At 44.7% G+C, this 143,354-nt stretch overlaps 3 protein-coding genes and 1 long non-coding RNA gene across 12 annotated transcripts in view; 2 read left to right on the forward strand and 2 right to left on the reverse strand.

Moving 5' to 3' along the window:
- The first annotated feature begins 12,455 nt into the window (after positions 1-12,455).
- On the forward strand, positions 12,456-74,296 carry TMTC4 (transmembrane O-mannosyltransferase targeting cadherins 4). Of its 6 annotated transcripts, XM_027115887.1 has the most exons (19): positions 12,523-12,586; positions 13,483-13,811; positions 17,950-18,165; positions 21,989-22,104; positions 23,244-23,460; positions 28,140-28,227; positions 46,082-46,179; positions 49,262-49,354; positions 49,584-49,748; positions 50,656-50,858; positions 52,330-52,501; positions 52,590-52,721; positions 59,416-59,495; positions 59,671-59,778; positions 59,870-60,011; positions 65,106-65,220; positions 66,248-66,360; positions 71,437-71,506; positions 73,061-74,296. In XM_027115887.1, exons 2-19 carry the CDS (start codon positions 13,746-13,748, stop codon positions 73,207-73,209), a joined length of 2,343 nt encoding a protein of 780 aa, XP_026971688.1. In that variant the 5' UTR covers positions 12,523-12,586; positions 13,483-13,745; the 3' UTR covers positions 73,210-74,296. The 6 variants fall into 6 exon arrangements, with proteins under 6 accessions (XP_026971692.1, XP_026971688.1, XP_026971691.1 ...); XM_027115891.1 differs by lacking the exon at positions 13,483-13,811 and having other exon boundaries at positions 12,456-12,586; XM_027115886.1 differs by lacking the exons at positions 12,523-12,586; positions 13,483-13,811; positions 17,950-18,165 and adding an exon at positions 18,280-18,756.
- Positions 74,297-86,221: 11,925 nt separating this feature from the next.
- Positions 86,222-129,589, forward strand: GGACT (gamma-glutamylamine cyclotransferase). 2 transcript variants are annotated; one of them, XM_027115892.1, is made up of 4 exons: positions 86,222-86,353; positions 90,814-90,978; positions 118,965-119,019; positions 128,318-129,589. In XM_027115892.1, exons 3-4 carry the CDS (start codon positions 118,967-118,969, stop codon positions 128,916-128,918), a joined length of 654 nt encoding a protein of 217 aa, XP_026971693.1. In that variant the 5' UTR covers positions 86,222-86,353; positions 90,814-90,978; positions 118,965-118,966; the 3' UTR covers positions 128,919-129,589. The 2 variants fall into 2 exon arrangements, with proteins under 2 accessions (XP_026971693.1, XP_026971694.1); XM_027115893.1 differs by lacking the exons at positions 86,222-86,353; positions 118,965-119,019 and having other exon boundaries at positions 90,867-90,978.
- On the reverse strand, positions 127,036-130,759 carry LOC113625390 (uncharacterized). Of its 2 annotated transcripts, XR_003434653.1 has the most exons (4): positions 130,314-130,759; positions 129,963-130,100; positions 127,975-128,044; positions 127,036-127,563 (listed from the first exon to the last, which is right to left on the reverse strand). It is a non-coding gene; the product is annotated as an uncharacterized LOC113625390 (long non-coding RNA). The 2 variants fall into 2 exon arrangements; XR_003434652.1 differs by having other exon boundaries at positions 127,036-128,044.
- Positions 130,760-130,851: 92 nt separating this feature from the next.
- Positions 130,852-143,354, reverse strand: part of PCCA (propionyl-CoA carboxylase subunit alpha) — a 357,444-nt gene continuing 344,941 nt past the window's right edge. The window contains exons 21-22 of one of the 2 annotated variants that reach the window (XM_027115894.1): positions 134,262-134,339; positions 130,852-131,169 (exon numbers count right to left, since the gene is read on the reverse strand). In XM_027115894.1, coding sequence (XP_026971695.1) covers positions 131,101-131,169; positions 134,262-134,339 — 147 coding nt within the window. In that variant the 3' untranslated portion in view covers positions 130,852-131,100. The remainder of the gene's footprint in view (positions 131,170-134,261; positions 134,340-143,354) is intronic. The other variant, XM_027115896.1, reaches the window with a different exon arrangement.

Below are 143,354 nucleotides of genomic sequence, written 5' to 3' on the forward strand. Positions count from 1 at the left end.
TGCCAGTTTGCCTCTTGAAAGGAAGTGAAGTGATGGTGGTGGTGGAGAGGAGGAAAGAGATGGGAGAGGATGGGTGAGGGCCATGAGAGATGAGGGATAAACTCAGGGATTGGACGGCTGCTTCCAGTATGTACTGCTCTGTAACAATCCCCCCAGGTCTGGACTCACCTGGGTGTTTCTTTTGCCCCACATGATGTGATCTGGGTCTGAAGGCATCTAGGAGTTCAACTGACGTCTTAGCCAAATTCATAAGTTCATTAGATACTGTTTTCCATTTTCACATCATCACAGGCAGCTGGGGCTGCAAACATGTGGGTCCTCAACTAGACTGGAATGTCCAAGATGGCGCACTCACATGGCTGGCAGTGGATGCTGGCCGTCTGACTGGGGGTTCAAATGGGCACATGTTGTCTGGAGCTTCTCACATCATGGTGGCTGGGTTTCAAGAGGGGACATCCCAAGGACAAGCTTTCTAAGAGAGAGGAAGCAGAAGCTGCCAGTACTCAGAGAAACCGACACTGCTTAATTTCTACTGCATTCTCTTGGTTAAACCATCACCAGGCCAGCCCAGATTCAAGGGGAGGAGAAATAAACCCCATCTTCTAACAGGATGGGAAATGACAAAGAATTTGTTGCCCCCTTTAATTTTAACTGCAGGCAGCTGATGAGGCTTTTAAAAACAGGAACGTATTCTATGCCCATTAAACTTGTTTGCTTTGCTTCAATATGAATTTATCTCCAGTCTTCTTCAGGAATGTACATTGTTTATAAAAAACTGTGTGAGTGGATTTTTTAAAAATCTAAACATATATTGACTTCTACCTCTATATTAATGTGGGATAAAATAGATACAGCCAGAGTTAATGCAGAAAAACAGAGGCAGAAAGGACCATAAGAACATATGTCCCTGATAATTCAATGGAAGTTAATATGTTCTCTACCACTTAATAAATAAATATAGATATAACAGTATTATCTTAAGTCACAGAAATAGTCATTATGAATAATAAAAATAGAAATACTTGAAATAAGGGATCTTAGGGAGTAGAACTGGATCTCAAGATGAGACCGAAGACATATGAATTCAAAACTCTTAAATATTTAATTTGTAATATTTTTGAAACAAAATTAAACTTTTCCTGCCTATCAAACTAGCAAAGATTAAATATATTGACAAAACCAGTTTGGGCAAGAGTTGGAGAAATAGACTTTTAAGGACTATTGCAGGAAACAAATGGATATAACTTTTCTAGAAATGTTTTTGCAAAATGTTTACATATTTTTACTAGCAATCCCACTTCAAGGAATTTACCTTAATATAATAATTTCAAAAATGTGGAAAATGTAGGCACAAAGATATTTAGCATTGTTTATACGGATGAAAATCGGAATAGGGAACTAATTAAGTAAATTATGGTACAGATAACCTGATAATCTCCAACCGCCGTAAGTGATTTCTAGATCTAGATCTACAGAAATGCAAAGATGTCTACGACAAATTATTGAGCAATGACGTCAGTTGCAGAATATGTATAGTATACATTTATGTAAAACTGTCTACATATACTTGCAAGGGTCTATATGCACCAATGTGGTCACCATTGTGAGGTAGAATTTCTAGTGTTTTCTCTCTTTATTTTTCTGCTTTATATTAAATATTGTAAATATAAAGTAGCATTTTTAAACATAAAGCTAATTTTGAAAAGAGCTAACAAAACAGCAACAATAACAGCATTTACAACAACTCAGATTGTACCTAAACCTTTTGTATATCAGCTACGCAGGAAAGATGACAGCATCTCTGCCTTTTATAAAACAAATGCCATAAAGAAAAACACAAAGTGCACTTTGGCAAATGACAAAAGAAAACTAACAGCATGTGTGCCATCGTTCGTTCTGAATGAGACCATTCTACCCAGTTCTCTTGAATGTTTTTCCACAAATAAGAGTAACACAATTGTGGGTGGAAAGCCAGAGTTTTCATAACAAGAAGGGAAAAAAGAAAGATTCACTTACCTAGGGGTGACTTGTAGCAAGATGAAAATTAGGCAAGTCACTGAATGCCTTGTAACTGGTTGAGCTATTTTATCAACCTGGAGAAAACCAAGGTCATTATCCCTTTTATTCTTCTAATTTCTTGCTTGTGCCATTACCTGCCCTATTTCTCAGAAATGTCATTATCTCCTTCTGGAAAGGTTCTGCATACCTGCCATGGCAGTGCAAAGAATTCAAAGTTGAATTGCTCAGCCCCCAAGGACCAGGCAGAGGAAAACCTGAGTTTCGCAGGTTAAGCCCAGCACCATCTCTCTGGGGCCACCATGCCTGATAGATGCCCAGTTGGCAGTTATGGCTTCTTGGTCTTGGACACAGTTGTACCCCGCACCCACACCTGGACCTTAGGTGATACCACATTTAATTCAACCACATGCTCAGCCATTTCTCTGGCATGACTCTTGGCTGGAACAGTTAGATTTGAGAAGCCTGCAAATATTTAAGTCTGTGGTGAGCCTAGTTTACCAGCCCAGATACCGTCCCTCCCCAGTAGATCAATATAGATAGATAGATAGATAGATAGATAGATAGATAGAATGATGAATGGATAAATAAATGAGTTCCCATCTGAGTCCTAGGTGGCCTTTCCCATCAACTGACTTCAGCTGGGTTGGGGCCATTTTGATTCATCAGAAAAAGCCTCAAGAACATGGAATCTCAATAGTGAAAGTATAGGAAATGAGTCTCAATCCCTTTCCACTCAAATCTACCCACCTTGTAATTCAGTAACCATCTCTGCCAACCAGAGATGTTGTTTGTTTTTGGAACGAAGTTTAAAGAAGCTCCTGTTAAATTATGCCGGAATCTTCCCCCAGGATAAATGATCCCTATTCATCTAACATTTGTATCACTAAGAGGGGACTTTGAAGTGACTCCCTTCCCCACCCACCAAAAAAAATCTGCTCTAAAGAGACTTGCTACATAGGCTAACCTAGATGAATGCTAGTAAGTCCTCTGCTATAAAATCCTTAATTCTGCCTAACTGGACATCCTATTTAAGCTTTCATTTAAACAAAAAAAGGAGGGCAGGGAAGCTGCGTGTATAATGTAAAATCCCCTCCTCTGTTTTTAATGTGTGCCAAGACTGACTCTCTTGAATCTGACTAAATAATTCCAGGGACATGTTACACACCAAAACAGCTCATGAAAATGATTTCTCCCCAGATAGTAAGGTCACTGAGTGACCTGAGACCTGCACTGGACATGAAGCCTTTGCATCATTACATTCAAGTATTCTTATTTTATCTCTACCTTATTCCTCTGTTAGACACATACTTAGTATCTTTCCTTTGTATTTTATCAATAAATATAGAGATAGTTGCAGGTGGTGACTAACATTGAAACACACAAGACATCAGTGGAGAGACTAGGAAAGTAAGGGACTGCCACAGTTGAGAAGTCTTTAAAACTTGGAAATAAGGTTCAAAAGTAGGTGGCATGTCCTTTTACTGTCCTTATGGGTGTAGTAGGTTGAATAGTGTCCCCTCTATCCCTCCCAAAGTCATGCACTTTCCAGAACCTCAGAATGACCTTGTTTGGAAATAGGGTCTTTGCAGATGGAATTAGTTAAGATGAGGTCATGCTGGAGTAGGGTGGGCCCTAAATCCAATATGACTGGAGTCCTAATAAGAGAGGACACCAGGGAAGACACACAGGGAAGAACACCGCATTATGACAGAGGCAGAGAGGTGATGTGCCTACAAGCCAAGCAACACCAAGGATTGCCAGCCATCATCAGCAGCTAGAGGAGAAGTGTGGATTCTCCCTCACAGCCCCCAGAAAGAACCAATGCTGGTGACACTTTGATTTCAGACTTCTATTCTCTTGAACTGTGAGAGAATAAATTTTATGTGGTTTTAAGCCATCCAGTTTATGGTAATTTGTTACAGCAGCTCTAAGAAGCTAATACACTGGGGCATTGTTTAACAGGCTTGTCCACATATTAACTTTTTTAGAGGACTGTCACTATATTTGCTTCTTCTACTTACTATTAGGTAAGGGCTCTCATCTCTGTGAAGTTACATGTTAACCTGTAGACCTTGTCCAGTGGAGATGCAAATCATTTCTGTCTGGTAAAAACGATAACCCTAAAGGTTACAATTTTATTGCCTTGAAGGACATTAACTAGTTTTGTCTCAAACTCAGCAAAGTTATATCAGAATGTTTTATATATATATGTGTTATATCTGGTGGAGATCATTCCTATTCCTCTAATTCTTATTGAACTGGTTTTACCATGCCTCTAGTTGCCTCATCAAAGGGTTGAATAAACTCTTTAACACTTCTTCATTCTTTACATGTATGGGAGTCATGTTATCAACTTTTGGGAAATTATTCTTTAACAGCACCAGAACTGTTAAGATCAAAACACCCTTCTGAGGTCATCTGATTCAATATCCTTCTGAATTCAGGAAAGAATTCCTTCCTCAGTACATTTGTCACAGACTTGTTCAGCCTATGCTTGAAGACTCTACTTGATGAGGAACTCGTGATTGTTTTTAAGGTAACCTGTTCTATTATTAGATATTCACTATTAGAAAGTTAATTCTTAAACTGAGACAAAATGTCCTTCCAACTTTTACCCACTGGTTTACATTGTGCTTAACTGAGCACAGAATCTGACAGGCCTTGGGATATTTAAGCTCCTACCCTCCTTTGTATTTTCTTCCCCAGGCTAAACATACTTAGATCCCTATGTGCACTAGAGTATTCCTCACAGGTAATTCTACTGAATTTGGAAGTTAAGTTCAACAAACATTTCTGAGTTTCTACTGTGTTAGGCCCTGAGAACATAGAAAGGGAATCAGATACCATCCAACTCATAGAGAAAACACTACATTTATGAAGAACAAATAAAGAATTTGTAAGAACAATTAATAGGTTGGAAAGATTCTCACAACTTTGTGGAGGACCCAAAGGAGGACATGATTCATTCTTCCTGGGGGTTTGAGAAAGGCAGTCTTCACAAAGAAAGTACTGCTTGAACTAGGTCCTGAAGGTTACATGGGTAGTCTCCAGGAGGTCAAGATATGATGGACATCCCAGACGAAGGTAGAAAGTAGTATGAACAGAAAAGCCAGGAGAAAATCTTCAAATAATCACAAGGTATTAGAGTGCCCTCCAAATTCCATGAGAGCTACAAAAATATAAATGTAATTCATAAAAAATAAACAATAATCACAGAAATGTAGCCCATTACTAAAAATGTAGGCAGGAGGGTGGTGGTCTGCACAAGGACCATAAAACTTGAGCTAAAGAGCAAGAATTTGACAACCCAAAGAAAGGGGAGCAGATTGGGAAGATTCTAGTATTTTGGAGGGGAAAAGCAAAATATGAAGAAACAGTAATCAAATGGAAGGCCGTCGTGTGTAATGATTCAAAACACAGGATCTGCTGTCCAGTGCAAATCCCAGCTCTGCTCCTTAATTTCCACGTGACTTTGAGCAAACTACTTAACATCTCTAAGATTCAACTTCCCCATCCAGAAAATCGGTAATAATAGAACACTCCAAGGGGATATTAGGTTCATATAAAAGAATGCATGAAAGTATGTATCATGGTCCTGACACATACTACGCTGTCAGTGAGGATTAACTGTTATTATTATTATTACTTTATCATAATATTTATTTTAAATAGAGATTTAAGGTGAGACAGCTGAGATTAAGAGAAGAGAATAAGATGCTGGAAGAGGGCAAAGAAGAAAAGGCTGAGGAGATAAAGATGCAGGTTTTGAGGAGTTTTTATAATTCTTGGTTGATCTACACCCCAGGCCGTGTAGGGGCAAGAGAGTGAGCTGATAAATCTTGACCTGTTCCTGGCCAGGCTGCCTGACCTCAAATCCCAGCTCTGCCACATCCAGCTGTTACTTACACTCTCTGTGCCTCAATGCCCACATCTATATAAAGGGGGTAGTAATAGTAGGTCTACCTTATAAAGTGTTGTATGGGCCAAATGAATTAATATATACAACATGCTTAGGACAGTACTAGCACAGAGCAAGCTGGATGTGTTACTGTTTATTTCCTCTTCTGATATCACATGGCTTTCTCCAATTATTTCAAGACAAAGTTTAGATTCAAATATAACCACATAGGCTACACAAGCTCAGTTGCTTAACTTTTGATTACACACCTAGTGTTGAAAACGTACATTAAAAATGAAAATTTATGGAAATACCATGTGAAATATGAAGCTTTTAAAAAAATATGATGCTTTAAGATCAAGCAGATGAAACCATTTGTCATTCCTCCCAAAGCATTTTTATAAATATAAAAATACCAAAAAATATCTGCACTAGGCAAATATTGATTGACCTACAAAAGTTCTCACCACCTCTTACAAAAATCAGGGAATTCTAAAAATAGAAATGATCATGGGTCTCTTGAAAAGAGGAACACTAAGGAGAAGTAAAGAAAGGTGGCAGTTAATTTAAGGAGAGCGCAGATAGATAGCTAACTTGTTAACTTGGGAGAACAGGTCAAAATATAAGATGTTTCCAAAAAGTCAGACAATACACGAATGGGAAGTTTATGTTATTTAGCAACATTAAATATTTTTTAGCTCAAGGGGAAAAAAGTATCTATTCCAACCTGTCTCTGGATTAAATTTTTTCTTAGCTTTCCAGAGACCATGATCTATATCATATATTATTTATTTTTTCTCCTTTAACTTCAGACTTTCCCTCTCTTCTGGTTCTTACTTCTCAGCATACAAGCAAATTAAAATCTTTTACATGTTAAAAATAAAATTCTCGGGACCTCCCTGGCGGTCCAGTGGTTAACACTCTGTGCTTCCACTGCAGGGGGCACGGGTTTCATCCCTGGCTGGGGAACTAAGGTCCCACATGCCCTGCCGCATGGCCAAAAACAAATCTCCCTTGATACTCTATGCCCTTCCAAGGGCCATCTGGTAAAACACACTGATGGTATCCAACCAACATCTATTCCCTCCAATAGAGCCCCTAAATTGCCAGCCATCCACCTTCCCCCATCCCCCATTGTTTAGAGACAGAAGACTGCATTTCAGCTAAGCCCTGGTTGGTCCACATTGGTCCTCTTCCTTTTACCAGTGAATGGCTTAGGCGTGGGTATGTGGCCAGGATCTCTGCTAGGCAGTTTCTAGAAAACATTTCCTCCCTCCTAAAAATGAGTCATCCTAGGAGAAGGTTCCTTCCTGCTTCCAGATGTAGTCACTCCAAATAAGATGCCAGCACTGAGAGAGACATTTAATACCATGAAGGGAACTAGACAGTCATCACAACAGGATGCAGAGCAATGACATGGAAAGAAACCGGGTCCCTGATGAATGAGCCAGCCTGGAACAAACCACCTCTGTTCTTCTTGTTAGGAACACAGTAAATTCCTTTATTGTTATGCCAATTTAGTTGAGATTTTCAGTTGTTTGTTCATGAAGATATCTTATTTGATACACACCTTTCCTTCCCCTTTTAGGTAAACTTCTCAGAAGTAGTAATGTATACTCACTATCTCCATTTCCTCTAGAGTCCTGTATTCTTCACTCCATGCAATCTGCTTGTTTCCTGATCCTAGAGGGCCTGTTGCACAGTCTGCAATGTCCTCTTGGCCAAATGTGAAGGACAGTTCTTAGCTCCCACCTCACTGACCAATTTGGCACTATTATTACCCTCCTTCTTGAAGTTCTCTGCTCTTGGATTCCATGGCCAGACTTGTTCATAGTTTAGGCCCAGTATTCAGTCAATGAATCCTATTCTCTATTGTGGAGTCTTTCCTCATCTGACCCTCAAATGCTGGCCTCCTGGGCAGTAAAGGATTAACCTTGTACATGGGAAGCAAGGTTTGGCCCTTACCCTGTTCCTGGGAGGTAACCTCTAAGACTTTGGAATATCCTGTCTGATAAGAATGTCTTTGTTTACCAAGGACATTGGCATGCCATGTAGTCTATGCTAACAATATGATTTGGGACCACGTAGAATCCGCTTGATGTCTGGAGAGACTGGAAATTCACATCAGCCATGCAGGTGGACAGCCATGTCTACTGACAAACCTCCAATAAAAACTTTGAACACCAAGGCTTGAGTGAGCTTCTCTGGTTGACAGTTCTTCAGGTGTGTTGTCACACATCGTTGCTGGGAGAACTAAGTGTCATCCACATGACTCTGCAGGGAGAGGACAACTGGGAGTGTGTGCCTGTGTCTCCTGGACCCTGTCACAGGCACCTAGTTCCGTTGCTGGCTTCCATCTGTAACCTTTGCCATGATAAACTGTAACTGTGACAATAACAGTTTGCTTACTTCTGTGAGTCTATCTACTGATTCACTGAAGCTGAGGGTGTTCTTGGAGGCCCCCAACCACACCTCCCATGGGCCTGTGCTTAGTTCCTTCTACTGTTCATGCCCTCTCTGGGTAAGTGCATACATGCGGGCAGCTTCAAATGCTCTTAAATCTACAGTGGTGGCCCAGACTCCTCCCCTGAGTTGCCAGCCACCTCCTATACATCTCCCTGATGGCTCACAGGACTCTCAAATTCGGCTTATGCCAACCAGCCACTTGCCCACATCCCCAAACTGCCTCCGTCTGTATTGGCTTGATGAACAGCCCCACCGTCTACCCAACTGTCAGTTAAAAATCTACGTGGAGGGCTTCCCTGGTGGTGCAGTGGATACGAATCTGCCTGCCAATACAGGGACACGGGTTCAATCCCTAGTCCAGGAAGATCCCACATGCCGTGGAGCAACTAAGCCCATGCGCCACAACTACTGAGCCTGCGCTCTAGAGCCCACGAGCCACAATTACTGAAGCCCACACGCAACAACTACTGAAGCCCGTGCACCTAGGGCCCGTGCTCTGCAACAAGAGAAGCCACCGCAATGAGAAGCCTGCGCACCGCATCGAAGAGTAGCCCCTGCTTGCCGCAACTAGAGAAAGCCTGCGTGCAGCAATGAAGACCCAACACAGCCAAACTATAAGTAAATAAAATAAAATAAATTTTTTAATTAAAAAGAAATCTACGTGGCAATCATCCTAGACTTCCCTTTCTACTTTGCTTCCTATACCGAATCAATCACTAAGTGCTGTTGGTTGTAATTACTAAATATTTCCCAATCTCCTTCTCTTTATCTCCAAAAATTTATTTTCTTAAGTATCACTTTTCCCATGGACTATCACAATTAACTGCTTAGATCTCTTCCTGCCTCTAGTTTTACTCCATTATAATCCATTTTTTTAACACTGCTGTCACAGTGGTCTTTCTAAAAACATAAATGTCATGTCATTTCCTGTTTATTAACCTTTCCATTGTGTTTCACTACCTTTAGGGTGAAATACAAACTCCTTACAAGGCACTCAAGGCTCTTCTTATTTGGCTTCCCCCTACTTATATTCGTCAGAATAAACAAGGTTATGCTGCAGGAACAAACAATCCCAAAATCTCAGTGGCTCAACAGATGACAGTGTGTGCATCTCTCCATGCTACAAGTCCATCACAGGTTGAAAGAGAACCTTGCATGTTTTATTTCTCAGGGACCCAGACTAATGGAGACTTTACGTTGACATATGTTTCTGCGATCACCTCAACAGTAAGAATGACTTGTGGCAAACTCACATTGATCTTACATCCTCCACGCAGAAGCAACACATGTCTCCTCTGTGTAACACATATTTCTTCTGCCTACATTTCATTGGCCAAAACAAGTCACATGGGCTATAACTACCTGCAAAGAGGACAGAGACAAGCAATCCTACTAAGTGTCTGGGAAGCAGAGAGCTGAAGCTATTTGGCAATTTGTATTGATCGCTACTACATTACCTGTTCATACTCACTTATTACCAATTCCTCAGGTAAGCCCTGTACACCAGGGCAAACAGACACTTATAGTTCTACACATGTATCACACATTTTCATAGCTCTGTAATTTTTTTTAGTCTAAACATTTGTTTAGGATGCCCTTGGAATTTATCTGACTCATTGATAACTATTAATCTTTCAAGAACCAACATAGGTATCAGCTCCTTTGAGAAATATCCCTTAACTTAGAGTTTCTCAAAGTATCTGTGGTGGAGACTTAGGTTTTTATTTCCAGTCCATCATGAACCAATACTTTTTAAAAATACAGTAAAAATAAATTACAAGAAAATAAAAGTTAAGCAAAGACACAGAAAATACAAGCCCAAATTTGTTATTAATAAATTCTGCAGGCATTATCAAATTATTACAAAGTTTCTGATGACTCACGATGTCTATGCTTATCTCACAACTGACTGCTGACCAGTGACAAACAGTTCATGGATCGTGATGGGCCCCGGAACTGTGTTTCTGAGTGACACTGCTCTAACACATGGCCTGTTTTCTTCCTTTCTCCAACCCTACCCACGGGGCCTCACAACTCCTTAAGCATACTTCTGTCAGACCCTCATTAAACTTGATTACAAATTAAACCCATTAAACTAAAATCTTAAACCCATTAAACTAAAATCTTTTCATGTCAGCGCTAAGCGCAGTAGTGTGTTAGTAAATTAAGTTTAAATTTAATCTGCATTATTATTTCCTCCATCACTTTCTTTAGTCTAGCAAAAAAGACAGTCAGCAAAACACCAAATCAAGCTCCGATTTGCATTGCCAATTTCCACGGTGTAAATACTCCCACAGTGGCCAACTGCAATCTACCAATGTGACATCACTGAATGTGGGTTACGAAGACACACACAGTAGCACAGCACTGAATGTAGCACTGGAAATGGAAAGAAGTGTTCATGTTTGACAGACATGTAGCAAGTAGAATCTTGGTGACTTGTTAACATGCCAACGGTGAATGCAGAATTGGGGAACTACTGGACCCATCACTATGACAGGGAGACCTGAAGAGGAGCAAGCAGTGAGAGCACACGTCCCATTTTGCATGTGCTCCATGCAAGATTCTTGTGACAACCAAGCAGAGAAGCTGAATAGGAAGCTAGATACTTGGGTTGGGTTTGGAGCTCAGAGAAGTCAGGATCCGAATTGCAAATTTGGAAGATATTCATTGAAATATCGGCGGTGTGTTAAATCATGCAGGGAAAAGCTGTGGCTTGTGAGGAAAGGGCCAAGACCTTTAAAATATGTCATTTGGAGGTTATCAAGAAGCAGATAAGCAAGCCAAGGAGACTGGGGAAAAACAGGATGCAGAGTACCGCTGTCACCAAAAGTGTTCTAAGGAGGAAGAATGAACTTTGCTAAGAGATCAGGTAAAATGAAGTAGGAGAGTGTCCTTTGTATTTAGTGATTGGGGGTGTTATTGGAGACTATAGCCAAGGCAGTTTCAGTGGAATGTGGAAAGCAAGTGAATGAGAGTTGGGAAGCTAGAAAAGTGTGGGCAACCTTTCAACAACTTCAGCTATGGAGAATAGAAGCAAGGCAGGGGGGCAGCTGGAAGGGTACGTGGAGGAGAGAGGAAGGCTTGGGGCTGATAAATGCTGATGATACAGATCTAAGTCGAAAGGGAGATACTGAGCTTAGATCGGATTCTGTGATACTGGGGGAAAAGGCGGGATGGGGGGAGGGTTCAGAATCCGTGATTTTAGGAGTAGCTTTGCAGGTTTGGCGGTGGAAAGTGGGGGAAGTTTCTCTTTTTCTTAAAGCAGGAGACAGTAATATACTAAGAATGGGGGTTATGAAATGCGCAGAGTGGCATTGCAGTTGCGAGTGGAAGTTTAGGTCACAATGACTTGATGAATGGTCGATGGATGGATGGCGGATCTGGCCAGGTGAAGGGCCAGAGCAGGGTTTGTGGGTCAGCAGGAGAATAAAGGCCAGGGCCGTGGAACAGGATCTGCTAAAAACAAAAGCCCGGGCAGCAGGACCTTGCATGGAAAAACGCAGTTTCAGTTCTTTCCTGAGGCAGAAAGTGGAGACACACACTTGAAACAACCCCTCCCAGACAGGAAGAAGTCTAGAGTTCTGGTCGCTCCGACCCAGCTCCTTTTCCTGCAGGGACCCTCCAGTACCTCCGCCGAGCGCCACCAACAGCGCGAGAACCGCGAGACAGGTCAGGAATAGGTTCCTGCGCAGCGGACAGCAGGAGGGAGAGAGATATGCCCGCGGCGTCCAGCTCATGCCAGCTCCCGCAGCCCGCCTCCCGGGGCCAGGCTGGGGCCGCCCCTTCCCGCCCCGACCCCGCCCAGGTTCCGCGCCCAGAACTCCGCTTCCTCCTCGGCCACCGAGTCAGTCTATCCCTGCGACTCCTCCGCCGCGACTAGGGCCCTCTGGCATGACGTCACAGGCGCGCCCACCAATGAGCTGAAGAGGGACCGGCGGCAGCGTGAAAGTGACGGCAGAATCAGTCAATGGCCGCGAGGAGGGGGAGGGCCGAGGCGGGAGTGTGAGAGTGATCGCCAGTACGCGTGGGGAGTTGAGGACTGTGCGGGAGGCGCGGGGCGCCGGGGGAGGGGCGGGGGGCGGAGAGCGGGGGAGCGGCGCGGAAGGCCCCTCCCCCTGCCCGGCTCCGGGCTGGTACCGAGAGCCGCCGGACTTTCAGCGCCCAGGAGGGATATGTGGCCGCCTCTCGGGCTCCTTGCAGGTAACGGGCGGGGCGGCCCCTGCAGGGCCGAGCGCTGCCGAGCGCCGCGGGGCGAGCGGAGTTGGGTGCGGAGCGGACGCGGGGTCCTTCCTCACTGCCGCCGCGCCCCAAGCCCCGCGGTCCGGCCCGGGCCGGGCGGCGGCGCTGCTGGAGGAGTTGGCTCCGGGACCCGGGCTGTGGCTGGGGCCGGGGTCACCGGGGTTGCGGGCCCCGTCGCCATGCGCCCGGGTGTAAGCAGCACGCGGGACAAAGGGCGCGGCGTGGAGGGTGCATGCTCCGCCTGCCCGCGCCCCTGCGCTCTCACCTCCGCCCCTGTTCGCTCCAGCAGCGTGGCGCTCCGTCGACCCCGGGTGCACGGGCGCCTTTGGCGTGTCCCCGGAGCGGCCACCGGGCCGCGGGGCCCCGCGCCACCCCGCGCCTGGCCGCCAGCTGGCCGCAGTGCGGGCGGTGGCTGGGCGCAGGCGGGCCGCTCGGCCTCCTGCTCTGGGTTAAAGGCGGCTCCCCTGCAGCGCCGCGAGTGCCAGCCACTCGGCGCTGGCTGCCGGGCAGAGCGGCGTGCTCTGGGTCGGGGCGCCCGGGACCACCGAGCTGCCACTTCTCTGCCCGGGCTTGGAGTTTGGGGAAGCAGAGCAGGTGGCGCAACCGCCGTCTCACCTCCAGCGAGCTCCGCGGGGCTTCTGGTCTTGTTGATGTTGTGACTGTAGGCTGTGTGTGTGTTTTCTTCTTTTTTTAACCACACACAAAAGAAAGGAGGAGTTAGAGGAAAGATCTAGCCAGAGCACTGTGAATCGTTCCACACTGCTTTCTCTCAGAGAGAGATGGATGGGGAGAATTTCTTGAGAAACAATTAACAGTGAGGACTGACTGGATCCCCTCCCTGTCCCCTCTTCCCGCAGTCCCGACCATGCCTGGCGCGCCCCAGATGGAGGTGGGGTAAAGTGACACCGGCCGACTTAGATGGGAAAATGGCTACAAGCTAGCAAGCTGGAAACTTTGTGGGACAGTGGAACTGTGAATGTCGAACCTCCGCAGTCATTCTTGGCTATTGGCAGGCATGGCCCTCATGTGTTACTGAATTAAGAAACTGGGAAGGCAAGCACAAGAGGAAGATACCTCGAGTAGCATTGTGTTCAGCGCTGCGTGGTGGAGAGCGGTAGAGATGATTGTCTCCCGTGCCTTGGGGGCCCCAAGAAAGGAGCAGTCAACTCAGGTCTCCACATTCTGGGTCAGAAACGACTGTGTTCTTTATTCTGATTTCCAGAGGCACTGTCTCATCTCAGCCTGGCAGAGGGCAGCTGGTGTGTGGATGGATTGTTACTGATGAGGTAGAAAGGCTAGCCTGATGCGAGAAGGCCCTTCCGTGTAGGGGGAAGAATATTCTTTAGTAGGTGGTTGCTGCTGAGTTTTCCGTGGATCACTTAGGTGTGATCTGCCAGTCCAGGCTGCTGTGTCAGCTGTCACCAGGTCCCCAGGGTTCGCAGCTCAGTGACTGATGTTTGCTTTTGAGGGGTGGCGTGGGATCCCTGTTCGAGGTCTTTTTGACCTTTTCATTGATGATCGGTTAATTTGTTTTAACCCCCTGAAAATAGAGGCTTGATATAAGGAGTTTGAGAAATTGAGAATAAAGAGACTTCTGCTTCGTTCCAAATCCAACTACTCATAGGCGCCAGTCAATTCTCAACACAGTGGGAGTTCGGCACAGGAGTCAGATAGCAATCGGAACACTAGCATTGTCACTGGTAAAACTGGCTGGAGCTCTGCTTGGGCTGAGCCTGAGGCCACTGTGTTGCTCCATTATTCTCAGTCCGTAAGGCAAACTTACTATGCAGCCATGGCCCAGGAGCCCGGGCTCCCAGGCAGGACATCCCCTGGAGAAGAGGAATGGGGCCATGCCTCCTAGGGCCCATCAAGAGAGAAACAGAACTGTGTGCCTTCCTGGTTCATGGCCTGGATACAAAAAAGGTGGAGGGGACCCGTCTCCCTCCATGTACCACCTCATGCCGGCAGGGCTTCTTTTACCTGAGCACCAAGCCTGGCTGGGAACATTGCAGGAAAAAGGCCATCTACTGTTGGAGGAAGAGGATCAGGGTGTACAGCCGTGCACTTTATGCAGGACATATAGATGCCTGGCCAGAGAAGCAGTGCACCGGGTCTGCCCAAAAGAAGGGTGCCCTTTTCTCAATTGCATCAGGTCACTTGATGGGCTACTGCTGGCCTTGGTTGGTTAGCGCATCTTCAGGAATGGCAACACTGGTGATCCCAAGACAGGAGGTCAGGGGCTGGTCACTTGGTACTAATCTCTCCAAAATGATTACAGTCATGGGAGCTAATTGTTTCCATATATGGTCTTATTTAATCCTTAGCACAACCTGCTGGAGTCAGTAGTGATACCCTATTGTGCTGTTGAGGAATGGATCCTCAGAAGGACTAGGTAGCTCAGGGTCATGCCGGTAGCCAGTCCAAATCTGTGTGCCTCCAGAGCCTGTGCTCTTAACCACTGGGCTGGACCGAGGTTCCTAACACACTGTACCTGTATCGCATTTGCTAATACACAGTATTTTCGGAACTATCCTCTGATACCCATTAACAATCACGCCTGAAGTGGAAAGGGCATTTGTGAGTGTTCTCTGGGGCAGCAGAGATGTGAGAATCTTGGCGACCATGGGAGGGACTCAGCAATGAGGAGGGAAGAGCCAGCCGGGACAGGGACGGGACCGATGCTAGGCTTCCCGATGTCCCTGCCAGAGAAGAGGGGGAGCTCATTCTGAGATTGCCTCACCCATCCTGTTGACTCCCCCAGGAGTCCAGGCCTGGCCCCCTGGGCACCCCAGATGTTCGGGTCTGTAGTCTGCCTTCCGTCCGAGTACCAAAGCGATTGGTATGTGTTACGAACAATCTGAGATGAAAAGGGAAGCTCAGCAACTAATTTAGGAGCACAGATTATTTCCTGACCCAGTATTCTTCCTGGAGGGCCATTTGAACCTCACAGAACCGCTTGTGAAACACTTCAAATATTTGGGCCTGAAGCAGATAACATCAAGACCAATTATGGGACCGCTTGTCAGCTCACAGCTCTATTTTGCGTTTAAAATTGATAAAGAGTATTTGCTTTCCTTCACATTCACTTTGTAAATCAAAGAACCCTTTTATTCCCTCCATGTTAAGTCAGGGTAACTTCCTAGCTATTCAGTCCTTTACACTTATTTATTTCATTTTTAGTAGCAGGGGTAATTTCTTTAGCTGAAATGTACACACAGTGGTTGGGGCCTGCATGGTGACCTCTGTGGTGTTTGCAACTGTGATTTGGATTTGACCAGTGGTTTATCCTTTCAATGAAAAAGAAAAAGAAAAAGAAAAGCAGCAGATAGTGGCTGGAATATTCCCTCCCCCACCCCCTGCACTTGCTGAGAGCATGAGTTACATCAGGTGGAGAAGCTCTAGGGCCCAGTGCTGAGAGAGTTGCAGAGCCTTTCATTTCCAGATTGTAAACTTGAACCGCTTTCCAGAACCTGTGACCTTGGATGGCCTCTTGGGCTGACTTCTTATTGATTCCATAATCTGGGGTATTTCCTTGGAGACCTGGAAACAAATACAGTTGACCCTTGAACCACACGGTGTTGAACTGCGTAGGTGCACTTATATGCAGATTATTTTCCGTAGCAAAGACTACAGTACTAAAACAAAACAGAACTGCAGGAGGCATGGGTTCGATCCCTGGTCTGGGAACTATGATCCTGCATGCCCCATTTTTTAGCGAGGCTAAAAAATAAAAAAAGACTACATTACTACAAGATCTGTGGTTAATTGAGTCCCCGGATGGGGAGGCACCAGAGATATGAACTTATAATAAGTTATACATAGATTTTCAACTGTGAGGAGGGTCAGTGCCCCTAACGCCTGAGTTGTTCAAGGGTCCGCTGTACATCTAAACTGCCTCTCCAATCAAGGGGCCTGGGGTTTTCTTCCAACTCAGCATGAAGGAGTGGGGCCCTGCTCCCTTACTGGGGAAGACGAGAGCCTCAGTACTAGTACACCAAATCCTCCAGGGGATTCTCAAAAGAGAATAATTCTGTGCCTGTGTTTTCTCCCTCTTTGAAGAAAGTACTAGTAATAACAGGTAACCTTCCCTCGGCGTTCATTAAACCCAGGCCGTGTTTCTAAGCACTTTAGGTGGGTGTGTTGCTTAACCTTCATGACGACCATGTAAGGTGGGCCCAGTTATCATCCCCATTTTAGAGGTGAGGAAACTGAGGCCCAGAGAGGTGAAGTAACTTGGCCAAAGTTACACAGGATTGGAACCTCTAAGCAGTTTGACCCAGACGTGATCCTGGTAGAACCAAAGGAAGTGCCTATTGAGGGTGTGGGGAATGGGGACAGATGCAGTGTGATTGGAGAGGAGGGGGAGTTTGATATTTGTTTGGGCAAATTCCAAGTCAGGAAGCTCTGAGGCAACTCTCACTGCTGGAAAGTTCTTTTGGTTTGCAAAGTACACAAGAAGTGGACTCCTAAGGATAGGTGGCACACACAGGGCCACAGAACTAAGAAATGGCAAGACTGAGAAATGAAATGTCTGGCTTTAACGTTTGCCCCTTTGAAAGAAAAGTTAAAAGACGTGTCTGTTTTTAACTTGACTCCTTCACCAATATTGGAGGTCGTGTCCTCACCTGGAATAGCTCCCAGTGTTCTACTTTAGGGTACAGTTCCTCCTTCTGGAATGATGCTGTCCCCAGCCTGTCAGTCTGCAGTGTGCCCTCCTTCCTCTGTCTGTCCCCTGTGTGGGAACCACGGTCATGTGCCCTGCGACCTCACCTCTATTAAACTCTTTCCCAGATTTTCATTTAACTGGCAGGAGTGTCTGTGTTCTGCAGATAGACTGTAAGCTCTTTCAGAATCAGGACCATGCTTCACGCACACACATGAACACACACAATCTGCTAAGACCCAACAATGAATATTTATTGATTTTTCTTGGTTGGAAGAAGCAAGATGGTAACTGGTTTTTTTTTCAACTTTGTAAACTGGTTCAAGGACTATAAAAATGATTTGCCTTATGGGGCTGATAAACATAGGATTCCCTTAAATCAATGTTTCTCAAGGATAATCCAGCATCAGAAGCCCAAGGACTTCTGACTTGGTAGGTTGTACTTGGGCCCAGGAGAACCTACATGTGTCCCACGTGATTTTTCTGTCCACTCGAGTTTTGAAACCACGATATAAAGCTGTTAGTGATCACATCCTATAAACTCACAGCATAAATGAATAAGAGTGTCTAGCTCTTTTTCACTTGAGGTAAACATGTCTACTGTATAAACATTCCTAACAAGGCAATGATCAATATTTATGTCGTGTCGCTTTTCTTGCAGGTTTCTAGCCAGCATAATGCTGGAGCAAGAGGCCGGCGGCCCGCAGTTTTCAGGATGGCCGAGTGGGATGCCGATTTGGATCACATCATTCCGTCTTCCATTCTTCCTCCTCTCTGGGCTAAGTTACTTGTGGGATTTGTTTCCCTCGTGTGTTTCGCACGTAGCTACGATGGAGACTTTGTCTTTGACGACTCTGAAGCAATTGTTAACAATAAGGTCCGTATCTTACTGTCTCTTCGGTAAACTGACATTAACCACTTGCCTACGTCCCAGTGATGCTCTGCGTCGGTGTTGAATTAGTCTCTACTGAACTTCGGCTGAGCCTTTGCCTGGGCCCCCATCGTGCTCTGGATTTCCCATCTCTTTTAGAGAGCATCTCCTTGATTTAGGGCCCCTTTTATCACTGGCAGCAGGGTCTCCAAGCCCTGCCTAACCTCAAGCTTTACCCTGGCTGTGTGCCCTACATGAGGCCCCAGTCCACGCACGTATCAGAGAGACCATTACTCTAAGATGACAAGGCCAGGGTTTTGCGGGGCATTGCAGACTATTTCAGGTTTTGTGACAGATTTCCAGAACTCTAGGCCAGAACAGTTTCCCCTCACACACACACACACACACACACACACACACACAAATCATGCGTTTTTCCCCTGCCGAACGAAGGTGCATCCTCAGCAGCAGGCAGGGAGCTGGCTTCTTTGTCCTTCGCCGAGAGCATCAGGACAGCCTGCTGACAGCTGCCGAGGACCAGGATTTTGCTGCCCGCAGAAGCTGCAGTTCCTGCTCATTTCATGTTCGGAGACCCAGGTTTGCTGAGTTTGCAAAATCCCAGCCAGTTTTGCTCACCAGTAGGCACGGGGAAAATGATATTCTCCTTCACTCGCTGACTAGAGGTAGGGAAGAAGAAATAGGTTTGTGGGCAGGGAAGAAAAAAGGTTTCAGCAAGCTAAAAGAAAATCAGAGCAAGAAACTTGGAGGCAGGGAGAGCCCAGAGGAGAAAGTACGTGGAAACAGCACAGGTTAGAGCCTCTGTGACAGTCTCACCGCTCAGCACATACTCTGTGTGCGCCTTAATGGGAGAAGAGAACTTGAAGGAGTTTACTAATCTCTTTCTCTAGTAGGTGAAATTGTAGCATCTCTTTGTAACACTGCCCTTAAAGGCTCCTAAAAGTTTGAAGTCGTGGATTTCCCGAATTCGGAAAGAGTCGTTTTCACATTGAAAGTATTGAGAAAAATTCTCTATGTAACAAACAGGTATTCTGTGGGCCGGAGAAGAGAGGGTGAGGGGTAAGGAGATGACTGTTTTGCAGATATTTTATTTGTAACGTACTCTAAATGATTTTCTGATTTTCTGGATTTTGACAGCAGACTCCAGCCTTGTTGATGTTTATTTTGAATCCAAGTTCTTCACTTGTAATTTCCCTCAGTTTACTGTAATTTCCCTCAGTTTACCTCAGTTTACTCAGTTTACTAAACCCAGCAGTTTACTGCAGATGTTTCTGTTTCAGTTTTTTTTGAAACAGTGCTTAAAACAAAAAGAAATGTGTAGCTCTAAGCAACTATGTCACATGGGTGGCTTAATAGCTATTAGAATTGCTTTTCTAACAGGCATATGAGGCTATGCCTTTATTTTTAAAATTCCATTTGTTGAGAGTTTCTTGACTCTTCCACTCTAATAAAGTAGAGGATATATTAAAGTGTTAACTCAGGACCCATGTCGAAGAACTTTGGTGAGCGAGGCAGGGGAGACAGGAGCTATGTCGTACATCAGATGCCCAGGTATGAGGTTGTAATTCTCTTTCCTTCCTGTGAGGAAAGGCAGATGAAGCCATTTTGTGGCCCTACCGCACATTGTCTTGGCAGTGTTTTCTAGAGCATCACACTGTGCCCCTTTGTTAACTTGCTAGCCCCCTTTTTTGCCTTTCCTGTTTAATGAAAGGCCCTCCTCTGTTCATTGGCACCATGCCTACAGTAATGTGAAACAGGCTGTTACTGGATTTTATTGGTGTTGAAGACTGTTTTCCAGATGCTTCCTTGTAGTGTTGAGTTGCCTTTTTTCATTGAGATGATGATTTTCTTTGAGACCGTGGAGTTAGCAAGAATTTCAGACATGACACATCTTTTCCATAAATCATTAGGAGGAAAAATTAACCTTTCTTCCTGTGGCGCGCCCTGCTGTGTGTAGGCTACACCTAATCAAATATTTAGAGCTTTGCTGGTGTTCATTTTCTGCTCAAATGGAGGGAAAGATCTTCTGCTCAATTCCTTCACAACTGAGCAGGTACTTCTGGGACAATGCAAAGGTACATGGACTTCCAGCATGGTAATGGAGTAACCTAAGTTAGTGGGTGGATCCCACGACCTTCATGAAATATCAAATCAACTCTTAGAGGGAGGTCCAGACACTCAAGGCCTCTGAAGCTGATACCCAATGGAAGTGAAATTCACCCTCAAAGTGGGTGTCAGGTGACCAGCTCACCTCTGCTGCCTGTCCCCAAGCTTTTCCCTTTGAGTCATTAAGCTCCTAAGTAACAAATACTCACTGAATGCCAGTGTGTGTTGGACACTGGTTGCTCTCTTGGGCTGCCCATGATGTGACACACTTCTTCCATTTGGGGCCTTCTCCATCTTCAAATACTTGTGAGCTGCAAAGACTGTCCAGTTTGGATGCAGACCCAGGCAAAGGCGCTCCTATCAGATACACCCACCTGTTGGAGCCAGGGGCTAGTCACACAGAGAAGAGGGGTCTGCGAGCAGCCAGGCAGCCTCAGCAAGATGTGCGGCGGTCTCATTTGTTGGTGCCCTTCGGGCTGCACAGCCCCAAACTAGGTTTTCCAGCCCACCTGGGAGTCATTGGGCCTTGTGATCTTTTTTAAGGCGTTCCTTTTTTCACTTAAGTTAATCAGAGTTGTTTTGGTTACTGCAGTGAAGAATCTTGACTGCTACACCATGCAGTGCTTATTACATCATAATTTCTAGATCCTAAAACGTTCCTGTTTAATTGTGCTGTGAAGAAAAAATTAACAGTCAGTTTTGATACCTACTGCAAGTGCCTTTCTTCTTGTTAAACACAGTTTAAGTAATCTAGTTTCATATTTAAATGTAAAAAGAACAAAAGATTCATTTTAAAGTATCTGTAGTTCAGTACCAAGTTAAACTACCCTATACGGTAGGTATCATTTTAACATATTTAGTAATTTTTATCCTTAAAAATTAGATGGAAATTGTTTTTTCTGTAATTTTACTATCTGCTTAGCTCATGATCAAAAATGGGGAACTTTAAAATCTATATGCTTACTCTTATGTTTGAACTGGGATATTTTTGGTAAATTACCTTATGTATTGGATATGAGAGAGAGTAATAGTGATCTCACTTAGCTATATGGTCCATTCATGCATTCCGCATAGATTGAGCACCTTCTGTATACTCCCACCAAACGCAGGGAAGCCCAGGCCTCGAGGAGCCCTAGTCCAGTGGGGCAGACAGATAGGGGTCACATGATTATAAACTGCCCTGCAGCAGGTGCTGTGAGGACAGGCGCGAGATGCCCCAAAGGGACGGGAATCGCATCACCTCAAGAAGGTCGCAGCCCAGTGGCCGAGATACGAAGAGCAGAAGCAGCTGAGCTGTGGGGAGCTGAGGGGTGGCGGTCTGGGCAGAGACCTGTGTGCGCACAGCCTTGAGGTGGGTGGCAGCAGGAGTCGTGTGGGGACCAGACGAAGGCCAGGAGCAGAGCACAGAGTCTGCGAGATGAGCCTGCAGAATTCAGCAGGAGCCAGGGCACTGCACACTGGTGTCCGTGTCAGGAAGTCGGCTTTGTCCTGGAAGGGGAGGGTGGGTGGGGTGACACGATTTGCATCTTGGAGGGATTACTGGAGAACAGGCAGAGGGCGCAGCGCACCCACGAGGAGGCCCATCTGGGTCCTGGGTGAGGATGATGGTGGCTTGACCCAGGACTGGTGGGAGAGATGGAGAAGAGAGGACTTCCGCCCAGGGTGAGGGAGGAGCCCTGATCCCTCTTCTGGTGTGTTCCCGCAGGACCTCCGAGCAGAAACGCCCCTCGGGGACCTGTGGCATCATGACTTCTGGGGCAATCAGCTGAGCAGCAACACAAGTCACAAGTCCTACCGACCCCTCACGGTGCTGGTTTTCAGGTGAGATGCGACAGGACGGCTGTATGGGAGGGGCACCCAAGGCTTGTGCCTGACGTTGTACCAGGTGGTATGTGACAAGGTTCCTGGGTCAGTGGTCCGGAGGGACGTATAAGCCACTCACTATGTGGGTCTCCAAGAAATACATGCTAATTCCAGCCATTAGGAGTTAGGTTGGAAGCATCGCTTTAGAGTGATGCTGCTTTGGCGATGCAGACACTGACAGTGGAACCACACTGAGAAGATTAGCCTGGGTCTGGGCAAGGATAACTTGGTGAAGTGGTCCGTGTTTTTGCACAGTTCTTGGAGGTGGGACCCTTTGTGAGTTAATACTGAGGAAACAATATGTCAAGGCAACATGTAGCATCTAATGAAATTGTGATTTTTTTTTCATTATAAAAAGCTAAGGTATAAATCCTCCTCCTGTGACCACATCAATATGCAAAACCAAAATGAAGCTTAAGACAGTCTCCCCACCCCCCATTAATCAGGGAGCTATTTGCATTAAACAGATTTGTTCGTCTCACAAAAGTTCCCATGTGTAGCTGTTTCTTGGATGCGTTAGATACCTGTGTGTAGATCTCTCAAAGAAGCATGGAAATGATGAATTGGAACCCCTGGTGATTGAAAAGCAACAGAAATAAGAATCCCTGACTATAAGGAAGTAGGTCCATTGTCTGGAAGGCTAGTGGACAAACTGTCAAGGAGTATTTGCGGGGGGTGGGGACTGGGTGGGGTGGGGGAATCAGCAAGTCACACGACTGTCTTAAATCCAGGTCCCTATGGGGTAGCCTGAGTAATGTGTGGTCTGTTGTATCTTCCTGGGAGACAGTCTTGCCTTTATCACGTCTAAAAAACTGTCTAGCTTTCCTTTCGCGTTTCCTCTCCAAGTATTTTCTGTCCCACTCCTCTAAGATGCCCTTATCTTACATTTTCCGCGCTGCAGTTAATTATGTTCTTCCCTCTTCTTCAGCCTTCTTAGCTTGACAGGCATTACTTACCTTGACGCTACTTTTATCAAACTTGCACACTTTCTCTTCTCCCTTTGGTATTTTCATGCACCAGGGTTTTCCTCCAGCTGGTTCTCATTTTGTTTCGCGTGCTTCTGGACCTCTGGTGTGAACACCCTTCTTTCACTGCAGGATGAACTGCTATTTGTCGGGAGGCTTCCACCCCTTGAGTTTCCACGTGGTCAACATCCTCCTGCACAGTGGCATCTCCATCCTCTTGGTGGACGTCTTCTCCGTGCTGTTTGGGGGCCTGCAGTACACGAGTAAGGGCCGGAGGCTAAACCTGGCGCCCAGGTCGTCCCTGCTGGCTGCCCTGCTGTTTGCTGTGCACCCGGTGCACACCGAGTGTGTAAGTATCGTCCGCCTACCGCCTCTGCACTGGTGTAAGGAGGACAGGCAGTCCGTGTATCGGCTCATTCCCTAAAACAGGCTTCCCTCGGATACTCGTATGGCTGTAGAAAGCCCAAGCTTTCAGACATTTGCAACGATGATTTGTAGGGCTAACAGGTCCCTCTTAGGGCAAACACAGGGTCCCCTATGGGCGAAGACTGTATAATGACCGTGTGGTATGATCTCTGGTGATACTTTCTGTTTCCTTTTATGACCACATTGTGAAGGTATGAATGTTGAGTCTTGCCCAGCTTTGGGGTCTAAAAACCAGAGTCTGAGATTACTTTTCTTCCAGGTTGGGTCTGATGCAATTTTCCAATGTTAGCTGAGAGCTTTATAACTTCCTAAATACTTTCTTATACTTAATCTGATTGTCACCAAAACTCCGCGGGATCAGCTGGGGCGGCATACCAATTTCCACTTTACAGAAGAGGAGGCAGCCTGGGAGGACAAATTAAGGACTTACCCAGGTCAGTCACGTAGCTGGTGGATGCAGGGATAGAACTTAAGATCTGGTCATCCGAGCCCGAGCCCAGGAGAGGCCAGCGTGCTTTGAGTTGACCTGGAAGGTGGGTCCCCACATCCTGCTGGAACTTGCTCCTGAATTCTCCCCACCTGGCTTCTCAGCCCATGTAGTCAGGCAGCTCCTGCTTTTAATCCGTTGAGCCGCTGCTGAATGTGTTCAGTGCAAACTCTGCTGGGATTTAACCAAACACTTGTGAGGTTTTCAGGAACCACCCTACCCCACTGCCGTGGAACCCTTTGAAAATGTAAGTCAGCATGTTTGATTTTAGTTATTCGTTCTGTAAGTGTGAAGTACCTAGTATAAAATACCACATGGACCTTCTTGCTTCTCCACAATAGATTTCTGCATCCGGTATGTATTTAAATACCTGCGTTTTGACCAGTTGCATTGAGCATCTTGAAGTCAGTTTCAAAATACTGGGAGGAATTACTGCCTTTAGCATCTGATTTTGTTAATATTATTAAACTATCTGTTCTTTGGTATTAAAAGGATTGCAGGATTGTTCTCACAACCTCCTTCTAATATCTTACTACTTGAAAGCTTTTTTAAAAGTCTCATAATTTTTTTACTTCGGCAAATTCAGAGGACTTAAGGGATTGGGAACTATGGTATGATAAATACCAATAGATAGATAGATAGATAGATAGATAGATAGATAGATTTGTGATCAAATTAGAATTTGTTTCCATGCAAGTTCTCTTTATGGTCTAAATAATAGTGTTGTGCACATTTATCAGAAATAAGGGAATTTCTGGCAAAAATACTGATTTACTGTTTTGGTCCTTGTCTAATTTTGTGTAATCTTAAAAAGCAAAATGAAATACTTGAATTGTTAACCAAAGAAATGTTTCTAAAATTCTGCTTTTAAATATGAGAAGTTAGTTTATAGAAAAATTTGAAATGCCAGCAAGTATAACTGGATGTGTAAAAACACACACACACACACACACACACCCCCCACACACACACACACACCAGCTAAATGCAGTGTGGGAACATGTTAACCCAAGGGAGGTCCAGCTATAGGAGAGAAGAGAATATTTGAAAAATGTCTTCATCTCTCCTCTCCCTCCTTTCCATGAAAGCCATTCAAACTCAAATTGTAAGAAAAAGTTATGGGTCATGGAAAAATAGCATTTCTAAAACAGATCATTTGTATGTTCACCTTTCCTTGTTTTGGCAAATAGTCGGTATTCTGTTTTCATCCTCTCTATACCCCGCTGTTATTTCCCACTCTGCATTTAACCTACTTTAACAGTGAGCAAAAACCAGGCCCACCCAAGGAAACCCTGGAAGGAGAGTTCCTCAGAGCTTTCTGGACCAGTACTGAGGAAGCACCCTGTGCTCTGGGCTGTGGGTTGGATCACCAAGGGACGGAGAAGAGCTAAGAGAGGGGGTTTCCTTGCCTCTTGTCTTTAGAGACCAGGATGGAGGCCCCAGGGAGTTCCCTGAGGACACCAGTGTTATTGTAGGTTTTCCTTTTCCACCAAGCATTGGTGAAAATTTCAAATTGCTTGAATTCGGGTATCAAAGAGGGAAGCTTGGGTCTTCTTAATAACCCTGCCCATCCAATAAACCCAGAGTTTAACACTGAAGGAATTGGATGGTGAAACATTCCCCCTTTCCCCTTCCCCTCATTCCTTCCATGGCCCCAGTGCAAATTGTTCCCCGTGGGGAAACTTCACCACCTCCTGCTGTATGGATTGGGGGAGTTGCAGTGACTTCTCTAGAAAACTCTGATATGAGTGCTTCAGGTTATTTGTAAGAAAAAAAAATAGCCTTTGTAAATAACTTTGCCTGAAAAGACATACGCAAATATCCGAAAAGAAAAATAAAATCTCTCCGTACCCATGCCCATTCCCCAAACAGTTAAACTCAGTGCCTCCTTGGGTAGCCTTTAAAATTTTTTTTCTATGAAATCTCTCTTTAATTACTATGCCAAAAATTCACTGAAGGACTAAATACTCTTTACTCTGAAACACTTGCCATACTTTTTAAAACTTGTTTTTCTTCATGTCAGACGATGTGACGTACATCGCTTAAGACTTGGGAGTATCTTCAGTGAACCAAAGGCAGACTGTTTGCTTTAAAATGAGTTTATGATGTTCAAAGTTCATTTTAGTGGGAGTCTTTTTTTTTTTTTTTGAGGTTTAGTTGATTTACAATGTTATATAAGTTAGTGAGAATCTTTAATATACCTCAGCCACTCAGATAACAAGTGGTTTAGGCTGGCCTTTTGGGCCCCTATTCCTGGTGTTTATCCAAACCACTTCCCTCCCCCTCACTCAGTTCAAGAAACCTTGTTCCCTGACCCTCCATATCCCCCAGCCCCTGCTTCCTCAACCCCCTTGCTCTAAGGACCTTTTTGGATACACTTCTCTGCGTTGGCTTTGCTCACTTTATCCTCTGAAAGGCTTTGGGATTCCCCGCCATCCTCAGGCCCTGTAGAGAGCCACAGCTCCCACCCATCTCTGGTCCTGATGGGAGGCCCAGAGCACCAGGCGCCCCCTCCATCACTCACCCCGGAGCTGCAGAGCGCGTACCTGCTTCACCCTGAGCTGCTGTGTCCTCTGTCTGCTGCTTTCTGCCCCCCCTCCGCCCCCCACCCCCGCACCTCCCAGTGTTTACAGAAGCATCTTTGGGATTCACACAGCAACGGACAGTGACCCAGCACCCACTGTGTGCCCGGCTCTGTGTTGGGTCTCGCTGCATCCCCGATTTCACTGTGTCTCTGAGTGAGTGAGTTATAGGCCAGAGGATTCCAGAAGTCTTATTACATATTCACTGCCTTCATGAAGTAATTGTACCATTTAACCCTCTGGCATGTTGGCATACTTGGCCCAGATCTGTTGAACCTTTGTTTGTCCTTAGCTTCCTTCCCAGGAGGTTGTTTCATGTGCGTGGCATTCACAGGTTGAACTCAGCTGTCAATCTTCTTAGTGATTGTGTGACACCCTGGGCTGCCACGTGCCCCTCCGTCAGCAGTTCACCATCGGAATGGATGATTGCCTCAGACCGTCATATCTAACCAGCGTAGCAGGAAACTGCTCCTAAAAGGCATTCCTTTTAGCTATTGCTTGTAGACGCACCTGGGAATCATATGTAAATATAGTAATTTTCATATTCATTGTATACTCTCCCATCTCCATTTGTAGGATAGTCTTTACTCTGTGTCTGGCTTATCATATATCTCACTTTAAGAAAAGATGAACTTCCCAGCCATTAAAGCGATACCTAGAGAATCACAGTGAAAGGTTTGACGTATGTCCCATCCAGGTGCTAGTTAGTCAAGAATGCCATGTAAACTAGACCAATACTCATGAGTGGAATTCTGGGTCTTTCGTTGCCATGAAAATCTGGAAAGCAATTATTGGAATAATCAGCTTCAAAGAAATGAAGCACAGATTTTATATTGCTTCCTTGTCACTAAGGTGGAGAAGGGAAGGGCAGTCGTCAGATGTAGAAAATGGGGGGTGGGAAAGAAATGGTAGAAATTGCATTCCTTTTTTCATCTTACTCATCAACCACTTTTGAAGCGTTCTGCTTTCCAGGTTAACCCACTTCATTGGTTTTGGTCTGAAGGGAGGAAAAGATGGCAGAGGCAGCTTTGAACGTTATCCCTGTGTCTTACTCTCTTTGCCTGATGACTTGTAATATGGACTTCCCACCTTTCCTTCATGTTTCCAATCAAGGTTTCTTTTTTAAATATCATGCCCTTTGAGCTGATACCATTTTCCCGTTGAAAATTCGCCGTGGGGACCTGATTAGAGCAGAGGCCTCTGGAGCTGTGGGCGCAGCGTGCTGAGTGACGGGCTTTCACTGCCTGTGGGCATCGCTGGCTGCGTGTGGCCCACAAAAGAACCCTCCCTGGGTTCGAGCCAACCCAGCCTTCCTGTGGAAGCGGCTGACCCAAGTCCTAGACCAAAAAATGAAAAGAAAATCAGTTGTCAGATCAGACCACAGGGAAGCGTCACAGTTGCAGGGATTGTTTTAATAGATGGCCAAGTCTGATAAGGTTTTCGTTTTCTATTTCTAAGGAATTGTTTTTGTATTTCCAAAGTTTTGTTGAAATGTTTTTTACATACATCTTTTCTTCTGCCCCTTCTTTTAAGGTTGCTGCTGTTGTCGGCTGTGCAGACCTCCTGGCTGCCCTGTTTTTTCTGTTATCTTTCCTTGGCTACTGTAAAGCACTTAGAGAAAGTAAGCATGACATTTTGCCTTCTTAATTTTGCATCTTCTTCGTGTTTCTGTCCTGCTGAGCAGTGTTCTAACAGACGGGAAAATGTCGGTTTATATAAGTTTATCGCTTTGAAGGAATGTGGGTCAAAGATGTCAGCTCTTTTTAGTGATGTCTGTAACTCCATTGCTTTTTTAATAATACAAAGGCTTGTGCTTCGATATTCACAGTATTCAGGGAGCACCTTGTTGGGTACTGTAACCCAGAGCTTCTGCTCTTGGTGCTGAAGCGGTTGTGATTGATTTTTGTGGGTTTTATTTCCAGCAAAATTGAAGGGGGAGGGGAAAAAACTTATGGTTTTTTTTTTAAACCTGTTGGCGAAAAACCTTGAAAACTGGTAAAATGTGTAGCCATGAATATGCACCTGGATTGTGAGGTTCTTATTTTATCATTGTTGCGTCATTGATACTTACAGAGAAAGTTGTTGTTGGAAACAACAGAGTTGAAATGACCAGTTGTGTGTGTGTGGAGGGGAGAGGGGGAATTGCCTGGTTATTAGTAGCAGTGCAGCCGTGCACTGATAGAGTTCTAGGAGAATCCCTGTATAGCTCTACTCATCTGGGTTCTGATTCCCTCCAAGTCAGATCATACCTTCCAGATTGCTTTGTAATGGAAATTGGATACAGTACATTCAGCTTACATAGCATTTATACATGCTGGCCCCAGCAACGGTGTTATGCATTCAACTTCTGTTATAAAGTCAGTTCCTGACTGTAGAACTCTCTTTATATATCACAGTCAATTTATATTTGGGGGGAAGAGGGGAAGAAAAGGGAAAGTGAGAGGGGTGATCCCTATGGAATGCTCAAGCAGGGCCGTTTCAGCTGACACTGATGTACCTGGGTTTCCTTGAGTCTCTTCCACAGTATTTCTCAAAGCTTAGGTTCAGTCCCCTGCCAGGCCTTAATGTTATTGTTCATGTACTAATGCTTATACTTGGATTCCTCCGGTAAATTGATGTCTTATTCATAAGGAAGGGCAGACCACTACTTCAGGATTTTGTGTCTGCTGGGGCTGGTGAAGTGGGGTCACTCAGGGTTGGTAAACAGGGGCCCATGAGCCAAATCCAGCCCCCAAGCTGACAATGACTTTTTCCGGTTTTAAATGATTGGGGGTAAAAATCCCACAAGAATAGTGTTTGGTGACATATTAAAAGGTACATGAAATTCACATTTCAGTGTCTATATATGAAGTTTTATTGGAACATAGGCACATCCACTTGTTTTTGCAGAGTTAGGAGTTTCAGCAGAGGCCTCCTGGCCTGTAGAGCCTAAAGTACTTACTGCCCTGTGCTTTGCAGAGTTTGCCAACCCCTGGGACATGACAGACAGGTAACTGTCACCATCCTAGTGGTTCCAAAAGGTTTTTTAGTAAAGAGTAATAGGGAGTTCCCAGCAGGAAGTATTTTTACTTAGGAAGGCAGATGTTTGCTGTTAATATAATAGTTGCCATTTATTGACTATCTACTGGCACATGTGTGCGTGTGTGTGTGTATTTTTCTCATTTAATTATGTTACAGTCTTTAAGATAGGTTGACTTACTTTCCCTGTTTTTCAGATGTAAGACTCAGAGTTTATGTAACTTACCCAGTATCACACAGCTATTTATGGCAGAACTGGGTTCACCTTTGAGTCTTAACTCACTTCAAAGCCAGCGTCAACTACATTGTGTTCTTCTGCTTCCCTGTACTCAAGGGACCAGCGAGGCAAGCCTGTCAAAACAATCATTAAAAATAAACAGGAGGTCCATTCAATTCTGTTAACGAATTGTTAAAATGTTAGGTGTAATAGTGCCTGGAACGTATGTGTTAAAAACAATCCCTTTCTTGTAGAGACACATGCTGAAATATTTATGGATGAAATGGTATATAAAGTCTGGGATTTGTCTCAAAATAATCTGAGAGGAAGCAGGAAGCATGTTGGCATTTAGTTGAAGCCAGACTGCTCAGGAGTCAATGTTGAAGCCGAGTGATGGAGACATGAGTTCCTATATCAGCATCTCTACTTATATATGTTTTTTGTTCTTTACAAAAGGTGTTTTTTAAAAAGAGCAGTAGATAACTTTTAACCCTTTATGTTTTTTCTACAAAAAGACTTAGGCAGGACTGCAAACTCTTCTAGGACAGGCTATAGTATACTGTTTTGATGTTCTAGGTATTCATAGTTATATACCTAGAACATCTGTATGAAACTATCCATAGTGTCCAAGGGTAGATTGGGAAGGGCCCCTCCTCCATCCTGTCCTGGACAGCTGAACACAGGGCTCAGGTTGTATATCTCAAAGTACCCGTTCCCTCAAACCTGCGACTCTACTAAGACACAGTGCCAGGGTGACTCCAATGGGCCCACACCTCCATGCTCACTCAGGACTGGGTCATACCCACCCACTCCCCATCCTCTCTTATTATTATTATTTGATCATACCACCACTTTTTCCTGTGACTCATCATTTTTCTGATATGGCAGAGTTTGGGGACAGCTAAATAGAACAGCTTCAAGAACAGAAAACAGTGGGGGTAACTTTCCTTCCCAAGACTGAAAGTTAACTTAGCAATAAGGCATGTCCAGCTCTTCTGGGCTTGGGATCTCCCCACCTGTGATGATTGTAAAACTCCCAAGAGCCACACAGCCCCCAGGGATCTGGGGGTGGGAGATGGGGAATGACACCAGCCCCAGCCGTTTCCATAGGTAACGGGAGAGGGGGCAGCTTCATTTACTTCTCACCATCGTATTCATTACAAACAGTGGTATTGTTTGCATTGTTATGGGGTGTTTTTTGCATTTTATGTATTTGTATTGTTATATTGTGTTCTTAAGATGGCAGTTAAATCTGAATTTGCAGTTAGGTAGGATAACAACTTACCAGTAGTATTTTTCTTGAAGAAAATTAAAAATTAAGTCTGTTGGCTTTTCTCCTAGACATCTCAAAAGTTTGGTGCAGTATCATTTTATTTATTTATTTATTTTTATTTTATTTTTTTTTTGCGGTATGCGGGCCTCTCACTGTTGTGGCCTCTCCCGTTGCGGAGCACAGGCTCCGGACGCGCAGACTCAGCGGCCATGGTTCACGGGCCCAGCCGCTCCGCGGCATGTGGGATCTTCCCGGACCAGGGCACGAACCCGTGTCCCCTGCATCGGCAGGCGGACTCTCAACCACTGCGCCACCAGGGAAGCCCTCATTTTATTAATTTTAACATATCTTCCCTTAAAGTAACTACTCCCTTATTCTGAATGGATTTCAAAGAAATCAAAAGAGCTTTTTGAAGAACGTACTAAATGTTGATAGATTCAACGTTCAAACACACATCATTTAGGAGATGTAATAAAATTTCTCACTACTTCTAAAGGTTGCTCTTATTGAAATTATGGGAAAATTATCAGAAGACTAAAAATTCTTCTAGCAAGTGAACTGATGCATTTATTAGCCTCCTTTAATGGAGTGTCCTCACAGGATGGCGAAAAACTACAGACATGTTATATTCTTTCCCTGGATCCTTTTGCTAACCTTTTCTGTGTTCCAATACACAAATGTACATATTCTGAACTATGTGCCTCTTTTTCATTCGTTTGTAAATTATAAAATTATTTCCAAGAGCCATCCACACAAAAGATAGATTTTTAAAATAAGGCCTTTGGAAACTGATACCAAAGGAAAAAGTGCTTAATATATGATGTTTTTTCAGTTAATACTGTGATTCATGAGAAATTGGTGAAGTATATTTTAGTACTAATGGAACTCTAGTATATTACCTCTTAGTAGTGATATAACCTTTCTTTCTTGGTCTGGTAGCATTCTTTTAACATTTAGAGCATGCTTACTTTTAAATTGGAAAGAGATTTTGTAAAGAGATTGTTATAGGCCTTTAATGTTAAGTACGTAAATGTTTTCGAGAAAGCTCACCTGGAAATACTTAATGTTTGCACACCTGTGGCCATGGTAGGCATGGCTTCTGTGGAAAGCCTTTAAGAATATGAACAGATTTTCACTTGGTTGAGTTACTTGGAACAGTAAGAAGATGAATAGATCGATTAGGAAGGCTTTGAAGAAGCCTCTCCGTTGACCTCTTGTTTACAGGCTGTCCCATCTTCCCATGCACTTGAACCCCCTTTAGGAAAAGGAAAGAGTCAATTAAAGTGGGACCAAGGGACCCACCTCCAGACTGGTACCGCCCTTTGCTGTCACCCGCAGCTTGTTTAGTCTTTGGAAAATGCAAAGCTACAGGAGGTTACCTGTCTGCACACAGCCAGACCTCAGTGTCTTGCCCCAGAAAGTTATTATTGGCGGTGGAATTTTGTGTCTTCTCTGTCCTCTGACTGTGTCCACCTGCCCACGCAGGCTTTGAGTTGCAGATCATAATCGTTCTTTCTTGGGAGTTTAAAGTTGATGGAGGAGAACAGCCATCCCTCAACTGCACTCTCTAGCGTTTGAGTTGGTTTTCACTGTTATTTCCAGTGCCCACTCAGTTTCCACATCACAGACTATCAAGGGAACGGTTGATTTCTATCTCCCAAGTTTGTTGCTGGTCTTGAGGCACAGAGTGACCTGATTCTTTTTTTTTTTTTTTTTTTTTAATTAGGGTATAGTCGATTTACAGTGTTGTATTAGTTTCAGGCATACAGCAAAGTGAATCAGTTATGCATATACATCTATCCACTCTTCTTTTGATTCTTTTCCCACATAGGCCATTACAGAGTACTGAGTAGAGTTTCCTGTGCTACACAGTAGGTCCTTATTAGTTATCTATTTTATATATAGTAGTGTTTATATGTTGATCCCAGTTTTTCCAATTTATCCCTCCCCCCTTACCCCCTGGTAATCATAAGTTTATTTTCTACATCCGTAACTTTATTTCTGTTGTGTAGATAAGTTCATCTGCACCCTTTTTTTAGACTCCACATATAAGTGATATCATATGGTATTTGTCTTTCTCTGTCTGACTTACTTCACTCAGTATGACAATCTCCAGGTCTATCCATGTTGCTGCAAATGGCATTAGTTCCTTCTTTTTCATGGCTGAGTAATATTCCATTGCATATATGTACCACATCTTCTTTATCCATTCCTCTATTAATGGACATTTAAGTTGCTTCCATGTCCTGCCTATTGTAAATAGTGCTGCAGTGAACATTGGGGTGCATGTATCTTTTCGAATTATGGTTTTCTCTGGATATATGCCCAGGAGTGGGATTGCTGGGTCATATGCCTGATTCTTGAGAGAGAGAGACTTACATTCAGTTACTAGCCAGTTTTGGGGAAACCCTGTGTCCCACACCTCAAGCACTTCTCTGACCCCTCCCGACAAGGTCCTGTGCCCTGAGCCCCACCTGCTGTAACCTCAGGACAGCAGAGCAGGGCAGGACACTGGGACCTGATGCCCAGCCCTGTCCGCCTTGTTCCGCTCAGCTGGGCAGCACCGAACAGCCCCTCCACTCTGCCAGCCTCCTCCCTCTGCTCCCTAACTCCGAAATCCCCCTTTGTCTCAATACCCTGGAACCACTGCTAAAGTCCGGTAGCACCTTTCCTGGTCTCTGTGGATAGTCACTGTGTTTTCAGCAACTCTTCTGTGTTTGGGATTTTCCGTCCTCTTTCAACAGGCTTAGAACAGAGACTACTTGTTTTGTAGAGAACAACTCTCTGGAATAATTCTTAAACATCATGTTAATGTTCAACTTTATAAATATGGGGGCTGAGAGTCCTTTTTTAAGCTGAGCAAGGGCTTCAAAACTAATAATACCTTTACAGAGAAGAAGCAGTAATATCCCTACCCATTCATGATAAGACACTGTTTCTGATTCTGTTCTAGAATCACATAGAGGCTTATCAGTTTGGGTCATTCATTCGTTTACCAATGATTAATCAAACTTCAAGGGCATCCTGTACCAGGCCGTGTGTCAGAGACATAGTTTTTGCCCTAGAAGGACTTAGAGCTCAGTGTATTTTGATTGAAAGGAAGTGTCCGTTATTCAGAGTGCTAAAGGAGAAGAGTGCGCTGGTTCTCCTTTCTTCCCTGTTCTCTTTTCCTCCCTGTGACCACCTCAGAGCAAGCACTCAATAAGTATCCCCTTCCTTTCTTAGTGCATTTATGCAGAATTGATGACTGTAACCTTGGGACTGCCGATTTCTTTTTTTGTTTGTTTGCCATGGAATGTACATTTTATTATTTTTTCTTTTTTATGAAGATATAATTGACATATAATATTGTATTAGTTTTAGGTGTAAAACATAATGATTTGATATATGTACATATTGTGAAATGATCACAGTAAGTCTAGCTAACATCCATCACCACCCATAGTTACAGAATTTTTTGTCTTCTGATGAGAACTTTTAAGATCTACCCTCTTAGCATCTTTCATATGCACAATACAGTGTTATTAACTATATAGTCACCATGCTGTACATTACATCCCCAGGACTCATTATTTATCGTGTTACTGGAAGTTTGTACCTTTTGACCGTTTTCACCCATTTCACACTGCTCCCCCATCTGTTCTCTGTATCTATGAGTTCAGTTTTGTGGGTTTTTTTTTTTTTTCCGGTACGCGGGCCTCTCACTGCTGTGGCCTCTCCCGTTGCGGAGCACAGGCTCCAGATGTGCAGGCTCAGCGGCCATGGCCCCCGCTCTGCGGCATGTGGGATCTTCCCGGACCGGGGCACGAACCCACGTCCCCTGCATCGGCAGGTGGACTCTCAACCACTGCACCACCAGGGAAGCCCTTTTTTTTTTTTTTAAGATTCCACATATATGTTAGATCATACAGTATTTGTCTTTCTCTGTTTAACTTATCTCATTTAGCATAATGCCCTCAAGGTCTACCCATGTTGTCGCAAATGGCAAGGTTTCCTTCTTTTTATGGCTGAGTACTATTCCATTGTGTGTGTGTGTGTGTGTGTGTGTACATATTTTCTTTATTCATCTGTCTATAGATACATTGTTTTTGTGTCTTGCCTGTTGTAAATAATGCTGCAACGAACATGGGGGTCCAGATATCTTTTTTTTTTAATTTATTTAATTTATTTGTTTTTGGCTATGTTGGGTCTTTGTTGCTGCTCGCGGGCTTTCTCTAGTTGTGGCGAGCGGGGGCTACTCTTCATTGCGGTGCACGGGCTTCTCATTGCGGTGGCTTCTCTTGTTGTGGAGCACGGGCTCTAGGTGCATGGGCTTCAGTAGTTGTGGCATGTAAGGTCAGTAGTTGGGGCTCGTGGGCTCTAGAGCACAGGCTCAGTAGTTGTGGCGCACGGGCTTAGTTGCTCTGCGGCATGTGGCATCTTCCCAGACCAGGGCTCAAACCCGTGTCCCCTGCATTGGCAGGCAGATTCTTAACCACTGCTCCACCAGGGAAGCCCCAGATATCTTTTCGAAGTAGTGATTTCATTTCCTTAGGGTAAATACCCAGAAGTGGAATTGCTGGATCATATGGTAGTTCCGTATTAAAATGCTAATTTATCTTATCTACTCTCTATTAAATTTCCTTCAGTGCAGTAAAGCAGGACCCTTGATACTAATGAACATTCAGGTGTATATATTTTCATTTGGACTTTGAGATACCCTAAGAAATAGTCGCACATCTTTATTTTCTGCTGTCTCGTCAGTGTGGATTGTACAAAAAGCCAAGGGCAAACACGTGTCATGGTAGCAGTGAGTCCTCGCCCCAGCTACTAGGGTCACCTACATGTTTGTAAGTGTGCAGCTGAGAATCAAAACTTTTTTGTGGTAGAAGTTCAGTCCGGTACTTATTGGATACAAATAATAATAAACACTGTTTATTGTTTAAACTTATGTTTAAAGTGACCTGGTCTTTGTTCTTTTTGGATCTGAACATAAATTCAAAGAAAGGTCTAGCATTCATTGCTCATAAAATTGAAGTTTAAGAAAAGGGTTTTTACAGAAGAACAGATTTAATATGTTTTATAAGGGAACAAAAAATTGAGTGCTCTGAAATTAATGATTTAACTAGTTAGAAAACTCTTTCAGAGGATACATTTCTTTTTGATAACCTCATTAGCTTTCTTTATAGATGCAGTGTCTTTATTATAAAGCTCTGGACAATTTTTAACTGCCTGAGTTTATTAACAAGCAATTCTGTACTAACCTCTGGAATCCTAGCATTTTTAGAGAGTGGGAAAAAAAATCTCATGTAACATTTCTGTCGGCCTCTTTTTATTTTTTCTTTTTTTTGGTGCTTACATAGAATATCTCCAAGCAAGACCTTTTAGAACAGAATCTTTTTTTAAATAAGAAAATATCCTTATAAAGAAAGGATAATTATTCTTTAAAAAAATAAAGAAAGAAAAACACTAAGTCAGATGAAGTTGATGGTGCACTGGTTATTTTTTCTGAATGCCCGAAACAAAAAGTATTATTCTAATGATAAGACATCCTATCAACATTTCTCTCTCTGTTAAAGCCTAGTACGTATTTTGGATTGGAAACAGGTAATCTCTTTGCACGATAAACTTGATAGAATAGCCAGAAACAATTTCTTTTATAAACTAATACCTTAAAATATTGTTTCATGGGAGTTCGGACGCAGAAGAGAAGTTTCATTAGTCTCATTTATAGTGGGAAGGAGAGAATCTTTTCAAGAGGGGAAGGAATTTGCTACAAACCTAGAATAACCATTTTAAATTCTAAACTATTATGAAACACAAGGTCTCAAATCTCTGTTCTAAGTTCTTAAACTTTGTTGTGTTGCTCTCCTTACCATAGTTCAGGCAGCTAAAACAGGATAACTCTTGATTCTTGGGGTCTCATTTCCTCCTGTTTTCCACTGTGATTCAAGACATGTTTTTCTTTGACTTAGAATTACACAGCTTAAAAGAAATTTGGGCAATCGTGTAACTCACATAGTCTAGGACACTTGTTTTTAGATTTGGGGTCGTTGCCATCTGAATTGTGACATCAGTATTCATGTGTGTTCTCTTTTCTCTCTTTCTGTTTCGTGGTTCGTACATTGCTCGATTCTCCCCAAACGGTCTTGTATTTTAGGACTGCAGTGTCTGACTTCTCTCATTCTGCGGGTGGAAGCACTGCTTGGTTGGCTCCCACTTTTGGAACGAGAATCTGATGCTCATTGTGTCGCTCTGGCAGAGGGAGTTGGGGCCACCTGTCAGGGTGGAGTGATTCCCACACACACACACCACGCCGTGCCAGTTTTAAGGCAGCAGAGATGCCAGGCATCGAGTGGTGAAGAGGGTAGCTCCTACAATGTGATGCTTTTTTCTGAAAGAAGAGCCTCCCACTTGAAAGCAGAGCCAAATCCGAGGCGCAGTGCTTCATTAAATTGATCACATCTGTTGGCACTTGTGGGTGTTGGCACTGACGAGTGTCTTTCTGTTAGTACATGTGGGTGTTTTATTCCCGCCCCCCCCCCTTGCTCCTTCCCCCACCCCCATCCCCACTGCCTATTAGCCTTTGCCTCCCTTTACCTAAGTGATTGGATTATCTCAGGTAACAGAGACATATACTGAAACAAAGAAAACACTTTCTAAACCAGTCTTCATTAAGTTCTGGATTATAAAGTGTTGATGTTTGTGAATGCTGCACAATTATCCTAGTTGTGTTCTTAAGTGATGAGAGATGTTGCATGGTGTAAGAATAGCTTTTTAGGGTTTTTAAAAAAATTTCCTCTCCTGGGTCATTGGTGCTTAAAATTTAGCAGACTGGATGGAGATGAGATGGAGAACTCTGTCAGAACCTGAGATGCTTACACAGAGCTATGCACCAGTTAGAATTCCCTGTTTGGGAAAGACTTTTTTGAATAAAAATAATTCATAAATGCAACTGCACTGGAGGCGATATCTGCCTCAGGATATTTATTTTTCCTGTTTTTAACAGTTAATTCTAAATTTAAAACTAAAATAATCAGTTTCTCTTATGCATTTTTAATATTACTTATGTAATTTTTAAAAAATAATTTATTTTAGGGAATGCCCTGGCGGTCCAGTGGTTAGGACTCCACACACTCACTGCCGAGGGCCCGGGTTCAATCCCTGGTCAGGGAACTAAGTTCCCACAAGCTGCACGGTGCGGCCAAAAAAATTAAAGTAAAATAAATAAATTTTAAAAATAATAATTTATTTTGAAAAAGAGTCTCTTACATGATGGAGATTCTTCCCTTGTGAGGGGGTTCAAAGACTAAATTAAAAGTGAAAAGACTTGACTTCTGGCTGTATTTGTTCACATTAACAAATTAATAACTTTTTGGTATTAAATACCATCTCATAATTGCCTTCAAAATATAGTAAGGCTTCTAATAGACATGGAAATAAATGAAACCATTGACTCAACAAATATTTACTGAGTGCCAACTGTATGCAAGGTAGCCTCCTGTTATCTGTTTCAGTTGCCTTATTAAAATGCTCAAAGTTGGAAATAAAAGAGTAGCTTGCATTAGTTATTAAGTAAAAACATACAAAAACACAAGTCCAAATTTATCTAGATTAGCTGTATATATTGGCAATTATTAGCGTTAGTCACCTTGACAAATTAACACTCAAAGAAAATCTTAAATTGGGGAATTACATGGGTAAAACTGTGCTAGAGGAGGTTTTATTACCAGAAGGCCACTAGGCTGGGCTGTCCCCAAACTCAGGACCACTTTCCCAGTTGATTAATTTTTATGAGGCCTTTCTTGATTGCCCCCAGTACTAGAAACACTTTATCAATGCTGTGTAGGTTGGCGTTGGTTTATCATGCACCTATATACAACACATTTGTAAAGAGGACCCCTTTGATTTATATGAAATAGTTCAAAACTACAGTTACCTCTTGAACAACATGGGTGTGAACTGCACGGGTGCACTTGTAGGCGGATTTTTTTCAATGCGCACTTCAGTACTACAGGACTGGAAGTTGGTTGAATCCGCGGATGTGGAACCTCGGATACCGAGGAATGTGGGGCGCTGACTGTGAAGTTATACCGAGGTGTCAGGCCCTGAATCTCCAGTTCGAGTCAACTGTATTAGTTTTACCCAGCTTTCTAGTTTGGATGGTGGGAAAACTGAAGTGTGTATGCATGCTTAGTCTTATGACTCCTGATAACATATCAACTGCTAGTCTGGTAGGGATTGGGGGAGAAATAATTGGATTTAAATAGGCAACGAATTTCGTATTTTCCGAGTTTTTCAAAGGCAGACTTGGAACACAAACACAGCTGTGCAGATCATTTCTTATATGAGCTGGGTCTCAGCACATGGTGTAAATAGTGCTGTGCAATAGGAAATACAGTGTGAGCCATTCAGGTCATAACAAAATTTCTACTGGCCACATTATAAAAAGAAACAGGTTAGATGAATTTTAACTATACATTTTTAGCCTGATATATCAAAAATATTATAATTTCAGCATGTAATCAGTGTACAAATGATGAAATGTTTAACATTCTTTTTTTCATACGGAGTCTTCAAAATCAGGTGTGTGTTTGACCCTTCCAACACATCTCAATAGGTAAGAGGTACATTTCAGGTGCTCAGTAACTGCCATGCCTCCTCTTGGACAGTGGTGGTCTAGAATTTGGTTTTCTGAATGTGAAGCCATCACTGGGTTTACAACTGGTCCCTGAAATTGCCACTGTTGAGAAGTGACACTCATATTTAATAAACACTGAAACTGAAGAAACTTCTTCAGCAAAGACTCATCTTCATCTTTCGCACGTTTCCACGCTGGACATGTTTGAACAAAATCAGAAGTATAAGAGAAAAGTAAAGATTAGGGCTGTCCCAGAAGAGCTGTGATAAAGATTTGAGAGTTGGAGGGAGTCTGAGTCCCTTACAGAAATTTGGGATTTGAGAAGTGTGGTGAAATTATGGGGTGAGATTAGGGAGAAGGCTATCAATGAACCTGAAGCTTGTGGGTTTTTTTATGTTATTTTTCTGTATTCCATGAAATCTCTGATTTAGCCAACTGAGGAAAAATCCATTTTAAATTCCAGACAAGTGGAACGTGAGCCCATCACTTCCACAGCCCTGTAGTAATTTAACTTTGCATTAATGCAGTGCTTTCAAGAGCGGTCCTTTGGGTGTTTTAATGGAGGAACTGGGAATTCTTTTCCTATCCAAAACCACTGGTCCAGGGGGGGAAATTAATCCCTGTTACAGTCAAGTAAAACACAAGCTAATTCAGTTTTTCTAGGAGGAAATAGAAAATAATCAAGGGCCTTGCTTTTAATGTTAAGAACAGGGAACATTACATTGGGAAATCATATTTTGTTTCCTTAAGAGGTATAAACACAGATTGTGGGAGTAGAAGCTTAAAAAATCAAATCCAGGTAAAGGGGCAAGGAAGGGAGAAGTCCATTTGGCTTTTTTTTTTTTGGCCATACTGCGCAGCTTGCAGGATCTTAGTTCCCCGACCAGGGATCGAACCCATACCCCCTGCAGTGGAAGCGCAGAGTCCCAACCACTGGACCACCAGGGAAGTCCCTCCATTTGGTTTCTAGTGAACTGCTGAACCTAATGCTTGGTGGGCATGAAAACAAATGGCTGAGGTCAGCCTACAACACCATCTCCCATGCAGGGTGGTGTGGAGCCGGTAGGGGCATAGGAGCTAGGGTTGGGGTGTCTTTTACCCTGTAGAGGAGACTCCGTGGTAATTAATGGGTTCGTTTAAGGGTTCTATTTGCATATAAACTGCTGATAACGAGAAAATCCTGGAAGTGGTTAGACGCAGACTCAGGATGACGTGTTACCAGAGGAGGGGCTAAGTGAACACACGTATGCCAGGATGGAGAGGACAAGCCTTACGCTGTCACCCTTCGTCCATCACTGTCGTATGTCAGAAGGCATGGGCGTACCCGTGCGCTGGTGTGGTGTATCGTGAGTGTCATCACCTTTGCTTTGCCAGCTGGACCCTTGTGCTCACCTGCTAAAACATGTGAGGCCTTTCTTTAAATCATATCCTAAAAGGAATTAACTAATAGCTTTAGGGTTATTTTGGCCTTTTTTGTTTGTTTTTAAAGCCTTGGTGTCTGTGAGCACTTGTCTGCTAATGATTGCTACAAATGCCCAAAGAAAATAATAAATTCCTGGGACTTCCCTGGCAGTCCAGGGGTTAAAACTCCACGCTTCCAATGCAGGGAGTGCGGGTTCGATCCCTGGTCGGGGAGCTAAGATCCCACATGCCAAGCGGCAGGGCCAAAAATAATAATAAATTCCAATAAATATGTAAACACCCCAGCGCAGTCATGTCTAATGTAACAAGGCTCTGTTGTTGTGGCTCGTAACTGTGATCTCTTGGTATTACATATAAAACGTAATTAATTTCTACAAGTGAAATTATCCATAGTTTGCTTGATGGAACTAAATATTCCGATATACAGTGGTTTGCGATAAAGAGAACTTGGCTCCCAGGCACTGTGCCACCTGGGCTATTGGAGAGGCACTGCTCTAGGGCAGCAGGAGGTGGGGGGAGGCTGGCGTGGGCTCGCTCTAAGAAAGCGTGTTACACGACCCAACGTTAAAACCGAAATGGGCTGTCATGGAAACTGTCATGGAAAGTGACACCCATCACTGATGTTCCTGAAGTCAAGGCCCCGTGGCCCCCGGCTGGAAACGTCTCGGAAGGGATTCCGGCCTTCCCGTCACTGCAAGGGAGATGATAGGCACAACCTCCCAGAGCGCTCCAGCTGTTCCTACACTGTGGTTCTGTGATTCGTCAGTTCCTTGCCCCTTCCGGTAGATAATCAGGTGCTGCGGATTCTGGAGCTTGGAGGAGTTGCTCCAAAGAGCCAGGCCTGGTGCCCGGGATGCACCGGTGAGCAAGCTTCCCATCTAGGGTGAAGCTTCTTGACCTTTAGCATCAGAATCACCTGGGGGGCTGGTTCAAAGGCTCACAGCTGGGCTCCACCCTGGAGTTTCTGAGTCCGAGGTTCTGGGTGGGGCCTGAGAGTCTGCCTTTCTTACAGGATCTCAGGGTAGGTCCATGGACCACACGCTGTGAGTGGCACAGGTTTAGTGCAATGGTCTCAACTGGGCGTGATCCCCTCCCACCCCCAGGACATCGGGCAAAGTCTGACATGTTTGCTCGTCACCACTGAGGGCTGGAAGTGCTACTGGCATCTCATGGGTAGAAACAAGGGAGGCTCTAAACGTCCTACGATGCAGAGAATTGGCCCACCCAAATGTCAGCAGTGCCAAGGGTGAGAAGCCCCATCTGGGGAAAATACAGAAAAATCAAGCATTTGCAATAAAGTGTGAGAAGAATGTAGGGATTGATTGTGCTGAGGGCAGTTTAGGTGCTATGCTGGGCCTAACTTAATCTAGGGGGTCAGTTAGGGGCACCGGCGTGTGTGAGACAGACCCTGCTCTTGGGCAGTCAGGCGTGCCCACAGTAGGACCACGTGCTGTTGTTCTAACTGTGAATAAAGCCCAGTGAATTGGGAAGGGAGGCTGCCCAAGAGAGTGGGAGTGGGTCGCACAGCCTAAGTGACCTTTGGCAGCTGAATAAGATGGCAGGATTCTGCCGGGAACGTTCTAGCCTAAGAGAGTGGAATGTGCAAAGCCCAGTGAGCAGGTTGACCCGTGTGCCTGGAATACAGACCGAGGGAACCCGGAGAGAGGCTGTGTCGCCCAGCAGCAAGGCCTTAAATGCCATTCTCAGCACTGGGACCCCTTTATCACGTCAGCGGCAGGAAGGATTGGAAAGGCTTACAGCAAGAGTGTTCGTTGTGTTTTATGGGACAGTGGATTCCAAATCAGTGAGGCTTTCTTGTTTGTTGATCATTTGGCCTGGTGAAAAGCCTTCTGGTGCCTCAACTATACAGCCAAATAAGACTTTTCTGTATTCTATTAGTTCTGCCTGTTTGTACATTAAATTTGGAAATTTGACATACGGAGGGTCCCAAGAAAAGCTGAAAGGGTTAGAAAATGTTGGCCTTTGTGTCCTTTTGCTAGACTTCCGAATCTCTCCAGCCATCATAGCCTGTTTGTGACTAGGACACTTTCCCCGCCAGCCTACTGGGCCCTTAGCAGCAGGGGGTTCAGTCCTGTTCACAGTTTGTTGAGAGTCCAGGGGGCTCGGCTGGTTGCAGACCCTCGATATGTTGAGAGGAGTCTCCACCCACACGTAGAAAGTTCAAGGCTAGCAGCACTTCCCAACCCAGACCCCACAGCTGTTTCAGGACAGGGAGCCCAGGACTTTCATCCTGGGGTTTTGCTGATGATTCTTACATATTCACTTCACTCAGGATCTGCATCACACACACACACCCCTTAATTGTTGGTTTCTTGCTCAAGCAGTTTAATGAGAACCAAGGTGCATCTTTTCACTGAATAATAAGCTTGGCACATTTTGGTGACAAGGTGACAGATCAGCCACCCCCTTGCATCAAAGCCCCATTGAAAGACCTTCTCCCTCAAACCTGGGGTGATTTTGCTGATTAATGTGCAACAAACACTGAATGCTTTCTGGGGTCCTGGCACTATACCAAGTGATTTTTTTTAATGTGTAGTTTTTAGTATGGTTTTTAGTACATGCACATAGTTAAGAAAATTTAGACAGTATGAAACATTACCCGGTGAAAGTAAGACTTCCTCCCTCTCCTACCTGAATTTTTCTTCTTAAAACTGTTCAGAAACTACCGTAGTTAGTTTCACCTGTGTTCTCCAGAGATATGTTTTGCATTTACAAGCATAGTTATGTAACTTTTAACACAAGTGGCCAGGTACTTCTATATTTTTTTTCTCTCTCAAGTAGGGGATACATAGGTAATGTTGCCCCCATTTTATTGATGAAGTCACTGAGATGGTTAGTAAAAGTAACTCGCTCAAGGCTACTTGGTAAACGGCAGAGCTGGAATTTAGACCAGGAGTTACGGTTTTAAGCAGAGGTGACCCAAGATTGATGGGCACCTCCTCCAAGCAGGTTCACTTTGCCCTACCTCAAACTTAGGTGTGTTTTAAATTTTTATTTTTTAAATTAATTTTTTAAATTGAAGTATAGTTGATTTACAATGTTGTGTTGATTTCTGCTGTACAGCAAAGTGATTCAGTTATACATATATGTACATTCTTTTTTTAATATTTTCCATTATGGTTTATCACAGGACATTGAATATAGTTCCCTGTGCTATAGAGTAGGACCTTGTTGTTTATCCATCCTATATATAAAAGCTTACATCTGCTCACCCCAGCCTCCCCCTCCATCCCTCCCCCAACCTCCTCTCCCTTGGCAACCACCAGTCTGTTCTCTATGTCCATGATTCTGTTTCTGTTTCATAGATAGGTTCATTTGTGTCATATTTTAAATTCCATATATAGGTGATAACATATGGTGTTTGTCTTTCTTTTTTTGTAAATTTATTTATTTCTGGCTACGTTGGGTCTTCGTTGCTGCACGCGGGCTTTTCTCTAGTTGCGGCGAGTGGGGGCTACTCTTCATTGCGGTGTTCGAGCTTCTCACTGCGGCAGCTTCTCTTGTTGTGGAGCACGGGCTCTAGGCACGTGGGCTTCAGTAGTTGTGGCACGTGGGCTCAGTAGTTGTGGCTCAGGGCTCTAGAGCACAGGCTCAGGAGTTGTGGCGCACGGGCTTAGTTGCGCCACGGCATGTGGGATCTTCCCAGACCAAGGCTCGAACATGTGTCCCCTGCATTGGCAGGCAGATTCTTAACCACTGCGCCACCAGGGAAGTCCCATGTCTTTCTCTTTCTGACTTACTTCACTTAGTATGATAATCTCTAGGTCCATCCATGTTGCTGCAAATGGCATTATTTCCTTCTTTTTTATGGCTGAGTAATATTGTGTATATTACTCAATATACTGTATATATTGTGTATACACATTGTGTATATATACCACATCTACTTTATCCATTCATCTGTCAGTGGACATTTAGCTTGTTTCCATGTCTTGGCTGTTGTGAATAGTGCTGCTGTGAACATAGGGGTGCTAAACTTAGGTCTTTTTTAAATGTTTGTTCACCATCTACCTCAATGAGGAGGTGAGGGTGTCACAGAGGAACAGAGAGGAGCATCACATGTGCCCTTTCTTCTCCTCCTGAGCAGTTCAGCTCTGGCCCCCAACTTGCATCCACCAGCCACCCGCCAGTGGATAGCAGACCCACCCTCCTCAGAAGGCCATTTAGGGACCATCAGTTATGACTGGAGCTCAGCCCCACCCAAGCTGCTTACTACAGCGGTCACATTTCTGGTGATGCTTTGACTTCCTGTTGTTGCTTGAGTGTCCATGCATGTGGCCTCACTGGTCCTGCATCCTGCATCCTACAGAGCTATTCCACGATGGTAGCAGAGCAGACGTTCCTAAGCCACCAGGTGTTTAGAGAGCCCAGATTCCACCCGGAAGGGGTAGCCGCTCTCAGAGCAGTGCTGGACTCCAACCCTGGGAGTTGTCGAGATTCTTAGAGCAGATTGGGGATTCCCGTCGCCCCCTGTTGTAACAGCAGCAGTGACTGCTGGGTCCTGTGCAACCAGATGCAGTGCATACACCCCCAGTGAGAGTTCTTGGCACGCCCTCTCAGAATGGCCTGTTAGGTGACTGGCCAGGTAGGAAGAAGGAACTTGCCCCCTGGGGACTCTGCCTTGAGATGTCTTTGTGGCCAGGGCTGCATTACAGTGCCTCCCAAAGGCTCTGGGCACCTGCTGGGGTCCCCTTGAGAAGGAGATGTGTGTGCCATGTAGAGGGTGCTGTCTAACCAGAAGTGTGGGTCTAACACACTCACCCACAGAGAAATGCTGTCCGAAGACCAAACTGTTTTTAAATTGTGGCTATTGAAGGTGCATGCTTAGAATTTTAGTTCCAGGTGTTAACAAGACTGAGCTATATCGCATGACTTCTGTATTTGTCATTTCTCCTGATTGGCAGCTAACAAGGAGGGGACGCAGTCCATGTTCTGGGTGTTGCTAAGTATCCTTCTGGGAGCAGTGGCCATGCTGTGCAAAGAGCAAGGGATCACTGTGCTGGTAAGACCCGAGGTACCATCGGGGCCTGTCTCCCTACACCCCCTTTCCCTCCCGTAAGGACATTTTGGGCTGCCCTGCCCCAGTGACCTCCTTTACTGCACCCCGTTACCGGCCTTCAGTCCTACACCGTTCTGGACCAATTAATTACCTGTGCTGTCATGCCCCTGGCGGTTTGCGTGGGAATTGACTGTCTCAGTTGCCTCTCATCAGAACTGGTGGACACAGAGTGGGGACAGTTCCTGAAGACTAGTGATTAGCCCTCTTGGAGAGGTCCTAGGGAAAAGAGAAACAAGACTGCTGTGGCTTTTCTGGGGTGCTCTCATGTCGGCAGTCCTAAATACAGCAGTGTTCTAAATACAGCAGTGTTCTGACCCCACCTCTGCTCCAAACGTGCATTGATGTGCGTTACGTTATACCCAGCTTCACCGGAAACATCAGAGAGGAGAGGAGAGGGCTCTGAAGAGTCCAGGCATGCACCTCCTATGTCCGATCTAAGTTGAAGCCCCAAAAAGAGAGAGGCATTGAAAGGCACTCTCCTTTTTCTCCATTCTAGCCAGTTTTCCCACCTTACATTATTACAGGGAAGCTGAGACATTAGGGATGTGCGCGGACGTAGAGAAATGGAAAACAGAGATGGGGGTGTGTGTGGCTCGTATCGGAAGCTGTGGGAAAGAAAGAGCGGTCTGAGCTCTTTGGGGTTTGACACCAGCCGAGGCTGGTTTTATTGGGCTTGGTCTGTAGGATTAAGGTTAGCCAGCTAGGAAATGGCATAGAATTACTGTGCAAAGATACTTGAACTTCATGAGTTATTTTTTAAAAGTTTGCTCTAAACCAGTGTTTCTCAACCTTGGCAGCACTGGTATTTGGGGATGAATCACTCTTTCTTTGGGGTGTGTCCCGTGTATCATAGGATATGTTCCTGGTCTCTACCCACTAGATGCCAGAAGGACACCCACCCTCAGTTGTGACAACCTAAAATGTCTCCAGACATTGCCAGACACCCCCTGGCAGGGGGGGGGAGGACAAAATCAACCTGCGAGAAACACCGCTGTAAACCCATGCTTGTCTCAAAGTGTGGGTTTTGAGGACCAGTAGCGTCTGGGAGGGTGTTAGAAACTTATGATCTCAGACCCCACCCCAGGCCTGCTGAGTCAGAATCTCCCCTTAACAAGGCTCCCAGGGCTTCCCTGATGGCACGGTGGTTGAGAGTCCGCCTGCCAGTGCAGGAGACACGGGTTCGTGCCCCGGTCAGGGAAGATCCCACATGCCGCGGAGCGGCTGGACCCGTGAGCCATGGCCGCTGGGCCTGCGCGTCCGGAGCCTGTGCTCCGCAACGGGAGAGACCACAGCAGTGAGAGGCCCGCGTACCGCAAAAAAAAAAAAACAAGGCCCCCAGGTGACTCCTACGTCCATCAGTGTTTGAGAAGCACTACAAAATTAGGTTGAATTTACATGAATAAAGATACGGTGAAATTGAGCAGGTTTCAAAAAAATCTGACTAGAATGTGGACACTTCAGTGATGAATTTCCACGGGAAGGAGGAGGGAGTGCCAAACTCGTGTTCGGCTCAGTCCTCGTGACGACATGACCCCGTCATCCCTGGGTGACTGTCCTATAGCTCCCAGGCAGGAAAACAAATGGTATAAGAAGACAGCACAGCTCAACAGGGAGCTTCTGCCTTCTAGAAAATGGTTCAGACCCAGGCAGAAATGGCCCTCTGTGACCCACTAAAATCATTCATCTAATGGGTGCATAAAATCAGGATTCTGTGAAGTGATTAACCCAGCACTGGCCTGTGTATTGGATAATTAATGGCTCCCAGCATTTATGGGAGGGGGTTAAGTAGGGAAGCCACCCTTGCTCTGAAAACCACAAATTACCACTGGCTTCTGATGATTTAGGATCTTCTTTGCCACGAAGCCCCATACTAAAAAGAGCCCCGTCATTGAGGGGCAGCTTGAACCGTCTACGCAGTGTCTGTTCTGACCACTTTACCTGCTTCCGGCAGGGAGTTCGGCCACATGACGTTGCTTGCAGTGGCCCCATTTGTAGGAAGTCCACTGCAGGGTAGAGAGTAGAGTCCAAGGCCAGATGAGCCTTCAGCCTGTGACCGTAGGTGTCATAGCTTCAAGAGCAGCCATCACCTGCTAGAAAGGAGCTATCGTGATGCTACTGGAAGCTGTTAGCAGCAATGGAGCTGCAGTATCACACTCCCAAGGGCCAGTGGCTCCACGTAATTGGAGTTATTTGTCATCCCCCTAAAAGTTGTGGGCAGCGGTGGCTGTCCTCCACACAGGCGGGTCAGGCTGGCCGAGGCTCTGCCGTCTTCAGGGTGTGGTCTCCAGTGTCACTCTGAATAGCTCCATCATCTCTGCCACAGCTGGACAGGAAACCGAGGGGGGCGGGGCACCCCAGCCTATGTCCAAACCTCCAAGATGGCACGTTATCACTTCTGCCCACATCCCATAGGCTGGAACTCAGTCACGTGACCATGCTTTCCTGCAGGGCTGGCTGTGTGCCCGGCAGGAAGGGAGATCTAGCGGACAGCCAGGAGTGTGAACCTGAGAGGTCTCCGGAGCCCCACCGGAGACTCTACGTTCTGCTCCCTCTCTTCCGTGGCATTTGCCCAAATCAGGCAGCACCTGGGGTTCCTGAAGTGTAATTACTTACTTGGCTGGATTTTCAAGGTTGATGACTGCCTTTATCTTCTTAGGTGTGACCACTGCACAGGTGCTGGCTCTTACAACTAAGGGACTTGAATAGTAAAGAAAAAAATGGAAGCGGGGGGCCTCTGCAGAGCTTCTCCTGGGAACCCCAAAGGTCTAGCTCTCCTGCATCTTATAGTACTCTTATATGCAGACTAACAGGGATTTACTAGATAATAAATTTGATATAATACATGAGCTCATTTCATAGGAACAGTAAGATTTTTCGGTTTTGTTTTTAGAGCTAAAGAGGTCATCTGTGATGATCTAATCCAGGACATTTCTTGTCTAGATTCAGCAATAAAATTGTGACGGATAATTGTTATCTAATCAGAGTTAGGCTGCCCCATCGCTGATTCCTTGCTTTGCTCTCTTAGGGTCTGAATGCCGTCTTTGACATCTTGGTGATAGGCAAATTAAATGTTCTGGAACTGGTCCGGAAGGTACTACATAAGGACCGATCATTAGAGGTGAGTATCTGCTTTTGTCTCCAGCCCAGATGCGGAAAATGTCAAGTACCAGCGGATTTAAAATGCCATTTTCAAAGTATTTCTTGCAACTTTGAATTCTAAAATAGCCAGCCCTTTAAAGCATGGTGTCAGTGCGGTTCAGCCAGAACTGCTGCACCTTTGTACCTGGCATGGCCACACTTTTATCTGAAAATTCTGAGACGTCAGGGGCCTTGCGGTGTCCTTTCAGAACACTGGCGTGCTCAGGACTGAGGGCCTCCTCTTCAGAATGAGTCTCCTGGCCTTGGGGGGAACAGGGGTGCTCTACGTGCGCTGGAAGATCATGGGCACCGGCCCTCCGGCCTTCACCGAAGTCGACAACCCTGCCTCCTTCGCCAGTAGCATGCTGGTCAGGGTGAGTCCTGAGTCTGCCCTCCGATGGGTCCTCTTCTTTGCCCACCAGATTCCCAGCTCTCCCCTCCCTCCCTCCCCTGCACCCACAGAAGCTCCCATAAGCAGAACACTTCCACGTGTGTTTCCTCTCACCAAGGCTGTTCTAGGATGAAACCAGGTTTTTATTAGGGCATTGAGAAGGTATAAACCCTTTGTATTTCCTTTCTAAACAAAATTAAAGAGGAGTGGTTTAGAAAATGTCAGGTTTCTTGCCAGCCTCCTTAAATTGTCCCCTAACCCCATCACTTTGGTTATAAAGGAAACTGACATGGCGGGGTTAAGATAAAATATAACCAGATTGGCAGTATCTTTTTTTTTTGGCCACACCTCACAGCATGTGGGATCTTAGTTCCTGGACCAGGGATCAAACCCGTGCCCCCTGCAATGGAAGCATGTAGTCCTGACCACCCCTTGTGGTCTCTTTAAAAGTCTATGGTGTCCAGACTTTCTTGTAAAGGTTTGCTTTTTCTGAAGGCAAGGGTATCTTAGCTGTGCCTTCAGAGACAGAAATCAAGGACCGTAGGACCCTATACTTAGGTTGTCCGGCACATGGGTGACCCCTGGGCCTCAGATTTCCTGGGTCACAGACTTTGGGCATCAGTGAGTAATCAGGACATAGTGTCACCAGAAATATAACAAATGTATAACAGAGTCTGGTGGCTTTGCTGTATTTTTATCTATTAAAAATCTCAATGCATTTAGTAAACTGCAAACTATAGCCCGTGCCCAAGTAGAACGTGGCAACATCTTATTTTATACAACTGCTCTCCTTGAGCAGAAACATATGGATGCCTCCAAAGTGAAGCTAGGATATATATTTTTTCCAAGTTCAGTATCAAATAAATGTTTGTTTTTCTTTTGACTGACAGGCCATAAACTATAATTACTACTATTCCTTGAATGCCTGGTTGCTGCTGTGCCCCTGGTGGCTGTGTTTTGATTGGTCAATGGGCTGCATCCCCCTCATTAAGTCAGTCGGGGACTGGAGGGTAATTGCTCTAGCAGCACTCTGGTTCTGCCTAATTGGCCTGATATGCCAAGCCCTGTGCTCTGAAGACAGCCACAAGAGACGGTAAGAGGCCAAGCTGAATTTTAACTTCTACACGGGGTGGAGTCAGAGCATTTTGCTAAATCCAGCACTGATCATTTTAACGATTTTGTGGAAGTAATATCTAAGGACCTTTATTTCAAATACATGTTTATGGCCAGGATGAGTTCTATCCATTTGGAATCCATGGCTGGCTTCAACTAGTGGGGAGTGAACTTGGAGGGGGGGAGTTGCAGATGACTGCTTTATCTGTCCCTCCCTCTTTCCCCGTGAAGCAGCATTTTGAGATCCTTTTCGCTGTAGGTGGTAAAGAGTAATTTATGGTCAGAACTGAGAGTGTAATTGATGTGTGTTGTGCCCATTATTTCACAATTCTGCTTCAGAAAACCTTAGTGGATGCTACAGTGATTCCTTCTCTTGTTATTTGGTACAAAATAAATTGCCACCCCAAAGAGCCTGTTCTTTCTCACACCTCAGAAAAGGGAAAAAAAGGTTATTGAGAAAATAATTGGGGGAAAAACAAATGTGTTTTATGAGAAAGAAAACTATTTAAGAAGATTTCCTTTAAGCATAAGTGTTGATGGAATTAGATTAGTAATTTCTCAAAATAAATTCAGTTTTAAGTTTACCCGTGGCTTAAATTGGTACGTAATTCTAAAGGGCGACAAGCCATAGTCCCAATCCACTATACACGTGCAATAGGATTTTTCTAGTACTACAGGCACAGGGTCTGGGAAGGAGCCACCGCATTTGACCTGGCTTCTTTTTTTTGTTTGTTTTTTAATTTTACTGAAGTATAGTTGAGTTACAATGTTATGTTAATTTCTGCTGTACAGCAAAGTGATTCAGTTATACATCTATATTCTTTGCCATTATGATTTATCACAGGATATGGAATATCGTTCCCTGTGCTGTACAGTAGGACCTTGTTGTTTGACCTTGCTTCTAAATTCATTCTCTTACATCTGTGGGAGATTGGGAATGATTGCCTACTTCCAGAAGTGTTCCACTGCTCTTGGCTTTCTTTTTACTTGACTGAAATTGATGCCATAGTGCCCGAAAATGATATTAGTTTATTTCAGATTTCATGAAGTTTAAACCAGTTAAGTAGCATTACTTCTGTTAAGTTTGGCAGGGATGGGGGACTAAATTGGTCTAATTGGGACCAATATCCATTGAGCTATTCAGCGCCTACACAGTTTAAGGTATAGTCAGGGGCAGGTGCATTCATAGGCCTCGCAAAGTAATCATTCTAACTTTATTCATGTGAATTTTGTGACATGTAAGTTTTATCCTTATGCTTGACGCTAAGTGCCTTAGTAAGATTTTTATATCTTATCCTAATGCTGCCTGGTTAGACCCTCTCTACTGATGCCATTTCTCAGTTGCTGGCATGAAAAAAAAAGGGGGGCGGGCCTTTATCGTGAATTTAATGTTAAGGAGGACATGGTTCTGGAACAGTCTAAAAGTAACCATTTTAATTCTCATCTTCCAGGATCCTCACGCTGGGCCTGGGACTTCTCATCATTCCATTTCTTCCCGCGAGTAACCTGTTCTTCCGAGTGGGCTTCGTGGTGGCAGAGAGGGTCCTGTACCTCCCCAGCGCTGGGTACTGCATGCTGCTGACTTTCGGATTTGGAGTTCTCAGTAAACATACTAAGAAAAAGGTATTGGCCCAGAGCGGTGGTGCCGTTCCTGACCAAGACGACGGGTGGATTTTACTAATGACATTTCCCATGTCCCTCTCTTCTTAAGAAACTGATTGCTGCTTTCGTCCTGGGAATTTTATTCATAAACACGCTGAGATGCGTGATTCGCAGCGGCGAGTGGCGGAACGAGGAACAGCTTTTCAGAAGCGCCCTGTCTGTGTGTCCTCTCAACGCCAAGGTATGTTGGCTGCCATGTTTTAAGTTTGACAGCTGAGTAAGGAGAATGTTTACCTTCACATGGAATCCGGCATATGACCTTGATCATATACTTGGGGTTTTTCTTTTTTTTTTCTTTTAAATGATTTTGACAAAATTTATTAAAATGGCACTTAGCCAAAATAATACAAAAGAAATTATTAAAACCAGACAATGTCAGTGAAACAGCAGATTACCTAAACAAGTTTTTACTCATCTTCCAGTTGGTCCAAATCATGGATTAAAGTGGTGGCAGGGAAGGTAACTCCACATATCTAGTCTGGGGTCTGGGGAGGCCCACAGTCGAACCATGTAGAGCACACTTTTCAAAACACGTGCTCCGGCCTCCTGAAATCTGTAACTGGAAGGTGATAATACCTGTGAGTGGACAGCAGTTCAGTTCAGGAAGTTTAAAGGACCCTGTGGGGTGTTCAGCAGCACACAGTTCTATCAAACCTGTGGCTTCTCTACTTGGGATTCTTTTTGCCAGATTAGGTAAAAATAAATGTACAGACTTTAAAATTGGCAGTGTTTTTGTTGACACAGTCTGGTACGAGTATGTTTCACTTGTATCCTTGATGAATTTCTTCACTTACCCAGCTGTGCCTCTTTGGGCAAAGGGGCGGGGGTATTGGTAGGGGAGGGACACGGGACAACAGTGCCTATCTCCTGGGTTTGTTGTGAGGCTTTAATGAAATGTGGCCTCTGAAGTGCCCTGACATGGTACTTAGAACATAGTGGGTGATCCAGAAATGTTTGCTTTCATAGGCTCCTTTTAGTTTTGGTTGTCCCATTAAATGAAAAGAAGGGAATGATACTTGCTCAAAATGGGAGGCCAAGGGCTTCCCTGGTGGCGCAGTGGTTGGGAGTCCGCCTGCCGATGCAGGGGACACGGATTCGTGCCCTGGTCCGGGAGGATCCCACGTGCCGCGGAGCGGCTGGGCCCGTGAGCCATGGCCGCTGAGCCTGCGCGTCTGGAGCCTGTGCTCCGCAACGGGAGAGGCCACAACAGTGAGAGGCCCACGTACCGCAAAAAAAAAAAAAAAAAAAAAAAGGGAGGCCAAGGAGTTAGGTTAGAAGAATTCTCTGTTAGTATAGATCATTATTATTATTAAATAACGGTCCCGTTCTCCTTTGGTGTCATCAGAGTTGGAGCTTCCTAGGATGCTTAATTGTGATGGGGGAGTGGGGGGAGGATAAAAACTCCATGGAGCTCTGTCTCATTTCCACATTCTATATTTAAGAGAAAACGGTGATTTCAGGCAAAATTATATGAAGAATTCTAATGAATAGTTGATGTCTTATTGTGACCGTGGAGTGAGGGATACTATAAAAGGTGCTGACTCCTTGTTTGTCTTTTCCTTGGATTAAAAAAAACCTTGTTTGTGTTTTATAGTTAGAGGCTGAGATAAGAGTGAATTATTTCAAGCTTTTATTGTTAATTTGATTTGCTGACCTAGCCATTTATTTTATGCTATTAAAAATAAATTGCCTGTGATTTAATTTCATAATGTTAATAGATTTGCTTTATTTTTACTTTTCTGTTTGAATGGCAGTAATTACCCCTTCTATTTATATAGTTCTTCTGCAGAAGGAACTCAGATTTCTTTGTAGAGGCTCTATCATTAATCTCCATTATTCTCCCTCGAAGGTTGTCAGAGAGGTTATTTTCTTTAATTTTCCAAATGAAAGAAACTGAGGCATGGAAAGATGGAGCTGACTTTATCTAAGTTAGTAACTTAGGTGGTAGATAGAGGCCTGGTATAGTGCTGTGCCCAGGTTACCCTAGTAAATGAGGGAGTATGGGACATATGTGATGTTTGAGCCTATACGTCTGCCTTATGATTTCATATGTTACAGGCTAGAAAACACAGGGGGTGTGCAGATGGTCATGCACATAATCATATGTCTGTGTGTGTGGTTTTCTCTTTTAAATTTACGACATACATACAAGACCTCATCTTCAGAATGGACCCAGTAGTGATAAGCCTTTCCAAGAACATTTTTCAGTGATGCCATTCAGTATGAGCAAGATAGGTTTCTTTTTTTTTCTTTTTACTTCCCACTATAAACTGAAGTATAATAAAGTTCTCTTTACTTCCCTTTTTGGGAGTGGGGGAGCTAGGTTGATTTCAGGGAAGAGATCTCATTTAGAAAGACACTGGTTTCATTCAACTCTATTGCAGGAGATACATTTTTCTGCACTCATTTCCACCTTACATTCACTGACTATTAAGTAAGCAATTGGCACCTGGCTGTCAATTAGGCCCAGATTTACAAATGAGACTCAGTGCTGTGCCTGGTCTGCATTTGAATTACCCACAGTCCCTTGCATATGGTAGGAACTCGGTATTAGTGACTGAATTGAGACAATAGAAATTAAATTCCTACTATGGATGAGACACCAAGTATCTGATTGTATTTGCAGCCATTCTTAGTTTTCAAGGCTTGAAAGTGTGTGACACTTTGTGTCAAACCTGGGATACAATTCTAAATTCTTTTAACAACGAAAGGGATCATATACCACGATGAGGTATTTCCTTAAGGATGAGCCAGGATGGGTTATAGGATTTTTATGTGTTTAAAACATTTTTAAGTTTAACATGAAGTTTTAACAGGAAATTTGAAAGAAACTGGTTTTAGCATTGCTGTTGAATGTACCTCCTTCCCTATGGATGCTTTCACCTCGTTTGCATTTACATATCCTTGGGTTGCAACGGTGGGTTTTCTCTGTGGCTTCTGTGCTGGTTCGTTGCCTCAGCGTATGAATCACAAAGGCAGGAGGGAAAGTTCAAGGATAAATAGGCTTTTTCAATCCTTTACATTTCCGGGGGAACAAAAATCACTCATTCTTTAAACTCTAGTTCAGGTAAACTGTTTCGTAGAGGTTTGCTTTGGTTTTTCACAATGGGTTATCTAGGCAGCTGTTTTCTATTCAAATACTTCCCTCCATGTCACGCATAGGATAAGGCTGGCCTGTTTACCAGTCTTAATTATGGACAGCTTGTCTTCTAGGGGGCTGTCCAGTTTTTAACTAGTTCCATTGAATTCACTGCAGTCTGATTTTGCAAAGCAACCCTCCGCCCTCCCCTGATCTCCTGGTCCGTGGCATCGGGTCTAACAGAACAGCGGCTCTACTGCAGAGGGCAGTTCAGCTCTTTGTCTGAGCTTTTTATTGAGAAAACAGAATTTTCCCGTAACAAAGGAAAGCAGCAGGAGCTCAGGGGCGGAAGAGGCAGGAGCTGTGTTGAAGTCTGCATAGAAGCTGTGTTTGTATTCTGGGGACTGCAGGCACATACATCCTCACTCACAGGTTGGAGTCTCCAGATTCGGTCCCTTTGTGTGTGGGGCGTGAGGGAGTGGGTAAACACTTCCAGACTGGGGCTGGGGGAGGCACAAAATCAATCCACTTCGAGCCCACTTTTCAAAACCCACCATCAAGCCATAGCATTAACTAGTCTCCTGCAAGCTATAACATAAAGATGGTAACACCTACAGATGGACAATAATTTGGTTTAGGAAGTTTAAATTATACGGGGTGTGCTGCGCAATATTATACATTTCTGTCACCTGTGATTTCCCCGTTTGTGATTCCTTTTGTCCGATGAGGTAAAAATAGATGTATAGAGTTTAAAATTGGCAGTTAAAAAACAAATCTCGGGCTTCCCTGGTGGCGCAGTGGATAAGAATCCGCCTGCCAATGCAGGGGACACGGGTTTGAGCCCTGGTCTGGGAAGATCCCACATGCCGCGGAGCAGCTAAGCCCGTGTGCCACAACTCCTGAGCCTGCGCTCTAGAGCCTGCGAGCCACAACTACTGAGCCTGCGCTCTAGAGCCTGTGAGCCACAACTGCTGAACCCACGTGCCACAACTACTGAAGCCGGTGCATCTAGAGCCCGTGCTCTGCAATAAGAGAAGCCACCTCACTGCAACGAAGAGTAGCCCCTGCTCACTGCAACTAGAGAAAGCCCGGGTGCAGCAACAAGGACCCAACACAGCCAAAAATAAATAAATAAACTTATTAAAAAAAAAAAAATCTCTGTTATGTATGTGCTTAAAGAATGTCACAGTGCTCTATACCCTTCCAGAAATATCAGTATTTTTGAAGACGTGCTATCACTGTAGGTTAAGATTGATAAGGCAGGATGTGATTATTCTTTTAAAAGGGGTTTTGAATGTTCAGATATAACGCTACTTGATTGTGCTCAAACCATTACTGTAATTCACCATGTATCAGTCTGCTAGGGCTGCCATAAGAAAATACAATGGACTGGGCGGCTTAAACAACAGAATTTTATTTTCTCCCAGTTCTGGAGGCCGGAAGTCCAGGATCAGGGCATCAGAAGAGCTGGTTTCTCCTGAGGCCTCTCTCCTTGGCTTGCAGATGGCCACCTTCTTACTGTGTCCTCACACGGCCTTTCATCTGTGTGCAGGCATCTCTGGTGTTCTCTGTGTGTCCAAATTTCCTTCTCTTATAAGGCCATCAGTCAGATTGGATTAAGGCCCCGAAGAGCCTCATTTCAACTTAATGACCTCTTTAAAGACCCCCATCTTTCAATACAGTCACATTCTGGGGTGCTGGGGTCTAGGACTTCAACATATGAATTTTGGGGTCACAGTGCGGCCCTTAACACCCAAAAGTAACATTATTTTACCTTAAAAAATAATACATGGGGTAAATGAGTGGGTCTAGAAATTGTCTTGAGCAGCCCGGCCCCATTTTCACCCAGCACCGTAATAAATGGGTGTGATAAATGGGTGTGATATAGTGAGAAGAAACACAGGCTTTGGAGCCTGGGTTCAAATCTAGTACCACAACCTAGGGCAAGACACTTAATGGTGCCAAAGCAGTCCCTCCGTACGTGCCAGCCACTGCTGTTAGTTATTATTAGTCACGCTGCACACACCCAGTTGAATGACTTTTCTGTAGCATCATCTCCTCTGAGATTGCTGTTGGCCTTTACGTTGTAAGCCTCCAAGAGGAGCATTTGATGATCAGTAAATACTTCTGGTAATAGTCCTCATGGGTCCATTTAGTTCTGCTGCCCTGGGCTCTTTGCTTCTTCAGTGTTCCTCAGGTGCCCCCACTTCTTCACCACCACCCAGCTCCGTCCGCCATCCTCGTTCTTGGGGCTGCAGCTACAGGCTCTCCCTGGACCCCCAGCATTGGCTTTCTCCTGACTCACGTGAGTTTCCCAGTGTGACTTACTTTACATAAACCTAAATCTGATTCTGACCCTCTGCCACCCTCCTGCCCCTGGTTTTTGTTATGGGTTGAATTGCCCCCCCGCCCAAGATGTGTTCAAATCCTAAGCCCTGTTTATTTAGGAAGGGGGGTCCTTGCAGATGTCATTCAGATGTAAGTTAAGATGAGGTTATACTGGAATAGGGTGGACCCTTAATCCACTATGACTGGTGTCCTTATAAGAGAGAGCAGAGACATGGACACATGGCGGGGAGAGGGCCACGTGAAGACAGAGGCAGAGATTCGAGCGCTCCAGCCACAGAGCAAGGTACACCAGGGCTGGCCGGCCACGGTCGGAAGATGAGAGAAGCGTGGACGTTTTCCTCAGAGCCTCCAGTGGGAACCAGCCTTGCTGCTGCTAATTTTGGCCTCCAGAACTCCGGCGGAATACATTTCTGTTGTCTCTAAGCCCCCAGCTTGTGGTCCTTTGTTACCGCAGCCCTAGGAAACTCAGGCACTTAACAGACCCCGCACTGGCCTCCCACTTCGCTTGGGGCAAAGACTAAACGGTACCCAACGCCTCTCGGGGTTCCCTGTGTAGCCTGGTCACCCCTGCTGTCTGCACTCAGCGACGCCAGGCTGCCTGTAGCTGCTCAGCCAAATGTACCAGGCTTCCTCTAGGCCAGGGACCCTGCCCCTTGCTGCTCCACCTGGGACACTTGCTCCACTGCAGCCCCTTTACCGGATGACCCCCGTTCAGGTCTCTGCTGGAAGGCCCTTTATAGGACAGCCTTCCTGACACTCAACCAGGTGCCGTCCTCAGACTCACCTTCCTCCAGAGCCCTGGCCCCTTCGAGTGACACATTTACTAATGAGGGCATTTGACTCCCATCCAGGGCTCAGGAGGCAGGGGTCTGAATGGTTTGCCCACCATTGTATCTGTAGCTGCTGACATGGTGCCTGGGGTGCACTCATTACCTAAAGGAATAAGGGAGGGAGGATTTGATTAGTGTAAAGTGGAATGCTAGTATTGCTACAGAAGAAAGGTGTCATACAAGAAAGTGCTGTATTTGTTTAAAGTACAGAATCGTCACTGTTTCCTCACATGCATGTGTGGTTGGACTTTGCAGCTCAGCCCTAGTGGGTGCAGGTGTGTGAGAAGGAGGGGGCGTCAGGGTTTCACAGTAAAACCAGCCCAGCTTCTTAACTTCCCAGTTTTCTCTGTTGAGTTCTTTAGCCAATATTCCGCTGTCACACTTTAGTGTTACCATCTGCTTGTCACCTCCCTTTCCTCGAATCTTTTCTTACAGGGCAGGGCACTAAAGCACCAGCAAGCTCGGCCCAGCCTCTGTAGGGGTTTAGCTGAAGTTCTGGTAGGGGCTTGTTTTTTAATACCATTATCTTTTGCTTTCGTTTAGAAGGTATGGTAGGCATCCCAGCTCTGAACAAAGAAGTCTGGCAGCTGATGGCCAATTTTTCTCTGTCTTTTCAGGTTCACTACAATGTGGGCAAAAACCTGGCTGATAAAGGCAATCAGACAGCTGCCATTAGATATTACCGGGAAGCTGTGAGGTACTGCAAGCATCCTGTCTCACAGAAGAAATGCTGTCTTTACAGTACACGTGTCTTATTTTAACTTTCTAGCGTTAAAAACCTGTCCCCACGAGGACCCCAACTTTAAGATAAATTTGCCAATTCCTGAGAGTTTAGTGAAGACTACAGGCTCGGTTTCTCTCTCCACTTCCAGATTAAATCCGAAGTACGTTCATGCCATGAATAATCTGGGAAATATCTTAAAAGAAAGGAATGAGCTCCAGGAAGCAGAGGAGCTGCTGTCTTTGGCTGTACAGATACAGTAAGCGTTGTTTTATAATCATGCTCACGGCATGGAAATGCGCTCCAGCGTTCTGGGAGCTAGGCCTTTCTTTTCCTTGTTTATCTTCCAGGCCAGACTTCGCTGCCGCGTGGATGAATTTAGGCATCGTGCAAAACAGCCTGAAACGGTTCCAGGCGGCCGAGCAAAGTTACCGGACGGCGATCAAGCACAGGAGGAAATACCCAGATTGTTACTACAACCTCGGGCGTTTGGTAAGCACATGGTGCCCTGTGGCTGCGGCAGAAAAGCTTGGTTTTGTTTCCTTCTTTATAATAAAGTGAGAAGAGCGACACCCATTCTAACCCTCTACATCTTATGACGCTCTTTCACATACTTTTATCTCAGTTGAAGGTAGCTATTTGATTTCCTCACATGTAGTTTTTTTTTAGCTCTAATTAGAGAGCAAGCCAACTTGAGTTAGCCAAGTTTAAGAGATCATAAAGGCAACAGGTTAAACTAAGGAATAAATTACAATTTTTAAAAGTCCCTTTGTGCCCTGTTAAACAGTATTCCAAGGGGTTACTTCCTGATAAACATTGGTCTCTCTGTTTTTAAAACACCAATTGAATAAAAACTGAAATTTAAAAAAAGCAAACCCATAATGTGACTTCTGAGTTTTCCTCTTCTGCTGCCTCAAGGGACTGTTCCTGCATTTTTACAGGTAACTATCCCCCCATAAAAGAAAGCTCAGGAGCCCACAAAAGGGCTTTGAGATTATTCAATGGAAATAGAACATAATGTGTTCTGTAGAGACTTGCTCTTTTTGGTTACTAACAGGATATTTATAAAGCTGTTATTGCTCTTGACTTTTGTTTTTAAATATAGTTTCTTTCTTCAAATAAATAATACAGCAGTAGCTCATACAGTAAGTTCAATAATCTTAAAATCTGAAAGCGTGGGGCTTCCCTAGTGTCACAGTGGTTAAGAATCCGCCTGCCAGTGCAGGGGACACGGGTTCGAGCCCTGGTCCGGGAAGATCCAACATGCTGCAAAGCAGCTAAGCCCGTGCGCCACAACTGCTGAGCCCACGTGCCACAACTACTGAAGCCTGTGCACCTAGAGCCCATGCTCCGCAACAAGAGAAACCACCGCAGTGAGAAGCCCGTGCACCGCAATGAAGAGCAGCCCCACTCGCCTCAACTAGAGAAAGCCCATGGGCAGCAACAGAGACCCAATGCAGCCAAAAATAAAATTAATTAATTAATTAAAAAAAAATCTGAAAGCATATATTGCTAATGATAGTGAAATAGATTTTGTCATCATTTCTGAAAGGCCTCCATGAGGACGCACAGCTTAATTATTAAAACTCTTGCTTTCCTTAATAAAGAAAATAAGCGCACACCCACAAAATGGTAGTTCTGTGAGGTGATGGAGGTGATAACGAGAAAAACAGAGTTTATTACCGTGTGCAGTGGGCAGACAAGTGGGGTAACTCAAAGGGATGGTTAGAACTTGGGCTTATGTAGCATCTTAGCAGAGAACTATACATTTGTGGAGAAATAACAAGACAAAGAAAGAGGTTTCAGGCTTCCAAGCTGACGAACTGTGGGAAGGTAAATATATGGGGAAACCTCACATATATAATGAAGTGAGGTGTGTTTGTGTAGGTTCGTCTTCTCCATAGCCATAAAACTTCCCCAGGAGGGGAGGCCCTCCTCCTTTCTCAGAAGTTCCTGCTTTTAGTCAGATCAGGGAAGCTCCAGGAAAGCTGCTTTCTGCATCTGTTGACTCTCAAATGCCTTCAGTGCAATAATCTTTATGCCAAAATGGTATATTTGGGGTGGCATTTTCGGGTCCTCTATCTTGTTTTCTTGGAGTAGGGGAGAGACAGTAAAACTCCACTGTAATAATACCAGTAGAGACCAGAAAATCCAGTCACACACAGAGCAGGGTGGGTCCTTGCAAAGTTAATGAAGTGAGAATGGGATCTGGGAACAAATTGGGTAATATCCAAATACTTGCATCGGTGGTTATTGCAGGGATTACTGTTTCTATTTACTGTGTCTACGCTAGGACTTGCGTGACATATTATACTTGAGATCCACACGAAATCTTCTTTCATTCTTTTTTCTTTTTCGTTTTTGGAGGCAGCTCTTTTTTCAGGGTATTGTTTGTGAAGTGAGTGTACCTGCCTGGAGCCCTCAGTTATACTTTAAAGCTCTAATACTTAGCGGTCTTCTTCCTTCCCCCAGTAGCTGCCTGTCACTGCGATTCCTTGGGGTTTGGAAAATTGAGAATTAATGCTAAATGAGCCAAGTTACGTCCAGAGAAAGGAAGATAGAATGCAAAATAGAAGATTTTAACACACATGAGCTCCAGGCCCTGGAACTCATCCCCACTCTCACTTAGAAGATCATCTGTAGTACTGACTATATTGAGACCTTGTACTGTTCTCTGTGTACTGTTTACTAATTATGCTACCGTGAAGTAATCTTTCTGTGTTCCCTCCTGCCAACTGTTCTTGGTTATTTAAAGATTTTGCTCTCCTTTGTTGTTTAATTATCCAGCTTTTGCCTGCTTGACAGCTTAAAAGCATTAAGAGCTTAATCTTTAACAGCTCAACCAGTATATTTTTATATCGGCAAATAATAGGAACTTAATAACTGAAGAGTTTCCTTTTTGAAAAAACCTTCCTTAGTCACTCTTCAGTAGTGGGAGACAGAAATGTGTTTTGATTTCTGGATACAGGCAAGAAGGGACTATAATGAACTTCTCTTGTGCCGTAGGAAATTGGGAAGAGCTGGATTATTTGGGACACATTACTAACATTAGAAAATTACGGTAATAGTGACTGGAGACAGTTCATTTTGCAAGGACTAATTGCATCAGGCAGGATCCATTCAGGAAAACCAAAACCATGCTAAGTATTTTTTTTTAAATAATCTCTCTCTTTTAAAAAAAATATTTATTTCTTTATTTATTTTGGTTGCACTGGGTCTTGGTTGTGGCATGCAGGATCTTTAGTTGCGGCATGCAGACTCTTAGTTGCAGCATGCATGCATGCGGGATCTAGTTCCCCAACCAGTGATCGAACCCCAGCCCCCTGAATTGGGAGCACAGGGTCTTACCCACTGGACCACCAGGGAAGTCCCCATGCTAAGTATTTTAAATAGAGAAGATTCAATACAAGGAATGGGTTAGACAGTTGTTGGAAGAACACACATGGAAAGGTGACATTAACTCAGAGAGTAAAAGGAAACCCTGTAGGGTTAGGGGAACACATGGAATGAAGTGATGCCACCAGAATTTAAGAGCTCATAGAAGGCACCACGTCTCAGGAGCTACCATCACCTGAAGGCTGAGATTGTGACAGAAGGACCAAAGTCCAGCCCAGGGACTGTGGAGGGAGGGGACATGGCCACTGTAGAGACACTGCCAAGGACAGGGAAGGAGAGAGCGAGAATGGGGGGAAAGTGCTACTCTGTCTTCCAACTATCTGATCATCACCTGTGACTTCTGTTGGCAGAGAGACTTGACCGGGGGCCAAGTAGCAAAGCACCATGGGAAATGTAGTTTGCAGAGCATAGAAGGTTGAGCATAGGACTAATAGGTAAATAACATGCTTATTACCCGTCCACTTTCAGAATGGGTAGTTCTTTCTAAATCACCATTTTTCTCTGTTTCCCTTAAAGTGCTTGTTCACTTTGTATAGATGGTATAAAAGGTAAAGTTCAAGGCAGAATAGGAGTGTTACCTGGTTCAGGCTGGGGTGGTTCTTCAATAAATAGTAATGAAAAATAATAATAAATAATAAAATATGTAAAGAATGTTTTTGTTGTGTAAACGAAGTTATGTTGGTTTTCCTGGGTGCCTTTGAAAGCATGTCACCACAGATCGTCTCCACGTGACTCAATTGCCTGTCACTTGCTGGAGAGAACTGGCTGAGAAATCAATGGAACATCAAGTATAAAGAGAATTAAATGTTGGTATAATTGGGCATCCTAAATTATTTTAAGTCTTTAAACTTTACACGTTTCCTCATTTAAGGGCTAAAGTATTATAACTGGAGTCTCTGAGTCTCTTGGGAAATTCCGACATCTTTAGCAAATGGATATTCACAAATGTTTCTGTAATTCCTTAAACCTTTTTCTTGCGTACTGTGCCACCTGTTTGCTGTGTGTGGGGTCATGGGGCAAGTCACAATGTTTCTGTTGTCTAATGAAAAGACAGACTTGACAGTAAATAAGGAAATAGCCTTAAACTCTGATAAATTGTAATCTTGTGTACTTTTTTGCAGAGTTAAGGGAACCGTGTTCATTCAGATGAGATGTGCATTTGAACAGAGTTAAAGAGGGCAAGAGGGTCACCTGTTAAACAATCCATCACTTCTACCTCTGCGTGCTTTTATTAACTATGCAGATTGACAGCCAGCCATTTCATATTCTGTTGTCAATGTTAACATTCCCTCTCAAAAGAAAGCAACAGATCATTCTCTCCTTCCTGAAGGAGGCAAACAGGCTCCAAACTGGCAAAGACGTTTACATTTACTGCTTAAGACTTTTCCAACCAGTTCATAAAGTATGTCTGATGTACTCACAGTTTTATAGGAAGCTTAGATGTAGGCAGGAAGACCATTCTTCACAAGGTGAATTTGGCACATAGAGCTTTTAATCATATTAAATATTTTGTTGACCATTTTAAATAATACCTTATCAAACATAGACTATGTGAAGTCTTTCTGGAAAAATACTAAGGATTAGGTTTTTTCCTTAACCTCTCTGAAGTAGTCTGAAACATGCTTTGACACCTGGAATCACTAAATTATGGGTTGTAGTTAAAAGGTTGTAGGCTTGGGCTCCCCTGGTGGCACAGTGGTTGAGAGTCCGCCTGCCGATGCAGGGGACACGGGTTCGTGTCCCTGTCCGGGAAGATCCCACATGCCGCAGAGCGGCTGGGTCTGTGAACCATGGCCGCTGAGCCTGCGCGTCCGGAGCCTGTGCTCCGCGTAGGGAGAGGCCACAACAGTGTGAGGCCCGCGTACCGAAAAAAAAAAAAAAAAGGTTGTAGGCTCAGGAGCTAGACCACCTGGTCTCAGTCCCTGCTCTCCCATTTCTAGATATGGCACTGTGGGCACATTACTTCCTTTCTCTGTGCCTCAGTTATTTACTTCATCTATAAAACGGGGATAGTTCTCTCCTTCACTGAGATTGTTTGGAGGCTAAATGAGTTAATATGAAAAATTACAAGCTCGATAAATACAAGTTTGGTTCGGTTTGGTTTCGGGTTTGGTATGGTTATATCTTGTAGAAAGAAAGCACAAAAAAGAACTGGAATATTGATTGGGGGTGTCCCTGCTTTCTGTTCAGTATGCAGATCTAAATCGTCACGTTGATGCGCTGAACGCGTGGAGGAATGCTACCGTGCTGAAGCCAGAGCACAGCCTGGCCTGGAACAACATGATCATCCTCCTTGATAACACAGGTGTGGAGAAGCGATTCAGTCAGTCCATAGTATAGTGCCGTTGGATAATTAGGAAACAGATGCTTGTGCTTTTTTTTTCTCCCCTAGTGTGTGTTAGAGTTTTGTTTGTTTTTAATTAATATGGGGTTCAATATTTTACATGACAAATATGTGTGTACTTCTAGAATATGGAGTTTCCTTTGACATATTGCAATATGAATGTTTGGGAAGGTGACACTCGCTTAGAGTTGGTGTTGAGTCATAGGGGCAGGTGTGCACTAACATCTCATTTCTCCTGAAGCCTGTCATCTGGCAATGGCCATCATCTAGGATGCTGGAGGTACCTGGAGCAGGTACCATCCATTTCTGGGCTTATGAAATGGATGGTGCTAGGTCCATGCTCTAAAGTTCATGGATGGTACTCAAAGGAGGTGCTCTCAAACCTACACTCAGAGATTCTTATTTTCAATATAATGGTAATAAATTTGGTGACCTGGTTTCTTAGCCCATGCGAGACTCAATCAATTAGAAGTTTCTCTGTTCCCCTGCTTTTAAAAATCCAGCCATCCCATAGGAAATGATAGTTTTCATTTGGCAGAATTTAAAGCTAGTAAGCCATCTACTCAGTGTGGAGGGAGATACACATCTTGTTCCTAATGAAAGTGTAGCATGTGAGCTTCAATACTATAAACATTCAGTTATTAAACTGTGGCTGTGATATTCTTATTCTGCAGACTTGTCTTCTCCGATTTGGGTATAACTGGTATCTGGGGGAAATTGAAATTAGATTTTACATGCTTTGGCAGAATTTAATCAAAAGCTGTTGGTATGTCAGAATTGTGCTGGACTGCAGTGGCTTTGCAACTGATAGGTCGTGTGTGTGTGTTGTGTATGTGTGTGTGTATTACATGTTCTACATTGATCTTCTTAAGTAGTTTATTCATAATCATTGTACATAATGCACATAAGCCCTGTTAATTAGAGAGAGAGACTAAAATACTAGTACAACGCGAACATGTTTTTTAAGTTTTCCATTGTTCATTCACAGGTAATTTAGCCCAAGCCGAAGCTGTTGGAAGAGAGGCACTGGAATTAATACCTAATGACCACTCTCTGATGTTCTCCTTGGCAAACGTGCTGGGAAAGTCCCAGAAATACAAGGTGTGTGAACTGCAGGCCGTGATTTCTTGCAGTGAATGCCAGCATCTGACAGGAACCATCGATGTAACGTCTGCCCAGTTAAATTCAGAATTCGGCCCAACTGGTGGTAGCTGCGTACCAGTGTGGCTCAGTCAGTTTGCTTTGAGAAGCTGCGCAAAAGGTGAATTTGTGGACTCAGGCTCCACATGCTTTCTGGTCAGAATTCACCAGCATTGCTCAAACGTGGGAGGGGAGGAGAAGCCAAAAAAATCCTAGCAGATGCCCCAGCTCCTGGCATGGAGCTATGATTCTGTCCCTGGTGCTGGGGCTCGTCCTCTTCTGCACAAAAAGAGTACCAGCCCGTGGAGAATATAGGATGGGTTCTCACTGCTTCCAGGTTTTTCCTCACCTACAGGAAGTTACAGGTCATCTGCAAAGCCCTAGAAGTTTCTGACCAACGAAAACCACAAGATATTGCATCAGGCCTGTAACTAACTGGGGTCCCAGGGTGGGCCAGGAGTAGACCTTGAATCAGAAGGCACGTAACTCCCTGGATATTGAAGGGGACTCTGTTCCTAATAGCACTGATCTCAGATTTTAGTTTTGTGTATCAGAACCACCGAGGGAGCCCGTGAGAATACAGATGCCCGTATTTCTCCCCATGGCTCCATTGGGTAAGGTCAGGGAGTATGCATTCTAACCAGCATCCCGGCTTCCTAGCACAGACGTTACAGAAAACACACTTTTAGAAGCTGTGTCTTCGTCCTTTCATGAGAGAAATATTTCCTTTTTGAATCAGCGGCCATATCTGATTTTGATCACACTTGGCCTAATAGTAGTGATTAATTCATACTTCTCCTGTTCGGCTCATTAGATATCATTATCGGTATAATTTTCTGTAACAATACAGTAGTAAGATGTCTCATGCATTTCTATCCTTTTTGAATTGAATAATCAGGGAGTTTAATAGCATCAGAATACATTTTTGAATGTCTAGATTTTGCCCCCAGATAACCTTTTGAGGGGTTTCGTTTTATTTTTTACAGACCTACTTGTGTAGAGGAGAGGGAGGTGAGGTGTGTGGGTTCCTTTCTAATGACTTTCCAGCCATCTGTCAGCCTGGGACGGGGTGGGAGTGTCCAGTGACCATCTCTGAGATGCAGCTTATGTGATCATGTGCTGATTTTTCTATCATCCCACAGCTTATAAACTGGAATTCCTAGTAAGGTGACAGGACCTGGGGTTGATTTGGGTTCCAGTTCACAGTGGTGTTTTGTATGTTTTTTTTTTCCAGATAAAGTAGAAAATACTCCATAAAGCAGAATGGAGAAATGGGTTTCCTGTTTCTCTACACATTTTGCATCCTAACTGTCTAGGCCAGGGTGCTGAGCCTAAGATAGGAAAACAGAGGATGAAATCTGAAATAAGGAACTGAACTTTGGGCACTGGGTGGGGACGCTTGGACGAAGAGGTGACGTGGTGGTGACTTGCAGGGGTGGGGCAAGCAGACCTTGCAGCTGGGCCACCGTCCCCATCAGGACAGGTGTCTGTGGTTTGTGCACCTCCCTTTCCACCTAGGCATTTGCTGTTGTAGATGATCACTAACTCCTGGTCAATGTCCTTAGTGAGCCTGGAGGCTCGTTGAGGCCGGAGTCTTAAGTCCCCTTTTCGTGTCTCCATTGCCGCTCCACCCCTCCCCAGCCACTGGGCATTTTGTAAGTGCCCAGTGGACCACTGTGAAATGATGGAACACATCCCACGTTCGGTTCTGAAACGTTCAGGCTTCCGGAATCTATTTTGAGACTTCGATGTGAGCATTCTCATTACATCCAGGTGATAATGGGGCACCTTTTTAATCCGAGCAGCCCTTTTACCCAAGAGCCATCACTTAACCACTCCTCAGTTTATTCTTCTGTAAAATGGAGATGGTGCTAAGAAAGAAATGCACAAGAAGGTAATTTATAACTATGAAACATTGTATACATGTATACGTACACGGCAGTAATTTTAGTCTAGTGATTATTGAATGAAACTCGAAGGATCATGAAAATCCATTAGCATTTATGTTGCCTATTGCCGTTTAATTTCCAAAAGTGATGTTTTTCAGTGGTGAACGTCGCCTCTCGTGCTGATTCTCTCTCTGCATCACCTGTTCCACGGGCCCTGTAGTTAAAGAGCAGATTACGTCTAGAGAGCAGTTTCCCCAACTCCAGACATTTATGTCATACCCTTATGAATTTTTTTTTTGGCCACATCTAGATACTACTTATTATTCACTTGATATATTTCTTTAAATAGATTTTAAACACAAATGGTAATTAAAGTGGAAACATGCTATCTTTACTAGAAATATAAGGTAAATGAAAATAGAATAATTTTACTAAATCTCAGGTAGGTACTACTACTGGCTCAGGCTCTGAGCCTGAGGGTGAACCCTCAGTTAGCCTCAAAGGGAGATTGGAAGGTATTGGGGGGTGACCCCAAACCACCACCAAACGGAGACTTTGTCTCAACTGAACTGGAAGAAAGGAAGGTGAATTGAAGAGGGAGCTATTCTTGCTATGTGACTGGCAGTTTCAACTTCACGTTGGACCACCCACATTCCCTTCCCAGCCAGAGTGTTCTGCAGGGTGTTCCTTGTGAAAGCCTGTTTGGGAGAATAGACGCGGGTTTAAGGATGCTGCTGAGATGATGCTGCAACCCTGGCGGCCGGCGTGGCTGAAATGACCTCCGACTGCCCAGTCCTTGCCGCCTAGACAGAAGGACCCTCACTTGCTCCTTTGCAAGGCCTTACTCTGTCCCTGGTGTTACCCTAAACCTTGGTCATACACATTTTGTCTAACACACTTTAGAAAGTAATATGTTATTTTACCTGTCTGTTGAGGAAAAACAATCCCTGATTTTAAACATGAGTTTATTTATTTGTTCCTTGGCATAAGTCAGCTCATTACTTGGGTCTTGAAGCATCCTTGAACCTCCACAGAAGATCAGTTTATGAATAGTTCATCGCTTCCCAGAATAGGGCCATTAAAAAGCCTGATTTAATAGATGAGCATTTCATGGGCGTTGAATACCTGCGGGCATTTGTGTTCTAACGAGGCCTCCAGTCCCAATGTTACCCAAAATGGAGCATGTCTAACCCACACTCACAGTGCCCCACAAACCCACTCTTCCTCTTGATGCCCCTTCTTTTTTCAATGTGCCATTGTTTTTCTGTCTTCCAGGCTTGGAAACTTTTTTTTTTTTGGCCACGCTTTGAGGCATATGGGATCTTAGTTCCCCGATCAGGGATCGAACCCGTGCCTCCAGCATTGGAAGCACGGAGTCTTAACCACTGGACCGCCAGGGAAGTCCCCAGGCTTGGAAACTTTGAGTCCTTTTTTTCTTCCCCTATTACCTCCCTGATCCTCATACCCACTCCTTCCCACCAGCCTTGCCTTGCCAAGACCTACAGCCCCTAGACAGGCTGTAAGCCCTCACCCCTGCGCCATTGCCCACTCTCCTAAACCCCACTACATCCTCCAAACCTGACTCTGACTGCACATCGTCCTGAACGATGTCCGCACTTGTGGGCGCTTGAGAAATGAGTTAAATGAATCAAAAAATGAATCTAGCATCCCCGAGAGAACTCCTAACTTGCCTTTTATCTCTACATCTGTTGTCTCCAGATAACACTGCTTCCTTTGCATGTGGAGGAGCATTTTAAAGTAGGTTGAGGTTCCCCAGCCTTTCCATTTCTTATACTTGAGGTTTTAAATGGAAACATTTGAAAATCATCAGAAAGAGCACAGCTACAGATCTGCACAATCCATTTGATTTTTCGTTTGTTTGCATTGTTTTCATTTTTGTTTCCAGCACACCTAACACAGCAGGAAAACTTAGACTTCCTTGAAGGAGTTTTCTCTCCCGCAACTCGGAATGTAGACCCTGACTTTGAGCCGAGTTCTGAGAGTGACGTTTGCTGACATCCTGCGTGTAATCCTGACATCTTCATTCATTCCCTCACAGACCACATTTCTAAAATACAGATTTTTCTCTGCCAGCTCTGTCTAAAAGGTGGTGTCAGAGATGTTTGCCCAGCCAGCACAAGGCAAAGGAAACTGGTCTCCCTGCACTTTATAAAACATGTGATCCTGGATATGGGAGGCCCCCTGGGAGAAGCTCATGTAGGTCACAGATAGAAGGTAAAAACCTGTCCCCAAACCCCCAGCCTTGGTTGTTGAAGCTGAGCCTGTGACCCTGATTAAAGCATGAGTGGCCCTTTAGGGACACGAATGTAGATGGTGTGATAGTCACCCCCGGCAGCTGTCGCTGAGAGCAATGAGGCATCTTTATTTTTCAACATTATGGTAAAAAGGGGCCATGCAGTCGGCCATGGTCCCACGATGAGCAGGCGAGAAAACACTTGGCCGTGTTTCTCTGGCTGGGTTGGAAGTGAATACTGTATGGGGGAAATGCAAGTCTCTCTGAGAATCGGTTCCGCACTTCAGGGGCATTTGGTCACACTCGCGTACAGTCCTGCAGTTGCTGAGGTGACAGGCGGCTGTTTCTCCCTCATTCTCTCTGCTCATTTCCTCCAGCTGAATGGGCTGCTTCTGGGTCGTTGAGGGGGTGTGCGTTCTTAGGGGAGGTTAAACAGACTCCACCTCCTACCTTGAGAATCTTAGAAATGAGCTCATCGATGCTGACCAGAAATGACATTTGTGTGGGTGTCCTCAGCAGCCCGGCACTTTCCTGATTGACCTTTGCTCATCCTGCCCTGGACCCTGAACTGAGCTACTTGCTTAAAGTTGCAGAATTCCCACCACTTCAGGGAGGCAGGTGGCAGAGTCATTAACATATTCATCCTCTCTGCGGCCACCATCCCCTGACTACTGCCCTGTCACCTTTGCCCAGTCACACACTGCCCCAATGGATCACCCTTCCGAGCCTCTTCTCAACAGGGTGTGGCCCTGCTGGGCTCCCAGATGTTTCCAGAAGAAGGATTTGGTGGAGCAAAACAAGCACGTTCAAAGTTTGAAACCCATAGGCGATAAAACTGCATAAAACTTTTGCATCGTGTGGAGTACCTTATTTTTTATGTATTTCGTTTTTTAGGAATCTGAAGCTTTATTCCTCAAAGCAATTAAAGCTCATCCAAATACTGCAAGTTACCATGGCAATTTGGGTAAGGAGATTTTTCAATTTGAATCATATCGAAATTCTGTGTAATTTTAATGAAACAGGTGCATTTCTGTAAAATCACTGTGGGGAGAGTTGTTATTCAAATCTAACCTGTATTGGCCTTTATAATCTGGTTCTAAAATATGGCATTTTAAGGAAATTATCACATTAATAAGGTAGCTAAGTAACAGTCATATTTACAAATCTTAATTGCATGATCAGAACAACTCCTAAAATCCCCCACTAGTTAATCGCCTTCTGATGTTAAAACTCAGATTTTCTTTCTTTGAGTGAAGAGCCCTAGATAGTTCAACTGAGAAGTACTTTGGAAGTTTGCAGTCTGACATGTGTCCTTTTGCTTCTTCTGTAGTGGACCTTCCTTATCTAGCCTGGTCTTCCCTGCGTTCTTCTGTTCTGTGTCTTGGCTAAGAATGCGTTCACAATGACTTATTCCCTAGAATTCCTTTCTTTCATTTTTGCATCTCAATAATTTAGATTTTTAGAACATAGCATGTTGATGTTTGGAAGGCTCAGTCACGTGAGTATTTTTTCACCAGATCTCTTCACTATAGACTCTGTAGCTTCCCCTTGGAAAAGTGATGAAGCATCAGTGGTTGCTGTACTGCCCACATAGAAAGATAGTTTTACTTAGAGAATCATTGTAATAGTCAGAGGCTTACCATTCTAATGAGTAGATTTCTTGGGACTTCCCATGTGGTCCAGTGGTAAAGAATCTGCCTTACAATGCAGGGGACTCTGGTTCGATCCCTGGTCAGGGAACTAGGATCCCACATGCCGCGGGGCAACTAGGCCTGCCCCCCACAACTACCGAGCTCGCGTGCCTCAACTAGAGCCCACGCGCTCTGGAACCCGTGCGCCACAACTACAAAGCCCACGCGTCCTGGAGCCTGCACGCCACAACTAGAGAAGAGAGAACCCGCACGCCACAACTAGAGAGAAGCCCACACACCGCAACGAAAGATCCCACATGCCTCAACGAAGATCCCGCGTGCCGCAACTAAGACCCGACGCAGCCAAAAAAAAAAAAAAAAAAGTAGATTTCTTTAACTATCATTTTATGGTCAGATCTTGATGTTAGAGCCCTGAATTCCAGCTGGCAACAAACAAGCTATTATTTTGCCAAAAGGTATAGGAGACTCTTCGTTAAAGTAAATGGCTGGTCTTCTACATGGTCAGAGCGCTAAGCAGTGCTGGAGCCCAGCCCTGTGCAGCCTGGCTTTCGGGAAATTTCCTGGCAGCATCAAGAAACTTAGTGTACTCTTCCTTTTGCTTCTTTATGTAACAATGTTGCTGTAGGGAGATGGATCACGCCTAATGATATGAAGAACCCTGGGAGTAACTGGGGGTGGTTAAACAGACATTCACCAGGGAGTGTGATTACGATAAATAAAGTTGGCAGTACAAACAATATTGTTTTAAACAATGATTTTTGAACACTGCTTGCAGAGGTTCTGTAATATTTCTTTGTACAAGTGGTTGGGAATACCACAAGTTATTCAGAAGCATTTCCAATGAAATTGATCTCTTGCTATTTCAGCTGTGCTTTATCATCGTTGGGGACATCTAGACTTGGCCAAAAAACACTATGAGATCTCTCTGCGGCTTGACCCAATGGCATCAGGAACTAAGGAGAATTATGGTCTTCTAAGAAGAAAGCTGGAACAAATGCAAAAGAAAAACGTCTGAGCCTTTTTCCTTCATTTTTGAGTTTGTGTGTGTGTGCATGAGGCAGATCATTAATATCATGTGCTTACGTTTAACCATTTAAAAGTCTTACATGTTGTTTATTTTATCATTTTTTTCTGTGAAAACAGACATGCAAAAAGATTACAGCACCAGCAATATACTCTCGAATGCTTGATGTGGTTTTTGCATTGAAATTGTATTTTTTCAGACAACTCAAACATAAATTCTAAAATTCCAAGGATGAAGTCTTTTTTAATTAAAAAGAAAAACAGAAAAAAATTATCTTGAGCGACTTGCAGCAGAATTAAACCTGCATTTGGGATGTGAGTCGTGTTGTTGTAAAGACTCATATTATTAAACATGGATTGTGAACAAGAAATGACAAACGGACTCCTACAATTTATATAAATATCTAATGTGTCTGTATATTAGAATTTTTATTTAATGACAAGAAAGAGTAAATTAAGATTTTTTTAATCTTTTTTTTTTCCCAAACAATGTGCTATGAACATCATTTGTAAGGAAATATTTATTTGTATTTTTTTTTGAATGGGGCAAATAATTGAATGAAGAATGGAAATTTTAACATCTAGTGTATCTACACTTTTCCCATAGGAAAAAATTCACTCCTGCAATATTTTTTGGATTCTTCAACTTGTGCTGTTTCATAACATAGGAAATTATGTAGTATCCTACATAAACTGTCACTATTAATAGAAAATTAAAGCCATGCTTTAGGCAAAAGCAGGCAGCCTGATGTCTTTATTTTTGTTACATCCAGTATTAAGAGGGCTACACACTTCTATGTAAGTTGTTTTTTTGTGTTTTTTGACTGGAAAGCAGTTTTCTATTTAGTTTCATGGAACCATAGTCATTACTATATCCAAAAAATGCAAGAGGTAAATTTTCTCCCAAAAGGAACCACATTTGGGGAGTTTGTGATATTTTTAAGAATCGGACTGTCCTGTTTTATTGGGTCAGAGTAATCATGTTCGTTTTGTTCTATCCTCCTATATATGCTGTTGACCTAATGATTTATGCAATCTCTGTCATTCCTTATGCAGTAAAATTATTACAGAAACCGGTACACAAGTGTCATAGTGCCTCCTATTAATCATCTATTAAGATGATTTTCAAATTATTTGACTCTGTCCTCTTTGCGTTAAAATGAAATCAAAGTGTTAAAATGAAATCAAAGTGACTGATTCATCCTTTCTAGAATGTGGCTTCTATTTGGTTTTAGGGACCATTTAATAGGATCGCACTGTGGAATCCTCCAGGTTCTTAAATATGGGCTGAGTAGATCCCACATGGAGATGAATTTGATTCTCTACACTCACTTTGTGGGGGGCCGGGGGCAGACCTGCGTAGAGTTGTAAATCAGTAATTGTAACCTGCAGTGGTTGAGATACTTCAGAAAAGAAAGTGCTGTGTTTCAAACATTTCAGAAATGGTCCCCGAACAACAGTAACAATTTATAGAGCTCTTAGGGGCAGGAGCTGCCTTGTTCTTATTTAGGTTCCTGTAGCACTTAGTTTGGCAGATAATAGAGGTACTGTATGCTTGTTGACTTTTTTTTATTTAAGCAAATTTCTCTCTTTGAAACAGTGCTTATCTTTTGAGAACGAAGAAAAAAGTATTTCTGGTAAAAGCTCCTTCAGGATTTTTTTTTTTTTCTTTTTGTGCTGATGCTAAAAGTTGAGTGTCAAATCAAGACATGCAAATCTGGGACCCCTGCCTACAGAGCGAATCCCCTTAGCTTTCACTGCTCCATCTCAGGATTTCCATCACAGCTGCCTTCTGTCCAGAGAAAACAGTCATTCATTTGACTGATATTTCAGGGAGTCTTTTATCTCGGCCGATTTTGGAAGTACGCCATGATGTTCCTCTTTTCTTCCTTCTTTTTTCCATCTTAAGGCAGCCACCTTGTAATTTATTTCTTGGGTTTCCTTTCTAACAAGACTGAAGTGGAAATCTGTCTCCCAGTTCCCCTCTTATTTGGTATTTTTTTCTAAACTTTGTTTTTGTTGCTAATCACAGTAGGGGATTGGGTTTGGGGTGGGGTGTCAGAACAAACATAGGGATTGTTGCCATTTTGGGAAATCTGAGAGTCAGAATCATCCTTCACCTCCCTGATAGCGAACATCACGAAACCCTGGAATGTGGTGTGAGGTTATTTTTTGTTTGTTTATCTGCTACATTTCTTCCCTGTTTAGATGTACTCTTACATTTCTTAAAAATTCCACCCTATAGATGTAGCCTACTATGCCTTCACAGGGCTCTTTGGGGTTCTGATTCTATCACATTTCTTAAGCATGGTCTTTACATTTTATTTCAAATTACTGAGTTTAAATATCTTACAGAATAGAAGACCAAGCCCCACAGCAAAGCATTGGACATCTGTGTTCACATTCACACCTATCAGCTTGGACTTTGGGGTGAGAAAACATAGATTTGGGTCTTGGCTCTAGTGTTTTGATGTCATTGGCAGGTCATTTAGTATTGCATAAGTTCCAGTTTCCCATCTGTAAAATGGACAGGATAAGACATAAGACCACCCTCTCAGTAATGAGGTACTTGGCTCAGTACTTGCCTCAATAAATGATAGACTAGACTTTTGGAGGAAGGTGTAGATTTTGCATCAGACAGGTTTGACCTTAAATGCATTCATTCCCTCATTCAACAAATATTAAGTGGCAGATACTCTCCCAGGCACTGGGAATACAGTGATGAGGGAAGTGGACATGGCCCCTGGCCCTCATGCAGCAGACAGTGCAGTGAGAAACAGTAATTGTCAGTCATATAATTAATAACTGAAGCGGGAGACTGGGTCTAGCCTGAAGAGTCAGGAAAGGGTTCCCTGAGAAGGTGACTTCTGAACTGAGATTTGATAAGCAGAGAGGAAGATCACTCTAGGCCAGTGGTTCTCAACAGGGGAGATTTTGACCCTCAGGGGACAGTTGGCAATGCCTGGAGATGTTTTTGGCTGACACAACTGATGGGGGTGGGAAGATGCTACTGTACACCTTACAAAGCACAGGACAACCCCCTACAAAAAAGAATGGTCTGGCTCCAAATGCCAGTAGTGCTGATGTTGAGAAAACCTGGACTGCACACAAAGAAGAAACGGCATACGCAAAGGACCTGTGGTGAGAAAGGTAAAGTACTTGGTGAACAAAGTCCAAGGGAGAGGGGGAGGGGTGCTTGATGGAGTTGGTAAAGGTAACGAGGTCCAGACTATGCCAGGGTTTGCAGACCACACGGTCTTTATCTTAAACCATGGGAGGATTCAAAACGAAGGAAATTATCAGATCTATGTTTTGAAAAGATCACTTTGACTGTTGGTGGGGAAGGAATTGGAGGGAGGCAAAGAAGACGTGAGCAGATCAGTAAAGAGACCATTGCACGTATCCAGGGTAGAGATGAAGGTGGCTTGGTGTAGAGAAGAGGCTGTCAAGTTGATGAAATGTGGACGGACCTGAGAAATACATAGGAATCAATTGGTGATGGATAGGAGGTGGGTCGGTAAGGGGATGAGACCCATCGTTTCATCATCCAGATCAGTGCCATTGAGAGGGAGAGGCTGGCTATAAACTAGAGAGGGAATAAGGTCCTTGAGAAGAAAGGAAGGGATGGGACCCAAAATCAAGTGGAATTTGACCCTAGCAAAGAGAAAATAAAGCCCCTGTATGTTACAAGATCTAGACGGGGACAGATGTGGACATATTGGTCTTTACTTCTCATCTTTGTCCCTAAGGCTTTCCTGAGTGGACAAGTCAGATGCCCTTCTGAAGACTGGATACAGTATGCCTATCACAATTACATGGTTATGAAATAGCCATAGCTGATGAGGGAAAATAGTCTTCTCTATAGGCTAATTAAAGCCAATAAATGTTGAAAGAATGGCAATTAGAAAATCATCCCTTTTTTTTTTGTCTCCAGTGAATTAATTGATTCAGGCAAAGATCAGCAGTGAATAAAATTATTAGATGAAAGATCAGTGAAGAGCTTTTTAGTGGAAGGGACAGAATCTGTGCCATTTTGTCACATGTAGATTTGTGAGATCACCACAGTCAAGATACGGAACAGTCCCATCGCCAGGATGGCTTGTACTACTTTTATGCTATTACCTTTTTCAAAATATCTCGTTGGGCACAGACTGTGCAATGGCAGTGTGCTAGCTGCTGAGGATATGATGAAAAATGAAAACAGATGATTCCTGCCCCGTGGAGCTTGCCATCCATGTTACCTCACCCTCGTTGTGTGCCCAGGTTGGGCACGCTGGTGTAGACTCGGGGACTGAGCATTGTTACCAGCCCCCATTTCCAGGGGACTCCTGGGGAGTCAGCAGGACCCCCGTGACTCATTCACATCTTTATATTTGCAGCTGTTCCAGGGTCACAGGTTGTCAGGACATTTCTTTCCTTCTCCTGTGTTCAAAGTTCTCCATTAGTTGGTGAATCTCGTTTTTCCTGGAGGCAGTGAAACATCAAATCAAGTTGACTTTTCTATTTCATAGGAACAGATATTGGTTCAATTGCCTCTACCTTCTCCTTTGGGCCTCATGTTTATGGTAAAAACTTCACCAGGCATCCGGGGGAAATAAGTTATATTGAGACATAAACTCCATTGAAGAGTCAGCTGTATTGAATAAAGACAAGGGGAATCTGGGATTTCTTGCCATGTTGACCCAAATAGAAAGATCCTAAGTGTTGAGTAACCCTGATTTTCAGTAGAGTGAGACATTTCATGTTGCTTGAAATATTCATTAACAAATACCAAATATAGTTATAGAATACTACAGCCTTATTTTAAAATCACACAGAGTCTTGTCTAAATCTCTTGTGCCTTTAAAATTCTACCAAGAAGATATTCATTTGTCTGTGGGCTCTTTTCAAATAATGTTCCTCATAAAATGAAAATCAGAAGATGGTTTCTAGTTCAAAGGAAGAGAAACAAAGGCCCCGCGTGGGACAGTTTGGTTGGGATGAAGGAGACAAGAAAATACAATGGAGGAGACAGGAGCCAAGAGAACGCTGTCAAATATTAAGGTTTTTCCCTTGTTCTTCTCTCATATTCCAATTTCTTTTCTTTAAATGTACAGGAATTGCAGTTTATATTGATATTAACATGAGCTGTTTCTGAGCGAGAAGTAAGGAGGAGAGAGACTCTTCACCTTCTACTTTGTAAATCGCTGCATTATTTGAAATAATTTGTTTTTTTCTAAAGCAAGGAACATGTGCGACATCACAGAGAAATCTTTCTTGAAGAGAGCCATGGATGGGTTCGTAATAAAGCTGTGATAAGGCGCGTTGGTGGAAAGGAGACACCGTGTGGGAAACTCAGGTAACCAAATGTAGTCACTAAATGGCTTTGCCCAGCAGGTGGGGGAGACGCTGGGGAGCCTGTGTCTCCAGAGTCATGCTGAGTGAACAGAACTCGGGAGGCGTCATTGCTCAGATTGTTGGCTGAACTACAAGGGTGCAAGGCAGACTCTTTCCTGAAGCATGCCTTTAACTCCTCACGAAACTCTGTGTGCTGTGTGACTCTCTTGGTGGTCGTCTGGAAATAACTGGCATTTGGGGGGCATAAAGCTTGAATGTGAAAGGAAAATCTGCATTACACCCAGGTTGGAACCTCGTTTTTCCTCCATGTACCAGACCTTAGGCAAGTGTAGTGGGTTGGATAGTGCACCCCGCAAAATTCGTGTCCACCCAGAACTTCAGAATGTGACTGTATTTGGAAATCAGGTCTTACAGATCTGATTAGTTAAGGATCTTGAGAGGAAACCATCCTGGATTTAGGGTGGGCCCGAAACCAATGATTGGTGTTTTCTAAAAAGAGGAGAGGATACACAGAGGCACACAGAGAAAAGAAGGCCATGAGAAGGTGGAGACAGATATTGGAGTGATCCTGCCAGAAGCCAAGGAACGCCAGGAGCCACCAGAAGCTGGAAGAGGCAAGGAAGGCTCCTCCCCTAGAGCCTTCGAAGGAGGGTGGCCCTGCCAACACCCTGACTTCAGACCTCTGGCCTCCAGAACATTTCTGTTATTAAAGCCACCCAGTTTGTGGCCATGCCTGGCCCCCCTAGGAATCCAGTAAAGTAACTTAGTCTTTTAGCAGCTCAGAACCTCATCTGTAAAATGGGGGATAATACTACCTTTTTCACAGACTTATTGGAAAGTTTAAATGAGAAAAGGTTTATAAAGCCCTAGACCCATGCTTGGCACATAATACTATTCAATAAATAATTGAAGGAGGAATAACCCTCACTTTTCTTGAGGTTTTTAATCCTGTAATTAAATGACCCATAAACAATCTCAGGTTTATATTTTTATCACTTGTGTTCTAAGTCTGATTAGTTCTATCAATACAAGTACTTTAAACCTGCTACACTGTTTATCAAAACTGCCTTGAGTGTCCTGCATTTCTAATCATTTTGCTTTTAAATATGTGGTATTTTTCCAGGGCCAATAAAGCTTTCTGCTTCCTACTTGTGTTTCAGAAAACATTTTCCCTGTAGATTTAAATTGCAGTTTTATCCATCATTTAAAAACAGTTCTGTTTCAGCAGTTACGTTTCAATAGCATTACTTTTGCTGAATAGACTTGAGATGTGTCTTGAAAATTTTCAAAACTGCTCATTTCTAGAACTTTCTGATAATGTATATGGATGACAGCTTTTACAGTACTTGGTCTAGGAATCTGCAGACATCAGCAAGCAAGGTGATAAGGTGGAAAGAACAGAGACCAGGAGTGTGAGATCTACCCTAGGGCCAGCTTCACTGCCATAAGTCATTTTTTTAAGCTTCAACAATTCAATTAGATACAAACACTTCCAATCCTGTCATTAGTTACCAGGACCCTGGAATGAGTCACCTAATTACTGCATGCCTCAGTTGCTTCTAATGAAAATAATGGTGGTGGTTGCTTTTGCTGTTAATTTCTCCTCCATGAAATGAGAGAGTTGGACAAAACCAGTGTTCTTCAAATATCCTTAGATGCTTAACCTTTTTTTTTTTTTTTTTTTTTTGCTTAACCTTTTTAAAAACAAAACACAAAAAACACTAAATCTTGTACAGAAGTCCACTATAAAAATTTGCAAAGTGACCTTCTTTGGGTGCTTATATAAACCCTCATTAAAAAAATCTGTTGTGTAATGTAAGAATGTTTGAAATTCCAGCACTCTTGTGGAAATAAAATATTGTGAAGCTTTCTAGTCCTGATATATTCTGGTAAGGTAAAAAGTCCCTCAGACTGACAAAAGTCCAATTCTGCTCTGCCATTCATCAGGCTGACATAGCACAGATTAAGGCAGCTGGGAAGTGAGCAGGAAACCACATTTCTCCCATAGACACACTGAAGTTGTCATGTGTCAAGGAACCCACTTCTAAGGGCGACTGCTGCTTTATGACTCTTGGAGAAACCTTCTGGAAGGGCACTGTCAGAAATGTTGCTGTTTGAAATCATCAGGAAGAATGAAACATCCCGCTCCACCTGGAGGGTCCAAGGCACTTTGACATGACAAGCAGCCCCAGTTTCCAACCCACGTGCAGAACTTCATTTAAAGCATTTCTGGATACACCCATTCACGTCTATCAAAACTTTTAGTCTCTAAGTACATAAGCCCCTGGGTCTGTTCTGCTGTCCAGACCTGATACTGACCATTGGCACGCATCCCTCTTTTGCCTTCAGCCTGTAAAAACACTATTACCTTTAAATTCCTCCCCCCTCCCCCCCAAACCTCCTAACTGCATCTTTGTTTGGTGAGGCATCTCAGGGCTCCATGGGTGTGTGGTCTCCCCCATGGCAATGAGCCAATAAATCTGACTTTGTCCAATGATGGTTTTGTACTGGAGATATTTGATTGGGCTAAGACAGGGCACAGTTAATCGTTATGACCCTGGTCAGGCCATCCAACCTCTTTACCTCATCTGTAAAGTGGAGGAAATTCTCTACCTGGCCTTTATTGTGCAATGCAGGGGTATGGATCAAATGGGATCATGTATGTGAAAGCTCTTCATGGGTAGAACCATACGTACAGCGTTATCCATTGGAACTAGCACTTTGAACAAAGAGGTTCCAAAATAGAATTATTAGTGCAGATGACACACATTTCAGCACATATGACCCAGCTACCTTGTTTTAGCCCTTAAGTTAAAGAGCATGAGTTTCAGGTTCAGCTGGATATGGACACTTTTATTTCCTGGCAGCATGTCTTTGAATGGGTTATTGAACCTCATGGAGCCAATTCATATGTAGACCAGGAATGATCATATCTGCTTCATAGTATGGTTCAAAGGGTAATGTGAGGAAAGAGTCATACTGTACCAGGCACATAGGAGCACTCAATATGTGTTCATTTCCTGCATCGACGGCTCAAGGGAATCAAGCCACATTTCCCCTTGTAATGTCCACATTGCTCAAGGGAATCAAGCCACATTTCCCCTTGTAATGTCCACCATTATCTCCTTTAAAAAGTTGCTGTTTGGAGAGCAGGACCAAATAACTTGATTCTGGCTTTAAGCAGAGCAATGGCAGCAATGTTACAGGGTTAGAGATTGGTTTGTGGCCTCTTTTCAATGTGATTAGCTTCCTCCATGGTGGATGGCATATCTGGTCGGTCAGATTACTTTCTTCTGGGAGTTCTTTCAGTTATCCTCCAGTTATATATCTCATATAGTGCTTTACTCTGGTCTTTGCTTGTTATTCCAAAAATTACAGAAGGTAGGCAAGAAGAGCATAAACCATCTGAACCGCAATTGCTTGGAAAATTCTGTCGCCTTTTTAGACAAGATATTGCCTATCTTTTGTGGAGAAAAGGTCAGTGCCTTATTTTTAAATATCTGACAGCAGCGCACATCATCTTTAAAACAATAATTCCAGAAATACCAGGATTGCATTTAACGTGAATGAACCTAGCTTCATGAGGTTGGTTTTCTCCTCTCATTAATTTCTTTGCCGTGGAAATTGTTTAGCAATGAGACCTGTTGTACTAAGTGAAATAACTCAACAGAATGACAAGGAAAAAACAACTCTGCCACTTTCAAATTTAACAGCAAATTTTTAGAACCATGATTTAGAAAATGGAAGCAAGGAATCCCATTATTTGCAGAATTTTTTTATTCTATTTTGTGACATACAAATTTTCTAAATTATCCTGATTAATGGATCCTATGTTGATTTTTTTGTCAAGTTCATATTGATTTACCTAGGGGAAATGATCAAAAAATAAAGTTCAATGAAATAAATATTACTGAATACCTACTCTGGGTACCATGGTGGGAAGTGCTGGAAACATCCAAAGGAGACAGGTCTGACCTCATGGAACTCAGTCCAGGAGGGAGACAGTTATAAATCAACTATCACAGAACGAAGAGGCAGGGATTTTAATGGTGACTGGAGCAAAAGACTATGGAGCAGCGTAGACAAACTTTTTCTGTAAAAGGGCAGACAAAATATTTTAGGCTTTGCAGGCCAGCTTGTCAGGCCACCTTGTCTCAGTGGCGGCTACTCAGCTCTGCTGCTATCACAAAAAAGCAGCCATAGAGGGACTTCCCTGGTGGCGCAGTGGTTAAGAATCTGCCTGCCAACACAGGGGACACGGGTTCGGGCCCTGGTCCAGGAAGATCCCACATGCTGCGGAGCAGCTAAGCCCATGCGCCACAACTACTGAGCCTGTGCTCTAGAGCCTGCGAGCCACAACTACTGAAGCCCACGTGCCACAACTACTGAGCCTGCCCTCTAGAGCCGGCGAGCCACAACTGCTGAGCCCGCGTGCCTAGAGCCCGTGCCTCATAACAAGAGAATCCACCACAGTGAGAAGCCCACGCACCGTGACGAAGAGTAGCCCCCGCTCACCGCAACTAGAGAAAGCTTGCATGCAGCAACGAAGACCCAACACAACCAAAAATAAGTAAATAAATAAATTAATTTTTTTAAAAAAAGAAAAGGTCATTTATTAAAAAAAAAGCCATAGACAACCCATAAATGAGTCAGCATGACTGTATTTTCAGTAAAACTTTATAGACACTGAAATTTGAATCTCATAATTTTCATGTGTCATGAAGTTTTATTTCTTCTCTGGATTTTTTTCAAGCACTTAAAAATGTAAAACTCATTGTTAGCTTACAAAAACAAATGGTGGGCTGGATTTAGTTTGCAGGTTATTTAGGGCCAAAGATGATTATTTGTAATAATTTACTAGAATAATTTGATAATATTTCAGTAGATTTTATAGTGTTATCCAGTTAGACTTGAAGCTCTGTATATAGCACCCTGGTTCTGTTGCTTATTTCACATTATAAGCATCTTTTCAAGAGATGCAGAAGACATTTTCCCATCTATTGTGTGGTCCTTGCAATTCTGGAGACATGTGGGAGGGGTAACAAGGAGATGAAGTTGACTTCTTTTGCATAATACTAAGTAGCAGTGCATTCAGTCAAATATAAATTAGACATCTAACACCAAAGTCTAGAAAACAGAGCTTGGCAGTTACCTGCTGGTATTTAGAAAACAAAAATGGCCAAACTGGATAATTCCACTGAAAGACAATTTGTTAGTCTAAATCCTTTGAGTTGATAAAGGAAATGTTTGTGCCCGAGCTTTGAACCCGGGCATAGCTTTTTGCCAGCTGCTTGACCTTGAGTCTGGAGGGTATGGGAGATTGTGGACCGCAGAGCAACAGACCAGAAAAACAGCTGATGGTGGGCTAAAACGTTTTCGGTGAGGGACTCACCTATACAATTTGCATGCAACTGACAGCCTCCATGAGTCAACTCAGTTCCTAAAACCCACCAGAGTAGTTGGCTTGCTAAGGGCTCCTGTGTAACCCACCAAACCTAAACTGAAGCCAAGACTTGTCTACACTGACCAGTCAGTTTCCTTGAGAAACTGTGACTTTTTTCCTAACACAGTGTTGCAGGTCAATTACACTTCAAAAACAAACAAAAGAACATACAAAACAAACAGTGAAACATGGATCAGATTTGTAGTTACCGAGGGTGGAAGGTGGGGTGATTGGATGAAAGTAGTTAAAAGGTACTGCAAGCTTCAGGTTGTAAGATAAGTACTAGGGATGTAATGGACAACATGATAAATATAATTAACACTGCTGTATGCTGTATATGAAAGTTGTTAAGAAAGTAAATCCTAAGAGTTCTCATCACACACAAAATTTTTTTCTATTTAATTGTATCTATATAAGATGATGGATGTTCACTAACCTTATTGTGATAATCATTTCATGATATATATATCAAATCATTATGCTGTACACCTTAAACTTATACAGCGCTCTAAGTCCATTATATCTTAATAAAACTGGAAAAAAATAAATTACCATTATAAAAAAAAAAAGAAGTACTCGTTAAAGTATATTTCTTTCACTGGACCCACCCCCCAGAGTTGCTTATTCAGAAGGTCTGGGGTGTGGCCTGTGAGTTCGCATTTCTAAATTTCCAGGTGCTGCTAATGCAGCCCATCTGGGACCACATTTTGAGAATTACTACTCTATTTGTCTACGGGTTATTTTTTTGACAGTTAAACTGAAGATCTCATCCCACAGACCCTAATCTATGTTGGATCAGATTCTCCCAGCCTTATCTGGCACTAAATGCACTTTAACACTCACCTTGTTACCATCTTTAATTTTCCTTTATTGGAAGAATTATTTATTCATGTATTTTCCTCACACTTTCCTTTGCTGACATGATCTTCCTCCCTCAAAGAAAAAGAATAAATAAATAAAATGGAACCATTCTGCCTTTTGAAAAAAATTAAGATGCTACTGCTACTCTTTAAAAATAGTATGTTAAAAATATACACCAGGGCTTCTCTGGTGGCACAGTGGTTGAGAGTCCGCCTGCCGATGCAGGGGACAGGGGTTCGTGCCCCGGTCCGGGAAGATCCCACGTGCCACGGAGCGGCTGGGCCCGTGAGCCATGGCCGCTGAGCCTGCGCGTCCGGAGCCTGTACTCCGCAACTGGAGAGGCCACAGCAGTGAGAGGCCCGCATACCGAAAAAAAAAAATATATATATATATATATACCAGACAAGATTTTTAATAAATTTAAATTTAATCATGAGCTTCCCCAAACAAGAAAGAACTCTGAAAATTATAGCTTAGCTTATGAATCTGATCTTTTAGATTTCTTTAGGAAAATCTGTTCAAAACACAACCACATCAGCATTACTGGAAATGTTTGAATAGAAATCAGATTGTAAAAACCACGTGGATCCAGCCCACATACATGAGAAAGTGGAAAGGTGGACAGTGAGTTAGGGGGATTATTGCTACTCCAACGACTAGTACTTGTGAGGGGAGGGGCAGAAGGGGCCCCTTCTCTCTCGCTATGCCGTTCTTGCCATCTGGGTCCCCAAAGTAGCATTGCTTAAGCCCAGAATGAACACAGTCTCCAGAAAAAATTCTCCTTCCGCTTTTGGTCTTCACTCCTCTAATTTCTGGGGCTCAAATTCAGTCCTAGGATCCAGGAACAGACGGTAAGTCATTACTTCCATTGTCCCCTACAACCGCAGTTTTAACTGAAAATGGAGAATTGGTAAATAAGTGGCAGTATCAAGACTATATGATTATCTGTATCCAGTATGGTATCGGCGCTGAGAGTGGAATGCTGGAGTGTGAGGCCTCGGTCATCACCTTGTGCATCTGCCCTACAGGATGCATCCCCAGGTGTTGGCTCATTTCTAAGCGTGTGAGTGTGTGTGTGTGTATATCTGACGCGGTGTGTCCCCAGGTGTATCGGGGTCCAACATGGACTCAAAAGGCTGACCCTGAACGCCCCGGTGGGACGCGTTAGAGCGTGTGCGCCCGTCTGGCTCCCGGCGCGTGCCCAGGTGTGCACGCGGCCCGCGCAGGCAGGTACACGGTCCCTCCTCCAGGGGGCGCCGCCGGGGGCGGCCTCCTGGGGCGGCCGCGCCAGCCTCGGCCAGGATTTCCGCTCCGCCCCCCTGGCCCGCTCTCCCAGACGGCGCCGCGCTCCGAGGCAGGTGAGGAGCTGGGCTCGGGCCGAGCCGGGGTCCCTGTGCCCGCCCCCGTCCCCGCCGCCGCGAGGGTGCCCTCGAGGCCCCGGGGACTCGGGGTGTTGCTGCCGGCGTGTCGCGCCAGGGCGGAGTCCGGGGCCCGCGTGAGTCGGGGAGGGAGAGGCGGGGGGGGGCGGGGGGGGGGGGAGGCGCCGAGGGGCTGGGGCAGAGCCTGGGCCGTGAAGGGACGCGGGCGCCTGTGGGACCAGCTGGAAGGGAGGGGACACGGGGCCGCTACGCGCGTCCACACGTTGCTCCGCGCGGCGCGAGGCGGACGCCACCGCCAGAACGACGGGGGGCAGGGAGAGTTGGGAACTGCCTGCAGGTGTGCACGCTGCCCCTTCCCAGTAAGGAAGAAGCGATGACCATTTAGAAGGTAGTTTTAAAAGGATCTCGCAGTATAATGAGGCTGACGCTTTAGAGAAATTCTGTTTTTAACTGGAGATTCTTGTTTGCGAGGAGACCAGAAGCTGCAAAAGAAAAAAACCCAAAACTTTTGGCGTTTGTCAGTTTCTGAGCTCAGGTTTCTTTGGAGCCGTTAGTGACGCAGATGAGTTTTTGGAGAAATTTCTCTTACTGCCTGATTACGAAATATGGTTATTGAGCTTTCACTCTGTTGGCCAAAGAGCACCGCAGCTGCACTGGAAACACTAAATAGGTGCACGGTTCTTTGAACACACCTTTCTGACTCCAGGCTGACTGTTAATATTGAACTGATAAGAAAATGAGACTTGTGGCCACGTCTTCTCAAAGCAGGTTATTAATTTTGCTCAATGTCCCAGGGAGAAGTCCTGTATTAAAAACTAAAGTGTCTCTCTAAGGGTGTGGAGAAAAGGGAACCCTCTTGCATTGTTGGTGGGAATGTAAATGGATACAGCCACTGTGGAGAACAGTATGGAGGTTCCTTAAAAAGCTAAAAATAGAACTACCATGCGACCCAGGAATCCCACTACTGGGCATATACCCTGAGAAAACCACAATTCAAAAAGTCATGTACCAAAATGTTCACTGCAGCGCTATTTACAATAGCCAGGACATGGAAGCAACCTAAGTGTCCATTGACAGATGAATGGATAAAGAAAGCGTGGCACATATATACAATGGAATAGTACTCAGCCATAAAAAGAAACGAAATTGAGTTATTTGTAGTGAGGTGGATGTACCTAGAGTCTGTCATACAGAGTGAAGTAAGTCAGAAAGAGAAAAACAAATACCATATGCTAACACATATATATGGAATCTAAAAAAAAAAATGGTTCTGAAGAACCTAGGGGCAGGACAGTAATAAAGAGACAGACGTAGAGAACGGACTTGAGGACACGGGGAGGGGGAAGGGTAAGCTGGGACGAAGTGAGAGAGTGGCATGGACATATATACACTACCAAATGTAAAATAGATAGCTAGTGGGAAGCAGCCGCATAGCACAGGGAGATCAGCTCAGTGCTTTGTGACCACCTAGAGGGGTAGGATAGGGAGGGAGCCGCAAGAGGGAGGAGATATGGGGATATATGTATATGTATAGCTGATTCATTTGTTACAAAGCAGAAACTAAGACACCATTGTAAAGTAATTATATGCCAATAAAGATGTTAAAAAAAACCCTCAAAAACTGAAAGGTCTCTAAGTCAGTTGGATTGACCAATATAAAGAGTAGGTCTTTTTTTTATATATAAAGTTATTTATTTATTTATATTTGGCTGAGTTGGGTCTTCGTTGCTGCACGCGGGCTTTCTTTGGTTGTGGCAAGCGGGGGCTACTCTTCGTTGTGGTGTGTGGGCTTCTCATTGCGATGGCTTCTCTTGTTGCGGAGCACGGGCTCTAGGCGCGCGGGCTTCAGTAGTTGTGCACGTGGACTCAGTAGTTGTGGCTTGCGGGCTCTAGAGCGCAGGCTCAGTAGTTGTGGCGCACAGGCTTAGTTGCTCCGCGGCATGTGGGATCTTCCCGGACCAGGGCTCGAGCCCATGTCCCCTGCATTGGCAGGTGCATTCTTAGCCACTGCGCCACCAGGGAAGCCCAAGAGTAGGTCTTACACACACGTTTTTATGTACTTTTTCCTGTAATTGAAGACATTCTCCCTGGTCTCTCTCAATTAATTGAAATGCTAATGTGGAGAGCCCCCGCAGGTTGCCCTCATTTTCCCCAAATGCCTTGTTTTCCTGAACTGACTCCCAGGAGAAGCCAGAAGTCCCTGAATAAGCAGGCTGCCCGGGTAGAGAGCATTTGTATTTCAAACGCTGAGTTTGCAAAGGTAAATTAATTTCTAATTGGTGGACCTTTGTACAGAAGGGTTTTGGACTAGCTGACCTCGAAAACAAGGGTGCTGACGACTAGCACTAGTCTTAGAGAAGGTGGTTATTCACGCTGGCCTTAGGTAGCCGCAGTAGGAAGTATATAGAATAGAGCAGGGATAGAAACCGATACTGTTTAAGTTTTTTAATTACCTGTACATTTCCCTCTTATTTTATGTAGTAAGCTCTCTTGAACGTTCCAATCTGGGTCAGCTCTTCCAAGTGGAGTCATTGAAGGGCTTTGCACCCACAGTCAGCCGGGCCTTTCCGAGGGGGTAGGGCAACCCCTGCAGGCCGGTGTGGAGGTGAGTGCTGCAGTGTTTGCAGACGGATTGGTCCCAAGGAAGGTGATAACAGGAGGACAAAATTCAAGTGATCTTAGCAGTCTTTTCTAGAACCTCCTCCATCCAGAGGTAACCCTTAGATTAGAGATTTTATTAAGAGAGTGTTGGTTAAAACAGGGCCAGCATCTTGTTTAACAGGAATTTGGTCTTTAATTGAAGGTCTCTGGGTCCGTGAAACTGCTCAGGGCAAGTCAGCCTTGCCTTGATTAGATCTGAGAGCTGTGTAGGCAGAGCTTACTCTGTGAAAGGTGTTATTACCTTCCCCCCCCCCCCCCCACACACAATGGGTTTACAGAGAAGACCAAGTTACTGGAAGTCTCAGGGTTTGTATGGCATCATGAGGTAATAGACATGGTCAATAGCTAAAATGTTAAGGAGGATGAAGCATAATAAATGCCCAACAGCAGTCGGAGCCCAGGGAGATGAATTCCCTCCGGAGGACTTGGCGAGGTCACGTTTGTGCTTTACCTTGGGCCCAGAGTAGAAGTTTTATAGGCAGAGAAGTGGAATGGGGGCGGGCATTCCTGGAGGTGGATGCCTGGAGCAAGGTAAGAAGTTTAAAAGGTAGCCATTGTGAGAGAGATGGGCGAAACTCTGCAAGGAGGGTGGGAGGCCTGCCTAGAGAGAAAGGCTGTCTGGAGATAAATTCTACTTTTTGATCAAAGCTCTGATTTTCCCCCCCTTTTTATTAAAGCAAATATAAAAGTAAAGGGAATAGTATAATGAACTTCCATATATCCATCAAATAGATTTAACAGTTGGTTAAAACGATTTCTCTTTTTGGCCATATCTGCTTTATCTTCTTGTTGAAGCAGTTTAAATTGCAGATAACAATATTCACCCCTAAGCAGTGTGGTGTGCACCTCCAGAAAAGGGCATTTTCTTGTATAAGCATAATACCATTGTCACCTCCTAATCAAATTGACAATAATTCCTTAATGTTTTCTAAAACCTAGTCCACAGATTTCCTTGATTGCCTCAGAAATGCACTTTTACTTTCGGTTTGTGTGAATCAGAATGGGACACACGTGGTGTTTTGTTGATTATCTGTTGCCTTTTAATCCAGGACAGGGGGTTGGCAAACTTAATGAAAAGGGCCAGTTACTCACTCTTCAGGCTTTTCAGGCCATGTGGGCTCCATTGCAGCTACTCAGCTGTGTTGTCCTACAGAAGCAGCCATGGATGATACGAACGTGAATGAGCATGGCTGTGTTCCAATAAAATTTTGTTTTCAAAGTTTTTTGTTTTAAACTCCACCAGCAGGCAGCAGGTATCTGAGGGCCAAAGTTTGCCGATCCTGGTCTAGAGCAGTCCTGTGGGCTTCTTTAATGCCCGTGATTTACTGGTATTGCTCGGTTGGCTATGGGTGGCTCTCATTCTGGATTTATTCAGCTTTCTGTATAGTGTGGTTTAGCTTGTTCCTCTGTCCCCTGTATCTCCTGTAAACTGGAAGGTAGATCTAAAGGCTTAATTAGAGTCAGAGTCACCATTCATGGCAAGTATACTTCAGATGTGGTTTGGTGGTTCGAATTTTTTTTTTTTAATAAACTTATGGCTTCAAAAAACTCGGAAACCCCCATTCAGGAAGCTCCATATTCCTAAAATAAGCTTTGCCTGATGGCTGAAGATACACTTTTTTTCCATTCTCATTTTCCTTACTTGAAGGAGAGGACGTAGCTGCTATTTCTCAAGAAAGTCCAGAACTTTGAACCCCTCTGCTAGGCCAGTGCGAGCTTACTGCTCTTCTAGGCATCCTGCGGCCCCTCGGGCTGGTGGATCACGTTTTTGCACTGAACGGCAGTTCCTTCCATGGCCCACCCCCAAGTTCTGAGATGCCATCCGAGGGGCTGGGTGAAGTGCTTTTGTCTTTTAAGCCCCTCATCTCTTAAACTCTTTCTTCACTCCCCTTTCTCTTCATCTCACCCCTGGCAGGACTGAGAACTGGATACTTGTCCATGGGCTTCTGGTCATGCTGTGAGGCAGGACGGCTTCTGGTGTCCTGTTCAGAAGGATTCTGAGGTCAAACGCTTTTCAGACTCAGACTCACTATGATGTGGGATTCCAGGGCAATGCGGTTTTGAAGAAACAAGCTTACAGGTGAGAGTTATTTTTTTCCTCTTTTCTGGAATGTTTGCTGTTCCTAAACTGTAGAGCACCAGAGGAGGTATGTTGATAAGAGTGTCAGTTGGAAGTCCTGTCTTTCTGTCTTTTAGGAATAGTAGGGAAACTGTCTGTTCTTCCCTGAACACATTTTTCCAGATAATGTGCCTTTGGTCTTTTTCTTACTGATTTGTAAGAATTCTTTATACATTGAGGGTGCTAATCTTTCGTCATATATGTTACAACTACTTCCCCATTTTTTCTTTTTACTTTGTTTACAGTACTTACACTCTGCAGAAACATTTAATTTTAACATAGGGAAAAAATGTCAATCTCCCCTTTACAGTTTCCTTGTTTTGTGTTTTGCTTAGAAAGACCTGCCCATTTCAAGATCTTTTTTTAAAAGTCTGTGTTAACACAGATAAATGACGAAAACTAGGAACATGTGATTCTGAAAAAGAATACTGAAGGGGGCTCTTTCTACCAAAGACTATAATATTTTGGCTTTAAAATGGGCCCTACATTGATAAGTCTTGAAGTTGGGAGATGGGTATTTGGGGGAATCATTATATCATTATTTCTGTATATATTTGACTTCCCAAGATAAAAAAGTTTTCTGAAAAAAAAGAACAGTAGGCGGAAAAGCCATTTTGTCCCATTCGTATTCAGCAACTATTATCTACTGTGTGCTGAATACTGGGAGTATTTTGTCAATAAAGGCGCAAAATCTTGGAACGTATATTTCTCACATAAGAGGCAGATGTTCATGTCATGGTTGAGGACACCACCTCCTGTGTTAAGACTGCCTGGCTTCAAAACCTGGCTCTGCCACATACTGGCTGGGTGATTTTGAACTTTTTAATTTAAAACATGCGGGATAATAATCGTGTCTACCTGATAGGGTTTTGGGGCGGCTTGAATGGGAAAACGCACGAAAATTCCTTTGCGTGGTACTTAGCATTTCGTAAATGCTCAAGTGTAGACTCTGAGGAAGAGAATACAGTAACTTCAGTCAAGCCAGGACCACGGGAGAGGAGCAGGTGCTGAGAGAGGTATGGAGCGGGGTCATGACCTCGCCTGGGCTGCTTGAGTAGGGTTGGGAGAACTTTTCAGAGGAGTAGACTTTTGAGTGGAGATGTGAGACATGGAAAACACATCTTTTAATCAAAAGTGCCCTCCTTTGTGGCGAAATGAGGAGGGCAAGGTGACAGCAGAGAAAGGGCCCAGGCGAGGGCTGGGCGACTAGAAGAAGCAGGTTTGACTTTGTCTTAGTTTCCCGGTGCTGCCAGAGCAAGTGCTGCCAACTCCATGGCCTGAAACCACCCTGATTGACTGTCCTGTTCTTCAGGCCAGGAGTCCAGCTGGGTGTCACTGGGCTGAAATCAGGGGCTGTGTCCCCTCCTGGAGGCTCTAGAGGAGAATGTGTTTTCTCGACTCTGCATCTCCCACTTGAGAGGGAGCAGCGCTGCGTCCCTCAGACACCCCCACCCCCCCCCCCCGCCCTGGCCCCCGCCCGCTCACGGTTCCCTGCACCCAGCCAAGAAAGCGGCTGGGTAGTTCTGGTGATGGAACTGCTCTATATGGTTACAGGAATCAGTCAACTTTAAAACTCATAGAACTATACAACAAAAAAGGTCATTTTACTTTATATAAATTCTAATAATAAAGAATGAAAGCATGAGAGCATGCAACTATTGTAAAACACTGAGTTAAAAATAGAAGGTAGACATAAGAATAAGAGCATTCTGAATTAAGCTAAGATGGCACACATCCACTATTATTATTAAAAGAGACTTCAGCAAGATACAAAGCAAAGACAATGAAAGAGCTTTGTTTTGATCTTGCTTTGAAAAAATCAGCCACACAGGCTATTTTAGACAACTGGGGAAATATGAATACAGCATATTAACGATTTTCTGTTCATTGTTAGGTAGGATTGTAGTTATTTAAAAACCTAAACTTTTGGGCTTCCCTGGTGGCTCAGTGGTTAAGAATCCACCTGCCAATGCAGGGGACACAGGTTCAAGCCCTGGTCTGGGAAGATCCCACATGCCACAGAGCAACTAAGCCCATGCGCCACAACTACAGAGCCTGCACTCTAGAGCCCGCGAGCCACAACTACTGAGCCCACGTGCCACAACTACTGAAGCCCATGCACCTAGAGCCCGTGCTCCGCAACAAGAGAAGCCACCGCAATGAGAAGCCTGCACACCACAACGAAGAGTAGCCCCCGCTCGCCGCAACTAGAGAAAGCCCACGCGCAGCAACGAAGACCCAACTCAGCCAAAAATAAATAAATTTATTTAAAAAAATAAAAACTAAACTTTTAAGTAAAATTCAGTACCAAAATATTTAGGGGTGAAATGACATAGTTTCAGGTATTTGCTTCAGAATTCTCCAGAAGCAAGCAAACGAACAAAAACTCAAAAAACAAAGAAAGGAGGGCAAATGGAACAGGTACGGCAAACCCAGGATGGTGCATGGATCCTGATGCTGTGTGAGTACACGAGGGCTTACTGTGCTCTGCTTTTGAAAAGGGCTGGAAATGTTTATAACAAAATGACAAGAAAAAAAAAAACCAGTGACTTATTCTTCATAAATGCTCTGAAGAATGCCATCAAACTGTTCTTTATTCATTTCGAAGATGTACTAATCTCCCCTCACAGCTTTTATTAGGCTTTTATAATCTGCATCTAACTTTGCAGAAAACCAAATCAAGGGAGAAAGAGTAATTCAAAGCAATTGTGATTCTTCTCAAAAATAAGGGCTTAAAGAATGCTTTTCAAAACTCATTTAATGCTCGTAAATTATTAAGACCATCATGAGATGTAGAAATATTAATAATTTTCATTAATTTATCTGCTGTATCCTCCTAAGTGCAGATGACAATGGCAGGAAGGGGTAATTAACGCTCAAATATTTTAAATCAATTGAATGTTACTGAATTAAATTTATATATCTTATAAATATTTTTGGTTTTCTGGTGATGTTCTACATTGAAATATGTTAAATATTCTATATTGGAAAATAAGTAAATTAAAACCAGATTATTTTATATAGATAAGGTCTTTCTTGAATCTCACCAGCTGACACATCAGAGTTGGCAGAGGATTACAGAATAGTGTCTGGGTACATGATCCGTTTTGCAGTGATCCAGTGTATCACCGCGTACATATGTATCTTGTGCGTGTCTCCTTCCTGTTTTACCGTTAGTGCCATGATTGCTCTTCCCGTCAGTTTTATGCTGGATTACATTGATGGGTGAATAGTTAATGACACGAGAGCAAATGGACATAAGCAGAGAGTAATTTCTTTGAATGCCTTTTAGCTGTGGTGAACACTGTTGTAGTTTAAAAATGGACTGCTTCCATATGTCTGAGGCAGTAGAAAAAGCTTGCGTTTCAATCCCTTTTTCCTTATTAAAGCATGTCGAGCTCAAGGAAGAAAACCATTTGAAATTTGTGAAATAAAGCTCATACATCTCCCTTTGGATGATTTAGGGACCATGGTCACTGGTCACTGTTGCTTGAAAGTGTGGAGTTGACTCCTGGACTAATTTCCAGTATGTTCCTGCTGTTGTCGTCACCTCACCGCTAGCATTAGGTGAAACTGTGAAGTCTCAGCGTGGACAAGGCCATTGCTGAGGGAGGGCCTGTCTTTTAAATTCAGGTCTCGCCCATTAGCTGCTGTGGTTTGAGCTTCCAGTGGGTAGTATTATCGTTTAAAAAGAGTGGACATTACTGTCATCTAATTGGAAGAACGGTATCCATGTAGGTTTTGTTTTGTGACTAGAAGCTCTCTGCTTTTGCTTCTGAAAAGTTGCTGGAGGGTTAGACCTATTGACAGACCTTCCGTTGTGACATAGGGCATCAGAAAGAAAAGCCGAGCCTGACAGAGGAAGGGAGATTGAGGACAGGTGGCCAGATGGGCTTGAGGTTGCTGTGGTCTAAAGCCTTGGAGGCCAAATACTAGGAAAATTAGGTTCAAAATGTAAACAAAAGGCATGGGTTTCTGTGGTTAAGTCATTTTTGGTTTAAAACTAACATATGGGGACTTCCCTGGAGGCACAGTGGTTAAGAATCTGCCTGCCTGCCAATGCAGGGGACACGAGTTTGATCCCTGGTCCGGGAAGATCCCACATGTCGCGGAGCAACTAAGCCCGTGCGCCACAACTACGGACCCCTGCGCACCGCAACTACTGAAGCCCGTGCGCCTAGAGCCCATGCTCCACAACAAGAGAAGCCACCACAGTGAGAAGCCCGCGCACCACGACAAAGAGTAGCCCCCTCTCACCACAACTAGAGAAAGCCCGCGCGCAGCAACGAAGACCCAACGTAGCCCAAAAAAAGAAAAAAAAAAAAAACTAGTGTGAATTGACCCTTACATCAATTAGGATTGGAGTAAGTCAAACATACTGAAGGATTAGTAAGGATGTTGCCTCCATTGGACCCAAGTCTTTGTTTTAAGAGTTGTTATGGCTGTTCTTTAAATTTGATGCTTGTTGACATTCATTAAGTCTTAGGTATATTTTTCTTGGAGGAGGGTTGGAGGAAGGCATAATGGAAATGTATTGGGGCTTTAAGTCCTGGGTTTGTAACACCAGGCTAATACACCTGCTGCCCCCTGGTGGCAGCGTATTAAATAGTGCAGTTCAGAGGTGAGGAATTCTGGAGAGCTAAAGTCCATTGTATTGATAGAAGTGGATGGTAGAGTGAGCCAGGAGATGGTTTCTCTTTCCAGCTCTTATAATTTCTACCTGTAGTTATGATCTTAGGCAAATAATTTAGTACGGTTAAGTCTAGATTTCACTTTATTCTACTTTAAAAAGTAATTTCTAAAGTTTCTTCCTATTTTAACTTCTTAAAATTCTCCAATGGTAATGGCAAATAATATTTAGTGAAAGATATCAAGTTCCACTTTTTGCTTTACCAGATGAATTTTTAAAAATCGGAGATATTTCTTCAAGAAAGAGGACTCCAGAGCAACTCCTGAATACGGGTTTGGCTCTGGACTGCAGGCTGCATAGATCTATCTGCAGCACAGTCCATAATGAATCAGCATGATGACCCTGTGTTATTATGGGCGCCTACAAGGTGCATCATTTAAAAATTAATTTTCTTATATTTAATAGTGGTTGAAAAAAACATAAAATTTACCATCATTTTTAGTGTACAGTTCAGTAGTGTTAAGTATAGTCACATTGTTGTACAACAGATCTCCAGAACTATTTCATCCTGCAAAACTGCAACTCTGTACCCACTAAATGACAACTCCCCACTCCTTTCTTTCTGCAGCCCTCAGCAACCATCATTCTTCTTTGTCTCTACGTATTTGATGACTCTGGGTACCTGGTATAAAGTGGAATCACACAGTATTTGTCTTTTTGTGACTCACTTATTTCACTTAGTATAATGTCCTCAAGGTTCATCCATGTTATAGCATGTGCCAGGAGTCCTTTCCTTTTTTTTTTTTTTTTTTTTTTTTAATGCAGTACGCGGGCCTCTCACTGTTGTGGCCTCTCCCGTTGCGGAGCACAGGCTGCAGACGCACAGGCTCAGCGGCCATGGCTCACGGGCTCAGCCGCTCTGCGGCATGTGGGATCTTCCCGGACCAGGGCACGAACCCGTGTCCCCTGCATCGGCAGGCGAACTCTCAACCACTGCGCCACCAGGGAAGCCCAGTCCTTTCCTTTTTAAGGTTGAATATCATACATAGAGACCACATTTTGTTTATTTGTTCATCTGTTGATGGACACTTGGGTGGCTTCCACCTCTTAGCTATTATAATATTATTATAATTATTTTTATAATTATATATTATATTACTAATGCAGAGAGGGTTTATGTATACAATTTCTTTTCTGCGTGTAACAGGTCAAACTTCATTATAAAGAACACCATTCAACCGTGCTAGATAACTAGGATATGGCTTTTTGCATGGATAAGTTAAAAAGGAACTAACGTCTGTTGGACACAAGCTCTGTGCCAGGCACTTATATATCTGTGATACATTCTGTTGTTTAGTCCTTATAATAATTCTGTAATTTACCCTCTCTCAGAAGGGAACCAATACTTATTAAAATCACCACATGCCAGAGTTTTGATATACATTACCTCATATAATCCTCATACATCAGTCCTTGAGGTGGGCATTATTATCCCCTTTTTAAAAAAATATTTATTTATTTGGTTGCACCGGGTCTTAGTTCCAGCAGGTGGGCACCTTAGTTGTGGCTCCAGGGCTCCTTAGTTGCGGCAGGCCAGCTCCTTAGTTGCGGCTTGTGGGCTCCTTAATTGTGGCATGCAAGCTCTTAGTTGCAGCATGCATGTGGGATCTAGTTCCCTGACCAGGGATTGAACACAGGCCCCCTGCATTGGGAGCACAGAGTCTTACCCACTGTACCACCAGGGAAGCCCTATCCCCATTTTTTAGGTGACGTTAACTGAGGTTCAGAGGGATGAAACACCTTGAACGAGGTTACACCACTAAAGGCAGCAGGGTTTCACCTGACTTGGAAATGAAACACGTCCAGTTCAAAAGCGTGTGTCCTTCAGCCTAACCCTGCTCCCCCGCTGCCCGTAGTAACACCTACACCTGTGATCCGAAGGATGTGGGAACAGTATCAAGAAATTACACTGCTGTCCTAATTTATAAGTAGAGAAACTTCTGTAGTGTCTTCCCATTAAATAAACAGCCCTTTGGGTTTTCCTTGCAGAGATTCAGATGAATCTGAATCTGAAACGCAACAAGCCTGGCCTCCCGGCTGATTTTGCAGTCTGCCTAGGACTTCCAAAAGAGTGGTTCTCATGTCCGGTCCCCCCATTCCTGAGGTTATTTTTCTCTTTCTCCCTTTGGATTGGTGGTGAGCCAGGACCGTTTTCGCTGCTGTGAGTTGCCACCTCTCTTGAATGCCATGGTGTTTGGGGCCGGAGCTTTGATCTGCTCCCTGCATAGTGTTTTCACACAGGGAGGGGGTCCTCTACTGTCCTTGTAGATGGTGGTTTTCTTGGGGACTCAGCAAGCTCTTGGAGAGGCCCAGTGCAACATTTCCTCACGTAGGGGAATACAGATACAGATGGATAAGTGAACAAGTGGCAAGTTTGATGGTAAATGAGATTTTTACATAGTTTCAAAGTATCTCCTTATGAAATTTTCATCAACTTGTGTCAGGCGGGGCTTGGGGGAGAACAACTTCACCGTGAAGCTGGGAGCAGCCTGGCAGTCACCGCTTTCATTGGGTGACCGGAGTGAACGTCATCAATGATGGGACAGATTGGAGTCATGTGCCATCCAATAGGCAGTGAGAAGAACACAGCATCATTTCCAGAAGATTCCTGCTGAAGATGGGTGACCTGAATCTAACCATGAGGCAAAGCCGGAAAAAAACAAGTTGAGGAACAGAAACAGATGGCCTGAAATCATTGAAAGAGCATGAAAATCAAAGTCAAAGAAAGACTGAGGGATTGTTTCAGGTTGGAGGAAACTGAAGGACAAGATGAGGAATGCATTTGGGATTCTGCCTGGGGTCCTTCACTATAAAGAACATCATTGGACAAGTGACAGAACTTGAAAGGGGTCTGAGAGAAGGTGGTCAAGTGCCTGTGCTGATGTCCTGCTGTTGAGGGCTGTGGCATGGTTGTATGTGGGGGTCCTGGTGGGAAACGGACATGAACACGTGGCGGGAGGGGTGTCAGGTTGGCAGCTCTCTGAGCAAACGTCTCCTGGACGCCCGCCCCATCCCTTGTCTGAGGGCTGAACGCTGAGTGTCTGGGCCTCCTAGATGGGGAGACAGACCTGGGTGGACCTGCGATGAAGCTGCCTGTTCTGGGGTCAGTTCTGCCCCCAAGGGAGGGTGTTTGAGGTGACCTGGCAACCTTGCAGGCTGAGTGGGATTTTGCACATTGAGGCCTGAGGAGTGGCCTGAGGCAGTGGCAGCCTCGTGAGCATAGAGGGGCACAGGTCGCACCCCCAGGGCAGTGTGAGGCCCGGTCTGGATGAGGTGGGGAGAGACGGGTCTGGACGGTGAGCCAGCACGAAGAGGCTTGGCCTTGACACTTTGGATGTGTTCCCTCTAGCTGCGGGACAAATTACCCCAGCATCAGTGGCTGCAAACAACAGACACCCTTCCACGGTTGGGGGCTGAGACTCTGAGAGCTGCCTCACTGGGTGGCTCTGGCCCTGCTGGTGGGGCTAGGGTCTCTGGGGGCTGACTTGGGGGCATCTGAGCTCGCTCACGTAACAGCCAGCACGCCTTGGGTCCTTTCCATCTGTCTTGGGAGACCTCAGCTCCTCTCCACGTAGCAACGCTTCTGAGTACTTCCGCTAATTTGACCTTGTGGCGGAGCCTGTGAGGCAGGCAAGATGGGAGTTTGCTCCCAGTGAGGCTGAGTGAGGTCACCCAGGGGCTTCCCTGGACGCAGTCCCTTTGAAGCCCACTGCTGCATAAGGCCTGGAAGACGCCCCAGGCAGTAAGGCTCCGTTTCCACTGTCTTCTCAGGGTGGGGAGACTCTGGAGGGTGATCTTTTGAGCAGAACTAATAATTTTTTATTTGTTGTTTATGTCATTCAAGATAACTCTACTACCTGTGGCCTGAATGTTTGTGTCCCCCCAAGGTTCATATGTTGAAATCCTAACCTCCAGTGAGTGTGATGGTTATTTGGATCTTGGGCCTTAGGGAGGTGATTGTGTCGTGAGGTTGGAGCCCTTTTGTATGGGATTAGTGCCCTTATAAAGGGACCCCAGAGAGCTCCCTGGCCCCTTCTGCCAGGTGAGGACACAGTGAGAAGATGCCCTCTGTGAACCAGAAGGTGGGCCCTCACTAAACACTGAATCTGCTGGTGCCTTAATCTCAGACTTCTCAGCCTCCAGAACTGTGAGAAATAAATGTTTGTGGTTTATACGTCATTTCATTCATGGTAATTTTGTTATAGCAGCCCGAGCAGACTAAGACAAACTCCATTTGTTGGGTACCTGCACGTGGAAAGCTCCATGCTGGGTGCTTTCCTGTGCTGTCTCGGGGTGCCACCCTTCTCTGTGAAGTACGGCTGAGCGATTGGGCAGAGAAGGAGATGACAGAGGCCCAGAGGTTCTGTCATCTGCCAGCATCGCTGCCCAGGCCTGTCTGATCCCGAAGCCAGACCCCCCCACCCCCGGCACCGCTTCTGCCACCTGGGGCCCCAGGTGGAGGTGTGAAGAGCATCCCCGGACAGCACCGTGGCTGCGTTCTTCTAAGTAAGGGGACGTTGACACACAGATTGGCTTTTCTTTTGACAATAGCAAAAGAGCCCCACGTGGAGAATGTTTGGCCTGCACTGTGCACGTTTCAAAATCACATTGTTCGGGTGTTCGTATCACCAGGAAAGAGAGGCCTCATGTCTCAGAAGAGCCCTCAGTGGCAAGACAGGCTCCAAACTGGGTCAGAAATGGGAGCCATGAGGCAAGAGGTGGGTCTTACCTCTTAATAACAATCAGGAATAAGCAGCTCACTGGGGCAGTTTGTAACTAATAGGGAACTTTTGCGTGTATGAGAAAATGAAAACCAGTAAAACAGAGCTCAGGGAAGTTTAGATAATTGATGGTGAGTTCAGGGAGGTTTAGATAAGCAATGGCGAGTTAATAAGAGAAATATAACTTGAAATACTGAAACTGAGAGATAAAAGTGTCCCAGGAATATTAACGTTTAATGAGACATAGCTGAGTGTAGCCAAGGGCTCACCAATGAGTGTGGAGTCGAAAATCAGGGAGGAAAGACAGGACTGTTTCTTGGGACTGGGTAGATGAGACCGTGCGTGACTGATGGGGTCTGGGGGTGTGTGCTTGGGATGAAATGACCCCCACGATGCCGAGCCCTGGAGGAGATGGGGGAGGGGTGCAGTCTGGGCCGTGGAGATATTCTGGATATCAAAGATTTCTCCACATACACATCAGTCTTGCTAGATCACATTTCCTGGTTCTTTAGAAAATAACTTCGTTGTACTTTAGGACACTCTGTCCCAGGACCACACTAAAACATAAACAGAAAACTTGGACAGGAGTCTAGCAAAACAAAGATCTATTATGTGAAATGGAAATGCCTATAACAAACAGAACCAAAAACGCAGGCAAGCCAAAGGGATCTAATGGGGTCAAGTGATGCTGGCAGGTGAAGTGGTTGTGAGTCTTTAACTGGGAGGGTCATTTGGGGAGAACAGTAGAGACAGGCATGGTCAGCAGGCCTTGCAGGTTCTTGCTTGATGTCCTGGGGACGTTTTCTTCCTGAGGGCCTGGCTGAGGAAGGGGTTTTCACCCAGCCGGGAAGTGCAATGCCACACAGGCTGGAACTTGACTCCAGGGTGATTCACGTTGTCTCTGGAAATGGACTTCAGTGAAGCTCCCCTGGGTAGAAGCTAAAAGAGAAAAGGCTTCTCAGCCATCTTCATTCAAATTGGAGCAGAAAGGAATGGGTGGGTCACTTTGGCAAAGAAAAGGCCTAAAGTTTATGGAGTATGAATGTTTTACAAGAAGTGAGTAAAATCATGGTGGATAAAAGGACTTTGTTCAAATGCTGATGTTTGATAGGCCTTTAAAAAGAATAAATAGGCTTTATTGATTTGCATGTGATAAAATATACCCATTTAATATTTCAAGTTTAATGAATTTTTAAAAATTTCAGTGAATGTTTATAAATGTATGTACTCATGGAATCACCACCATAATCAGATACGGAACATTTCCATCCACCCAGAAAGTACCTCATGCCCCTTTGCGTCAGTTTTCTCTCCCCTGTGCCCAGCCCCCAGCAGTCGCAGCTGTTTTCTGTCGCTGTGATTTGCTTTTCCCAGAACGTCATTGGAATCATATGGCATGTGGTCTTATGTGTCTGGCTTCTTTCACTCAGCATATGCGTTTGAGATTTATGCATATTATTATATCTACATCCCTCAATTTATCTATGGATTCTCGTTTGTGGACATTTGGGTTGTTTCTAACTATTGCCTATTATGAATAGAACTGCTACAAACATTTAGGTATCGGTCTTTATGTGAATATATGAAATCATTTATGGCAGATGTATTCCCAGGAGTGAGATTGCTAGGTTATACGGTAAATATATGTTTAACCTATTGCTTGCAGTCCTAGGGCCCGTTTGCGGTACTTGGGCCTCTCACTGTTGTGGCCTCTCCCGTTGCGGAGCACAGGCTCCGGACGCGCAGGCTCAGTGGCCATGGCTCATGGGCCCAGCCGCTCCGCAGCATGTGGGATCCTCCCGGACCGGGGCACGAACCTGTGTCCCCTGCATCGGCAGGCGGACTCTCAACCACTGCGCCACCAGGGAAGCCCAAACTTTTAAGATCGTTTTCTAAAGTGGCTGCACCATTTTGCATTCCCAGAAGCCATGTTATAAGAGTTTCAGTTACCCTACATCCTTGCCACCAATGCTTGATATTAGCAGTATTTTCAGTTTTGCCCATTCTAGTAGGTGCATGATGGTATACTTTGTGGTTTTTATTTTCATTTCCCTAATGATGATGTTGAGCGTCTTTTCGGGTGCTTACTTGAGATTCATGTATCGTTGGTAATGTGTCTGTTTAAATCTTTTGCCCATTTTTAATTGGGTTGTTTTGCTTCTTCCTGAGTTTTAGGAGTTCTTTGTATATTCTGGATACAAGTCATTTATCAGATATATAGTATTTGTTTTGCAGATAGTTTCTCCCAGTCTGTGTTTGCCTTTTCATGTAATCATGGGTACCTTTTGAGAGCAAACGTTTCTGATTTTGATGAAGTCCAGCTTATCCGTGTTTTCTTTTTATTTACTTTTTGTTTCCTAATAAAAGGTTTTTCTTCTAGAATTTTAGCTCTTGCAATTGGATACATTTTGAGTTTATTTAAGTATATTTATGTGGTGTGAGATAAGAGTTGTAGTTCTTTTTTTTTTTTGTATATGGGTATCCTATTTTTCAGCACCATTTGTTTCAAAGACTGTCCATTCACCTTGAATTACCTTGGCACTTTTATCAGAAACAGTTGGCCATTACAAGTGTGGGTCTACCTCTGGACTCTATTCTGTTCCACTGATTTATTTTTACCAGTTATTTTTATTGAGATATAAATCACATACCATAAAATTCACCATATCAAAGTGTACAATTCATTGGTTTTTAGTATGTTCACAAGTTTGTGCAACCACCAGCACTGTCTAATTTTACATTTTCATCACCCCCTAAAGAATATTTCATTGATTTTTTTCCAGCTTTGTTGAGATATAACTGACATATAACATTTTATAAGTTTAAGGTATAATGTGTTGATCTGATACACTTATATATTGCAATATGACTACCACCTTAGTATCAGCTAACACGTTTATCGTGTCACTTAATTACATTTCTTTTTTGTGGTGACAACATTTAAGATCTACTCTCTCAACAACTTTCAAGTATATAATACAGTATTGTTAACTATATTCACAATGCTGTGTGTTACATCTCCAGAACTTATTTGTCTTCTAACTGGATATTTATATCCTTTGACCAACATCTCCCCATTTCCCCCAACCCCCCAGCCCCTGGTAACCACCATTCTACTCACTGTTTCTACAAGGTTGGCTTTTTAAAATTCCACATATAAGTGAGATCATACAGTATTTGTCTTTTCTCTGTCTGACTTATTTCACTTAGCGTAAGGTCCTTAAGGTCCATGCATGTTGTTGCAAATGGCAGGATTTCCTTCTTTCTCATAGCTAAATAATATTATACACACACACACACACACACACAAACCTTCTTTATCTGTTCACCTGTTGACAGACACTTAGGTTGTTTCCATATCTTGGCTGTTGTGAAAAATGCTGCAATGAACATGGGAGTGCAGGTATTTCTTCGCTATCCTGTCTTCACTTCCTTTGCATATTTACCGAGAAGTGGAATTACTGGATCATACGGTAGTTCTATTTTTGACTTTTTGAGGAGGCTCCATATTGTTTTCCATAGTGGCTGAACCAATGTACATTCCTACCAACAGTGTACAAGGGTTCCCTTCTCTCCACATCCTCACTTGTTGTCTCTTCTTGATGATAGCCATTCTAACAGGTGTGAGGTGATATCTCATTATGGTTTTGATTTGCATTTCCCTGATGATTAGTGATGTTGAGCACCTTTTCATGTACCTGTATGCCTTTGGAAAAATGTCTGTTCAGTTCCTCTGCCCATTTAAAAATTGGATTTTGTTGTTGTTGTTGTTGAGTTGTATAAATTCTTTATATATTTTGGATATTAACCCCTTATCAGATATATAGTTTGCAAATATTTTCTCCCCTTCCGTAGGTTGCCTTTTCATTCTATTGACTGTTTCTTTTGCTGTACAGAAGCTTTTTAGTTTGATATAGTTTCACTTAACTGATTTTTGCTTTTGTTGCTTGTGCTTTTGGTGTCATATCTAAAAAATTGTTTCCAAGACCAGTGTCAAGGAGTTTTTTCCCTGTGTTTTCTTGTAGGAGGTTTTACAGTTTTAGGTCTTACGTTTAAGTCTTTAATCCACTTTAGGTTGCTTTTTGTGAGTAGTGTAAGATAAGGGACCAATATTATTTTTCTGCTTGTGATTATCCAGTTTTCCTAACACCGTTTATTGAAGAGACTGTGCTTTCCCAGTTGTGTATTCTTGGCTCCCTGTCAATATTACTTGACCATATATGCTGGGATTTATTTCTGGGCTCTCAACTGTGTTCCATTCGTCTTTGTGCTTATTTTTATGCCGCTACCATACTGTTTTAATTACTGTAGCTTTGTAGTATAGCTTGAAATCAGGCAGTATGATGCCTCCAGTTTTGTTCTTCTTTCCCAGGACTGCTTTGACTACTTGGGGTCTTTTGTGGTTCCATACAGGTTTTAGGATTTTTTTTTCTATTTCTGTGAAAAATGCCATTGGGATTTTGATAGGGATTCCATTGAATCTACACATAGCTTTGGGAACAGTGGACTCTTGTGATCCTTTGTATTTCTGTGGAATCAGTTATAATGTCTTTCATTTTATTTACTAGAGTCTTCTTTTTTTCTTAGTCCAGCTAAAGGTTTGTCAATTTTATCTTTTAGAAAAACAGGTTTTAACTTTTGTTGTTCTATTATTTTTCTGGTCTCTATTTTATTTATTTTTGCTCTGATCTTTGTTATTCCTTTTTTCTTCCAACTTTGGGTTTAATTTGTTTTTCTTTTCCTCATTCCTTGAGGTGTAGAGTTAGTTGTTTGAGATCTTTCTTTTTTCTTACTATAGGCATTTATCACTGTAAACTTAAAACTGCTTTTGCAGTATCCCATAGATTTTGGTATATTGTGTTTCCATTTTCATTTATTTGCTTGAAGATTTAAAATTTTTTTCTTTTGATTTCTTCTTTGACTAACTGGTTGTTCAAGAGTGTATTACTTAATTTCCACATATTTATAAATTTTTCCAGGTTTCCTCCTGTTGTTGCTTTCTAGTTTCATACCACTGTTGTCAGAAAAGATACTTGCTATGATTTCAATCTTCTTAAATTTGCTAAGACTTGTTTTGTGACCTAACATATAATCTATCCTAAAGAAAGTTCCATGTGTGCTTGAGAAGATCGTATATTCTGCCACTGTTGGATGGAATGTTCTGTATATGTGTGTTAGGTCCATTTGGTCGAATCTGTGGTTCAAGTCCAATGCTTCCTTGTTGATTTTCTGTCTGCATGATCTATCCATTGATGAAAGTGAGGTATTGAAGTCACCTACTATTATTGTGGTTTTGTCTATTTCACCATTCAGATCTGTTCCTATTTGCTTAACATGTTTAAGTGCTCCCATGTTGGGTGCATAATATCTTTTTCCATCCCTTCACTTTGAGCTTATGTGTGTCCTTAAAGCTGAAGTGAATCTCTTGTAGGCGGCATATAGTTGGGTCTCGTTTTTTTTAATTCCATCCAGGCACTTCATGTCTTTTGATTGGAAAATGCAATCTACATTTTAGGTAATTGTTGGTAGGTAAGCACTAACTAATGCCATCTTATTGTTTTCTGGCTGTTTTATAGTTCCCTTGTTTCTTTCTTCCTTTCTTGCTGCCTTTCTGTGGTGGTATGCTCCAATTCCTTTCTCTTTATATTTTGTGAATTTACTGCAGGTTTTTGTGAATTTACTGCAGTGGTTACCATGGGACTCACATAAAACATCTTATAGATGTAACAGTCTATTAGTACTCTGCCATTTAACCTTTGTACCACAGTTAAGTGGTTAACACACCATATTACAGTATTAGAGTATTCTAAATTGGGCTATGTATTTACTTTTACTAGTGTATTGTATATTTTCATGTGTTTTCATGCTACTGATTAGAGTCTGTTCGTTTCAGCTTGAAGAACTAAAGCATTTCTAATACGGCAGGTCTAGTGATGAATTCTCTCAGCTTTTGGCTGTTTGGATAATTCCTTATTTTCCCTTCATTTCTTTTCTTTTTTTTTTTTTAAGAATTTATTTATTTATTTATTTTAGGCTGCGTTGGGTCTTTGCTGCTGCGTGCGGGCTTTCTCTAGTTGCAGTGAGCGAGGGCTACTCTTTGTTGCGGTATGCGTGCTTCTCAGTGTGGTGGCTTCTCTTGTTGTGGAGCATGGGCTCTAGGCGCGCAGGCTTCAGTAGTTGTGGTACACGGGCTCAGTAGTTGTGGCTCGTGGGCTCTAGAGCACAGACTCAGTAGTTGTGGCACACGAACTTAGCTGCTCCGCGGCATGTGGGATCTTCCTGGACCAGGGCTCAAACCCATGTCCCCTGCATTGGCAGGCAGATTCTTAACCACTGCGCCACCAGGGAAGTCCTCTCTTCAGTTCTGAAGGATAACTTTGCCAGATAGGGTATTCTTCATTGGCAGGTTTTTTTTTTTTTTCCTTTCAGCACTTTGAATATATTATTTCACGCTCTCCTGGCCTGTAAGGTTTCTAATGAGAAATACATGATAGCTTAATTGGGTATTCCTTTATAGATTACAATCTCCTTTTCTCTTGCTGCTTTTAGGATTTTCACTTTGTCTTTTGACAGTTTCATATAGTGTGTCTTAGAGAAGATCATTTTGGATTGAAATAATGGGGTGATCTATATCTTTATGAATGTGGATGTCCAGATTTTTTCCCCAGGTTTGGGAAATTCTCAGCCATTATTTCTTTAAATAAGTTTTCTACCCCTTCTCCCTCTCTTCTCTTTCTGGAACTCCAGTAATTCATATATCAGTTCTTTTGATGGTGTCTCATGATTCACCTAGGCTCTCTTCTCTGTTTTTCATTCTTTCCTCTTTATTCTCCTCTCACTGGGTTATTTCAAAGTTCCTATCTAACTCACAGATTCTTTCTTCTGTGTGGTCTATTCTGCTGTTGGTACTCTCTGTTGCAGTTTTCATTTCTTTCTTCGAGTTCTTCAGCTCCAGAATTTCTCTTTGGTTCTTTTTTATAATTTCTGTCTCTCTGTTAATTTTCTCATCTTGTTTGCATATTGTTTTTCTGATTTCAGTTTTTTGAATTGCCTTTCTGGGTTTTCTTGTAGCTCACGTTTCCTCAGAACAATTATTTTTCATTCTTTATTGAGTAAATTGTAGATCTCCATGTATTTGGATTTGGTTACTGGGAAATTATTGTGATCCTTTGGTGATGTCACATTTCCTTGATTTTTCATGTTCCTTAGAGTTTGTGTCCCTGTTTTCATATTTGGGGTAGCAGTCACCTCCTCCAGTCTTTCCTAACTGCATTTAGGAGAGATTCTGAAGCTTCCTTACACCTTGTATGAATACACCTGCTCCACACCTCCCGTTTTCCTTTATGGCAGAATTCTTAGGCTTGTGTGTCTTCTCCTGATCTTACAACACACTAGGCTGGCTGTTGATAGCCTCTCGTTTTCACAAAATAGGTGCTGCAGCTCAAGTTTGTGTTTTCTCCCTAGCCTTCTACCACATCTCGCTCTCAGGAGCATGTAAAGGGAGCTAGCCTGAGAGTGGGAGGAGGTGTGGGTGAGGCACGCGGGGTGCTGGGGGTGCCCGCAGGCCAGTTGGGAGGATCCTTGAGTGAGGCTTCCCCAGGGCTTGTGGACAGGCTTCCTGATGGAGTCCATGATGTAGACAGCAATTAATGACCTCCGAAAATCTAATCAGCTCTTCTTCCCATCTGCTCCCTGCCTCCAGTCATGGAGCCCCTGATTTAATACTGTGGATTCTGTGAGAGAGAAATGAGGCTCTGTGGCAGTGTCCCTACAGCTGGGGAAGCTGGGTGCTCACTCACCCTCTCCCTTTTCCCCAGGGGAGAAATCATGGGCCGAGAAGGTCTTGTTTAGCCGTAAGTGTTCCACCTTGGGGGAGGGGTGATGCTGGCATAGTCAAGCTGTTCCTCTTACCTGACCAGTGTGTCCAAACACATTTTTTTCCTGCTCTGGTGGAGTGCTGGAACCTCTCCTCTGGAAACCTGGATTACACCAGGGCTCTCTCATCCGTGGGTGACTGCCCAGGTCAGTGTTCTCCAGGTGCTCCGAGATGGCGGCTGAGAGGGGCTGGAGCCACTCACAGGTTCCTGCTGGTTCCACAGCCCCTGTTACCTGATGTGCAGGTGGGCAAGACTCCACCTGGGTCCCTTGGCGAATGGCGCTGGATCCCACAGCTCCCACAGAGGTGCTTTTGTTTGTGGATGGATGCTGATTTTTGTTGTTGGCCGGGGGGACAACATCGAGGGACATCCTGTGACTCAGTACAACGTTGATCTTGATGTCTGTAATTTCTCTAATTCCACAGTGTTCTATGTACAGCTCTATAGTAAATATTGAAATACAAGCTTTGTTGAGCTTTTTCAATATTTTCGCTATTCTGTTTGCTACTTTGAGCTTTTATATACATTTTAGAATCAGCTCATCAATTTCTACCAAAAAAAAACCCAACAAAAAACCCAGAACCTATTGTGACTTTCATTAAGATTATGTTGACTCTATAATTAAATTTGGGGAGAATTATCATTTTTACAATATTGAGTTCTGATCCATGAAAACATGGTATATCTCTCCACTTGTTATATATTTAATTTCTCTCAACAATGTTTTAAATTTTTAGCTACAGGTCATGCACATATTTTGTTAACGTCCATAAGTATTTCAGATTTTTTGGTGCTATTGCCAATGATACTGGATTTTTAAATTTCAAGTTCCCACTTTTTAATGTATTTTATATTTTAAAATGTACTAGTTCTCTGGTAGTATACAGAAATACAGTTGATTTTCACATATGGATCTTGTAGCCTAAGACTCTGCTAAATTCACTTATTAGTTCAAGTAGCTTTTTTGTCAGTTTTTTAGGATTTTCTATACAATCATGTCAATTGCAAACAAAGATAGTTTTATTTCTTCCTCAAGTGTAGGCCTTTTATTCTTTTCTTCTTTATTACCCTGGCTAGGCTGCACTATCCCATGTTGAATAGAAGTAGAGAGAGTGGAATCACACTGCCTTGTTTCCAATCTGAAGGGGGAAGTGTTTGATTATGCACCATTAAAAAGGGTGTTAGCTGTAGGTTTTTCATAGATGCTGTTTATCAGATTGAGGAAGTTCTCTTCTATTCCTAGTTTGCTGATAATTTTTATCATGAATTGTTGAATTTTGTCAAATAACTTGTCCTGCATCTATTGAGATCATTGTAAGGTCTTTCTCTTTGAATCTGTTAATATGGTGATTCATTGATTAGTTTTGAAATATTAAACTTACATTCCTCAGATGAAACAGTCCTTGGTACTGATGTATCATCCTTTTTATATATTGCTAGATTTGATTTGCTAATATTTATTTGTTCAGGACTTTTTTGCATTTATGTTCGTAAGAGGTATCTGGCCTGTAGTTTTCTTTTCTATGAACGTCTTTATTTGGTTTTGTTATCAGGGTAATATTGACCTCATAAAAGGAGTTGTGAAGTATTCCTTCCTCTTCTGTTCTCTGGAAAAGTTTATTTAATACTAGCATTATTTATTCCTTAAATGTTTGGTAGAATTCACCAGTGAAGCCATCTACCTCTCTGAGTAAAAGTTATAGAAAAGTTATAGTTACTTTTTCTTTAGTGAGCTTTGGTAGTTTGTGCCTTTAAAGGAATTTTTCCACTTTAAGTTGTTAAACTTACTGGTATAAAGTTGTTCACTGTATTCCCTTATTGCCCTTTAATGTTTGTCGATGTCCTGTCTTTGATTTCTTATGTTGGCAATTCATATTTTCTCTCTTTTTTGGCAAGGGGCATAAAAGTAGAGCAACTAGTACAATGATTCTCATATATCTATCACCCGGAGTCAATAATGATCAACATTTTGTCACATATGCTTCATTAATCCTTTTTTTTTTTTACTTGAATATTTTATTTATTTATTTTTAAAAGATGCTTTAGTTTTTTCATTTGTTTTTGTTTTTTTGGCTGCATTGGGTCTTTGTCGTGGTGCGTGGGCTTTTCATTGCAGTGGCTTCTCTTGTTGTGGAGCATGGGCTCTAGGCACATGGGCTTCAGTAGTTGCAGCATGTGGGCTCAGTAGTTGCGGCACGCAGGCCCTAGAGCACACGGGCTTCATTAGTTGTGGCGCTTGGGCTCAGTAGTTGCGGTGTGCGGACTCTAGAGCGCAGGCTCAGTAGTTGTGGCGTATGGGCTTAGTTGCTCCGTGGCAAGTGGGATCCTCCTGGACCAGGGATCCAATCCGTGCCCACTCTGTTGGCAGGTGGATTCTTAACCCCTGCACCACCAGGCAAGTCCATACTTGAAGTGTTTTAAAGTACTACACATTATGATATTTCACAACCCCCAGATACTTCCATATGCATCTCTTAAAAGTAAGCTTTTTTTTTTTAATAGAACCATATGCCATTATCCATTCCTAAAAATATTAACTGTGATTCCTTGGTGTCATCTTTTACCTAGGCATATGCCTGTAGGATTTTCCTGATTGTCTCAGAAATGTCATTTTATAGTTGATATGTTCAAATCAGAATCCAGACAAGGTCCACACCTTACCCAGGGCTGTTATGTATCTTAGGTCTCTTAATCCAGGGCAAACCACCCTTACTTTTATTTTTATATTTTTTTAATTTATGTTTATTAATTAATTAATTTATTTATTTATTTTGGCTGCGTTGGGTCTTCATTGCTGTGCACAGGCTTTCTCTAGTTGCGGCGAGCAGGGTCTACTCTTCATCGTGGTGTGCGGGCTTCTCGTTGCAGTGGCTTCTCTTGTTGTGGAGCACGGGCTCTAGACACGTGGGCGTCAGTAGTTGCGGCATGCGGGCTCAGTAGTTGTGGCTTGCGGCCCTGGAGCGCGGGCTTCAGTAGTTGTGGCGCACGGACTTAGTTGCTCTGCGGCATGTGGGATCTTCCCGGACCAGGGCTCGAACCTGTGTCCCCTGCATTGGCAGGTGGATTCTTAACCACGGCACCACCAGGGAAGCCTGCTTTGTTTTTATATAAGAAAGTTGTTTGGTAACTAAAATGCTCAGGCTATTCGATTAGGAAAATGGCTGGATAAGCCCAGTGGAGGTTCCCTGAGTCCTTCTCTTTATTATGATCGAAAGATCATGTAAACTTAATTTAAAAAAAGGAAAATCCCCATGATGAAAAACAGTTCTGTTGTTTTTGAAACAAGTTTGAAAAAGTGATTAAACTGAATGTAGCAGCGTCTCTTCTCTGATGACCACAGAGCGCTAACAAGGGATTTTTACATTTTAACTGGATTTTGCTCTCCTAGGAGTGGACCACGTGTTGTCTTTTAAGTGCTTTTCAGAAGCCAAGTATAGACCAAATTGGGCTTTTTAGTAATATTTCGGGTCCTGGGATCCGCCCCAAAACACCAGAGGCCGAGGTGTGTGAAACCGGGGAAGGCTGGTGTCAGCCTCCAGCCGGTCCCAGTAGCTTTTAAGGTAGGTTTTTGCTTTGCTTGTTTGGGTGGGGATATAGTTTCTAAGAGGGTTGGATTTACTTGGTTTAGTGCATTCAGTTCCTTCAAAGCCCCAGTCACTCCAACAAAATATATTTTTCTGGGAATTCTGGACTCAAAGTATTGACTTCCGTCAGTGAGCAGTGACCAGCTGCATGTTCAGGACTCACGGGAATGTGAGTAAATGGATCCACTTTATGTAAAGTATTTAAAAGCATGTTCAAACGGACTATTACTCAGCCATAAAAAGAAATGAAATTGAGTTATTTGTAGTGAGGTGGATGGACCTAGAGTCTGTCATACAGAGTGAAGTGAGTCAGAAAGAGAAAAACAAATATCGTATGCTAACACATATATATGGAATCTAGAAAAAAAATGGTTCTGAAGAACCTAGGGGCAGGACAGGAATAAAGATGCAGACGTAGAGAATGGACTTGAGGACACGGGGAGGGGGAAGGGTAAGCTGGGATGAAGTGAGAGGGTGGCATGGACATATACACACTACCAAATGTAAAACAGATAGCTAGTGGGAAGCAGCTGCATAGGACAGGGAGATCAGCTCGGTGCTTTGTGACCACCTAGAGGGGTGGGATAGGGAGGGTGGGAGGGAGACGCAAGAGGAAGGAGATATGGGAACATATGTATACGTATGGCTGATTCACTGTGTTCTACAGCAGAAACTAACACACCATTGTAAAGCAATTATACTCCAATAAAGGTGTTAGAAAAATAAATAAATAAAAAATAAAAGCATGTTCAGCAACATGCCCTTAAGTTCCTCCCTTACTCCCTTTTTACTTGTAATTCAGAGTTTTAACTTCTCTCTCAGCTGTTTTAGTTGAATTTTACTTGGGTTAGAAAAGCACTGAAAGGATTTGAATGCTTTGGGAACACTTAATTAATCAAAAAACCCATCAGGCTTAATTTTGAGTTCTGTGTTTTCATTTTTTAAAAGGCTTCTTTTTAAAAAAGTCTTTAAAACTGGAGTTATGTGTGTGTGGGGAGTGGTTCCTCCTTCAGGCACTCTGAGGAAGGCATTGGCTTTTCTAGTTCGCACTCCTCTTGGCCACCTGACTGCCTCTAGGTAGCCAACATCTTGTTAGAGAACTTAAGCTGGTTTTTAATAATAATCTTAGCAAAAGGTAATTCTGAAGGTGAATCTGTTATCGCTACCGCAAGCATCGAGTCCTGGATTCCAGAGCCCCTGGAAACGGAGTTCGTGTTGTTCCTGATTTGCTGGGGCCGGCAGTGCCGACCAGCTGGGGCCCCTGTGCTGGTGGTTTCTGAGCGGTGCTCGGGGTTCCCTTTGTAGTGGAGGTGCTGTCTCCCGGGGTTTGACGTTTGACGTCTTGCAGTCGTTTTTGGCGGTCATCTGCCAGAGCCTTCCCAACTAATTCATTCTGTCCCACAGTGTTGGCCACTGGCCGGCTCTCGATGGTAGCCAAGCTCCTGTTGCCCACATCTCCCACCACCTGCTGTGGCCTTGCCCCCTTGGCCTGGGTGAGGTTGGCAGTGGCCTGGCTTTGACCTTTGATCCCTCTTGTTCCTCCAAAGCTATGAAATATTACATTAAATACAGGGGGCCTAGCCTAGCCAGGGCCTTACCTGCATTTGTAACTATTTTATTCACTTTCGGGTAGGCCTGACTTCTAAAATGGTTATCTAGGAGTTGTTGAAATGGGTGTATTTATCTTCTTTTTAGGACATTTTGTTAGCCAACGACCTAGGAGGGAATGAATGGCTTTGTGTGATATTTTCTAATTGTTCTTCTGTGCTGCTTCTAACTTAAAGTTACGTTCCCACACTCCCATTTCTCACCTAGGAAAGCAAGAGTCAAATAAAAATCATTTTAAGTTACACATTTCAGCCTTAAAATGTTTCTGAAAGACGAAACCTTTTAAATTGTCCACTAATGGGTTGTCATTCCCGTTCCCTCCTCTGCTTTCTGCCTGAGTTGTCTTCAAGAGGAAAAAAAAGATCTTTGGGGGGCATACAATGTAGGGTGGGAGTTACCTGCCTTCACCCAGACCTGCTGGCCCTTCCGGTGCCCTGCAGAGGGGGTGGGGCTGGGGGCAGACCTAGATTCCTGGCTCTTCCCCGTTGACTTGCTCCAGGCAGAGTAAACATGCTTTGAGCAACTGCCAGCAAGCAAGTTAAAAGCTGCTCCTCTAGCAGGCCTGCAAAAAACATTCTAAAAGGCAAAGCATTTGCTGCGTTTCCTAGGGGGCAACTGTGGGAAGTCTCTGCTTGGTCAGCAGCCAGTGCAGACGGGCCCTGGGTGGCTGATGACAGCTGGCGAGGCCCGATCTTAATCCCATTCCCCGCCCCTCGGAGGCCCCTGTGTCCTGGGCCACACCTAGGACTTCTCTGCCTTTCCACTGCCCTCCTTCCAGGAACCCAGGTAACAGTCACAGAGAAGTCTGTCTTGTTTCATTGTATGTTGGGTTCCAGAAAATAATTGAGTTTAAGGGAGGCCACTACAAAGCTGTTTTAGAAATACTTTGGAAATACTCAGATGATGGTGGAAATCGAAATGAAAGATGTTAAGTTTTTGCTGCTGATTAGGGATTGTGAAGTGTGTTGAACTCAGATAAAAATGTAAACTGGTAGTAATTACGGAGTGAGTAGCCTACGGATTGCCTTCTTTCCATGATCCCATTTAATCTTTTTTTTTAGCTCAACTTTCCTTGATGTGTGATTTACACACAAGAAAACTCACATTAAGTACAGATGGATGATTCTGACAAATGTATACGCCCATGGAACTACTGTCCTAATAGAGATAAGAAATCCCCTGACCCCATACTGGCTGGTCCGAGTACTGTCCCTAGAGGTTCGTTTTGCAGCTTCTGGATGAAGCTTTTGTCGGGCATGGATGTTTACTGCTGCTCCTGGGAAGGCTGGGAGGCAGTGCCTGGCCCTGAGTCACAGTCTGAGTCCAGAGCACTTCACCCTCCCTGGCCCTTGCATCCGTGTCTGGGCATCTGAAGGAAGTGCTGGTGGAGCCACAGGACTGAATGTGACGTCCATCGATTTTGCACCCTGAGCAGTATCTGAACCTGTGGTTTTTGTGATAGAGAAATTGAGAGATTCCAAACAGGCTGAAGGCCTGCGGGACCTCTTTGGGAATCTGGACCGAGAGGGAAATCCCTTGGCTTACTGCAGCAAGTATTTATTAAGTGGCTACTGCACGCACTGAACTGTGCTGGCTGACGTGGAAGATGTGAAATGAAGTTTAGGCCCCCCACCCTTGAGGAGCTTTGTGGTTCCAAGAAACAGTTTAGAAAGAATGATTCCAGGCAAGACAAAGTGCAAAATGAAAATGCGGGGTCCCTTGTTCAGAAGGCAGGAGAAGGTACTGTTAAAGTTCCTAAAATAGGCAGCCTTTTCCTTTCTTCAGTCTCTCTTGTCATGGTGTTTTTCAGTTGCTATTTTATTATTTATATTTTATTTAATTATATATTATTTTATTATTTATTGTTATACTGCATTCTCAGCCTTGAGTTTTTCATTTATCTTTATGTTGCGCAACTTCAATTTTAAGTTTAAATGCAAACATAGGAACACTTAACTCATATGTATGACAGTATTTTGTAACTTGTGCACACCTATGTACTTTATTCTTACCAGAACTGGAAGCTCTGCTCAAAACTGCCTCAACTATATTGATTTCCCTTCTTGACATATGCCAACTCTACCAACACTGTCCGCCTTCGGCGCCTGGTGCTGGAGCGGAGACTGCGGACGGGAACCCGGGGGCTCTGGGGGTCGCCCTTGCCCCCCATGTGTGTGTCTCGTGTGTGTGGCTGGCCTGTTGGGAGAGGCACCCAAGGAAGGAAGGAGAGGGTAGAGTTTCTGGCCTGCTGGTGTTTCTGTGAACGCCGTTGTTGCGTCCTTCCTGCGTTCAGAGCCGGTTCTGCTTGGAATGGAAAGGTGGCCTCTCCCGGCTGCGCCAGGTGTCGATGTAGCTCGCGCCTCGGCCTTGCTGAGTCTCGCTGATCCCACCGGTCGTGGGTCCGCCGGGATCCTGTGCTTCTGGGTCGTGGGGAACACGGTGAGCCGCTGGGGCTGCACGGACCTCCTCTCCTGGCTAGTAGGCGCTCGTGCCCTCATTACTTACGCAACACATGTACAAATACGATTGCTAACTGTCCTGGGATAGGGACTGCTTCTGGGTGCGCATTCCCCGGGCAGGCTACCCTGGTGTGTGCTCCGCGCCTGCGGAACACCTGCGGGCACCTTAGGGACGAGGATGGAAATGGAACCTGGTGGGGGGTGTTCCCGGGCCATGGCTGCCGGGGGCCCTTCGGGGGCTGGGAGTTGTTTCTGTTCTGCGTCTGCGCAGGAGGCAGGAGAGGACACCTCCTCCTGGAGCTGGCGGAGCCCCTGCAGGGCAGGGAGGGGCGTGAAAGCAGGTCTTCAGCCTGGCCATCTGTGTACATCGCGTTTCATCTCCTAGTTTCCCCGTCTGTAAACTGGACAGCGGTGGGGAGTGAGGCGATCTCGCTTTGAGTGTTAGCGTAAGCGAAGCATCTAGCATCTAACACGGTAAAAATGCTCTCAGTCCTGGGGGTGGCATTATTCATATTTTCCCCTCTGAGCCTGAAGCCGCGCCCACCGGGCAGGTGGGCTCTTGGTGATGAGGACTGTTCCGGGGGTCCGACTCGCCAGGACACGAGCGGTGCTCCCCCGGCCGCGCCTCCCGGTGCCTGGGAGCCCGCCGCGGGCAGCGCCTCCGCTGCAGCCGCCCGCTCCGCATCCCACCGTCCCCTACGGCCCTTTCCCGACGGCGCCAGGCCTGTCCAGCTGCTCCTGACGGACCTCAGAGTGCGCCTGGCGGCGGCCGACCATCACATCTCCCTAGTGGTCACTGTATGTTTAAAAGATGGCAACACAGTGGCCTTTAAAATGGTGTGGCATTAAAAGTTTTCTTTTTCTTCTAAGAATTTCTGGCGTGGGCAAAGCGTAAAAGCCCGCGGGACGGTTGCCAGGCAGCACTCGGAGGCCCCGTGGGGCATCAGGACCGGGACGCGCCGCTTGTCCTCGCGGACCCGCGAAGGCTCGGAGTCTGGGGAGACTGCCAGTGTGGACCCAGCCTCTGGATTTCAGAGGCACTGCGTCGCCCGGGCTGCTGGGCTCACGTCAGAAGGGTGTCCTGCCATACACGTTTCTGGGGTCTCCAGCGGGGCAGTGGGCAGGAAGCCCTGGCGGCTGTTGCAAAGAAGGCAGTGCGAGGGGGGAGCATCAAAGCGGCCACAGGACGCGCGGCCTCCCTGGAAGCGCCCGGCCCGGGAGAGGCTGACCGAGCTCCAGGGCAGAGGTCGAGGCGGCTTGTTTTTTCACCTGTTTCCTACAGCCCTAGAAACCTCTGAAGAATGACTGTGTAACTATAGCAGACACTCAGGCGTCTCTCCAGGGACAGGAACGTTACAGTAGGAAGGGACAGCGGTTCCTATACAAGGAGAAACGAGCACACATCACACGTGCCTTTTACCGACGTTCGGCGGCCCTGAGTAACGTCGGCTGAGGCCATGCCCGGGCCCGTGGCCACACGAGGTAGCGCATGGCTTCCGGGGCAGCGCATGGCTTCGCTGAAGCTGGTCCTCGCTGTGACAGGGGCCATCACGGGTTCGGTGGGAGTCAACTTTGACACACGATGTTGAACGAGAAAAGCTACTTATACAGCAGGCAGGCGGGGAGGCAGAGATGCGGGGCTGCTGGGCGTCCAGACAGGGGCGAGCGGCAGAGCCGTAGCTTGGTGCGACCGAAGCCGGTCGTTTCACCTGTCTTTTCTAGCACAGTCTGACCTCTACAGCAGGCAAGCAGTGTTCACGGCTTAAGGATTTATCACTTAGAGAAAACAGTAAAATCTGTATGTCATCATTTCCAGCTGTCTAGCATTTCCTCCTGTCATTAAATATTAATACAGGATGAATATTTTTGTGGAGACACCTTTTTTCATTTTTAAAGGTTGTTTTCACGTTAGAAGCTGGTGTCCATTTAAATCCTTTGGCAGCTGGTATGTGTGTGTGTTTCTAAATATGGTCCCAGTGTGTGCAATAGTTAATTTGTAAACTAGCAGATTAAACTCTAAAATTAAGTCCTGCCTTTTATACTCTTGCCACCAGGTGGCTAAGAAAAAATATTAAGCAGGAAAACCCCAATAATTATGCGAAGGACTCATAATGACTTTCAATTTCTGCTTCAGCGATGAAATATGAAACTCTAGATGGACTGTGTTTCAGTAAGAAAACTGCTGAATAAGTGACAGAGGCATTTCAAGCAGTGCCAGGCCAGATGGACATTTCCATGAGTGTTTCTGTTTTCTTAAATATTGACAATGTTAAACTAACCAAATTTTGCTGAAATAAAACTTTTTGAGACTCTCTCTGAGCCTCTTCCACCTCTGGGCTGACCCCTGGATGTCCACATTATTCCTAACTAGTTGGGTTTGAGACAAGGGTTCAGCTTTTGGGCTTTAAGACTCCCAAGGGGAGGGTGACTAAGTCCTGATCACAGCAGGGCCTCCCAATCAGGAAAGTTGCTTGCAAAGGCATCGCTTGAGTTCATTTAGAATCAGTTCTAAAACCCAAAAGTAAAATGCATCAAGTTGAATGTTAATATATCTTGTATGTCTCTTCCACAGAGTCTTTTATTAATAAGATATTATAGGGAAATCTATGCATGGGGGGGGTGGTGACATAATAGGGTGGAAACGCCTTTAGGCTTTCTCTTCATGGAATGCACCTATTAAAGACAGCACCATGTGGCACCCCCCACCCCGTCCCACGTTGCTACGGCATCTTGAGATGGTGGATCTTGTCCGGTGAATTCAAAACCCAGTTTTGAATACAAAAACCAGTTTCCTCGCCGGTGCTCATGTGGCCACTCAACTTCTGTGCTTTCCACTTTGCCCTCCAGTTATCTAATTTATTAACTTTGACAAGTAACCTCTTGGTTGTACATGATTTTATTCACAATTCATTTTTCTGACTCAAAGTGAACATGAGTGCCTTAATCCTCTAATGGGACTTAATTGCTTGTTTCAGTGCTTAACTCTGATCCTTTCTCAATCCCCACAGGGATGAGGCTCTTCCTGAAGGATCTGTGTTTGTTGTTCAAAACACAATCAGAAAGGTAATGATGTTTTTCTTGTGAAAGGAGCCAGAAATGCAGAATATTAGTTTTCTATTACATAAGTAGTATTCTCAAACTAATATTATAAAGGATAAAATTCAGTAGATAAAATGTAGACAACTATAATTTGATCATTCTATGAGGCTACATTATTTCCTAGAAAAGTTTAAATTTTTATTGCCAGGTTTTGTTTTGTTTTTTTAATGGAAATAAGCTATCATCTTCTGTGGAAGAAAGTTACTGAACTGATTTTCTATAGAGTTGGAATCAACACCCTGTGGCTTAACCATGATCATTTCTATGTAATATCAATCACCTTCCCAGGTATTTGCTTTGGCTCTGAAAAATGAAGGCCACAACTAATGCTTGATACGGCTTGATTCCCTCTCCCATTTATTATGTAGAATGTTCTTTTTTGTTTTATTTATAAGGGGCTTCCTTGAGAAGAATATAAGCTAGTAGATATATAAGATCTTTATAAAGGAAGGAGTTGGGGTGGAGAACTTAGGCGGGAACAGCGTCAAGGGGAAAAGGGAATTAATTAACCTTCATCAGGTCCTGAGGCCTGACCCACAGTTGGCAGTCAGTAGTGATTAGCTCTTAGGGAGGCAGGATGAATGCAGTTTTAAAGAACAGGCATAGAAGTTCAGAGAGTTTAAATAACGTTCCCAGAGACCCACCGTTGTTTGTTAGGTGGTGGAGGTGGGAATTTGATTCAGGCCTGTCATTGTACCACAGTGTCCTTCTTTACACTTACGTGTGTGCACTGTGCCCTTTAATGGCCATCCAGCCCAATGATGTTCCCTGCAGGGGCTGGCCTGACCTGACCGTCAGTGTCCTAGAACAGGCCTACCTGGGAGCATCTACTTCACATTAAAGCAGAGATGCAACCGCTCCTGATGGGCACTCTTCAAGTTGCTCTGGAAAAGCCCAAATGGCTCACCTACAGCTGTTTCTATCCGTTATTTATTGAATCAAGTACTTGCATTTTATTCAAGACGCCAACCATAACCCATTGCCGTGGAAGGAACTACTACATGGCAGGAGGAGAATGGGGTGGAAGACAGACTGTAATGTATGAGCCTCAGAAGGTAGCATTCCCTTCTGCAGCGGCAGTGCTGCCCTCTCGTAGCCTGGCCCAGAGGTGTGTGTCAGGAGGGGCCCAGTGTGTTTGTTTCTGGCCTGAGTGAATCACAGGCATATTTTGAGTTAGCCCTGGCTGTGGTCTGAGCGGATCTGGCCAATGAAATAGTCTTTTCACATATTCTGATGGCTGTGACCTTCACAGCAGCCCTTGGAAATCAGCTGAACACGACGTACAAGGAACAGGAGTATAGGGCGATAAGGAACACGAAAAAGAAAAACTAAACCCAAAGCTAGCAGAGGAAGGAAATAATACAGATGAGAACAGAGGTGAATAGAGAAAAATCAATGAAACCAAGAGTTGATTTTCTTAAAAGAGCAACAAACTTTTTAACTAGATTAACTAAGAAAAAAGAGAAGATGCAAATAACTAAAAAATAAAGAACGTTAAAACCCATTTTACAAAAATATAAAGGATTGTAAGAGAATACTGTGAACAATTGTATGGCAACAAATTGGTAACCTAAATGAAATGGATAAATTCCTAGAAACACATACCTTACTAAGACTGAATCATGATGAAATCGAAAATCTGAACAGACCTATAACTAGTAAGAAGATTGACTCAGTAATCAAAAGTCTCTCCACAATGAAAATTCCAGAACCAGCTGGCTTCACTGGTGAAGTCTACCAAACATGTAAAGAGAATCAGCATGAGTTCTCCTCAAACTCTTCCCAAAAATTTAAAAGGAGGGAAACACTTCCAAACTCATTCAATGAGGCCAGCACAACTCTGATAACCGAAGGCAGAAGAAGACACTATAAGAAAAGTACAGACTAATATCTCTGACAAAGATTGATGCAAAAATTCTAAACAAAATACTAGCAAAGAGAATTCAATAACACAAAAGGATTATATACCATGACCAAGGGGGATTTATTGGAATGCAAGGATGGTTCAACATATGAAAATCAGTCAATATAGTACACTACTACCTTTTTTTTTTTTTTTTGCAGTACGCGGGCCTCTCACTGCTGTGGCCTCCTGCCGTGGAGCACAGGCTCCAGACGCATAGGCTCAGCAGCCATGGCTCACGGGCCCAGCCACTCCGCGGCATGTGGGATCCTCCCGGACCGGGGCATGAACCTGTGTCCCCTGCATCGGCGGGCGGACTCTCAACCACTGTGCCACCAGGGAAGCCCTATAGTACACTACTGTAACAGAATGAAGGGAAAAAAAAACTATCATCTCAATTGGTACAGAAAATCATTTGACAAGATTCAACACCACTTCATGGTAAAACACTTAAACTAGGAATAGAAGGAAATTACCTCAGCCTAATAAAGGCTGTATATGACAAGCCCATAGCTAACATCACACTTAATGGTGAAAAAGCTTTATAGATAGGGATGTTTGCTTTTACCACTTTTATTCAATATAGTGATAAAAGTTATACGTGGACAATCAGGCAAGAAAAAGTAATAAAAGACATCCAAATTGGAAAGGAAGAAGAAGGATTCTGTCTGTCCACATGATCTTATGTAGAAAATCCTAACATTTCTACAAGAAAACTATTAAAACTAGTAAATGAATTCAGCAAAGTTGCAGGGTACAAAATCAGTGTACAAAAGTCAGTTGCATTTCAATACATTAATGATGAACAATCCAAAAAAAGTTTTTTAAACAATTCCACTTACAATAACATCAAAAAGAATAAAATACTTAGGAAACTTAACCAAGGAGATGAAAGACTTGTACACTGAAAACTACAAAACATTGTTGAAAGAAATTAAATAGAAAGACCTCTTCATGGATTGGAAGACTTAATATTAAGATGTCAGTACCACCTAAACAGATTTAATGCTATTCTTGTCAAAATTCCCAATAGTGTTTCTTTCAGGAAAAAAAACCCCAAAAAAAAACCCATCCTGAAATTCATACGGAATTTCAAGGGACCCCAAGTGAGCAGAGCAATCTTGAGGAAAAAACAAAAAAACAGTAAAGTTGGAGGTCTCATATGTCCTGATTTCAAAACATACTGCAAAGCTACAGCAATCAAAACAGCATGATACTGACATTAAGACAGATATGTAGATCAATTGAACACAATAGAGAATGCAGAAATAAATCCTTAGATATATGGTCAAATGATTTTTGACAAAGGTGGAAAGACCAACAGGGAACAGATGGTCTTTTCAACAATTGGAAAACTAGATATTTATATGCAAAAGCATGAAGTTGGGTCCTTACTTTACACTGTATACAAAGATTAACTCAACATGGATAAAAGTGCTCAACGTAAGAGCTAAACTATAAAACTCTTAGGAGAAGACACAGGGCAAAAGCTTCATGACACTGGGCTTGGCAAGGGTTTCTTGGATATGACACCAGAATGACAGGCAATAAAAGCAAGAATTGGGTGACATCAAAATTTAAAACTTCTGTGCAGCAAAAAACACAATCAACAGAGTAAAAAGGTGACCTCAGCCTATGAAATGGGAGAAAATATTTGCAAATCATATATCTAATAAGAGGTTAATATCCAGAAGATACAGAGAACTCCAGTAACTCAACAAAGAAAAAAAGTCTGATTGAAAAACAGGCACCAGGGCTTCCCTGGTGGTACAGTGGTTAAGAATCCTCCTCCCAATGCAGGGGACATGGGTTCTAGCCCTGGTCAGGGAACTAGATCCCACATGCATGCCACAACTAAGAGTTTGCATGCCACAGCTAAGGAGCCAGTGAGCTGCAACTGAAGGAGCCGGCGAGCCACAACTTAAGGAGCCCTGCCTGCTGCAACTAAGACCCAGCGCAACCAAAATAAATAAAACAAAACAAAACAACAACAAAAGAAAAAACAGGCAAAGGACTTGAAGAGACATTTCTCCAAAGAAGATATGCAATGGCCAACATGAAAAGATGTTCAACATCACTAATCATTACAGAAATGCAAATTAAGACTCACGATGAAACAAAATGAAAAGACAGCCCACAGCATGGGAGAAAATATTTGCAAACGAAGTGACCAACAAGGGAATTAATCTCCAAAATATACAACAGCTCGGGCTTCCCTGGTGGCGCAGTGGTTGAGGGTCCACCTGCCGATGCAGGGGACACGGGTTCGTGCCCCGGTCCGGGAGGATCCCACATGCCGTGGAGCGGCTGTGCCCGTGGGCCATGGCCGCTGGGCCTGCGCGTCTGGAGCCTGTTGCTCCGCAGCAGGAGAGGCCACGGCGGTGAGAGGCCCGCGTACCGCAAAAAAAACAAAACAACAACAACAAAATACAACAGCTCATGCAGCTCAATATCAAAAAAACAAACAACCCGATCAATAAATGGGCAGAAGACCTAAATAGACACTCAAAAGGAGACATACACGTGGCCAAAAAGCACATGAAACGATGCTCAACGTTGGTAATCACAGAAATGCAAATCAAAACTATTATGAGGTATCACCTCACACAGGTCAGAATGGCCATCATCGAAAAGTCTGCAAATAATAAATGCTGGAGAGGGTGTGGAGAAAAGGGAACCCCCCTTACACTGCTGGCAGGAATGTAAATTGGTAGAACCACTATGGAGAACAGTATGGAGGTTCCTTAAAAGCTAAAAATAGAACTACTATATGATCCAGCAATCCCACTCCTGGGCATATATCCAAAGAAAACCATAATTCGAAAAGATACATGCACCCCAGTGTTCACTGCAGCACTATTTACAATAGCCAAGACATGAAAGCAACCTAAATGTCCATCGACAGATGAATGGATAAAAAAGATGTAGTATGTATATACAATGGAATATTACTCAGCCATAGAAAAGAACGAAATAATGCCATTTGCAGCAACATGGATGGACCAAGAGATGATCATACTAAGTGAAGTAAATCAGAAAGAGAAAGACATATATAATATCACTCATGTGGACTCTCATTTAAAAAAATGATACAAATGAACTTATTTACAAAACAGAAAAACACTCACAGATTTCAAAAACATTATGGTTACCAAAGGGGAAACGGGGGGGGGGCATAAATTAGGAGTTTGGGATTAACATACACACACTACTATATATAAAATAGATAACCAACAAGGACCTACTGTATAGCACAGGGAACTCCTCAATATTCTGTAATAACCAATATGGGTAAAGAATCTGAAAAAGAATGAATATATGAATATGTATAACTGAATCACTTTGCTGTACACCTGAAACTAACACAACATTGTAAATCAACTATACTCCAATAAAAAAAATTTAAAAAAACCCACAGTGAAATACCACCCCACACCCTTTAGGATGGCCACTATAAAAAAAGAGAGAGAGAGAAGGGAGGAAGGGAGGAAATAAGTACCAGTGGGGATGTGGAGAAATTGGAACCCTTGTGCACTGTAGGTGGGAGTGTAAACTGGCCGTCACCAGCCTCTCTGGTCCCCAGAGTTGCTACATTACTGGCTTTCTCTTGGCGACACACTCCCGTCTCCGGTACCCTAGTGAACTCTTCTCACCACCCGTCTAAGCAAGCAGCTCCTGAGGCACTGCTGCTTCCTGTCCCACGTCGAGCCTCCAGAAGGACACAGTGGCCGAGCCAGGGCCCCGTGAGGGAAGGCCCGGTGGTGCAGTGGCGCGAGGAACAGGCTCCTTTATCCCCGCTCTGTCCCTAAAGGCCACTCCCCGTGACCCATGAAGACAACAGATGGGAGAGGGCAACGAGATTCTGGAAGATAGATAGAGAGATGAGTGCTGGCTGACTCAGCAGCCTCGAGACACCGGAAACCTAAATCCCTGCTGGGGAGCCCGCCAGCAGCGCCCCGGACGCCAGGGAAGCTCCCACTGCTGCCCTGTAGTCGTGTGAGGGCGGGGTGAGGGGTGGAAAAGGAGGAGGGGGCCGTTTGAGCAGGAAGCAGAGACCCCGACCGTCCCTCTGCCCAGCAGGGCAAGGGTGGGTTACTGTTGGGAGAAGCTTAGCAGGAAGTCTGGTGTCGGGAGGACCAGGCCCAGCCAAGGGTGCAGGCGAGGGGCACCCTAAAGAAAGACGGGGAGGGAGAGGAGTCCACATTCCTGTGGATTCCATTATCCAGCCCTCACGCCAGGCCGGCCAGTCGACAGGCTCCCCCTCACACACAGCTTCCTGCATGGTGTCCCACTTTCCACGTGAAAGGCCAGCCAAGGATACTGAGATGCTTGAAGAAAACCTCTTAAAGAAACATAAAACAAGGAGAAGAGAGGAATTTAAGAGAAGTAGAGGCAATACTGGGAAAGATAAACTTAAAACCCCTCCAAATTCATGATGAGGAGAGATGGGATTATGCTGAGAAAGAACTGGATGCTGACGAAATGAGGGAACAGGAAAAAGATCTTGGAAATAAATATGGTGGCAAAAATATTTTTCAAAATAATAGAAGTGCTGGAAGATAATAGACTACAAAAAGAAAAGTGGGAGATTAATCCAGGATATGCAACATCTGAGTTCTGGAGACCCAGAAAGAGAACAGGAAGGAAGGAGAGGGAAGAAAATTCCTAGGACCCAAGATAATGAGTCTTCAGATGGAAGTTTCTGGCACAATGAATGAAAAAATCCCACATGGAGACTCCTTATTATAGAACCTCACAATCCAAGGGCGAAAAGAAGCCCCTAGGAGCCTCCAGAGAAGAACCTGAGTCCCGTACAAGTGGTTGTGGGTCCCAATGGCCCTGGATGTCTCAGCATGAACGGGAGCATCAGAAGACAAGGAAGAAACGACTTCAAAATTCTGGAAGAAAGCAGTGAGAAATCTCACCTAGTTACACTGTTAAGTGAGGTTGGGAAAGAACAAGCTTCAGTAAAATGAGGGAGTCAACCAAGAAGGGGCCGTGGGACGCAGGGACAGGGCTCTGGGAGAAGCGTGGGATGCACTGCAGACCAGGCTGGAGCAGGGAGGCCGCCGGGAGCCACAGCTCCCGGGAGGAATGGAAGCCGCGGGGGGTCAGGGCCGAAAGGGTTCCTCAGGTGCCTTCAGAAAACATGAGGCCGGAGGCTGTCAGAGGAACTGGAGCAAAGCGCAAAAAAGGAAAAAAGGCCGAAGTAATTTTCAATTCCAAAAAAAACAAGAAGTCCAAGAAAGGAAATTAATCATAGTACACTATGTGCCTTATCTGAGAACAGTGTCTACATAGTCTTAATGCTGAACTGAATATGGATTTGACCAAAAATTGTGATGTGAGCCTATTGGAGGAATGTGGGGCGAGAGGCAGGCGCCAGGCTCTATAGCAGGAACGTCTGACGCAGCCTTACCGAGTGGGCGGGACCGGCCCCGGGTGTCAACTCCTGCACCACCACAGCAGTCCTCCAGGCAGGTGGCTGTCTGCCTCCTCTGACAGTCCAGGAAGCCGGGGCACAGAGAGGTTAAGTTGTTTGCCTAAAGTCACACAGCTAATAAGTGGCAGAGCCAGGATTTCAACCCAGGGAAGTTGGTTCTAAAGTCTGTGCTTTAAACCGCTGTGCTCACCTGCTTTGGGTAGGAAGGCAGACAATTTAAGACATCGGGAAGCAGCGGTATAACCAACAACGTGGAGGCAAATACCAAATGCAACAACATTTCAGGGGCTTAAACAGGTCTCTTCAAGGGAGTGGGAATGGGTAGGGATTTTAGTTTCCTTGTGAAGTTATTTGACTTTATCTTACGGACACGTGTTGCTTTAAAATCTAATCAAAGGGCGGGGACACGAGAGCACCAGCGATCAGGAGTGACGAGCAATGTGATACCTCCAGTGTCAACTGGTCTGGCCCCGGCCCAGCTGTGTGGCCTCAGTCCTCACCAACCCGAGACTCGGCCTTGAGGGACTGGGCCGTTTCGCTGAGCTCTCAACTCTTCACGTTCTGGTAGCGAACAAGGCAAGCAGTGGTTTAGAGAACATGCGCCACGAAGAGAGCCAACCAGGGTGATGGAGGGCTGTGGTGGGTGCCGCTCAGGGAGGGTGTCACCTGGAAAGGGAGGCAAGGGCTCACGGCCACAGGCCCCAACAGGCTGAGCCCTGGAGAGTGTGTGGCCAGGCCCCTGGGGGCTGCACGGGGACAGGCCGGAGGGACCAGGCAGCGGGCCCACCAGGGTTCTGGGGGACGGTCCCGGCGAGGGTGGGAGCCGTGCATCCCACTTTGACCTGGAGTTGTTACTGCCAGAACATGCTGGAAGGCGGATGCAAGTGTGGGAGAGGGAAGGCGGGGCTGGCTGGGCTCCTGCCCACCCTAGGCCCCCCGCTCCATCTCTCCATCCTCCCAGGCACGCCCTCCCGCAGCAGCAGTGGGCCTGCCGCCTCCTCGGCCCCTGCACCTCCGAGTCCGGGCTCTCCTCATTCACAGCTTGACTTGCATACCTGGGCAGCCGCCGCTTAAGCCTCACCACTCCGATCTGCCCTTCCTCTGCTGTCAGTCACTACAACGAGAGCTCCCATCCCGTCTCTGTCCTGCTGAAGGCTGGCGGCTGAGACCGAGGCGGCAGAGAGGAAGGGTCGGCCCGAGTGGGCAGCTGTGATGGCCTGTGGGCACCACCCATCCTCCCTGGACGCCCTGAGGAGGTGGGGCGAGGCCCAGACCCCCAGACCAGCCCGTGTTTGCTGGGAAGAAAGTCGAGTCCTGTGAGTTAAGTGTGACTTCTCCAAGGGCCACTTGGCCATGTGACTGGCGGCAGAGCCTGCTTGGCACACCGGGGCCATGTCCCTCGGTGTCTGAAGGGCTGGGGGCAAGCGGGGCAGCTAGATGCCAGGCTTGGAAGAGGGGCCCATACATTTAACTTTTCGTTTCCATTTTTGTTTGAGTCACTTTTACACAAATCACTTTGGTCGGTTATGTAATAATCTGTGGCCCAGACCCAGGAAGGGGGGTAAATATTTACCTTCTCTCTCACTGGAGACATGGTCGGTCGCTGGGCTGAGTCACAGGGAGGCAGTGTCACCCTCTAGGACCTTGAAGAAGGAAGGAACACAGAAAGGTGCAGCTAACGTTTTGCTGCGTCTTGCCAGGGCCAGAATGTAAATTTAGTGCTGAAACCGGAATTCTCTTTGGTAGCCGATGACAGGTGATTATTCATGTATATAAATATACACGTGTGTGTGTGTGTATATATATATATGTTTCTATTTGCTTATCGTTATTTTTACTTTTCTGTAATATTTACTGTTTAAAGTCCTCTTAAAGAGACTGAAAACTAACTGCTCTACAAAACCGCACTTCTACAGGGCTTGCCGCCACGACGGGCTGCCTCATCTGACACGAGTCGCTCTTCCTGGAACCCTGCCTGGGAAGGGTGTCGTCTGGTCGGGAGTGGAGGCCCGGGGCGAGGCCACCCGTTTCCCCGCCGCGTGGGACCTGTGCGTCCGTCCTCGCTCGCTCGCAGCTCCCGGCTGCATGGCCCACGTGTTCGTGTACGGGACCCTGAAGACGGGCCAGCCCAACCACCGGGTCCTGCTGGAGAGCGCCCACGGTCGCGCGGCCTTCCGGGGCTGGGGTCGCACGGTCGAGCCGTACCCGCTGGTGATCGCGGGGCAGCGCAACATCCCGTGGCTGCTGAACCTGCCGGGCCAGGGGCGCCGAGTGGCTGGGGAGGTCTACGCCGTGGACGAGCAGATGCTGCGCTTTCTGGACGAGTTCGAAGGCTGCCCGGACATGTACCAGCGCACCCGGGTGACAGTCGCTGTTGAGGGGGCGGGCGGGACCCTACAGTGCTTCGTGTACAGCACGGCCACCTACCCGCCCGAGTGGGTCCACCTCCCGTACCACGACGATTACGACTCACAGGGGGAGCACGGGCTTCGCTATAGTCCGCGGGAAAGCAGATGAGAAGTGCGAGGGGAACGGCCGCCCGAGGACCGAGAGCCTGGTGGTTGGAAGATGGCCTCACTGGTCCGCACTCACTGAATGCAAAAGCCCGAGAACACCCTTTGAAACAAACATTTATAAATCTCTATGGGGGGTGGGGGGGTGGGGCAGCCGATTTCCCAAATAATTCTGACATGACTAATAACAAGATTGTTTCCTGAAATCTGTCTTGCTGATGCTGCTTTATTGCTTGCTGCTTAAAGAGCATCATGGGCTTGAACGTACTGGATGAGAAAAACTCAGAATTTTAATTCCCCTAAATGACATTTTGAAAACTCATGTTACGCTTTTATTATGTTGGTGTTTTTTGTTTTTTCCTTTGCTTTGCTTTAGTTTGAAGATAACATTTAAAATGAATATAAAGACTTTGTGTGGCAGCTAGATTTTAACAGCCCTGCTCTATCAGTTCTGCCTGACCTGTAGCACTGAGAAATTTTTTTAAAGTTGATTTTAGGCGTCTCAATGTAATAAAAGAACCTCAAGAAAAACACGCTGTATTTTAGAGTACTTCTGAATATATATAACATCATTCTTCATAATTTTCAGATCAGGCTTATTACAGAGATTATTAAAGATCATTTAAGGTTAAACTAGATGTTTTGGGAAATCAAATATTAAAAGCATTGGTGCTATTGTTGGCCCTCTTTTTAAGTCTCCTTATTTGGTAGAAGGTTCTTTTCATTCTCATCTAGCAAAATAGCAAGCGCCCACTTGCTGGCAGAGCAGCTGAACAGCCCAGTTTCAGACGGAAGCTCACGGGAGCGCAGGGCAAGGCGCGGTCCCTGCCCCCACAAGTGAGCAGCGTTTGGGGGCGGGCCTTTTGGAGAAGAACCAACACATTAGTAATTTGTTTTTCAGGCCTGACAGAAAGCTTCGCTTCCAAATACAAACAGCACCTAAAATAATTTTAGCAAGGCACGAAGTACCAATTACTACCCACCTCCATCTGATAATCTGTCAGGGTTAGAGTCAAATCAGCGTAGGACTCTGCCTCTACTTCCTTACCAGCAAAGTACGAAATGTATTCTGCGAATTTCAGAACCAGGTGAAAACGCAGCGGCTGGTTCCGAGTTAAGCTCGTTCTCCACTGGGAGAGCTCACTCGCTCTTCAACTTAACGGTAGACTGTGATCTGTAACTGCATCTGCCACAAAAGCATGACCGTGATTTTTAGCCCTTTTTTCTTAATTGGAAACTTGCTTCACAAAAACACAGAAAGGCGAGTATGGATGTCAGCTGATGAGTTGTGGCAGCCCCGCCCACCACCACTGGGCCAGGGGAGCCCCGAGTGGTACCCGCACCGGTGCCCCGGGACGGGGAAGGGGGTCGCCCCTGGGGACTCGGGGTCCACACTCACCGTTAGAGCCACACAGGAGGGATTTCCAGGACCATCATCTGCGCTGTCTGGGCTTCGGGAGGTTATGAACGACCAGAAGCAGGAGTTAGGTCCTCAAGCAGGATGAAGCAGGTAATCAGGTTACAAAGTGGCAAATGCTAACAACGAAACTGAGGGCCAAGAACTGGGATTTATATAAATTTTTAAAAAGGATCCTGATGAAACACTAGTATTTAAAGTCTACTGGCACAGCCCATAGCCTCTTATGTATATTGTCTTCATTCAAAAAAAGGGCAAACTAATATTTAGACAAATGTTCAGTTTTATTGATTTAATTTTGACACTAGGAAATCTCACAGCAGAAGTACAAATCTTTTTTTTGTTGTTTTTTTTTGCGGTATGCGGGCCTCTCACTGTTGTGGCCTCTCCCGCTGCGGAGCACAGGCTCCGGACGCGCAGGCTCAGTGGCCATGGCTCACGGGCCCAGACGCTCCGCGGCATGTGGGACCTTCCCAGACTGGGGCACGAACCTGCGTCCCCTGCATCGGCAGGCAGACTCTCAACCACTGCGCTGCCAGGGAAGCCCAGAAGTACAAATCTTATGTACAAGTATTTATATATCAATAAAAATTTCCATTGGTGATTTTTTGGCAGAATGTTGGTCTTGACTATATGTGGAATAAATATGACCATGTAAAATCTGCTACACAGGGGTGTTCCTGCAAAACGCTTGAATAAATTGAGTGTGAAATAACAATAATACGAATGGCTAATTAAATCGGGTGATGACTGAAAGGCTATAAATACTTCATTCCAGTTCCACTAGCAGATCTCCTTCTCCAACTGTGTCTCCAGCTTTACAATGCACCGATTTCACCTTGAATTAAAAAAAAAAGGGGGGAGGAGGGTAAGAATTATTAACTAGACCAGGAGGAAGCAATCTCGTCATCCATTTCTGGACATGAAGGGAGAGCCTGGCGGGCTTTGGAGCAGACAGAACATTCGGAGGTAGGGCGTCCATCATAGGGGACCTCGAGCACAGGGACGTCCTCGCTGCCGCCGTGGGCTGTGAGTCGCCACCTTCCCCTCCTTATCTTTGTCGGTCCTAAAAGCTGCTGGTCGCAGGGCATCTGTGCTGTCCTTTGCACAGGGTGCCCTCGGGGGTCTCAGCTGGCAGTGATTATGCTGGATGAGTCTCCACACCCGGGAGAGTTAATGGTGTACTTAGTGTTAAACAGACAAACCCATTCACAATTATACAGGAGTCAAAACAGGTACTAATTAACAGGAGAAATTCCCTAGCCTGACCAGAAGCCTCCTTCTGAAGGGAAATGAAATTCCTCAGAGAACAAGCGCTGCTCTTGGCGGCGCGACGTGGGGCAGGCACTGGGCTCCCGTGACGCTGCCTCCGTGCCCTTTCACTCCACTGATTTCTCCCGATTTTAGTCAACTTTTGCTTTCCCAAATTTGTGTTCACTTTTAAAACTAGAGACAGTCATTTGACTTGGAAGTTCTTGCTGGGGCATGAAGATGAATGATGATGGGTTGGAAGTTAACTGGCCGTCTGGGCAAGTGGCAAACAGGAAAAGTGGAGAGACGTGGGGTTGGGTGCCCTGGCCTGTGTCCCCGCGTCTCTGCCATGAGCCAGCAGCAGCGAGAAGGGCCTTCTCCCCTCGAGTTCCAGCCCGGGGTCTCTCGGGACCAAGAGAAGCTGTGCAGTGACACTTGAAAGGCCTCGTTCCACAGGAGCTATTTGCACTGAAGTGGCCGCTTTTTATGATCTGAAGCCGCCGGTGTTTTTACAGGATGTATTTGTCATGATGCTGCGATTCCAGAGTGGAGGACCTGCTTCCACTGTGAACAGGCCCCCGGGAGGAGAACTGGCCTCTCAAAGCAAAAACTGCCAGCCCCAGGCTCAGGGGCCCGGTCCTCCCTGCCCTGTGGGGCAGGGCCAACGTGCAAGTTCACCCAGAGCCCATCACCACCCTGACAGCACCAGGGCCTCCCCAGGAGACCCAGGCCCCGAGGACATAGACCACGCAGACGGGGAGGGAGCTAAGGCCATGTTCACTTTGGCGTCAGTGCCTCAGTCCAGCACACGGGCCGCTGGTGCATCTGACGTATATTCTGGGCCCCCAAACGAGGCCAAGTGCTCGTCACAGAGGGGAAAGCTCATGACAGTAATGCAGCGTAAATGCTGACTAACCCCAAGGGACAAACAGAACAATTTTTACAAGAGCAGAAACCAACACTTTGTTCATTTCTTAAAGGGTCATCAGGTATGAAAAGCAGGATTCCCCCGAAGCTGCAGAGCATGCCAATCTCCTCTCCCAAACCCCGAGGAGACTGGGTGCAGCCGTCTGATGCCCCTCCATCCTGGTCACACGCTGGGCCTCTGCCCTCCTGGCTGGGGCTGGACTGGGGCGTCCCCCTCGGCCTGTTCTCTGAACATCGGTTTCATTTCCTTTGGGGCAGGCAACTGGAGGCTGTGTCTCTCTGATGCAGACTTCACTGGCAGCTGACAGTACCTTCTGCCAGGACACCCACTGTCCCCAAGGCTCAATCGCGCCTTCCAGGCATGGCCACAGTGCAGGACACAGCCAACCTACACTGCTGTCCCCACCCCACCTGACCTGCCCTGTCTCTCCTCGCTCCACTGTGTGGTACTTTCAAACCAAACCATCCTTCAGAAAAGGATCGTTCTGCTACAAGTGGTGCCTTTCTAGTCGCAGGAAGAATAATGAAGTTATTGCTTAAAAAGACTTTTCTATTTCCTTCAATGAGAAAATTCATTTAAGAAGTTTTACTCTTAACAGATGTCAGTACTAATACATCTTTTTTTCCTCCCTAAATCGTTAGGTCCCACGCGTGGATGTGGGTCTTTCAGCTTTTTTTTTTTTTTTTTTAAATTTATTACCCAGGGATTCCCTGGTGGCGCAGTGGTTGAGAGTCCGCCTGCTGATGCAGGGGACACGGGTTCGTGCCCCGGTCCGGGAAGATCCCACATGCCGCGGAGCGGCTGGGCCCGTGAGCTATGGCCGCTGAGCCTGCGCGTCCGGGGCCTGTGCTCCGCAACGGGAGAGGCCACAGCAGTGAGAGGCCCGCGTACCGCAAAAAAAAAAAAAAAAAAAAAATTTATTACCCATTTACTTATTTTTGGCTGTGCCGGTTCTTCGTTGTGGTATGCGGGATCTTTAGTTGCAGCATGCGGACTCTTAGTTGCGGCATGCAAGCAGGATCTAGTTCCCCAACCGGGGATCGAACCCGGGCCTCCCGCACTGGGAACACAGAGTCTTACCCACTGGACCACGAGGGAAGTCCCCCTTTCAGCTCATCTTGATCTAAAAGCGAATTGTTCTCTTTGTGGAGAAATTATCTTGAAAAGTTGCATTAACTTTTTTTTTTTTTGCGGTACACGGCTCTCTCCCTGTTGTGGCCTCTCCCGTTGCAGAGCACAGGCTCCGGACGCGCAGGCTCAGCGGCCATGGCTCACGGGCCCAGCCGCTCCACGGCATGTGGGATCTTCCCGGACCGGGGCACGAACCCGTGTCCCCTGCATCGGCAGGCGACTTCTCAACCACTGCGCCACCAGGGAAGCCCCGAGTTGCATTAATTTTTGCAATCTCTAAAACCATTTCCTGCTGTGTCACCTAAGTCTCAGATAACTAACTGCCTCTAAGACAGATGTAAACATTAAAAATTAAAGACCCCTTAATTCGAAAGACATTAAGGTGAAGAACAGTTGTTCTTTGACTCCCTGGATGTCACACAGACTCTCCTAGAAGGCCTGCAGGTCACGTGAATGCAGAACACAGGGGGCCCCGATTGCAGCGCCCTCGTCCGCAAGAGGGAGAGGCTGGGAGAGACCCCGTCCGCCGTCCCCCTCAGGCCCCAACCGTCCAAGATTCCAAGGTGGAGGTTCTGCTTCCTGTCACAGCAGCCTGGGCTGGGGGGACCTCGGGGACATACCTTGCCAGTTTTCCCAGCTGTCATACTGTTCTGCATCTTCATGGCTTCAATCACACAAATTTCCTGACCTTCTGCTACCTGGAAAATGAACAAAAAGTGGACAGAAGTTTTAAGAGCATTTGAATTTTGCAAGAATGTTCAAGAGTGAGGCCATTAAGAGAATCTTTTTGTCAAATGCTCTGAAATATAATCCAAACAGCAGCAATAGCCTCTAATACTTCGTATTCCAAGTACATCTTCGGGGACCGCAGAGAAAGGCCATTCCTTCTATCATCAAGTCCTTGTTAGAAAAACATCCCTGATATTGGAGGCTTTGGGTGCTGCTTGTGGGGCCTCTCCTGGGAATCTCTGAATCTGCCTCTGCCACAGAGCTGTGGCAGAAATGGAATGCCTTCCACTTACGTGAAATGTCCAGGGTTAGCACGTCTCTACGGACAGAAAGATCTGTGGCTTCCAGGGGCGGAGGGGAAGGGGGAGTGCTTGCGGGTGGGTGCAGAGGTTCTGCGGGGGTGATGAAGTGCTCTAGGATTGACTGTGGCAATGGTTGCACAATTCTGTGAACAGACAAAAACCACTGAAGTGCACGCGTTAAAGGGGTGATTGTATTGTATTGTGAAGTTTTATCTCAGTAAAGCTGTTAGCAAAAAATGGAGTTTCTGTCCGTAGCCCTGGGGGGCCGGGAACAACATCCAAGCACCCGGGCCATGGGGACTGCTCTCCCAGCCTTTGCATGGCATGCCAAGGACTGACAACCGGGTGGCTCCCAGAAAGCGCCTTCAGGTAGTGATTTCTGGAGCTCCACCCATTCCTTGCAAGGAGGCCGGTAGCTCCCAGGGGCACTGGCTCAAGCTTCGTGCTCAGCTGTTTGCCTTCTTGGGTGAGGGAAATCCAGGCACAGCTGGGTATAAATCCCCTGGGGTTAAACCTGGGACTCCCACCCAGGAGTCAGCTGTGACTAAAGGCCCTTGTATCTATTCTCCTTTCTCTGCCCTTGATGGGTAAGCACCAAGGAACTGGGCTTGCATTTTTCTCCCATCTTTGTGAAAAGGGCCTTGAAGTCTTTGAAATGGGCGAGCTGAATTTCCTGGGGCACCGGCTGTGTGGGGTGCTGGTAGGCATCCTGGCGTGGGGCTCCTGGACCCTTGTGCTCATCCAGCGTTGCAGAAGTGCCTGGAGAATGTTCTTTCCTGAAATCCCCAGATGATCTCCAAGCCCCCCTCCCGGCCCCCCGTGGGGCACAAGCTGTCTCGCTGGCATCGGGACCGCCTGAGCCCTATGCGTTCCTCTCCTCTGCTGATCAGGTGGTGGGCTGCTTTTTCCTGGCACAGAAATATAGGAAGAGAGGGGATGCCAAAGCTTTGGTGCTGGCACGGAGGCGACACTGCGCTGGAGAGCTGGGCACACACGCCGTGCTCACGGCCCTTTGTGACTCACCGTCGTCACCTGGCACCTGCATTCCAGAGAGCGGAGAACTAACTTGCTAGGGTTGCTCTTCAACACGCAGAGGGAGAGCAGTGAGGGAGGCTCCAGGGCAACGCGGGTCCCAGTTGGGGTGTCAGAACAGCCAGCCCTCAAGGCGTCATTTCCGAGCCTTTTTCTCCCTTTTTCAAAGGCAGGCAGGCAGGGACCAGACAAGATGGGAGGAGGGCACGTCCCCAGAAGTAGCGCCTGCTGAGTAACTCCACACACAAAATGCTGGCGGGCCCGGGACACGGCTCTCAGGCAGAGGCTGAGGGTCCAGAGCTGGCCTCACGCAGCAGCATCCCCTCTCAGAGACGGGGCATCCTGGCATCAGGGCCCGTGGCTTTCTGGGAAATGGATCTGATATTCAGCCACGGAAATTCCATCCAACAATCACTGATCGGCTCTGGGAACTCCTTCCTCCCCGATGGACCAGTGCCTGCAGTGGGCGGCTGCGTGCATTCGCCTCGCCCCCTCCCCCAGCCGGGCTTCCTGTGCTGGTGTCTGAGCGCCCAGGGCCCGTCTGACCAGGACCAGCCCCAGCCCCACGGGCTTCTCTCGGGCGGGCGTGAGCTTGCTCTCCTGCAGCTGCTCGGCCCACTGCTCAGCGCCGCTGGCCAGAATGCTCTGTGGGATTAAGTGAATTCGCAGTTAACGCGACTATGAAAAAGAAACAAATGAAGCTGGGAGATTTCCAGTGGTCACTAAGGGGGCGGAGACCAAACTGACAATGATGTCCATAAGAAACTCGCAGAAGGATGGCCGGGCCCCGGGCCACAGCCCCACTCCAGGCTCGAGCTGGCCAGGCTGGAGGTGAGTGAGAGCAGGGCCCGAGAGCCTGGGAGCAGTGGGAGATGGACGTGAAGTTTCTGGGGCTCCACTGTCGCTGTCCACTGACCGCCTTTCCTGGCAGCTCTGCGTGCTTGTGGCGAGGGTGATCTGCAAAGAGGTGACTTGCAGGCAACTGCGAGTGGTCGGTCCCCAATCATCCATCAAAAAAACAAAACCTCTGATTTAGCCGGAGACAATCCGGGAGACGTGGGCAAGTCTCCCAGGTAAAACACCCCCTTCTCTCAGATGGTGTCACTCTGGCAATGTGATTAAAAGGGCTTCAGAGAAGGTGCCTGCGGATTGGAAGTGCCAATCTGCTGCCAGACGGGCAGCGCCGGCTGCCCTGAATCTGGAACCATCCTCACGGCTCTGTCGTCCTTTTCTTTCCTGTTTCCTCTCCCTAGTTTCTTTCCCTGTTTCTGCTGGTCTCATATTATTTGGTGGAAATTTAAGTAATTCATTTTTCTCTTTCTCCGTTCACTCACAGCAATCTGCTTTGTGGTTTGTTTTTGCTCATTCGTTCCTAAAAGAGAAAGAACTCTTGGAAGTTGATCCTTGATGTTCCACCAAATAGTGAGACACATTTCCGTCAGCAGAAACATGTTATACGTGCACGCACGCAAACACATATACACACGTGAACTTGACCTAAATTCAAGCTATTTCATCCCTCAAAAACCCAAGTCAGGGAAGCAAATACAGTACAAACTGTACGTCAAAGAACACAGACGGGGCTGTAACTGGGGGCTGCTCCACCAACCTGCTGGGCCGCAGTTCCAACAATAACCCAGACAAAATGACACAGGCCTCTCACCTCAACAATCTGGAAGCCAACTTGTCCAGAAGTGCCTACACCCTCCCCTGCCCTCCCCGAGCTCCGGAAGGCACTGGAAACACCGCCTGGATTCCCCCGTGTGCTCAGAAAGTGGGGACATTAACTGGGTGAGCAGAGAGGGCGCCTCCACGGCCAAGTCTCCCTCGGACAGCACGCACGCGGGATGCAGCCACTGCAGGGTTTGTGGGCGCACACTTCCCCAACACTCTGGTGAATCACTGCCTAACGACTTAATGATTGTGACAGGATGTCTCCAACATCGGGCTTACAGAATGGTCACAAGCCTCGCAAGTCTCTTTGATAAACCTACTCAGCCTGATGTACTTCTCCGCTCCCTGTCTAATTGGTGTAAAGTTTGGAGGTCTGAATCCTGTATCTTTCATCCGGCTTATTGCGTCCTCTCCTTTGACATGGGGTCAAGGTTCACATTCGCATCTGATTATCAGAGCGCACTCATTAAGCGGGAGCCTGCCTTGCCCCAAAATGAGTAAGCTGGGGAGAAACCTCAGCCCATTTACTCAGCAGATTTTAGCATGCTTGGGAGGCCTGAATGTCACCCGGCACAGCTCTGTGCTGCAGAGTTTCAGACATCTCCAGCTGATGATTAATTGTGAGTGATGGGAAATAAAATCCAGTAAAGCCAGCTGCTTGCCACGGTCGGCAAAATGGCTCTGATGGATACAGGCTGCCAATTTTCCAGTTTTACTGGCAAGTCTTCCAAGTGTAATTAAGGGAAGTTATAAATGATATGGAAATCTATCAAGTTCCATTTATTTTCAGAGGACTCTTTCCCCAGAGACTTTTATCTTCAAGCTTATAGTCTGCTTTGTTGTGCTAATGATTTAAACCGCTTCTTATTTCTGATTAAAGCCCCCAATATCCTCTACCAAGTTTGCTTTACTCCTTCCCCAGAGATTAAAAGACACAGAACCTTCTCCAGCACATGTCCCTCTGGGACAACATGCTAAGGCTGGGACACATTTGGCAACTTGTATAGTTCAAACTGCAAATGCATGAAGAAAGCCCCAAGAAGGTGCACGAAGAGAAAGAGAAGAGAAGGGGGGAGAAAGATCTCCACCAAACATAAAAGGAAGTCCCCAAAGTACAGACTTGAAAGCTGTGCTCAGGACCAGATATTCATCAGAAGGTAGTGTAGCTCACTAATGTTATTTGATTTGGAATAAAAGCATGAAAATGATGGCAAAGGCCTAAAATTGGAGATGTAAAGGATGACTGCACAGTATTCCATTTCTCAATTTCATCCTTCAGAGCCACAAAATGGGGGTGATACAGTGACGGGATGAGATTTACAGTAACAGCTGTGGTCTTCCCACACAAGGGAGGCCCTTCTAATGGGCTAAGGTCTGTTTTGAACAGACGGGGAGGAACAAAACAAGGTTCCCTATTAAGAGTGTGCAGTCATATTTCTGATAAAGAAAATGATTATGGGAGTCAGATTTCCTCCAAGACAGTCCCTAACCCTCTTTTGTCGTCCACAACCAGGGCTGTTTTAAAGGTATTATCCTTTAGATATAGGAAAGAGGCCATAAACGGCGTGGAGGGTTTTTCCCCCGTAAGTCTACTCTCTAGCAACTGTAAAGGATGCATAGGAAACTGTGCCAGTGGCATATGGCTTTCTACTGTGCTAAACATTCATACAAAAGACAGGTTCATCAGTCATTGGAGTATCTGGATAAAAAATTAGCTCCTGATGGATGGTATTTTGAGCTTACCTGCTGCTAGTACATTACCAGAGAAACACAGGTTTTGAAACCCACATGACATTAGAAACTGCAGACCATGAAATACGACACGTGCAGGAGCACATAATGTACGCCAGATTATACAAAATAATAAATAAGCTATTTAAACCCTCTGCCTAAAATTGGGCCCACTGCAAGGAACCCTGGGTCACTTCTACACAGGCCAATTAATGCACAGCATCTGCTGTATAGAAGCCGGGCATGAAGCACTTCCGAATGATTTCAGCAATTAAAAGAGAACTGTTTCCTGCCTGTTCAGACAGCAACTGTTTCAATGCAAGAGTGAGCACCAAATCACTGTGTGCAGCTGAAAAATTAAGTCCCCTTTTTTGGGGAAGAGGGGTGGGTGGGAGGAAGAATTTTTATGGAAAAAGGAGCCTCCTTTTGTTGTCCTATATTCTGTGTTTTCTGCCAGATTAGACAGAAGGCTTGGAGGGCGCAGCGGCCCGCCGCAGTCTCCCCTTCTGCTGCACCCGCCACCCGAAAGCAGGGATCAATATCAACCCTGCTGCCGACTCCACAAAAGTGAAAATCCTTCAATTACGTTTTTTTAAGGCTGTGCTACTTAGAATACAGGTGCCTGAATGCAATACATTTTAAGGCCCTTAGATCTGAAGAAAGACGCAGTTAACAGCCACAAGGAAAAGGCATCTCAGATTTGGTTAAAAGGCACTGCGAGGGGCTTCCCTGGTGGCACAGTGGTTGAGAGTCCGCCTGCCGATGCAGGGGACACGGGTTCGTGCCCCGGTCCGGGAAGATCCCACATGCCGCGGAGTGGCTGGGCCCGTGAGCCATGGCCGCTGAGCCTGCACGTCCGGAGCCTGTGCTCTGCAACGGGAGAGGCCACAACAGTGAGAGGCCCGCGTACAGCAAAAAAAAAAAAAAAAAAAAGGCACTGTGAGGATCTGAGTATAATAACTTCCTCTTTCTGAGCCGGTAAGATAGGCTGGTTAATATCCCCTGATATTTCCTGAAGAAGAAACATACGTTCCCATCCCAAGATCTTCGCGTAAAGAGGGTGGGAGAAGAGACCCCGGGGAACAGGGCAGTATGTAAGCAGTGTTGGAAGGAACCATCATTGAATTACAAAGAAAAGAGAGGGCAGGTGACAGAAACGCTGCCAAGCCCCTTATCTGCGGTGTAAGGCCTCCCTGAACGGGTCTGATCACCAGCGACTCACTTGGGAGGGTGCTGCTGGGGCTTCCTCCCTGGATGTGCCTGGGCGTCAGAGCAGGAGCCCAGAGGCTGGGGACAGAACACAGAGAGGCGGCCAGTATACAACGAGCCCAGTTTTCCCGAAAATTCCTTAAAATGAAGAAAATTACTACTCCCTACCACCCTCTAAGTTAGCTCAAAACTGGAGCCAGAACCTCTAAGGTACAAAGAGAACCAGTTCAAGTTGATGTCATTTATAGTACTTTTAACAAATCAGTCTGGATCCTCCACCTCTGTGAAGTAGGCTGCTTTAAAGGACTCAGTGAAATAATGATTTTTTTTTAATTTGTTAATTTTTTTTTTTTTTTTTTTAGCAAAAAGGTGAGAGGAGATATTTTGAATCTTGTTAAGGTTGGGGACTATCATCTTCAACAGTGTTTAAAACAAAGATAACATACCCTCTAATTCCAAGTAGATCCTCCCTTGAAAAACAAAATCAAATGCCAAACTTGTAGAAGACTTGTCTACAATATTTACTGATTGATCTACAAAAATATTTTATCTTATATTGATAATTATCATTAAGTTAAACTGTAAAAATTCCCAAACTGTTACCACCAACAAAAATTAATCATAACATTCAAAAATAAATGTCATCTGGAAAAGATAAAAAGGCCAAATTCAGGATAGCCATTACCTCTGAAGAGAGCAGGACAGGATTTCTCCTGGGGAGAGGCCACGGGGCAAGTTCACCGTATAAGCAATGTTTTATTGTGAAATAAAATCTGAAGCAAATATGGTAAACATGAGCAGAGAGCATATGAGTACTTGTATTATTCTCTACAACTTTCTGTATGTTTGTAATTTTCATAACTTAAAGTTTAAAAATGTTACATAATGAATGCATGAAGCTATATACCTGCTTTCGAATACAATCTGAGGTATATAGGTGAAAAACTGGCAACTTGTCAAGTAAACCATTTGAATAACCACTGCTATAAAATATGGAAATTTAATCACTGCAATTACTTCACAAGTGTAAATCAAGGCATCCAGAAACTGGAAAATCTATCAAACAGACGAGCCAGGACCTCTGCCAGGGAAAGATGCAGCTACCGATACTGGGCCGCGTGAAGCCCACGGGTCACTGCCAGACAAGCACGTCAGGAAGCTCCCACCCGGCCCTTCCCATGGGGAAGACGTAAGGCCAAGGGAGGCTTCAAATCCTGCTTCTTCCAGAAATGAAAAGGAAGGTCTCATGCCAAGTTTATTCTCAATTTCCCCTACATCAGCTGTAAGCTCAGTTACAGATGGTTTAGGGACAAAGGGCAGGTGTGAATATCGTTCTCTGAAACAGGGCACCTGTGTCTCCAAAGCGGTGGTGTCCCCCTGCCTGGAGGCCTCTCCCCAAAGGAGCACATGCACGGAGGAATATCAATCAGGGCGCAATCTGGGTGGTTCTCCCAGAAATCATTACACAGTTTCTGTTCTCCTTGGTGCACTTTTATAGTATATACCACTTTTGCCTAAGACATTGTTCATGAGAACAGCAATCTCAAACAGCTAATTAATTACCCTTCTGCTGCTAAAGGTCAATTCCATCATCAAGCGGATCTTCCTCATCTTAGCCCTGCACAAATACTCCAAATTCTGTCTTACTAATATCAAACAGACTAAGAGGTAAGGAAAAGCAGCAACAGGTACTTAATATCCATCTGTTATTTTACCTGGTCCTACAAACTAATAACTCACAATATAATAATTAAGAAAGAAGGAAATGTAAGCGGGTATTCAGCCTGCTTCTGGTTCATGTCTCACTTAATCTGTGATGTTATTAAATAAGATGAATATTTCTGATGCAAAGCTGAGATGACTGCAGAATCTAAACGTAACTAGAAACCATCTTAATTAAAAGCAATATTAAAATATCCCCACGGGTTGCCTCATTTTTATTTTTTGTTTTGTTTCTGATATCAAAGTCAAAACGAAAATTGTGCCACAAACTCGGCAGCTGTAAGTCTAATGCTGGGGAAAAAATGTATTCAGCATTATTCTGAAAGAATATATATTTTTAATATTTTTGTTCAAGGAATCATAAAGATAGAAGTTTAAAAACTTAATACAAGTTATTTTTTAAATGCTAACTTTGATTATAGAAGTGCCCCTGGTTTATATTATTAAATGTACAGAAAAATAGGTATTTTTCAAACTGAAATGAAAATCAGTTATTGTAAACATATTTTCAGAAGGCAGACAAAAAAGGCACGTAGGAAAGGCATATAAAAGCCATTCTTGGCAACTGTTTCCTCAATTACATGTGTGATTCTAGATGTTCTCAATCCACTCCAACGTCATTTCTTTCTGGTTTGCGTGCTTGTATGCATTTTACTGCTTATGAACTGGCATCCCCTCCCGACATACTCAAAAAGGTTATTATACAATCATTTCAGAAATGATTTTCCTACCATATTTAATGTTAAATAGCAGGCAACGGACACTGAAAAAGTACTAGCGACGTTTGCTGCGTGAACTTGAAACAAGCACTTAGAGTAAAACCCAGCTTCTGAGCTGAGAGGGAGGGGGACCTCTCCCCACAAAGCTCTCTGAGCACACTGACCGCTTCCAAATGGCCACCTCGGATGATTTCGTCCTGAGCTGCTTAAGCTCTGTTAACGCCGTTTACTTCGCAGAGCAGATCTGTCCTTTATTGTCTATGACACTTTTGTGGAGCAGGTTATTGCCAGGCTCACCATTGTAAGATTTGTCAAGCTTTACTTATGCTAAATATAAAAATTACAGACAACTGGGATTTAAGCTATAAAAAATAACATTACAAAGAAAAACAGAATACTTGTAAGCCCGTAGCTGTGTTTTTGGTCCTTGTTTTCCTTGAAAATACACAGAGATGACCGATTCCGTTATCTTCCTACTGATAAGAGTGGAACCTGGCTCAGCTAGTGTTATTGCTAAGGACAAGACAACACGCCCTACAGTGTTAAAATAATCTTCAACCGCAAAACTTAAAAGCTACAAGTGTTATTTTCTTAT

This window comes from Aethalodelphis obliquidens, unplaced genomic scaffold (genome assembly GCF_003676395.1).
Source record: "Aethalodelphis obliquidens isolate GAN/ISIS:26980383/991018 unplaced genomic scaffold, ASM367639v1 scaffold15, whole genome shotgun sequence".
In the NCBI taxonomy this organism is placed as follows: Eukaryota; Metazoa; Chordata; class Mammalia; order Artiodactyla; family Delphinidae; genus Aethalodelphis; species Aethalodelphis obliquidens.

Excerpts from the sequence above, each read along its gene's own strand:
- TMTC4 (XM_027115886.1), top strand. The coding sequence starts at position 18,460 with ATGACAAGGCCAGGGTTTTGCGGGGCATTGCAGACTATTTCAGGTTTT. Across the intron at positions 49,355-49,583 it reads ATAAGGACCGATCATTAGAG|AACACTGGCGTGCTCAGGAC; the intron begins GTGAGTATCTGC and ends GTGTCCTTTCAG. Across the intron at positions 59,496-59,670 it reads TATTACCGGGAAGCTGTGAG|ATTAAATCCGAAGTACGTTC; the intron begins GTACTGCAAGCA and ends CTCCACTTCCAG.
- GGACT (XM_027115892.1), top strand. The coding sequence starts at position 118,967 with ATGAGGCTCTTCCTGAAGGATCTGTGTTTGTTGTTCAAAACACAATCA. Across the intron at positions 119,020-128,317 it reads TTCAAAACACAATCAGAAAG|GGCTTGCCGCCACGACGGGC; the intron begins GTAATGATGTTT and ends GCACTTCTACAG.